We start from the raw sequence: 106,216 nt of genomic DNA, 5'->3' as shown, positions 1-106,216 counted from the left end.
TTGTTGGACTTTACTTAATAATAATGTCATTATATTTGTGTTAATGATAGATATGATAAAAATATAAATAGGCATTAAACGGTATTATGTTTTACTTTAAAATCAAAACGAATTTATTATTCATAAATAAAATCAATAAAGCTTTGATATGGTGGTTTTATTTATTTATTCAACCAGATATTTTATATGTTTTGTAAAATAAATCTAAAATCATCGAAATATGTCCATAATCGCCATGGTACTGTTTGGTGTGTATTCATAATTATGTGTTGTTAATTAAAGAATGCTAGGAATTAGGCATTTTTGACACCAGGTGGAGTCAACACTAAACTAATTGTTTCTACTTATCACCATGTAATGTACATAGTTTAGTCTTTATTATTTTATTCAAGTGGTAATTTTATTTTACATATATTATTTCCAAATTAACATTTACGTAACAAATTCAAGAATAAGAAAACTTGTGTCCCTTGCCATTCTCTATCCCTTATGTTAAACACTTTTTATTCGAAATTTGAATAAAATGGATGATTATTAAAACTTTTTCTAATTTTAACTTCATTTATTCGTCTTTTCATATTCAAAGCCATCTACTTTGGAATATACTTCCATTCGGAATAAGAGTCAGTAAAGCGTTATGTTTAGAATGAAGTAGAATCTACGTAATTTCACTCTATTGGGATTGCATCTCTCTCTATCTCTCTTTATTATATAGCATATGTTTATTCTTAATAAAATAAAAAATTTAAAATTTATCATGTATATATAGTGAATTATGTTAGTGCACCTTTACATAGTTGCTTACTTATTATACCTACAGGGTAGGTTGACTGGTAGGGAATGGTTATAAGATATTAATTCTTCAATTGCATAAGCGCAAAAAGGATTAAGTAAATAACAGATGGAAATTTAAAAAAAAAACTAAAAGGTCCTCGAATGGCGACATGAGCCGGTAGACGCGCCGTGAATAGTCTCCCCCCCACCCCACCCTGTGAAAAGACGACATAATTAAGGTGGCGGGAAGTAGCTGGATGCGAGCAGCGCAAGACTGGGCATTGCAAAGTTTCTTCAGCCACATTCCTTAACGGTAACGTTTCTCGAAGTAATAGTAATATTAACCAGCCAATAGCAACCTACCATGTTTAGGTTCGTCCCTCTCGGAAGACCTTGAGTCGGAATGCCAAGAGTGTTTAACCCATTAACGCCCAAAATGAAACTGCAGTATATTTTTCTATTGTTTTTCTATTTATTAGTCCATAAGGGATAAAATATGACATATAAGAAGATAAAATGAAAAAAATATATTTACATATCAAGTTTTAGGGGTGTACTCAGCCGTGTACAATGGGCGCTTTAGGAGTGAAATTGTTTGAAACAAGGTCGTTCAACACATTGCGTTTTCAAACATATTTCGCAACGCCAGCGAATTCTTTGGTGACAGATAACACATCGCAATGGGTTTTCCATCCGTTCAGGGTTATGACCATTATTGTTCCGACCCCCTAGTGCCGCTGAGGATGACGGACGGCTCATAGTTTCCGTTGGACGTAAATAAGTCCGTGCAATAATTCGTCTGAACTGGTCCATGTAAGTTATCTCTTGTTTAGTTTTACTGAGCAAAACATGTAGTCGCCAAGCATTTGATATCGCCATATCTAACAAATAGGTAAATATAACCCACCAACACTTTTTTTCTTTTATTGAAATCCGATAAAGGCTGATAGACTGATCCATTTGGTCAACTCCACCCATTCCTTTATTATAGTTGACAAACATTTTAGGTATATTTACGTCAACCTTTTGCTTTCTGGTGTTACACCATCGTTTGACTTTGCCCAGAGGCTCTATGTCATCAAAATTAGTTCCCATTGTAACGACATTATTGTCCTTCCAACGTACCATAGTTATCTCATTCTTTGTATCAAAACTATAATCATATTCCGCCCTAGGCTTCTTCTTCATATCATATCGGTAATTTCATAAGTAGAACTATAGGTTGGCTGAGTTTTCCTCCATACAGGTAAATGTACATCACATTTTTTGGCACGTTTTGCAGGAATAGGTCTTAGCGGCTCATCATCACTGTCGCTCAATTCCGAAACATCGTAGTCAGGATGACGCCGACCTACCTCAATAGTCCCTGGAACGTCCATAGGGAATCTTGAAGCCGCCAAATTATCTTCATTACCTTCTTCCTCATCACTCACCACAGCCGGATCTGGTGGCACTAATACCATATCGTACTCTTCATCATTGCTTTCATCAGCCATAATTGATTCCAAGGCTTCCTCCAGTCTCTTATAACTGGTAAATACGTTCCGATTTGCCATTTCAACTTATAAGTAATAGTGTAAACAAAACGAAATTTTAGTACGAATCTGCCCGCTGTACCCGCTTGTGTACAACAAATGAAACAAACCCTACTTTACAAGTTTTGTAATAACCTTTAATTCTTATGTTATTATTACCAACAAAAATAAATAGACTCCATAAAAATAAAAAAAGAAGTTGAAATATTTCACTATTTTTGATAAAAACCAACAAAATAATCTTACCTTGTATGTCGTGTCTGGACTCCGTATTTTATTACAAAATAAGTGACATTTGTTTTCGCGCCACCGCCTATTTTTATTTATTATATGGTAACTAGTGTCAACTAGATTTGTAATTACTAACTACTTTCAACACTTACCACAGATAAAATACATAATTTATCGATTAAGTAGTTGTACCTGTGCAGGTACAGAGGGCGGTAATGGGTTAAACCATTTAAGCCTAGGTCCCTGTCAAGGGCCCTTTTCATAGTTCACTCCATAAAACATCCGCCTAAGCGACCAAAAACTCGACGGCCTCCCAATCCGGTAATACAGTAGAATGTAGCAGCCTGAGACCAGTTTTTCGATAGAATCCTCAACATACGCTACCTATAGAGGGTAACTATAAGCGCTCTGCCCCATCGAACCCGGGCAAAATTTTAAATGCCACTTTGGTTGCAGTGTAGTCCAGTAAAAAAAATATTGTGAGTTAAATTTGAAGATTTAAAAGACACGTATTGAGATATAATAAATGAATGCTGAAAAAGGTTATCGTTATCATGAAGTTCACATTAAAATGCGGTATATGCGGTGAGTTACGCGTTCCGATAGTGTTTGATAATAATTGTTTATCTAGCAACTTCTCTTACATATAAATGTCATTTTTGACAGAAATGCACAAGTAACCTGACATTTATAATTTCAAACTTTTTAAACATTTTTTGTTGATTAAAGTAGTTAAGATTAAATAACGATAATGAAATTTTGTGCAAATATATCATTTATGTTTACTGAAGGTGTGAGTATATTAGAAAGATACTCATTAGCAAAAGAAGCTGGCTTTAAAGCCGTGGAAACAGGTTTTCCCTATGGACACACATTAGAGCAAGTTAAAAAGGCAAAGGAATCTGCAGGAATTGCACAAATATTAATTAACCTAAAAACTGGTAAGTTTAATTGAAAATAGTTGATAATAAATTGAAATGCATAATTTTTCTTAAATAATTTGAGTCTTTCTAATTATTTTCATATAAAATCTTTTTTTTATTAAAACTAGGTTTCCTTTATATTTATACTTTTCAACAAAATGTTACAGGCGACGTAAGCAAGGGCGAGTTAGGTGTGACTGCTGTACCAGGCAAAGAGAATGAATTTAAAGAGAATTTGCAAGTCACTATAGACTATGCAAAAGCTGTTGGCGCAAAGAAAATACATATTATGGCAGGAAAATTAGAAAATGTGTCACCAATAAATTGGGAAACTTACGAGAATAACTTGAAGTATGCAGCCGATGTATTGAAAGATGTAGACCTGTTAGGTGTAATAGAACCAATCAATCAACATTCTGTTCCAAAATATTTTCTCAGTGATTATGGAAAAGGTACATACATTTTTGATATCATATAAACAAAACAAATTAAAAAGTTTATTTTACATCACAATAAAAGTCAACAAATTTAACTATTTATTTAATAATTTTCAGTACCTTATGTGTGGCCCTTCATAGAAAGTAAAATCAAAGCTCCAATTTTAATATAATATTTATTCATAATTTGTACAAACAACTACCAATAATCATGATTCCTATAATTTAAAACAATAAATTACACAGACTTACAATTCAATTAATAGAAACAAATATTTTATATTTCAGCTGTGGAAATATTGAAAAGAATCAACAGTTCACATTTGAAGTTACAATTGGATATATTTCACCTCCAACATATAAGCGGAGACTTGTCTCATAATATCAAGAACCTAATGCCATATGTAGGACATGTTCAGGTAATTAATCTAAACTTTATAATTTTTTATACATGAATACTTTTAAATAATTGAAAACCATTGGTTTTACTGTCCATTATGGCTTTTGCTCTTTTCGTGTTCATTTGGAAGATATTCAAAGTCAATGAGTGTTTTGTTTGTGACATTAAAACCTTTAATTTTGGAAAAGTCTTTTTTATTATCAGGTCAATTTTATTGGTATGCTCTCTACCAAACTGAAACATTGTCTATACAAGTTGCTTATACCAGTTCAATATAACTATGCAATTTACTTAAGTCATCAATTTAAAAAAATATTTTTCAGATTGCTCAAGTGCCAAACCGGAATGAGCCTGACACTCCTGGGGAAATAAACTACAAATACATACTTGAGCATTTAAAATTAAATGGTTACAAAGATTGGATTGGAATATAAACCAGCAGCTGGAAGCAAAGATGGATTAAAATGGATTACAGACTATGGTTATTCATTGTAAACAATATGCCTCACCATTTGGAATATTTCATATGTTTTGCCTATTCGGAATACCTCTGTAGTGCTGCTGTACCCAAAAGTGATTTTTCACACCCGCAAGTGATATTCTTTCTTTGCTATTATAACGTAAAAGCTGTAAACAAAAAAAAAATTATAGAAGACAAATAATTTCGACACTTGAACAAATATAATGCTAACACAGTTTGCAAATCCTGAATCATTAATACATTTATAAAACATTTATTTCAATATGAATTAACATAAAACATGAAGACAACTGTAACTGAAATATCCTTTATTATAAAAAATGTACTTAAGAAGTTATTACAGGAAATGAAATAGGAAGAATTTTTATACCTAGGAATTTTGAGGTAGCATTGTTTTACTTGAAAGTTTCAATTTCTTTTTTTGGAAAAATTGAATTTTATTGTATTGTATGAATATTATAATTAAAATTGAATTGAACACTACATTACAGAAGCCAAATATTATAAAAATAAATGCCAGCATATTTGTGTTAAATCAAGGGTGTAGCAGTACTATCTTCATAAATATCACTGTAAAACAATGACAGTAACAAAACAGTAGTGTACAAACCAACTACACTGACTGTAACTTACGTGCACCATAGTCCAATTGCTGTAGGTATGGGACAATATTTTACATATTCATTCATGTCTAGTTGACAAGTGCTAATGTGGTATCTGGTGTATCATTAGGCTTTTAAAACATTTTAAATGTAAGTAAAATGAGTAGAACACATTTATAGTTACACATGTATTAGTCTTTATTTGTTATACTGGTGCTCTTATTGTAAACCTAGGTATTTATTAGCCTGGAGGTGTCCTATATCCAGCAGTGGACATCCTATGGCAAAAATGATAATGATAATGATGAAATATATTTGCAAAACTATTTTGGAATAATTGAATAGCATATAAAAACTGTGAATAAAAATATGGTTTATTTATTGTATGTAAATTAAATTAAATTTATTAATTCTGGGTTACCTATAAACATTATGAAGTTTATGGCATTTTTTTAATTAGTTTTATAGTTATGAACAAGTAATACAAATGGATATCATTATAACTTGTAATATAACTAGGTAAATAGGATTATGTTTCAGTAATATTAAAACTGTTATTTTTTTATATATAAAGTTCATTTTTAATATTTAATTTATCAACCAGAATGTATAATTATACTTGTGCATAAGTTGGAATGCTTGTATAAAATGGTTATTTGATTACCTTTGAAATTAAATCTTTTGCATCTTCAGGTATATGCGCAGGATAATTTATATCAACAGCAAGAATCCTTGCATAAGTTACATCCTGAACTTCACTTTCAAATGGTGGCTTTCCAACTAAAAACTCATATAGCAGCACACCAATACACCAATGATCCACAGATACATTATATACTTCTCTCCTTATCATCTCTGGAGGAAGATAATCTAGGGTTCCGCACATTGTTTTGCGTCTGAAATAAACAATCTTCTGAGAAAGTATTTTTAAAAATATGTATCGAAAAATTTCGTACAAAACAGTTTTTTAATTTCTAAGTAGAATATACTACTTAACAATGAAGTAGTTTTGTTTTTATAATACTTGTGTTATCATTATGTTGTATATAAAATTCAGACAGACATTAATGTTTTTGAAACACACTTTTAACACATAGTTGCATGTAGTTAGCATGCTAACCTGTATTTTTAAGGCCAAACATTGTTTACCGACCATGATTAAACTCATGATGGGTGTGTTTTTCATCTCTTTTGGCTACCATGCACAATTGTTCATCAGTATAATATATCTGTTCCTCTTACTTATAAGTGCGGACAAATCTACTGTAGTAAAAATATTTAATATTGTTGAGTTATTATATTGATCAAGAAAATTAAAAACAATGACAGAGCATAATGAAGAATCTTTCTATGAATTATACACGGATGCTTTATATGATTGCCCGAGTAATTATTATTCAAATTGTGGTAACTGGGAAAATGATACTGTATCAGAAGAAAGCAACTCTGATATTAGGCAACCAAAATGTCAAAAGAGAAATAATATAGCATCAGATAGTAATGTCGATTTGAAAGAAGAGTGGAAAAAACATGATGTTACATCAAACTTACAGAATTATTTAAGTATTCCTAGTGCAACTATCGAACTTGGTGATGCTCCAATTACCAGTAGGGCTTATTTTTTGATAGTGGTATTTTGATTTAGTTGTTAGGCAGACCGATTTGTACCATTCTCAAATCAAAGAGTTGCACAACAATAGTACACAGCCGGTGACATAAGATAAATTTTTAGTAAAATTACTCATCAACAATGTGTTAAGATCCATCATTGAGATTACTGGGTGTTACCAATTAATTATACTTCTTTAAAAGGTGCACACTTGCCAATAACATTTCCTTGGGTACAGATTTATATGACAAAATATTGGCATGTAGTGTTTTTGACATTATGAGGTAGTGTTTCATAAAAAATTGTTTACTGAAACAATGCACTTACCCTTTCTATTGTTACTGATACAAAATACAATGGACTGAACATAATTGTGCTTAACCTTAAATAGCATTATCCACTCCTAGGAAAAACATTTGAATCTTATGTACCCAAGAGTTTAATTTTTGGCGCCTTAAACAGGTCATCCTTTCTTAAAAACAAAAAATTAATGATGTCTCTCAAATGTCCAATGTACCCAAAGGGTTAACATACTAAAATTGCGTTTATAGATAAGAACATAAAAATGATAATATTATTTTCCAGCACTAAATAATTTCCTATTAAAAATGAAAATGAAACTGTTCCTACTTAATCTGGATAATTTTGAACCTATGCTTTGTAACAGTTTGTACAGTTGAATTCCTTAAAATAGTTCAAAGGTATCATCATGCATGTAATTACCATGAGAACTAGAAATATTTTGGGCAAGACAGGAATCACATATTTCATAAAGATTTAGGCAACAATTTTATGTTATGTCAGTTATGATAATTACCAACATAATCCAGCATATTAGTTAGTTGAAATGGCAATGGGCAGACTACATAGCATGTAGAAGAAATAGCTGCTGGGGGTTTAAGGTTCTGGAGTAGAAACCATGGACCGACAAGCACCACTGTGTACCCACAACCTGGCAAACTCCTTAAGGTTATTAGGTGATGCTGGGCGCAAGCAACTTTATACTTATATATATATATATATATATGTATATATATATATATATATATATATATATATATATATGCATATACAAATACAGTAGATATAGGTTATGTTTGTTTATAGAAAATATTGAGGTATGACACAAATGACTGAACAAAATGTTCTTTAAATAAACTCACCTTTCTGAAGGAGCATGCACCGACCAGCCAAAGTCAGCCAGCTTGAGGTCACCATTAAACGCAACTAAAATGTTTTCAGGTTTTATGTCTCTATGAATTACATGACGTCGGTGACAATACTCAACGGCATCTGCAATCTTAAAATTTATTGAAAAAATTATTATTATTAAATTATTCAAATGATCATCCAAACTTTTATTCACTTCATTTTAAACCAATTTTTTTTTATTTAAAATACAATCTATACTTCTTTTATGTCAATGGTAGCTGTACTAGTATTGTACTGTATTACAGTTGACACATCTTATACTAAATCTTTATGATGTTCATTACTGGAATGATGATGAAATAATTAAGAAGGTAAAATATACATACAGTCAATCTGTTTAAAAGTTGTTATTACAAGGTACCTGGTAAATGTATTTTGCAGCTTTAGCTTCTGGAAAGTGTCCTCCTGGTGCATTTGTTAGGTGCTTATATAGCTCACCTCCAGCAGCAAACTCCACAACAAGGTATATACGCTTCTCATCATAGAACCAGGTCAATAGTCTGAGAATATTTGGGTGTCTGCAAAGATTAAATTTAATTCTCAATGTTTCAGTTTTTGGCATTAAAATGTACATTAATATTCGTCACTTAATTCTTTATCACCTAATCCAGGAAGTCATACATGAGGATTAAATAATGAACTAAAAAGATATTGCGTATTATAACTCATTCACTCAATATTATATGGTCTCATATTGTAGATAATTATTGTAAATAACGAAATGAAAAACTGTCTTAGAAGAATTTATTGTGAAAGTAATGAGTTCCGAAGTTATTCTTTTATTTATATTTAAATTATACTGGAATATAAGATAAACGCTGTCTTTAATAGGGAGTTATTCGCCATATTCACAAAAGGAAAAATTGATAGATTACTTACTTCAAGTGTGATTGAATTTCAATTTCTCTTAAAACTTGGCGCTCACATTTTGAATTCACTATTTGCGACTTGAATAAGGTTTTAATAGCAACTAAATAGCCGGTTTTCTTCTCCCTAGCCACATGAACATGTCCAAATTTTCCTCGTCCTAAACCTGAACCCAATTCAAAATCCCTGGGAGACCATTTGTATCTAAGGAAAGAATAAGTTTTAAATACTTATAACAATCTTTAAAGCGATTAAAATTATATATGTAACTGGACTTTACGGTTTTCCATATGCATCATGATTCTTTATCTTATATCGAAGTTCTGATAGTTCTCTTGTAATATCTGTCTGCATCATTATTATAGTAATTAAGTTGCCTCTAAGTTAACTTATGTCAGTCAATCCAAAGTATAACAATAATGTCACCAATAACACAAAGTTTATTTTCACTAGTGACCGTTACTCAAGTTTATAGAATCGGTTTTCGAATAAGAGCATAGACAATAATTAGTTTTTTTATTGTATTACGTTTGCAGCAAAGTTTTCGGCCACATGATAGGCTATATTTTTTATATTTCATGTGTAATTTACTTTAACTAAAGTTCTATACCATTTCAATAATCAAAAAAATAAGAAAATATTAATAATATAAGAGATCTTTTAAATGTGGAAGAATGTTGCAATAAATAATATTACAAAAGATTTCAAAACTGCTTAAGAATATATTTTATAATAATAATCTTTAATAATTATTGCTAATAATTGGACATATTGTTTTTAAGTTGTATTTATGCTTAACTTATCATATAGCATTTATAATTTTTGTGCTCAACTGGGTCAACTGTTTTATGTAATATTAAATAGCATAAAAATATTAGCTGTCTTACCGTTTATTATTTTTTATGTATGTCTCGTATATTAATATTCACAAATATTTTGTACACTGAGCGGTGCTTAAAAAGTATATTTTTATAAGCACCGTAGAGTAATGATGTTATGCATTTAATAAGATATTCGGTCAATAAAAATATAAGTACAGACTCGATTCTAGTAAATAGTAATAAATAAAGAAAAGATAGAAAGTAAGCAAAGAAAACAGTCGTTTCTTTATTCAAATGTATTGTCTATGTATGAAATGTGGTAAGATGCCAAGATAGAAGACGCTTATTAATTTAATTTAAATTAGAAATATTATAGATTAAAAATAAATCAATAAATAAACAGCAGGAGCCTATTGGTACATCATAGCTTACGTTCTTTAGTTTCCGGTTCTATTCCTGCACACAAAGTATGTAAGAAAACATTAAAAAAAATTGACACCTGGGACGAACTTTTACCAATTTTCTTTGAGAGTCATTTTATATACTTTATATATCAGTAACTTTACTATTTTATATATCAGTAATTACAGTGAGAATAAATATTATGATTATAATCAAAGCTGGACATTAATATATACATATGTAATACACAGAATGTTATTTATTTTTTCGAAAGAGAGGATAAAACTTGAAATAAAAATTAATAAAGTTGATTACTATTAGAATATGTCCAACTAAATAATATTATATCAATGATTCAATCAACAGGAAAATTAAAACTATCAAATGTTCTTCCTAAAACTTAATTTGTAAAATTAAAACGTTAACGCTGATTATTGTCAAGTGTATTAATGCGCAAGATCATACGTTCCATTGTTTTGCGTAAAAATCCTATTCATAATTTCATTTTTGGTTGGCATAAAATCCTCGAGGTACATACAGTTTTTAATTTAAACTACCATATTTTATTAATGGCAATCGTTGTTTTTCTGTTACCATTTAAACACACATTTGACAAGGCTTGTCACGAGACCATGTAAAGTAAAAATTAATACAAACTTCTCGTTTTCTCTTAACGTTAATTAACCGATTTCTTAACAGCAATCAGCATGAGTCTATTCCCCTGAACTCACTTTAGTTCATTACATTATACATTTTTACTAGTTGGTACATTATCAAACAAAAATATACCTCATCATTTTTATTTATATATTTAAAAGCTTTAAACGGGTGAATTAAAAGTTCTTATTTTGTTTATTAAGTTATATTAAACTCTATTCAAAATTTGAAGGTTTTAGAAACTATAAATAACGTAATGCAACAAAATAGTTAGAAAAAGCGTTTCCAAATTTCGGATTGATACATATTAAAAATACATACAAATAATTTATTATTGTACTATACCTACTCCTGCAAACTTTGTGCTGCTGAAAGTTATTGGTTTGTTGCATTGCAATAGCAAAATAAATAAATGTAACGCATTTCAGAGTAAATAATTTATACATGTTGATTTAAAATAATAGGTAAAACTGAAGATTATTTTGACAAATGCGCTAAACATTCATGCCTTTAAATCTTTTACATTTGTCAACAATTTTTCTGTATATAATAAATTTCTAACTATGTACTGACATATCACATCTATGGACTGAAAAGGCTTAAAGACTTGAAATTAGTATGGAATATTTATTTTGCTTAGTAGAAATCAGTTAAGAACAGTTACGTAATTCTACTCAAAGGGCCTGTTGAGGAGGCGTTCGTTTAGTCCGCGAAGAGGGCATGGGACAGATAGTATATATAATGGATTAGAACAAGTGCTTAACATTATAAGTTTATTAACAACGAAACCATTTGACTTCCCTCCTATTAAAGAACAAGAGTTTACTTCACTTGCACTTCATTGAGTTTTGTTTTTTAAATACTATTATTACGTGTTCGTGAAATGCAGGGGCGACAGTCCTTCATCGCACCCTAGCCAATACAAGGGATTGACCCCTATATGCATTTAGATGGAATCTTCGCATGGATATTGCAGATAGCATATTGATAATTAATTAATGTTTTATTTATTAAATTTATAGCCGTTATCTGATCAATAAACAAAATTAGTTGTTGACGAATAACACTTGCATTCATACAATTGTTTATAGTAATACAGAACTATTGTTATTTTATATACTATGTTTATAGATTATAGTTAGTTTTCATTCTGTTAAAACAATATGTCATTGTAATGTTTGTTTTTTTGTTGTGATTGTACTTTACTGTACTTTTTAAACAATAATGGCGTCTTTATTAACATATTTATGAAGTAGTATTTTTACACCGATTAATTTATCTTTATATAGTGGTTATTATGTGTGTAGATGTTCTTATTTTCGTTATTCAAATATATGCAATATAGATGTTTTTCAATTTGCCCTTTTTTGTTGTATTTGTGTGTAATTGTATTAATTGTGAGAACAACGAATGATTCTGTTCTGTGATCATAAGCTTCATCTTCATTCTTAAAAGCATTGTAAACCAAAAGATTATTTAATTTTAAGTTAACTCAAGTGAGCTCATAGCGTGGTTAACCACGACTGTAATGAAACCAGAAGACTGCAACAAATATAGTTGTGTCAGTTAAATAAAGAAGAGTTGTATTTTTCCTTTGAGGAGAATGTTAAATTAATTTTTCATCGTCATGTCAACTGGCAGACGCTCACTGCAAGGCGATGACCGGTCAATCGACAACCCGCGTCCTTGATTATATCATCGGTCTACCTAGAGAGGGGCCTGCCTACACAGCATCTATCAGCTCGTTGTCGTTTTTTGTATAACTGGTAGGTTTTATTTAGTGCTTTAATTAGAAATATTTAAATAATCTTATTGGTTTTATACAATTGGGGGAGCTACGTAAATGAAGAGTTCGAGCGTCGTAACACGAAGTAAGTTTCGGAACATCCCCCTCCGTCGGTGGCGGGAAAACGAGGAAAACTCGCGCAACGGGGTGGCGTTCATTTCGTGTTGGAGCGAGCGGACGTGCGGCGCTCAATCGATACGGCGAATATGTAAATCAAATCGTTTTAACTCATATATCACTACAATATTCCTGCAAATGCCATATAATCTCTATTTAAAGTATAAACAGTGTTATAATTTAATACATCCTATATATTCGTTTATTTTTCGAACGCCGCAATATCATTTGACGGACCGGGTGAGTGTAATACATAATTATTGGCACGTTGTGATGACCTACATACAGCTATGATTCTTGGACGTATTGTTATATATTGTTTGTCTTGATATCTTATGAAACCGACAGCGTAAATTATATCCGTGATTTTATTCGTTATTGAAATTTTTATTAGTATAAATTGAGTACCATAATTTCCTTTTATTTATTAACTTTTTGTTTATATTTATTACGATTGCATTATTAAATAATTTAACTGAACGATGACATTTTTAAGTGAAATATAGTATAAAGGATATTCTTAAAAATGTAGTATTTGAGTACGTACTATAAACATTTAATGATATATCTTTATGTAATTTAAAAAATAGATCAATAGGTATTATTAAATATGAAGTCTTTTAAATCTTCTTGCATCTTAGTCTTTTACAGTATCGTCGTAAGGAACAACGAATTCTATCAAACGCCAAAATAATTAATTTTGAATCGTTGTTTTATTTCTCTTATTTGAATTATTGAAATACCTATACCGGTAATTTAAAAATTTTAAATTAATTTCAATTATTAAATTTATTGATAACGTAGTATATAGTTATAAAATTAATGCGTCGCAGTTTTCGATCACTCTGCCGAATATATTGTTCTTATAGTTAGTCTGGTTATTGTCTCGAAAAAGCCGTTTATTATCCAAATCTTTAATGAATTTATAGCCTTGTTTCGAAATTATCGAACAACAATATTAAGTATTCTAATATTAAATTCAATGTATCAATTTCTTCTCGATTACTCGAATAAATTAAATTTTTTAATGAAAATTTTCGCTTGTGAAATAACACAAGTGTGGTAATTTATATAAACTGTTAAAAGTTAATTAAGTGATAAAATATGAATATATGCGCACTAAACTAAAATGCTACACCTATTTCGTTAACTACATGATATGATTTTATTAATAGCTTTATTATTTTAAAATAACATTTTTATTAGAATAGACTTTATTATGAAACGAAATAAATGAGAAATTTTAGTTCAAAGCCAATGTTCATGTCAAGAGTTTTGTTGAATTAAAATTTTTAGATTTTAATTTGTTCTTTAGGAGAATTCCTGAGTTTAAGAAGGGGTAATATATAAAATTCTCGTGTCACGGTGTTCGAACTTGAACTCCTCTGAAACGGCTTGACTGATTTTTACCAAATTTAATATGCGTATTCAGTAGGTCTGAGAATCGGCTACTATCTATTTTCTATACCCCTAAGTGATAAAGGTTGTTCACACTTAATTTTTTTTTAATGAATTTTTTTGTTTTTATTTATTTATGATACAGCATACAAGAATACATACAACCATAAATTTTCACCCCTCAACGATCAACCCTTATATTTTATTTGTAAATTAAAATATCAATTTTTTTTTGCAAAACAACGTTTGCGGGATCAGCTAGTTGTCTATAAAATTAGAATAAAAAACTATGAGAACATGAGTTCTGTACGTAAAGAAGGGGACGTTTTTTACATTTTCTTACTAATTTGTAAGTTTTTATCACTTACAATATTTTTCTTTGAATACACATAGCGAAAAAAATATTTACTTCTTCGACAATATTTTAGGTTTTTGGAATTTAGTATATTTGGCTTGCTTAGCAATTGATTATTAAAATTACTTCACGAACCTGATCTTGAATTGAAAGTACTATTTCTCTAAGATAAGCGGTTACCTATAACGCCAAAGGGCCTTTTAAATCTTGGAAAGCTGTTTACAGATGTCAACCGTTGGTGACTCAAGTGGTCTGACGCAGAGAAAAGATCTTTTCAAGTGACCATGCATTCATGATTATAATACTGAGACTGTCTTGTAAAGAATTTTTTAAATATTTTCGAACCAAGAAACAATGCTGTTTTACGGTGTAAAAACTGCCCTTTTGTATAATAAATACAGATTGCATATTCTCTACAACTTATTAAACGAGTTATTAAATTAAATAAAAATGGCTAAGAAATTATAGAATAAATATTCTGGCTCAGGAAGTATTTATTCGTCTTACTTTTCAGATCCTTTCAACTACATTCATTGGTTCATAATATTAACCATATAGGATCATTTAAATTTACAACATTTGTATGTCATGAGAAACATATTAGAAGAGCTAAATTTTATAGCAAATAAAATCAGATTGATATCCTCTTTTGTGGGGACACTTTTACAATATTCTTAGTACAATAGTTAGAACAATTCGTTCCGGAGCTTTCGTATTACTTTAAAACAATGTAACATTTTGAAAATTGACCCAAAATTAAATATTTAATTAAATATTATTCGTATAATTTAGTTATTAACATTTAAAAATTAATTAAATATTGAATTTAATGTTAATTGAAATGGTGTTTCGTTATTCAAGGGTAAACAATTTTATAATATATATGCCTTTGAAAACATGAACTTTTTTACGGAATTATACACTTGCGATTCTCTAAACAAAATCACATGGTAGATTATGTATGGATATCGTTGTACAATTAAATTGAACTGTGTAACCGTAACTAAAATACCACTAATTGCTTTCGTATTGACGTTGTTGTAATAAAAACATTGTACGGGTACCTGAAGTACGAAGTACCGCTACCTCTTAGTTGGGTCACTTTCACTGCCCCGCCCTGATCACCTGGCATCGACGTCGACGTGCGTACGAAATTATAGCCATAGTTACTAGCTGATGGCAATTTCTTTTTTATATAAATTATCTGCATTTAATTTTATTACTAAAGCCGGCGGATTTTGACTGATTGTAATTGAATCACGCTTGCGGTGTCGAAGCGGTAGAGGTATGAGTTACGGATTATATTAATTTCCTACAAGATTGGACGTTCAAGATTCTTTTTTTTTTCTAAATAATGCTCCAAAATTCCTAAGATTTGCAGTTTTAATGCCCTTTTAAAGATTCAACTAATTTCGATAAGATTTGAAACGAAATATCCGTTTCTTACAAGAAAAATTTTATGATTATGAGACCTATTTCCCATGACCTTAGAATGTAATATGCGATACCCTCACACACGGCAATAAAAGTAACAGAGGCAAAAGTGTATCCACTTAGTTAAATCGGAATTTTTAGAGACGAGTGAATCGTTAGGATCTTATTGAAGAATATATTACGAAGATTATTTTTTTTAATATTAGGATAATTACACATCTAGTACTTAGTGCCAAGGGGCGTAACAATAATATTTTTTTATTATTAGAGATATCTATGATTTGCTGTCAATTAATCACTATCCTATAATCTCACTATCTTAAAAATAACATAATGATAATAAAGTAAGAAAAAGCGTTTTTAAAATTCGGATACTACGTATTAAAATTAAATATTGTTTATTATCTATCAGCACTGACAAAACTTATTGGCCTGTCACATTTTAATTTAAAAAAATAAACTAACGAGGTAAATGAGCTATACATTCATCCCTTTAAAGCGTTAATACCTATAATCAATCAATCACATTGTATTTACTTGTATTATCTCTTTCACGTTAATATGCCAAAAGACGGTAAACTTTCTAATAAATCTGTAATGATCTTCGGAAAAGAAAGTTATGTTGATGAACTATTAGTTCTGGGAACTAAGGAGCAATACCTCATTACCAGTAATTGGACCTATGCAATCGCTTCATCATTTACATCATTTTACTATTAACCTCATATATCGAATACTCCATTCCATTAATAATAGCTAAAGTAGGTTTCCGTTTCTTTGTCGTTAGGTTCTTATAATGGCGCACGGAAGAAATGTCACTCGATTGTTAATGGTGGTCAATACAACACGAATTGTACAATGCACAAATGCATAATAAATTGTTCCACCGCGTATAAATCATTCGAATAAGCGTTAACCTCATGTATTGTAAAACGTTATGAGTTTTGTAACAGGCGCTAGTCACGCCATTATCTTTAAACTTCTTTGCATGTTTATGAGGTACGTGTCATAGTAAGGGATCAAGCGCTGCTTCCCAGGAGTAGGGAGGCTGCCAACTTGAGTCTCCACCCAGACTAGACAAGCCCAGGGCCCCGGAAAAAAGGAAACAAAAAAAGAGCAATACTTCAACACCAAAAGCAATCAAAACAGAGCAAAACGACGGCAAGAGCTACGGAACGAAAACTGCCCCCCCCCCCCCCAAACATTCGGAGAGATGAAGAAACATTCAAGCGACCCACGGGAACAAGCAGAAATAGTATTAGGAGATATTTAAACTTTATATTACGGATCTCTAATCTGAGCCCTGTGACCGCCGAAGTTCTAACATCCCCACAAGGCTTAAAGTGTCGACAACAAACAGAAATTACAGTGTCATAGTTAAAAGAAAATTTGCTTCTGCACTATGGTCTTACCGTGAATTTTACTTACTACCATAACATCAATAGTATTCACTGTAGAATCTGAAAAAAACTACCACCTCAATTCTTTTGCTTTCCCGGTGATTTTGCCATTATTGCCTAAAACACCAAATAATAGATAACATATAAATTAATTTTAGAAAGCCCAATCACAGGTTAAAACATACTTAAGAGATTATAGTCCGATCGATACCGCTGAACCGGGCGATGGGTAAACGTTTAAGGTCTAAGGGGGGTAGAGCGTTTCCGGTCGGATTGTAATTCAATAATCGACCGACCGGTAGGGTAAACAAAAAGACAAGAAAATGCATCTCTACGTCTTTATCACCAATTAATTGGATAAGCCGTACATTAGCTTATTGGCGAATATAATATCATCCAATGCTTATTGACGATCCTTTCAAGGTCATCTGTCCACTTTGTGGATGGACATCCTACGCTGCGCTTACCGGTCCGTGGTCTACGCTCTAGAACCTTAAGGTCCCAGCGGCCATTTTACAAGCTAAGTGGCTCGCTGCCACTTCGTCCCGTCAATCCTCTAGTCTATATCCGTTACTTTCGTTCGTCTACGGACAGCCTCATTCCCAATTCCATCTCGTAAAATATTCTATAATCCTCTTCGTTTTAAACTAAACACATACAATTGTTTGCACTACATCGCTGAAGTATACATTTCACTAAGATATGTCTTTAGATGAGATTTTTAATTTAGATTATCAGAGAAATCTTAAACTTTTGTATTCTTTTAAAGTTTGAGGATGAATGAATAAGTAGTTTAATTGTTTACCAACTTCTCTGTTTGTCGTTAGTCGTTGCTTAAAAAGATAAGGCGGAGGTCAGTGACACCAATCTTTAGAGTACATTGTCAACTTGAAAAATATTTAAAACTCATCAGTCACAAAATACGCGCGCTCCGCTTCGAACAGACAAATATAAAAATCAACGACGATCTTTTCATTGCAAACAGACTACGACATACAGTTAGAATAAATAGTTGTTTAAATAATATTTTTTTTTTTGAAAAAATAATTTTAGTAAATAAATTCTTTTTACAACTCGCCTATATTGGAGTGTTATGTGATGTGACTGAAATTGTTTTTATTAAAAACACTGTTAAAAAGAAACGTGTCAAGAATTTATTATAACTTTTTTTATTACTAAACAGGTCAAGCACCGTTAATAGAATTCCTTTGCAGATTATTGTGGTTTCTGTAAAACGTTATGGATGCGCTCAGGAATTTTACTATGAATAGTAACAGTTTGAATATAACAATAGACTTTTGTTTTATTTTCAATAAAAAATATTGTTTATTATGACGAGACTGTATGAAATGTATGAAATCATCAAGCATTTATTGAAAACCAATTACTGTTTTTATGAGATAAAATTTCGGTTCTTATTTTAAAATTAAAAAATAATGCAAAAATATTTATAATATAATGAAAGAAATTATTAATTTTAAATATTAAGTGATCGCCGTCTAATCAGTTATTATTTTCTTTTAACATATAAATACTTTTATTGTTAATATTGAAAAATTTGTAATTTTCATTTTGTTACCACAGATATCAAATTTAAGGCAAAGGTTAAAGTCACGTAACAAAAAGTTAATGATAGAGGAAATAATCGAAGAAAAAGGATTGGGAATATAAAAATGAAACCTATATGTTAGTTGAAGTATAGAAATATTATGAATTTATAAAAAAAACTAGATTCAACGTTCCGTCGAATACTACTTAAAAATTAGAGATAATCAGACTAGATGTATCCAGCCCCTTTCGCGTGGCAGAACGGCCTTCAGTGGGTGTAATTTCATAATGTCTTTTTAAGTAATTTTAAACATTTCATTAGAACTACTCCGCAAGTTTTATGGCAATAAGAGCTATAGTATGAAAATACGTATTTTTAATGAACGCTCCTTCAATTCCCTTGCGGGTGGGATTTCGTGAAATTTGTAATTGACCTCTACTCGACAAAAGGAATATTCTTACCAAATTTTAAATTTCTAAGGCTCTAGAGATGTTGTGTTAAGCCCGTTTATTGTTGAAAATTTTAATGTATAGATAGAAGCATTTATATAGTGCAGGAAGAAGCCTGCCAAATTTAATAAACTTTTATCCAAGATATCCAAGTTAAAGGAAATTTAGACTTAAAGTTTGTAATATGAGTAAACATAAACAGAGAAGTTCATAATTTCACTTTCATTTTATTAAATCATCTTTGCACTATTGGCCTCATCAAATTTTTAATTGTTTCTTTTCTCTTTTCAGATAACTTTCGCTAATTCGTTTATTCGTAAAATCGCCTCGTTTCACTATGTGGCGTGAACTGTTTGCAATGTTTTATCTAATGCAAGTGTAATTTTATTCATCCGATGGCACCGTGGGATAGTGATAAAGAAGGGCAGGATGCCAATATGGCGTCTGCCCCACCCGAGTCCTGCATTAGCACCGACCATGGTTGCGTTATGTTCGACTGCTTGGCTCATCTATGGGAGTGGTAAGTAATTTATTCTCTTCATTATCATTAAAGTAGAACATCCAATGATGAACATAGGATTATATTTTTTTATCCCGTGGGGAAAGTGTTATGCCGGACTTATACTGACTACCCTACTAGCCCTAACCCTACGGTCTTCTTCGACGTATTTTGTTTAAGCTACGAGAAAGCATTTGCTGACTACCATAGTTTCAACGGCGGTTGTCCAGTGCCTCAATTCCTTATGTTAGAGTTGCAGTCCCCCACCCGTTACCATAAACGCCCGAGATTTAGCTCACGCGCCACCGCAGGAAAGTGTTAAAAGTGATATTAAAATCTCCGAAAACTTTTTAATTTGCAATAACAAAAGAAAGATAAACGAAAAAACCATGATTAAAATGAAATTGCTTTAGACGGTTTTTCATTATGCTTAAAAGTATGCCTTTGTACTTCGCGACCCAGTTATTACACGACAAAGTAAACTATGAATAGTTCCACATAGCAAATTCTAAAAATTTAATTTCCTTTGTTATTAACTTCTCCATATAGACGTGCAGGCTTTGAAACTTTAAATTTCTTCGTGAGCAGGTGGCAAAAGAAAGTCTTTATTTTTTACAACTTCCATATTTCGAGCGAGTTTCTTTGATTATATTACTTGAACTAATACTCGGCATTGTATGTTACGTGCATTGTGTATGTTGTACATTTTTATATTACGAGCAATATACTAAAAATATCTCGTTATTAATAAAATACGTCGTAAAATTTTTTACACGTTTAATTAAACAACATACAGTATGCTGGAAAATAAAATTTACATATCCACGTTATAGGCAACATTTATGTATACACCTCACTTAGAACATAATTTTTTTCTTTGACAAGTGCTGATGGATATATTCAAGTATCATCATTTCAGCCATAGGAAGTCCACCGCTGAACGTAGGTTTCCCTCAGAGTTTTCCAATAGTACCCGGGCTGCATACAGCAACGCTAGCAAAAGCCTGGATGCATGACCTTAATAAAATCATATCCACATTGTGAGTAATCTACTACGTTGCGTTTGCCAGTTCGTGGTCCCCACTTCAGAAACTTAAGGTTCCCGCGGCCATTTAATCCGCTCGCTATATGGCTAGCCCACTGTCATATCGGCTAAATAATTCGCTGTTCTTCATTTGTCTATGTATATCAACATTCCAATATCTAAACTTTTGGCGTTACAGTAACAATTTTTCGGGATTGAGAGTCATTTAAGATCATTTCAAAATGAAATACTTTCAGGATTCTCACGAACATACATACAAACGAAAAGTATATTTGGCAATGTTATCACTCGAGGCAATTTCTTAGAGACAACCGTAATTGACGTGTACATCAAACAAACATTTATTTAGTTACTTACATATATTTAAATTTATTTATCTGTACTTTTAATAAATATATTATAATATCTTGTCATAAATAAGACCTTTAACAAAATCATCAAATTTAATTTTATAAGTTCGTACTTGTCTGAGAGAGAATTAATAAAACAAAAAATATGTACATATTTTATTCCTAAAATCCACTTATATACACGCTTAATAGTTATAAATATTATTTTAATTATATCCCAATAACTAAATAAGCTCAGTGTTGTATTCTATTACAACGTTATTACTAACTATAGCATAAAGCACCTAACTTGCTCGTTGCATCGCCCGGCGCTTTCGTACCTCTTTGTTAACGGGACATGTTTGTTAGCGCTAGACACAGGAACCGCTTCCGCAAAGCGGGCGGTAAGCCCTTTGTTGTTGAATATGAAATGAGTCGCTAACGAGCTTTAATAAAATCAGACAGTGAGCTAACAGCTCATATACATCCCACTGATCTCCTCAGAACGGGGAGAAGCCATAACTCTTTACACCGCAACGTAAAGGAATGTAATATGCTTATAATTTTTAATTATCTTATAGTATATGTGCTGTTTATATTATTGTATCACCAGTTGTATATATATACATAAACAAAAATTTAAAACTTCGTAAAGGTTCGACGAAATCGGGTTTTTTTTATTTGTTGTTCAAACACAAGGAAATTTCTAATGCGAAAAAAATAAGGAAAAATGCACGAGGCACATAAAGCATCAGTTCTTTTTTTCACCACTATATAGTCATAACATCTATGCAATGTTTAACACCTACGAATCAAACATTTAGCTCTCAAATAATCAAAACCAAAAAGGCAAAACGAAAAAACTCTTGTACTCGTATATACCGCACAGCATTAGAATATAACTATTAGTAAACAATAGGACTATTAAGCGTTAAAGTGCACGAAGTAAATAATTAACCAAATTAATTTAAAACAAAACTATTATTATTATTAGAAAATAAATTTAATAATAATAATCAACTTTTATTAGTCGATTATGATATGTGTTTACTTTTATTTAGGTTTTAGTAAAATATTTTTGTTTAGGATTTAATAGACCAATTACTTTTGGCACTACGAAGTCTATCAGGAAAGCTAGTTGAAAATATTTCTGAATATGAGAAAGGATTTTCCAATTATTGTAAATAATTTTGTTTTTATGAACGACAACAGTCTACTTTTCACAATTGAACGTAGTTTATAGAGAAGCCTGGGAATAATATTCATGACCGGAATGGAATATTAATTATTCTTGAATTGTTAACAACTCCTGAAGCAGATTTTTACTGTTTGCTTTAGCTTTGTACCGTTACATTGTGTTTATTTTAATATTCAACGTACTGTTTGTATTTGTATCAGCTATAAATCAAACAGCAACAGAATTTTTGTATACCTTTTGCGTTTTCGTAAATACACGAGTACACATCTTGTTTTGTGCGGAGCGTACAATGCAAAGTTTTGTCTACATGTTTTTAGTACTAAAACGTACGCAATGTAGACTGTTGAGAAGCTTTCTAATTTAGATAGGGTACTCTGGAAAACCAAGCTTGATGGAAGTCTAGACGTGCTGTTTCAAATTTGCCTTGCGAAAATGAATATTTAGTTTATTTTTATTTAAAAAACTTTTAATTCAAAAGAGTAAACGATTATTAATTATTAGTCACAATACACTGATAAAATAATTCTAAATTTGTATAATCATTAATTTTTGAATAATTTCACTTAACTCTAAATAAAATATATACATAAGTAATATCGATTAAGTTTTCCATAAAGCATTAAAAAGGCCTTTGTAATGTACCAGAAGAGGCATATCTTTTCTTCTATGCCTCTATAACTATGACGGGAAAAGTTGAAGAGCTGATTTTCAGTAAAACTACGGGTAATTTTTAGAACCTTATACACGTTAGTGGAATGAAAATATCAACTCGTCAACCTACAATCATTACAAGTCTACAATACATTATCGTACGTAATTCATTGTAGACTTGTAATAATTATGATTTGACGTGCTGCGAGCTAGGAGTATCCAATGAATCTTGTAAATATCCAGTTAACTCTGTTTCGGGTATCCTGCCTTATTTCACTTCCTGTACAATCCCTGCCACGTATAACCACATATTATACTTTTATTTTATTTATTATATTCTTAAACGTCTTTTTTACTACATATATAGACAATACTTTCGAAAAGTAAGTACTTATAAAAACGACAGACAAGTGTTCTTATTGATCTTTCTGATTGCTACCTCGTTTTTACTTTCATACCACTTTTCCAGTGTACCTTGTAAAGCTGTTGTTAAAATACGTTTTCAATTTTATGGCACATAAATATCTTATACATACGATGGTGTTAACTTTCCTCGGTGGCATGTTTCTTTCACCTGTTGGTCAACTTTCACGTAATAACGTATTGCGCAAACAGCTCTTCTCAGTACTGCAGGGTTATTTCATAATTTTGTGATGAAAGTCTTCATTGATGTTTATTAAAGGCATAAATCGAGTGTTTTTTTACACGGATCCCAGTAAATATTCGTTTATCTTTATTATTTTCTACACAAGATCATTTACAGTGATTACTAATGTCATGAGAAGAATGCCGGAAGTATTTAATGGAATCAGGCGTTACCTTGCGGAAGTCCATACTAAGTAAGAAAAGGACCAAACACAGAGTCTGGCACTAATCGGTGTAACATAACTCCTGAAGATGTCCCGTGGAGGGGTGAAACACGTGTTAAGTGATTTGACGGTGGCAGTTGTGTAATTCGCATTATTTGCCAGTTAGTTGCCACATACGCGTTTATCAGCGGGCCGGCGGGCGGTGCACTTTGTTGCACGACTACTACTGCATGTGCGGAAGTGGCTAAATATTGATCCTTTTCTTACTTAGAATGCCGGAGGAGTTCAATTTGATAGAATCTAAAATCGGATGGAGTTTTCCAATAATGACATCCTTTAACATAAAACAGACGCTTTCTGATTTGAGAGATTCCACAACAGTTTCAGAAGACACAGCACTATTGCCATAGATCTAGAAGGGAGAAAGTTTTTTTTAGACAATGTAAGGTACGTAGGGAACCAGAAATTTTCTGGTAAACGGCATAATGATAAAAATATATGCAACCCAAGGTCTCTAACAATGAAACACCACGCGACTGCCAAGTTACCATAATAACGGATGGAACGATTAATATATCCAGTCTGCTAAGAAATATTGAGGTAACGAAGTCTATGGCTTGAGATTTCGACGGGTTGACAGTTCGACTTAAATTGTCTGACTAGTTCTTGATGCGAGCGAAATTTCAATTTATTTATTCCATCGCTAAAGTTATAACGTTGACACTCTATTGGGTGTACTCTTGCAAATCGTCTACGTATAGGTGACACGAACACTGAAAATTTTGGATAATGAGGTTAACAAAAAATAAAATAGCAACGGAGAAAGTATACCGCCTCGAGGAACACTATCATCGAGTGTGCACTACATTCAGGACAAATCGTTAGTTCGCGCCGATTGTTGTCAACCCCGAAGATAGGAAGTGTACCAATCCAATACTATAGGAGAGATCAAAAGGTGGGAGAAGATAAACAAAAGAACATCAATGATTGATGTCATTGAAAGCATTCGAAAAATCCACTAAAATCAAAACTGTGACACTAAGAAACGCGGAAGCGTTGCTGTACCCAGGACGAAACCCAGACAGCAAAGGACTCAGCAAATAGTTAACGTGAACTAACTTTGTCAGGTGCCCATACATACATGCCTCCAGCACCTTGGGTAGGAAAGGGAAAATAGAAGAATTTTCTGCTAGTAGGACTTTTCTGCAGTTAGCTAAGTTCGTACACTAGTAATATCTATTTCTGGTATCTAGTTGGCACAGCAAAGTTAACGATATTAATGGGATTGATATAAATGCAATAAAAATATGAAAACATGAAGGTGAATTGTAAACTGAACTGTTATTATTTTGATTATAAAATTATAAAGTTTTATCCAGAGTTAAAAGAGTCTATTTTTTCTTTTTTTCTCTAAGGAATCTTTTATTTCTCCTGAGAATACATGTTACAAGGCATTATAGTATTCAAGGTAAAATAGTTTACTTTTACCTTACTTTTATTTTTTCCTGCTAAAACTATTTTAACTTACTTGTTTGGTTTTTATAACGTATTTTTAACATATCTTAGAACGTTATAACTTTATCTTTTCCGGTATTTATCACTCTTTCCTTTCATTAATAAGATAATTAAAAAATAAAAAGTTAGTAGTATTTCCATGATCAAATTTATCATAAAAATGATTTCTCTCCTACATTTCTACTAAAACTAAATTTGGTAAGTTTAACTATCTATATTAGCTCAGCTCACGACGCTAAGCAATTTTACTGAAATAACTAGTGGCTATTCTTGTTTCATAGGCGGCCAACTAGTACATTGTGACAGTTGGAATTACTTCAAAACTCTTTGGAATTTAGGTGACATAGTATAACGCAAATTACATGCCGAAATATATATTTGGTTCGGTGATTTATATCGGGTGTTATACATGCATTACCGAATGCCAGAGTTACACAGTAACTGTTATTTCAATAAAACGTGTATTACCAATATCTATTAAGACTTTTTGCTGCAAGGCTGAAGAAGAAGTGAGGAGATCCAAAGAAGAACAAAGTACAACGACTAGCTCAAAGAATTGCTCATCTGAAGTACCAGAGGGCCGGGCACATCGCCGTTGGAGCACGAAGGTTCTCGAGTGTTGACCACGAAGGTCATGATCGAAGATTGTAAAATTGATCCCAACAAAGGCCTGTTTGGTTTTAAAATGGTACTAACCATATCGGTTGAGGCCAGTATTGGAATATTTACCACAACAAGACTTGCTCGGACGCATAAAGACACATAAGAGTAGCCAAAAATGCCATGTCTCAGCTACACAAAACATGGGTAAACAGAAATATGTTGCTCACTACAAAGTTATATCTTGTGAACCCCTAGATTTTCTCATTTTTTTATTATGTGGTGATAAAGAATACTATAAATAAGACGGCAGATAGAAATCGCATTGATTCTTTTGAGATATGGTGTTGGAGGAGAATGCTGTGCTTTATATGGACGGCGCGAAGAATTATTGCTTCCATATCAAGCAACTTAAAATTACGATAGGCTCTTAATTATTTGCCTCTAATGCGTGCTTTTGGGCACATTGTAAGGAAGATGAGTGATAACTCGATGAAACTGATGGTCACTAGTAAAGTAGATAGTAAAGCATTTGGACGCAGCTATTTAAGATGTTCCGATCACATTCATATCACTCTTGACCTTTTGGCAAAGTATACGACGCCATAGCAGTGGCCAATAGTCGGGATCAATAGCATGACATCATACGGCGGAAGCCGTTATGACATGAGAAACGAGAAGATGATCATGAGATTTGAAAGAGATGTCAGTGTGTAACAACGCTAGGATAGTAACTGGCCAGTAATTGGTTAGTGGGAATGGAACTAGAAAACACAAAGGAAAAATAATAGAAAACATAAAAAAGTTAAACGCCCTTTACATAATTTCGAGGTACTATTAGGACATTTTTGATTTTATTAATGATGCGTGTATTATACACATTATATAATTGCGCCTTAAGCTTCGTGCCTGTAAACAGAAGCACACGGACTGAATGGTAGTCGCCTTCCCTAATTGGATGTCACGTGTGTGTACGTATTATGGACGAACTAAAGATTAGCATTCAATGTCAAGCATTAAACGAATGTCAACAGTTATACACAAATAAATGGCTTTTAGTTTGCTTGTAATAGTCACAATAATTATCATGGACGATGTTGGTAAATTATGAAAAGTAATTTATGAGACGTTCCCGGAAAAATTATTTAGATTTAGAGTTAAAAAGTTTTATTTTCTCTTTTCTTTTTATAAGTTTCGTTTCCTTTTTTATTTTTAATATAATTAATAATTAAGTCATTAATTACGTTGTCCTATTATTGGATTTTTGTCGATATTCTGTAGATGTGAAAGTCACTTGTACTTACATTCCGCTTAATTAAACGTATTTCGCTTACATACGTTATAGTTTCTAATTATTATAAATGATTTTAGGCTAGTGATCGAGCTTATTTATCACCTTCATCATAACGCCCACTTCAAGGTCATAGGCCTCTCCCAACTAGCATTGTTTTGCTTGAATCCAGTGATTTTCACGGCCTTAAATATGTCTTCGGTCCACCTAGTGCGGGGGCCGACCCAGGCTGCATCAACCGGCTAGTGGTCACCACTCAAAAACCGTTCGGCCCCAACAACCATTGGATGTATAAGAGATATACCACTGCCACTTCAGACGAACAAATCTTCGAGCCACGGCGGTGACTTTGGCACTTTGCGGATCTCTCCATTTCTGATTCGATTTAGCAGCGAAGCTCTGAGCATATAATGAATAATTAGTTACAGATAATGAGATCATAAAAATATACCTTTTTTGTTTTAATTGGTTTTACATTTAGGTTATCCATTCTATTAGTTTTTGAGTGTTTTATTGCCTATAAAACATAAGCGTTTGTATTCGGGTACTAAATTTTATAATTTGTTCGAATGTAAAGTGATGAATTACAAATGTGGAATAATTCACTGCGAGCTTGTCTGCTGTTAATATAGTAGTTTGTAATAAACTTTAAGGTTGCTGGAAACTGTCGGCGCAATAGCATCGATCACTTTTACACGTCGGGAGTTATGGGGCCAATGAGAGCGGGTCACGACTGCTAACATTACGCATACGTTGTCTAGATGGCGTTATCTATTATGACTTTTACTTTAATTTTTATTAATATAAAACAGACTTTCTCATAAATAGATCGTCTGTCGTTATCAATATTTGCTATAAATCAAAAGAAAACTACGAAAATTTAAACAACAAGTGAAAGACATTTGATCATTTTCTTCATCTTTTTATTCAAAGGACGTCCACTGATGAACCTTTGATAGCTTTTTTATAAAGATTTTCAATAGTTTTGGTTGGAAGAGGCATCCAACATTTTCTAACGACCTCGATAAGGAGAGCCTTTTGGTTCCTGGCCTCGAATACTTAAATTCAAGGCCCCAGCGGCTATCAGTTCTGCGTGCTATGTGGTATTTCTATTTCAACATGCTAATACGCCTTTATGGTTCATAATCGCGAAAACTTTCAGATACGAATGCTAAACACGTTTCAAGTGACAGTCCAATCCGAGGTGCATTCGGAAAATCTGTTTGTATGTTCAATCTCCGCATGCAGTGTTCGCAGAAACACCTTAGGGCTTGGCGTTAGTAGTTAATTAGGAGACCCTAGTTGTAGTAATGGCCTAGCCTAAACCAAGACCCTAGATAGACCTTTTGCAATGTAAGTAAATAGGTTGAACACCTTTAGCGATCTTGTTAGTAAATCGAACACCGTTAATCTGGAACCCTTCCATGCTCTGATCCATTAGCTCTCAAAGTGACTCCAAGGAGTTCACGTGAGACTCGACAGGGCTATGCTTTTACTTAACATATGTGGGTTCCCAATTCGTTAGCCAAGTTTCACAAAATTTTGCCTCCCTCCGATAGTGAAGAACTAAAATGTTGGCTTGATTTTAGTTTTTAATGTAGGCAGATAATATTTTAAGAACCTTAGCGACTGCAACTTACATGTTCTATAGTCAGTGCCGAGACTTGCAACAAAATTGTCGAGTTTTGAGAAAATGTTTATGCAAATGTAGTAATGTAATGCAGGGGATCCACCTGAATATTGTTATACAAGCTAAAAATTGAAAGTGACCTATGAAAAAATCGTTGGTATAAATTCATATCAATATCGGAGAGATCTAGTCTAGACAATCCTCCTTTTCCACATTCTCTGTGACAATGCTATCGGAATATTTAAGATACTGCAAAGGATCTATATAAAAATTTGAATGTAATGTTAAGGCGAAATATATCCGGAACGTATTCTCGGCATTCAAAAATCGTTTATTTATCATATCAATTACCACTGTGTGCTATCTGTCTCTCACTATGGGTTTCATTGGCAATTTAACAGTCGCTTAACGAGTCCCACAGCTGGAAAGTCTCAACGGAAAATCTCGAGCGATTTTCCTACGAAATAGAATGAGACGATCGGTAAACGAATGAAGGTAACATAGCCAAAGAAAGATGGCCTTATGATTTCTGGAGTCGTATTCACGAACGCCCAACGCAGGCCGTTTTCGACTGGCCTTTTTGTGAAAATATGGGTAAGGCCTAAATTTAGAAGTGTTCGTTTTGTGCCTGAAATAAATAAACTAAGGATGTCAGGACAAATTTATTTTGTAGCATTTCTAGTCAAATACATTCTGATTGAAATTGGACACTTTTGTTGTTGATTTCGTCGTAGCGTCAATGCGTAGGAAGTCAAACACGCTATTGAACGTATCGTGGAAAGCTATCAACTTTATATTTGGACTACATTAGTTAGAATAAATAAATGACCTTCAGGGAAATCAATTTATCGGGCGCGGCAATAACTATAATGCACATTCTCGCGTAAGCGGCGGTGAATGTTAAATATATAGTACATATAATGACTTCATAACCGATTTGTCAAGCGGTCAGAATGACTTAACATTTAAGTGATTCAAAATCTTTACTTGCAGATTGTAAGTGCATATTTTATTTGCCAACCCTGACGATTTTCTAAATCATATTCGGCCGATGAACAGTTCAGTGGACAATTTATTATATTAACAGCCGTCTGCCCCCGCCTCTGCGTTCAGCGAGGGTGATCCGTATCCTACCCGTTGCGTAGTCCTCGCTGACATCCCGTTGCACATTTTCACTCACTACTCACTTCGTCAACTGGTATACGATCGAGCCAGTAAATTTTGTAAAGTTCAGCTTCGCGAACTCAATTCTGATGAAGCTACAAATATCATTGCAAGTGTCATTCTATATCCGTAATACCACAACTACATCATTATGACCAATACATAATGTGCTGAAAGCGATATATTAAGATGGCGGAGGCTTAGAGTACGCCGGCTGGTCTACTGCGTAGCACTAAAGCCTACCATAACTAAATCGCTTTTTTTAAGGCTTGTTTAAAAATATTACATAAGTACTGTACTAAAAGGTATCTACTATCTGTTTTATAGTATTTTCATGGTGGGCTAAAAAATATTTTATGAAAGAATCGACGCTCGATGCGAAAATTTCCTTTGTAAAGTTTTAAAAACAGTGATGTCGTCGCGAATAGTTTGTATTTAAATGAAGTGCGACTCGAAACGACGTTTTCTATTCATCTTTTAATGATTCCACTCGGTTTCAAAGGTGAGTCATTCTCACGTTTCAAATGTCGTTTTTTTTTTATTTTACGGAAGTGTTTTCAATGCATTTTTGGTTGGTCTGACTCATTAGTCCATTAACGCCTTCAACTCGAATGCAACTCGACATTACCAAGATAATTAAAGAAAACTAAAGTATTTCTAAACTTTTTTTTGTTAATATATAACTTTACAAGTTACCTACATGGTTTTGGAAGTTTATTTATTTCAAATAAGCAAGACAACAACAATACATAATATATAAAGTTTATTAGTTTCATTTAAACAACAGCAACAACAAAGTACAAAATTAAATATATTTGCCTATTGTAACTCTGGCCACATTTATTATATCTTATATGCAAAAGTTAATGGCTGAATATAAAACACAATATTGAACAGCTCTATAAATGATAATAAAACAAGATACGAACAATCTATTGTATATTAAATTAATAATAGTAAAGATTGTATACAGTGACCTTATATGAAATAAGAAAAGTAATGTAAGTTATTTACGAAAAGTCTGAGCATTTTATACCAAAAAGCGCTTACAGAATTTCAAAAAATGTCTAACTGGGATTTTTCGGCATTATATTGATTAAATTATGTTTGTCAGAATATGTTTGGCACGAAAAATTTCTATGCTATTAAAAGAGCCATAAAAGGTACAAGTAATGGTTCAGGAATAAAAACAAACAGTATTGAAAACAAAACACTCAGGTAAATGAACACAAATCAAACGCCATATTGGTTATGAGTAACGCGCGATATATTTGTTTCGATGACGAATTCCATCTCACGTCTCAACCTACTAAAGCTGTCGGATGCACCAGTGAAACGACAGCTATTCGTGCCGTGTAGGGTCATTACTATTCGTCGTAAAAAGAGGCCACTCGACGCATCGATTTCCACTGTCTTTAAAAATTCAAGACACGTAGAACATCTGGCTAAAATGGACGTGTCTCTAATAATCCACTATACGTCCCTATAGGCCTCTGGGTCATGTTTTTTTTTACAAATTTTTTGACTTGCATCTTTATTATGAATATAGATTACGATGACCATCTGCTTTAATTAATTTATCCGTAAGCTTATAACAACTTGACTATAAAAGACTTTTACAGATCGCAACCTTATTTTATTATTGCCTGGTAAGTGAAGCCAACTATCACGGGGCCTGATTTAGTTACCTTTTTTATTTCGTAGTGAAGACGTTAATTTGGTACTGGAATATAATTTATATAGTGACTTTTTACATTTAGGCAAATATTAAACATTAAAATATTTTAATTTTAATACTAAAATATAACACGGTTTGTTTTTTTCTAATGTTACTGATATTTAAAGTATTTTACTGCACTCATTGTCATTGGTATAATTGACGTATTGGAAATCTGTATGTCGAAGCTATTCCGATATACCTCGAAAAATAAATACGTATATTTCAAAATCAATGACCGTTTTGAATGGCTTTGGATAGATCTTATGAAAACTTGTAATATATATATATATATATATATATATATATATATATATATATATATATATATATATATATATATATATATATATATGAAAGATTTCCACATATGTGCAATCGTCACGATATCTCTAGAAACGTTACTTTCGCTGATAACGGATTTTATAAATTTCCACCTGCAAGGTGGTTGAGGGAGTGTTTATAAAAAAATTAAGCGTTTAAACCATAGCTCACCCATCTAAAACACGTCAAAATATTTTAAGCATGTTTAAATTTACCAAGAATGTACTTTATGAAATTACACCTATAAAAGGTAGTGCTGGTAACACGAAGCGGCTTGAAGCAGCTAGTATATTATAAATTATTAATATGCATGTCATGAAGATTACTAGAACGCAGCCATAACAAATATTTTATGACGCGTGAACATTAAAATTGGTATATTGTCATCTTTCTTAATGTGATTATTTTACTGTTAAGTAATAATATCAAAAGTGTCATTAAAAATAATACAATAATATTTAAATCTTCTGTTACGTTTAATGTTAATTTAAAGAACAATGAAAGTTTTGAACTCTTGGTAGTATCAACGATACTCATTCAGTAATAAAGAAGTTTCCATTACCATTATGTATAATAATAATATTTATACTTTTTCATAATAATCTCTTATATTTTAATATTCTTAAATAAAAATTTAAGGACACCTTCCTGGAATGAGTTATAAAAGAACACATTTCACGTGACGTAAGTTATCATGGCAACCACATATCCTCTACGCATTATAATTTATTTGAAGAAAGAAAATTATTGTAAGTAAATGCATTTCTTGCTTTTCTTAAGATTAAAATAAAACTAGCGCGAAATACTAAAATTCTGATTATATTTATTTTAAGTTACACCACTTACGCTTACGTTATATTAACTTCAAAATATAATGAAACATTACTATTTTATTTTAAAGATTTTAAGCTACCGTTGCCATTTTTTTGAGTTATTGCAAAATTTATTGAAATTTTATGAAATATTATTATGATAAATTTGTACAATATTTCCAAGTCAATAAAAAGACATAGAATCATAATAATTATCTATTTACACACAATTTAAACTTTAAAAGTTTATTACTACTACTATTTTAAGCAGTACATAAATTACAATCAACAAACATTAATCATATTAACATTCCGTTATTAGAAGAATATTATTAATGAATACCAACCTTAAAATAAACCTTAAAATAGTAGTAGTAGTAGTAGTAGTACATCTTAAATTTATTACAAGATATTTAAAATATTTATATCTCTAAAATAACGCTATAAAAATATGATGCAATAAAAATTAAGATACTTAGTTATATTTAATATTAATAATAACTGGTTAAAAAGAATCGCCATTATATTTTATCTTGAAGTGTACAATATAACGAATAAAAATATTTAATACATGAACTATTTAAACAATGGAAACTCGCAACAGGTGCCACGGAAGTGTTTCGATATCTAGTAGATTTTCACTTGTTTTAGGAAACAATGCATAGCCTGTCTACAGTCGGGCGAGCGCTAACAAACTAATTGGTAAAAGTGAAGCTTTTCTTTGTCCAGAGTCAATAAGAAAGGCAAATAAACGTACAACTGTATTGTATGCGTACTGAATCATTTTTGCGCTGAGCGATAGTATTATTCAATGAATTAATGGAACCAGTAGAAAATAATAACATGAATTACATTTAAAGCTTACTTCGTCTTTAGGCGAAATAGCAAATTTTATTTTAGCTCGAAAAAACTTGCCGGTGTGTAAACCTAAGGTGGAGTTTATAGACGCGATTCGTTTAAAACCGTTAAAGAATCCAGTATTCAAATTATAATATATACGTTTGCATTTCGTACTATGTGCCTATCAATGTCGTATGTGTGTGGTGAATAGCCCGCCGAAACCTCCGTCTTTTTCTCTCTGTAGGAATTCAAATTACCTTATCGGTATGCAACTGAACACAGGTAAAACCAGTATTACTTTGTAAAAATGTAGATGCATTGGTTTGCGAATGAATTTATTACGGTTCATGACAATTTTCATTAGCAGGTTTATACTGGTAAGTCTTAAACCATGTTGACGTTTCGGTTATCTCCTTTACGCGTAAGTGCTTGCAGTATTTCTGTCACTTTCTCTCCTCCCACTCGGCAAATGCGCTCGGCGCTAGTTTAGTGTAGGTACTAAGCTACTTACCAGTCGCCGTCGAACTGTCGGTTGAGTTCTTTCAGTAGAAGTTGTGTCAAATTTGTTGATCAGTTACGGCAAATAACAAAAGAAAACATGATTTTTAATTTTTGAATTATATCACGAATAACAAATCGTCTAATTTAATACATACGCAGCAAAGTGTAATTCAGTTAAATGAGAATTTAGTTATATTTATTTTAAAATATTTTATAATTTAGTTTTGTGTTGTGTATAGTGTATTGTGACTCCATGAAGTACGTTGGGTGCTAGTAATGGAAGTTTAAATGAATCCTCACATATTCATTACAGAAGTGGATTTGATGCGACGAGTGAATAAGGTACGAGAAACCGGATATTGTACTAGACAGTTGTTTGACTAGTTCAGACGCTAATGATTATTGTGGTCATTGCGTAAATAGAAGCCTTTTGTCAACTATTTCATTCTTACTCTGAATAAACATTTGGACCTTTAAACGCGTTTATTTCTCAATGGGTCTTGGTTTGATCACGCAAGCCGTAAATATTTGTGCTCGTGAAGCAAACAAGGGTAGCACGGACGCGTACGTTAGTACCTGGCCCAGGTGGGACGTCAACAGGTGGAAATTATTTAAGCCAAAGTTCTATTCATAAATTTTGTTTCTTCTATGTGATAGATATTTCTATAACAACCACTTAATAAATCATGTGTATGTAATTTTAGTTAAGTAGAAATACCTGATGACTATACATGCTTGTTGCAAAATCGCATTCTGAACATAATTTGGTTTCTGACTCATCGCTAAGTGTTAGAAATGGTAATAATAAAGTGTTATAATATATATTTCCCCATTTTTCTATCTGATTTTTTAAAAAAATGTTAGTCATATTAGCGATAACCTAAAAGAACTCTGAATTTTTCACTCAAAATATTATGTATAATAATATCTGCGTAAAGATTTATCATTTAAATTTTAAAATTAAACACCGATTGTGTTATGTCTTGCCATATAGTCATTGGCAGGTAGTCGAGCCTTTCAAGGAAATTTTTTGTCTTTATGGATGTTAAGTCGATTTCGAATTAGTATTATTTTGCTGAGTAAGCGCATTTGTGAAATATGCTAAATTATTATTGTATTTATGAAACTAGTACTTTTATGAAAATAAAGATCTGATTATTTTCTGGCTTAAAGGTTCTGTTACCTATTTATGTATTATCAAATAAAATAACTAATATTGCTAATAGTTCCTAAGTGTGTACAAGGTTCCTTTCGAATTTTTACTGATTAATTTTAAAGAATATTTATAATGCCCACGACATGTTATGGAAATTACAGATACATAACTAGCAATATTTTTCCTTAAATTTAAAGTGTGCTAAATAACTACTATTAATGTTTGTAAAGTTTAATAAAATATTAAAAGCTTTGTATATAGAGGTTATGTATACGGACATTTTCCTTCGCATTATGCCCCGGAGAGTAGGGTGAGTGTCCGGTGCCTCGGTCATCCAAGTACGATCAACGTTACAAAAAACAAGGAAGATATTTTTTTAAAACAATCTTGTGCGGCTGCATTCTTCTGGTCATTATGAGCGCTTCATAATGATATCAGTATCAGATGCCTTTTTTAAAATGTAATTACGTAACACATTTTTTAAATAATATTTTCATTTTTAACTTCATTGCGGAAATTTCTTATGAAAAATCGCTTTATTTATATTCGTTCTACTCCCTAAATTTTTAGGAACTATCCTTGTATATCTCTATTTTCTTTTTTTAAATAAAATTTTGCTATAAACTATAACCATGACCTACAAAACTACTTACGCAGTTTGTGGGAACATACACGATATATACGCATCTAGCTTACTATAACATTATCGTGTTTAAGAGTCAAAAAATACACAGGTACCTAATAAATATTATGTTAGTTCTTGTACATATTACGTATTATTTTATAAATCTGACAAATTTGTACAAACTGGCTACTGCGGTCAATAATACCTTTTATTGTTGATATATTATTGCTCGTTCGAATTCTATTTCGAATACCGATTTGAATTCGGACATTGATAGCCAGATAGTCGCTGCCATTGTTTGGGTCAATCATGATTATAAATAATGTGAAATATACAAACCATAGATCCATATATGTATTTTTACTGTTGTCACCCACAAAATGCGTGTAGTCTTATTGCAAGTGGTTCCGTAGGTACAAATGTTCATGTTTGTGAGACTAACATAACAGACAATATAACCACAGTTTTTGAAATTATTGGTCTCATAAAGGTACCTACCACCTTTTAAAACCCGATAAGGCTTTTTGGTATATGTAGTGATAAATAGAGGTACATATTTAAACTATAGGTAGCACCCTACTAAAAACTATAGGTAGAACAATAATAGCTCCTGTAATTTTATTTCAACGTATTAAACAAAAAATCGCAAAAGGACATCCCTACTATTTAAAATTGAACCAATAGTTAGTCATTTTTGTTGTATTCAAACTATATCCTTTAGATAATAGCTCAAATAAGAAAAACACCTGAATTATTATGCTAAACAGTTCAGACGTTTTTTTTTAATATTCTCGGCAATGTTACTATATTTCAAAAAATATTATTTGTGTTGTATGTCAATGTAAATATCATATAACAGATCACTTTTACTGTCACAATGTAAACAAAAGTTGTATATCAATATCCAATCTAAATATTGAGATTATATTTCACAAGAACGAGGACATACGAGCATACGGTTATTGGAAAACTTGTAGTTGTTCTAGCTTTCGAATCCTAAGTAAAGTTTAATAAGTTAAATTAAAATTTAACGTAACAAAATATGACAAAGAATAGGTAGAACTTAAATAAGGATCTGTTTTCGAAGCAAAAAGTGAGCTTGTTAACCAGTTAGCAAACTAAAAGCTTGTTTGAAAAGAAAGGTACTTTTTGCAGTTAGCGGAAAGCTAGTCAGAAAATTTTTAATTGCGTCTCTTAGAGCGTAAATCTCTAAATTAGCATTATATATATTTGTTTCAATATTTCATTAATATTTACTTTTCACTTATTAATTTTCCGTATAATTATCATCACGTCGGCTGGCAGACGCCCATGGCAATCCAACTTCTTCCCGTGGCCATGTTGTCGGACCACCTAGTGGTGGGCCTGACCATGCCGTGTCTACCGACTCGTATTTGCCACTCGAAAATCTTTTGATCCTAACGTTTGGTTTCCCCCTAAGTGGACTGACGGTAAAGATAAGGATGCAGGAAGTCGCTGGATGCGGGCAGCGTAAGACCTAGCGTAATGCGATGATAATGATAATTATTTAACCAAGTTGTAAGTTTTAGGAAAATAATAAATAAATTTATAAGATTAACTATAATCTTACAAAGCATTAAAATTACAGTTCAGTAATATTTATATTTTGTTATAATTATTTATTGAATCGGAATGGACATTATAGATAAAATAATACTGAAATTTGGTTTATAAAAAATAATACTGGATTGAATCCAGTGTCTCTGCTGGGACATAAATTAGCTTGACGATAAACCGCTATATAAAACAGATTATCGAGCGTGAAAGGAGCTTTGGAATGCAGCGGATGTCCCTGTACCTGAGGCACCGCGCCTTTGAAAAACACAACTTAACATAATGCATAGTCGAAAAAAAAATGCCTTTGTAATAACTATAAAAACAGAGACGGCAGGAATGTAACAATATCATATTGCTAAACACCCGATAGTTTTATGTTTACGTTTGGTTACAAAAGAATTTTATTGTTATCGGTACAATTTTCAAATAGTATTCGTAAATAATAACAGTGCATGACATTGTAATAGATTTAACTTTTTATCAGTGTCAATTATATAAATATGCGATTTTGAGTAAATTTTTAATTATTTAATTTTGCCGTGTGCTACATATATCTTTAGATATTTCCAAAATATATTTCAAGGCTTATTTTAAACGATTCTAAGGATACCAAATATTTTATGCTGTTGAACGTTGTGAGCTATGAGACCAATAGGTAAAGTATAGAGTATCCGGCGATAAATATTGCACATCGACCTTTGGAACGAGACAATCGGCTAATTTCGGTTTTCTAGAGTCTGTTCCGCACTACCTATGTGACGTTTTGTCAGTCGTTATAGTTTAACAGTTTGAAGTATAAAATAGATTAGTTATCAATTGAGTGTAAGGGCGAAATATAAATAATAGGCAATATTATTAATTCTTTAAACGATGTCATATTAATTAATTTATAGCCTAACATACCTACTAACCATGTAGTAGCGTAGGAGGTATAGGAATCCAGTAGCGTATGTTCCCTCCTGAATATATTGTATCTACATAACATTGATTAGACTAGCATTTAAGAAAAAAAAGTCTTGTTTTGCCGTATTCTATAGGGTCAACCATGTCTATTTTTATTATAAAACTTATTTATCAATTTTGGTGTAAAACAAATTTATTGATTTAAATAACTGTGACTGTACAGAATGACTGGCTATAGGTGTAAAAGGTTTAAAGGGGTGAATGTATAGCTTATTTGTTTTAACTAATGTATGATATTCCGTTTCAGAAATAATAAATAACCTAATGATAAAATAATAAAATATTGCCTTTTCAAAAACATTTAATTATTGTTTATAATATGTTCCTGCAGACTTTGAGTCGGCGGAGGTTACTGATTTGTCGCATTCCGATAAAAATGATGAAATAATGTAGCATAATTCAGAATGATCACTTTCTATATGGTGATTAAAAATAGAAATATAAAATGAGATGTAAAATATAAGCATTTAGTTTAAAGCTTTATGCCTATGAACTATCATTTATACTTTTACACCTATAACTATTATCATTCATCCTGTATGTACACATATGCTTAGTATGGATATTGTATAAAAATATGTCTGTAGTTGATATAAAACATTGCGTTAACGTGTAACGATTACAAGTGTCGAGTGCAGCGGTTTATGCAGTTAGGTGACCGGTCGATAGTTGCCTCGGGCGATGTTGGTTGTGTAACACCTGCATCTACGAATGCTTTTGAAGCTAATCTAAGGTCGCCATGCGTCTTATTAATTATTGGATAGTCCGGGAATTATTTACATACGTACATAGTGGATAAAATATGTTTTTAGTTACTTTCAACCTAGTATATATTCATTATTTGTGGTATTTTTGACATGTCTGTTACTCGAGAGGCATTCCACGCAGATTCCACGTGTGTGAGGGAGGAGGGAGCCGAGCGCGCTTAGTCTAAAGCCTCTTTGGGCCCATCCTAGGGTTCACTTGTCGATAATACCAGTGCAGCATTATGAGTGTGTACATTGGGTAAAGCTTTACGGTAACGTCTGTACAAATAAACGAAATGACGCAGCAAGAAATGTACTTCAAACTGTGTTCGATAAACAATTGTAGTTTTGCGCCATTCTATATATTTAGAGAAAGTAAGAATCTAATGCACGAAAGATAAACATTTTATTTTATCTCATAGTTATTACCAGATATCGGATATTTCAATGCATATTTGGTCAAACTTAATTTTTGATTGAGAAACTCAATAGGAGCCTCAAAGTTTCAATGAGTTGTATAAATAAATTTAGGCTCAAGCAAGTATATTTCGTCCACTTACTAGCACAAAGTATATCCGTGTTACTTTAAAATTATTTTCATAAGTGTTTTTCGTATTAAACCAGCTTTAACTTTAGCTAAAGAAGTATCAGATAAGTTAGGAATATGAACAATTAAGGTGAATAAGTACTATGTCTTATTAACGTTATTACTAGGATTACTTTCATAGAATTTGCATTCGGTAAAGCAGCGGTAGCCCAGTGGTAAAGGCATATGATCGTATCGGTTCGATCCCAGGTACACTATCTTATATAATTCACACTTTGTGTATTAGTTATATAGGATTGCCACTGCTGAAAAAACAAGGCTTCTACGTACCATAATATCACACAGTTATCGACAACCCCCCTGTCAAGCATGGCGATTATGGTATATGGGGAATGTACCGTAAGCGCCACCATAGATATCTTTGGGGGAGGTCTATACCTTGCAGTGGGCGCTTATGGGCTGTAACGATGGCGACGGGGAAGGAAGGAGAGAGGTTTAACAATATGTAACCCGCTGAAAGGTTTAGATCTCTCAAAAATCAATCCATTTGTAAAACAGGATTCCAAAGCAGCATAAGTAGGATCATTCCAACTCTAGTTAGGTTTAGAGAGAGCGCTTTATTCGGTGACGGTGAACGTCGACGCATTGCAAGAGAGCCTCTCTGAACCTGCTACGCGGGTCGTCACCCCGTAGCCCATATCTCACCGTGCAACGCAATGGACTCGGTAACCTCACGGTAAACTAATAGAATACTAACGTCTCTTAATTTGAATTAAGAATGCAAGGAATTTGCCTTTTGTTTTAACATCCTTAAATATAATCTAATTTGATAATATTATATCAATTAATGTCTATATCCAGTTAAGGTATTTCTTGTAAAGATTAAAAGGAACAGATTTTTATTTAATATTACTATAATATACTCCTAAACTGATCATTTATATTGTATGCATATACATCTATAAAAGGAAAAATTACTTTAAATCAAATAAATTTTGTAGTTGTATACTTGAAGCTACCTATAACCAACATATTATTAAATAATATTCAATAAATACTAAGTGTTCGTTTTTCTTCATCATCATCACTTTAGCCGATAGTCGCTCATTGCAAGGCCTAGGTCTTCCCCAGTGATCGCAACATTAACTGGTCTCAGGCTGCCAATATCCAACTTTCTGCCACCTTGACTATGTCGTTGTAAGCTTATACATATATTATTTACTTTTTTAGGTTTTTACACCTGTTGCGAAACGAAATTGACAACTTTACCATAAATATTAAAAATACATACAATATTGTCTCCTGTTTGCTTAAAATGCTTGGTCACCCTTGTTATCTATGTACTACAGTTACTTTGTTTACCTTCGCACCCATAGAGAGACAAGGCTGTTTACGGACAAATATCTGAGGTGGGTTCCGCAGCCTCATTACACGAACCTCGTAGTGTAGTTACACATAAGGAATTTTAGAACAATTCACAACTATGTGCTAATTACTAAGAACTTGGTAAAATGTACTTTGTGGGTAATCAAATTATGCCTTCAAACAAGCTGACAACTCTATTTTTTGATGAAGACGTTCAAGAAGTTATAATATTATTTTTAAGTTAAACGATTCTAGATTTGGTTTGTAAACTAATTAATATATAAAATCCTAACTTATCTATTCTTTCAAACATCATTGTACCCAAGCAGCGAACAGACTGAAGTAGGTTTTTATAGATGAAGTTATTATAGTGCTACCGAAACCGCTGTACCGCGCCTTAGGTATGGACGCGTTGAGACAGAGGATCTATCGGTACAGCGTTTTCGGTAGCACATAGGGATAATATTTCTACCGTTAAGCTTATTAGCTCTAGAGAGGCTTTGAGGAAAACTTTTTTGAAAGACGCTTTTAAACTTAAAAAAATATATAGTCGTTTACATGATATTGATATATATATATATATATATATATATCAAAATCATTACAGATGTTGTGTACTATTGGTACTTAATTATTTCAAAGCTACATTTACGTCAAAAAATATTCGAGCTATAAGCATCATCATCATTATAGCCATAAGGCGTCCATCGTTGGACATAGGCGGTCTCCTATAGATTTACAATATAGCTGATAGGAATTGGCTTGCATTTAGTGTCTTCAGATTTAGTTCGACTGTTCCTTGTTCGACCTTGTGTGTGGAGGCCCTACGCTGGGCTTGTTAATCGATGGCCCCTACCTTAAAACCTTAAGGTACCAGCGGCAATGTGTTCTGCGCATGCTGTATTTCCATTGCTACTCCAGCTTGCCAATTCGCTGGGACGCCGTTTAGAAACGAATCGTCTCTAGATCTAATTCCTGATTTGATGAGATACCATGGCTCTTTGAGCGACCGTGAGCTTCTAAATGAAGCAAAGGGTGAAACTACGTTCAATTGCCGTAAGTCATCACCGGTGAAGATTAAAACGAATTACATCAATTCCATATTGCCCGTCTATTGGGCAAGCGAAGGATATGTCGGTCAAATGCTCTATTTGACCGCAATTAAGTCGTTTACGGCATTAACAGAAATTCATTCGCGGTAATTCGATTTATCTATCGATAGCCTCAAAAAGGAATGATTAGAAGTGATCGCCATGTTTGAATGTAGGTCAGCTAGCGATATCATTTACCGAGTTTGGATTTATGCGTATATGTATTGTAAATGTTTTTACACTTAATGGATATTTTATTTAATTAAATATTTACTTACCTATAATATTACGGTGTTGGAAGAGCCTTTGAGACGTAAAACCGTGTCTATAACCGCAATGAGCGTTGCTTTTTGACTCAAGATACCTGGTTACCTCAGCCAAGTCATTTTAATAAACAATATTTCGCAGAGAGATTATACTAAATTTTTGGCTTATCACATTGGTAAGTGTACCCGAAACTGCTGTACCGTGCCTTAGGTATATGCGCGGTGAGACAAGGGACAGTATCGGTCGCACCGTCTACTGTCAAAGCTCGCAGCGGCGGTTGTCACCCTTTTTTTGACCCTCGCCACGTTTCTAAGGCGCGGTACATTTACACGGTTTCACTAGCACAACCCATGAGATAAGTCGAACATTCGTCAAGTTTGCCTGATAGTTATTAAAAGAAAATTCTACGTTTACTATTTGTCGTTTCCAAGTTCCACACATGATCTCTGCCACTTTTTTTAATGCCGATTGTTCCTGTTTCTCTTATAGCTGAATAAAAATGAAATGAAAATATTTTATTAACTAATCGTAAATAAATGTATATATCTTGAAAAGAATGCTGGAAGAGCCTAATATAGAACCAAGCCCAAGCTTCTCTATAATAGCATCCTTAAAATACGTTGATACTGGGTTTCCAAACGTGCCTCTAAGAAGAGCACAGTACAACCCTAAGACGTTTTTGTTGTGATCACTTTTACAAATCAAAGCAATAGTTAGTGTTATTCATTTCCAAGCTCTATTATAACAGATTTTTGTTTAAGCTATAACTAACGATGTCTAGTATATATGCAAATCGTGTATTCGAACGTTTAGAATAGCTTCTTTCGCCCAACGAAAAGCAAGTTAAAAAAAAATGTGTACATAAACACATTATTGTCATTTTGCTATTTTAGATTCCGTATGTTTGAGCAAAATAGCGCAGAAGGCGTTTTAACTGCATTTTTGGCAGTACCCTCATCGACAGTCATTTGTAGTTTATTTGCTTAAAATATTTTAATTGAAAAAGCCACATGCACGGTGATTGATTATAGGTGGTAAAGCTTTAAAGGGATATATAGCTCATTTGCTTTAGATTAATATATGGTATATTCGGAAATATTAAATAACATGGTGATATTACAGTAAGAAAAAGCGATATATTAATATGTAATAATCTTTACTATATTTAGCTGAAGACTTGTACTACCCGAATTTATTGGATCATGGCATTTCAACAGATAAAAGTAATTAATGTAAAATATTTCAGAGTGATTTTATGATGATTGGAAATATGTGTAAAAACTTTGCTGACAAATGAGATGTACATTTACCCCTTTAAAACGATTACACATATAACTAGTATGTAACTGTATCTAATAAAGACATTGCTATTAAAATAAGTGTTCTTTTGAAAAAATTATCATGTTGATGTTGGAAGGAAAATATTAATTTGTAATTCTTTAGTAAAAACCGGCGGCGACGGGTCACGCATGGAACTTATTACCAAAGAAACAATAGCGTTAAGCAACAAAGCAAAAGCGTTGAACGCAGGCGGTAGTCGTGAGACAAGAAAGCAGTAGAGACAGTTGTGAATGCCAGATGTGTTGCCTCGTGATGCCGATTGGAGTGATAAAAGAATGTAACTAGCTCACATTTGAGAAAGCTTACACGATTGTTTATCTGGTGTTATGGTAAAGAACTCCTGTTGCGTTTAACTACCGCTTAGTGTGCGCGTTTATATATGTTTTTTATTAAATTTATTCTTAGACAAATAGATATTAGTCCTGGAATGTAAACCACGAACCCACCAGGTGATCAGACGCAGCTGTTTAATCCCATAAATTGGTTTCATTTCAAAATGTTAGAAAGGTTTTAATTTTTAAAGAATCTTGTGATGTTCTAAAAGGTCAAAGTAATAGATTCGAGAAATTATGTGGGTTACATTTTACTTTTTTATGTGACACAATTCTTTTGATGCCAAACCTGTCAGAACTAATGAAAAATCTGTGCCATGTAGTTCTTGCAGTCCACTTTCATGTTAAAAGACCGAAGCAGGAGAAAATCGGCAGGTGCACGGTCAAGGCTATATGATGGATGTAGTCACAGTTGCAAACCAAGTTCTTAATATTTATCATAATGAAAAACTACATACTTTCTTATTTAACAATTATTACCAATTTTGGCCCATTTTCCTGTATACCTTTCATAAATCACATTAGCTGTCAGAAGTGGAGATTTAGAACAATGGTTTTATTTGGCGGGAAAAACTTGCGATTTACGTTGCATTTTTAATTTAAATATACGCAAAGTATAAGTTTATTTTTCGTTAATTTATTTGCATTGGTAGGCTAGTGGTAGATGGCTGAGATTGCGATCGTAGGTTATATGCGGGATTCGATTCCTGGGATACAACTTTATATAATTAATCTACATTTTGTTATACAGGTATTGCCACTGTTTATAAACAAGTTTCAAAACTATGGGCAGTAGCGTTCTCTGCGTATTATAATACCACACTGCAACCGCCAACCCGCCTGCTAAGCGTAGTGATTATGTTATGTTCCCTCATATATATGTTTGAGAGACGCCTATGAGTCGAATCGATGACGACGAAATAATAATTTTTGCTACATTATCAAAATTGTTTTTCTTCATTATTTTAAAACAATGCTTATTTTATTTTAATGTTAATACGTTGCGTAATTCTAGTTTCAATATTACCACAACCTAGATCACGTATACATATCATTATTCCTTTTTACAATAAAAGAAGTTAATACTATCTCGATATCATAATTATCAATTACTACAAAGGTTGAAATACTAACTCTACGTGCAGCAACACTTTACAAATTTGATATTGAAACTTCTTACGCTTTATAAATCTATTGCAACATGATAGACAGGTAATTATTTCAAGGTTCAATATTACAATTATTTTCAATACATTTTAATTACCATTTTTTTATTTTATATTATGTACTATACATATAACAAAATTTAACAAATGTCAAAAATTCTACTAAACCACAGAAATAATTAATTTAAATTGAAATTAAATTAAAAAAACACGAAGAAAGGATTTTATAGCAATTTTGAATTGTCTATTATTTGAACATGATAAGTAGTAAGCTATCACCGGCTCGTAATGCCGATCTGCTGAGATAAGTCGGCCAGAAACTTAACAATTGCACGTTTTAAATGAAATTTAACAATGTTTGATGTGTACAGTATAACAAGGTCATACATTTCGACTAAATAAAAACTCTTGAATTATATAATATGATTTATTTAATAACTAGCTGACTCAAACTTTTTTCCTCCTAACAATCAATGAATTAGTAGATTTATTAACACGAAATTATTAATTGTAATTTATTGGGACAGTAAGATCATTTATAATGATACTCGTAGAATCTCGTAACAATCGCGCAAAAAACACATTAAACCATGACATTACGTGAGCTGTCAGTTACGTTCTGCTGTACTGTTTAAAAAAAATTAACGAATAGACTGATGTCACCACCGGTGTTTTTATTTTGTTATTATTATATTTAAATAGTTATTGTCCTATTCTGGATGAAGACAAACTCAAACACACGATAATCATAAAAATTCATTCAGCCGTTCTTCGGATATACTTTTAATTTTAGATTTAATAATTGGATTCCTACATCATTTTGAAATTATAAAGTGTAACTAAATATTTAATTTTAAAAATTTAAACTTAAAATTATATATAGACAATTGGTATTTAATATAAATAATTTTTAGGGGCCCTTATTTCCCCGTTACTTGACCAGAGACGTCATAGAGAGGGGCCTGTTATGAGTCACCGTTGAGAAACGTTTTAAAAAAGATTTGGTAATAGTAAAATCGATTCTAGGAAAGGGCTTTGAATAAATAAAACAATAGAAAGACACCCGTTTGGTGCACTCGTCGGCGTGGCGTCGTTGGGACGCTATGAAACGCAGAATACGCCGGAGTGGGAATATTTAGGTATAGGATTCAGGCGGGATGTAATATAAAACGGTTTATATAATAAATAAATAAACCTTAAACCAAGTAATAATATGAGGAATTGGTGTAGGGAATAATATACCTCAAAAATTATAACAAGTATCTTATATAACGTTTCCTGGGCAAAAATAAGCTGGCTAAGAAAATGATTCTAATATCGCTACACGGATTTTTTTCCAATTATTTTAAAACACTCGTTTTTATTATTATAATGTAATCATTACAAAAACAGTTTTTCTATAATGCCAATATTGATTAATTTTCTTTAAAAAAAAAAAACTAGCTGGCAATAATTTGCATACGTGACTTCATTCTCAATGAATAGTAACATAAGGCGACCCACCATCTGTACCCACGCATTGTAATATTTTTTTTATTATTATATGTACATTATGTTGTAATTTTAAATATATTTCTCCGTCATGAAAACAACTCCAAAGGTTTAATTAGTTTTTTTGTTAAAGACACCCGCCTATAAACTACCATTGAGCTGGTGCTGAAAGTTATGGCACTTGATTTCATGTTGGTTGACTAAACTCTAAGAATGGTAATAATGTTTTTTGAAAATTACACATTGGGTACTATTTTATTTATTTATCTATTATATAATGATGTATCAATCCTTGTCCCTTTAGCATATGTTAAACATCTCTTGGTAAAACCTCATTCGTCATAAATAGTCTACAGGTATCAAATATTGGACTTTTTTAAGTTGTAAGAATGTATGCCTTGCGTGGTATCCAATTTATCCAGTTCTTGTTGAAGGACCTCTGTGCACTTCTCGCAAAACTAGTTGTATTCGATCTAGATCGTTCCTTTGATTGACATTTGGGCGAGCTTGGACCTGCCAAGCATTTCGAAAACGTAAAAAGACAAGGTAATATACGTGTATACGTACGACTTATACGTGTATACGTGACCTAGATATAAAAAAAAATATTCCATGTCAGCAAATTAAAACACATCTTGAATAATCTTATACTTGGTTATATCAGTCGATAGACGCCTACTGCAAGGTATAGGCCACAATTAAAAATATAAGACATATACATTACATAGTCTTGCGCTGCCTCTACTGGCCACGCTGCGTCTACTGGCTCATGGTCATTACTAAAGAACCTTTTGGCTCCAACGGTCGTCGATTTAAGATACTTACGACGTTTCAAAATCAGGCAATCGTTTTGATACGTAAGCTCACTATGGTGTCCGCCCTGACCACCGTGACGGTATGCTACGCTCCACTAACCATCGCAGCACATCGGAAAGTGGGGCATTTAAAGCCTTATTATCAATTTGATAGTCTCAATAGAACTATTGTTAGCAGTGATCAATAACGGTGTTATAACATTATCTATAAACTGTACCTAAATTGTAATTTAATCTACTAACTACCCTTTTTACCGTTTTTAATTACATTGTACCAGCTGTTATTGGCCTGTAGCATTCCGTACGTTTGTGATCTTTTTCACAAACCTCTAAAACAGAGAGCAAGAGTTTTATTATTATGTTTTATTATCAATTACAGAAACTTAGACACGGTAATATAATCCGCTCTGTTTTACCTTGTTAACCACAACTCCCTGTGTCGTGTCACTTACCACTAAGGATCGTGATATTCCTATTAAACTTTGTGGCGCACATGTCGCGCCATCTGTGCTGGTCTTCCGCGCCATGCATTGCTTCAGCCACCGGGGCTTTGAGCTTGATTTGGACTTGATTGGACTAGATCATCGGTGTATGGTCTTGTGACTACAATCAAGATCCATCTGGGATGCTAATGATCAAGTCTTTCCAGGATTTCACCGCTTTTTCTGGATATGTGAGCTTAAAAACTTAAGAATCCGCCTTGTATATGGGAGAGGTCTTTTTAACAAAGTCTAATAATATCCTGTGTTTATATACAATACTCAGTAAATAAATACATATGATGAAACTCCTTAAAATATTGTACAAGAATTGTGAGGTATATTAAGCATGGTAAACTATACTTAATTATAAAAATAAAATAATACCGAAGAAGTAGAAGTAGTTTTCATTGAAAGAAGCTACGAGACGAGATACGAACCTGGCATCTATTTTTGGAAGTGTACTGCAGTGTGCAAACTGCTACAGTCCAGTTGTGTAGGGTGTTATAGTAAGATTACTGCTACTAAAGTGGTGTTACTACCTTATTGTTTAGTTTAACGATCTTAAACATAGTACGACACATTCTGCTCAAATACAATGTCTTGTGTAGGTTTACATTGTCATAGAACGTGTTATTTCATTTAAACGTCCACTTTGATACATTACTTTGTTATAAAACCATTCATTTTCTTCACGAGAGTTGAGATATAATTTTCAGTGTCGCCATCGCGGGTAACTGTTCGCTATACTGTAATATCTCGGCAACTCTCCTCTTATTAAGACAGACAAGAAATCACGTCATAAATCAATTTAATTTTACTTATAACCATGTTTTTGTTATAATTGCGTAGGAATTCTTAGATGTAATTATAATCTATAGTAGCGGTTGTCTAGAATTTAAAAATTGTGAGGTACCATTGCTACCAGCTGTGGGTTCGACTCCTCGCAGAATTTGGAGTACATTATATTACACCTTCCCTACTCGCATACGATGTAGTAAAACATGTCCCGATAACAAAAATCTTTAACATATATCATATTGCACTAGGTTGCGCGTATTCAACTCTGAACCGAGTGGTAACGGATTGTACTAACTACTATAATAATAATCATGTATAGTATAGAAGCTCATTGCAAGGCATAGGCACTCAAAGATTGCCACAAACGATCTAGCGCCAGTCGCATCTAGCGCAATCTTGACTAAGTCGTTAGTCGAATACACATTCCGATGTAACCATATAAAAATGTAATAATAATGTAATACTTATTGCATAAATGTAAAAAAATATGGTGATGGTTCTATTTATTCTCTTCTTATATCTAGCCGTAAATTAATGATTTACCATTGAATAATTTAACGGTGACGAAACACCCAATTAAGTCTATTCAGTATTTAGTAAAGACTTGGAGAAAGTGAATATTACGTGCTTTATTATTGTCACTTGAAAAAAAGTTGATTAAATTTTGCTTTGTTTTTATTGTATCGTTTCACACCATTGTACGACTCGGAAAGTTAAATTCTTTAAAAAAATGTGTTCCTCAGTCAGCTGGAACGTTTTTATTACAGATATTTTCCTCGATCCAAGTAAAAAGTACCGTTGGTTGTTACGTTCTTTTGCTTTAGTATTGTGAACTATGGAAAAGCTCGCTATATTAAACTTCCGACCCGTGACGCTGAAACTTTATACCGACGAGTTGCCTTTGAGCGTTGCTTTGTAAATGTTTTGCGGCACGAGAAGTTTTACGTGGTGTTATATTACTTCTCGTGTTAGAACTTTGTTGCGCACAGTTTTTTTGAAACTATGTACGATCATAGCGGAATTAAAGTTGGTACATAAATTTGTAGTAAGTTATTTATTAAACTTTTAAAAGAAAAATAGCCTTTACAAATAAAATCACACGTGGAAAAAATAGAACTGACCAAGATCGGTCGTTAGGAGCAGTAAATTGCTACAATATAAGAATAGATTTTGTACGTGCTATTCTCGGGCCTTATTAGCAAGTTCACAGTCGCTTAACGAGCCATGAAGATGCGCTCGAAATTTAAAAGAGACCGAATCAGGATTGAAGAAGTTCGTAGACAAATGTAGGTAATCGATGTTGACCAGTAGATTTGTTAGTATAATAAGTTGGAATTGGTAGTAGGCAGGCCACATAGAGCGCGGAACAGGTCGCCCGCTGGGGTCTCTAAGGTCTAGAACGGAGACCTCAAACAGACAAAACAAAACATGTCGCCTATTAAAATAAAACGACGATGGAAAATGGCGTCTAAGAAGTATTTTTATTTTAAAACTATAAATATTATTTGGCAATGTGACAGTTGCTTCAATCGCATTTATGGGTCTGGGTTATTTTTGGCGAAAATGCCGTCATTCGCTACAGATTTTCAGTATGCCTCCGTCTAACCAAAATACTGATATTATTAGATAAAATAAAAATGTATTTAATGTTTAAATTCGTCTACATGCAACAAAATAAATTAGCTATACAGGATGATTGATCACGTAATACACGATTTCAAATATAATAATAAGGTAATTATGATATGGTAAGAAAAACCATGTTCAAATTTCGTATTTCTACATACATATTAAAATTAATTATTGTTCACTACATGTCCCTGCAGAATTTGTAATGCTAGAAGTTATTGGTTTACTAGCTAGAAGTTATTATAGTTACATATTTCAGAGTGATCACTTTATACGGGATGATTGATATTAGGTATAAAAGCTTTAAATGTATAGCTTAATTGTAAGTTAAGAAACTTTTACAACATTTCATTTAAATTGAATTATTTTAACTTAAACATGAGACATTAGATATTAAATTGTTAATTTTAGTAACGTAACAGTAGTGATGGGAAAATTACCACAGAGTAGTGAGTGACCACATTACGACAGGTTCATCAGAGGAACTGGTAATTGATACGATTATACCTCGTTTTTTTATAACGCAGCCACATGGACTACCGGTTAGCTTAATGTGAATGGGAATGAAGAGGCGTCGTTCAGAGATACCTCGTACTGATGGCGACGATTCGCGTTAACTTAACTGTTATTTAGTACATATATAGTAAAAGAGGAGAAAAGTATTCGACTAATTGTTCACAAAAAGTTTGTTGTTGTACGTGAATAGTTTGTTGAATAAAGAATAAAAAACGTTGGAAACGCACATCACATACCTCTGCTAATTAGCTAATTAATAGCAGCTGTTTATTATTGGCATTTGATATTCTTTGTAATAAAATTTTAATAAATCTTGACTCATTTAAAAGCATTTAAGAGTTAAGTTCTTTGTGCATTGGTGTCAAAGGTTTTGTTTATCATTAAATGCAAGAGATAAACTAAACTAATCCATTTATAATATTTGAATATACTATGTGCTTTTATACATAGTGCTACAGCAGCCAAACGTTGCACTGCGCCTCAGGTAAAAGACATGGGGGGGGGGTACCACCTACTTGCGTTTAAGGCGCGGTATAGCGGTTTCGGTAGCAGTATAATAAATAATATAAGGACAGGCTCTAGTGTTCAGTCACTCCATAGAGAGTTCGACAATACAACCTAAATTATAACTAACTTCTCAATTCGCTGAAAGAAAGAATGTTGTCAGAACATATCTTTCCGAGGAACCCTTTGAGTTTAGTTGCTGTAATAAGTTTTAGAAGACGTATAGGAAAACAGTATTTTTAAATAACAAAAATTGTTACAATGTTCACTATATGATTGTTGTTGACCCCTGTCAAAATAATGCTATTCATATTTGAAATACAAAATTAAAATTATATCACTAGCCTTTCCACTATTTCTTCGATACACTTGTACAATATTGTACTTGCCTGTTGTGTATTGTTTGGCGGTAGGAATTGACTCCGTGAAGTACATGTAGTTTTTAGCGGCCTCTTGTATATAACTACTAACACAACTATATTTCATTTCTACTTAGATAAAATCGTGATGTAGTTAAGACTTATTGATTAATAAAACGTTATGCAGTTAAAAATAATATCAGGAATTTAACATTAATGTGTATATGTGTTATAAATTACTTCTCTTACACGTTTAATTGTGGCTAATGTTTTCATTTACTCATATAATTATCTACATTATATTATTACAGTCATATGATCATACGGTCACCTCAGAGCATATGCGTAGATTTTGAATTTATCTTGAGAGCCTAATTTGAAATAAATTACAATCAATGTGAGCTTCTTTTAGGTGTCATCCTTCAACTTCCAAACGCGTTATAAGAAGAACCTACAATAAAGTCAGACTGGTTTCTTTTGTGTTTACTATTACAATATTCTTAATACAGCAGTTGTCATTGTTTCAGCCCTTAGAAACCTAATAAGGCATAGGGCCTCCCCCAAAGATGTCTATGCAAGGTTATACAATAATCACGGCGCTTGGTAGGGAGTTGACGAAAGCAGTCTTGTATTATAGTACGCAGAGGATGCTGCTGTCTGTCCTATGGAAACTTGTGAGCATAGGCATTTCTATATAATTTGTGCACAAAGTTTAAATTATAAGATTGTGTCTCGAATCGAACCCGCGTCGACGATCGCAAGTCTCAGTCTTCTTCCGCTTGGTTACCACTGCACACGACATATATACGATAAAACAATTGTGGAGCAATTCATTCCCGACTTTTATTAATACCTAAAAATCTTTGTAACTAAAAGGTTATTCAACATGTTATTGTATAATGAACATCTCAAATTTAGTACTTGATAATTCAGAGACATTAAACGGGAGTTGTAATACCGTACACAATTGACTGTAAAAGTGTTATTAGTTTAATGAAACCTAGTAAAAAATATAACAAGTTTTCAAATTGATAAGTTGACTACGTATTTGAAACTAACCTACAGTTGTGTAGAAAGTTTATTATGTAAGTATTTATACTTGAATTGTATTGTTAGATTAAATTTTGTAGTTAAAAGTTACCAGGATTAAGAGATGACATGGAATTAAAGAAGAGCACACGTTCCTCGGCATATTAACCTGCAAGTTGCGACCAAGGAGGTTGTGTAGAAAGGAGCACGCGGCTCCAAGGACGACCGCGTTTATGTCGGTTGTTCACCTCGCTCGCAAGAATGCGCGGAGACACGGGACCCGGTCTTGCGGTCTCGGGACAACTACTATCGGCATCCGATCGTTAACCAGTGAATCATAATATAGCTAACGAAAATTGGACTTTACGAAACTATCCCGCGATCTTTGCTGGAACGTTCGGAAACCCGTTTGCGCATTTTAAAATATTAACCGGTTCTTAATGGTTTTATACAGTTATACAGATGTAAGCAAGCCTCGTAACGTAGTGTCAATTAGATTATAAATAAAACCGCTTATTTAAAATTTTAACGATTCGTCTGTTTGTGTTTTGTAATCGATATCTCGTAGAGTGCTCCGTCGAGAGTATCGCATTTCTTTGTCAGTGATGCAAAGATTTCGTTTATACTTTATACATTGGCTGACTGTTTAAGTTGACCTATTTCGTATTTAATGTTTGATAGATGTTTGTATAAATTACTATTGTTATGTATAACTGTTACAATTTGGACCTTGGTCTTTATATAATGTAGATAATAATTAAAAGATACAAATAACTTAGACATTAAGCGTGTATAAAAGTGATTTTTGAATCGCATTTTTCGCTGACATCCAGATACGAGTTTCCTACGATCGAAAACTGTTAAAAATTATCACAATTAAATCATGATTTTGAATTTGATAATTCCAGAGACGTATGTTTACACATTTTATAATAAATATTACAAACAAAAATAATCTTTTATGGAATTGAAATTAAAACCACTAATAAAATAAAGTTATTATGGCCACTTTATTTGCGTTTTGAAACTATGAATACATCTTAATTATGTTTTCTGATAATGCGGACTAAAGAAAGAGCATAAAATCAATAAGCGTAAGCGTTAGTTTAAGATGTGTCGGATGTACATATTTTATGTAGTCATCATGCGTGGACAAGTATTTAACATTTATTTTTTATAAACAGCTAAAATGTTATTACTGGAATTAATCTATATATTTGTCATTTATGCTATTTATATATGTATTAAATAACAAAAAGTTTATAGTCCAACGAAAATCTGTATTTATTTACTTTGAGAAGAGCTATTATTACGTGTTAGGAAATATACATTAAGATAATTGGTGTGTTCATTATAAATTTATCTAGAATACTGATGAATAATGAATAGTAAAAAACGGTGATCCTCTAGGGTATTTCAAATAAGTTATAATAAATAAAAGAAAAAAAAGGGCTGTTCGCAGCCAATGGGTGTCTATAAAGGCGACGTTAGACGTTTCCAGAATCTGTATGGATCAACCAGTAAAGTATGTGCTATGACTTCATACTATTAAGTTTATGTCAGCTTTGTTTGAAAACTGAAGGATTTTCTATCCGTGCTCGAAAGCAAACGGAATAAACAAGGTAATTTTCAAACAAAATTCCTAACTAAAAATAACATATTAAATTCAGTTTCTCTTGACTCTGTCAAAGGTTTTCTCACTTTGTAAAGCATAATTTACTGATACGGATCATGTTAGCATTTAACAATGGCATCGGCGTGCTTTTGTTGAGAACGAATTATAAGATTTGCTTAATAATCGAACCGTTGCAATAGTTACTAATGCCAATACGGGATGATGATATCAAAATATCAAGGCTGTAATGCGATTCAATCTACCAAGGTACTCGCATTCTATGTCCGCGGAAATATTCATAGAATGCATTGCGGAGTTTTGTAACGTCCATTGCGTAAGTTTTGTGGTGGCTTTTAATTTATCAATAAATAATTGAAACGTTATTAACCCACCGCAAAACTAAACATAGGTGATGTAAATATGTAACATAAGTTCGAACTCACTTGAGGTTTCTATATGACATCAAAACAGGAATAAGGAGATTCGTAAACGAACTAAAGTAATCGACATAGCTCAGCGGATTTCAAAGCTGGTAGGTGGCGAAATGTACGTTCAGGCCTTATGGTTCTAGAATGAGGACCGCGGGCCGGCAAACGAAGTGGAGGATGTTCATCAACAAGGCAGCCAAACGAGCTTGTAAACGAGGTAAGAGGAAGACGCTGAACGTAGACCGTTTCTAACCTGTCCTATTGGAATCTATACCCAGCATCTAGACAGCGGACGACCTGTAGCTAAAATGATAATTTTGTACCAAAATAACCATACGATGTATTTTAAATTAACGATATAAATATATCATAGACAGTTTTACATATAAATGATAACGAGTACTTTATGTACTCAGGTTAAAAAGTATAAAATTAATAGCTCTTAAAAATTCGAAGTCGTATAATTGTACTTTGCCATTAAGATTTTTCAATTTAATTTGACTTCAAAATCCTTTGAGCCATATGTTCTCTAATTTTAGTATTTTATGAATGCATACTTTTATGAAAATGTAGTAGTTAGTTTTAATTATAAATATGTACATGAATTATTTCATAATTAGTGGCAGAATCAGAAGTCCATCTCCATCTAATCGTAAATATCTGAAACATATAATATATTATATATACTATCTATCTAACGAGCAAGATTCAATTCTGTATTTAAAATATATTTACGATTAAATTAAATAAATCGTGTGTATCAAGATAAGTAACATTTTCTGTTTTAAATACGAGAACATTCGATTTGGTAATCTGTCCGTAACGGCTCATTGCAAACGAATGGAAACCACGTAAAAGTCTACGACGCAATCACGTATAAAAAAAAAAAATATATATATATATATATATATAAATATTATAAAACTTCTTGGCACGCTCGTGTTCTGCAGTGCTGTAATCTGTGACGTGTAACAATGCAGAATGCGGTTCTTAAACCTGTAAATTAGGTCAGTAAGTATTGATAATGGTGTAAAAGCCATCATGTCTTTCTACGAAATTTTCACATTTAAATTTTATATGATCGTAATGAGCTTTTTTTCAATTGAGATGATCTTGTTAGTGCCTGTTTAAAGCTTTAAGCCTTTTATTTATAACCTCTGTTCAGTAAATCAGCATAATATAAAGTAAACACCAGATATTATGTTATATATTAAAAGAAAAAAAATGTATTAAATTTTTATAAAAATAGTGACATAGGTCATTGTTTTAGCGTTTACAGTAAGCTTTGTAATGCTTTTCACACTGCAGTGTTTTTAAATAAATATTTCGTTACAAAACAAGTCATACATATAAGACAAAAGAACAATTTATTTTTGTTTGTTTTAAATAAAGGACGCATCAAAAAAGCAAAAAAATATGTTTATCTAAAGATCGTTTAGAAATATATATTCAGGGAATGCGTTTATACTGTAAAACTTTTAACTAAACACAAACACGTGATTAGTTATAAATGTATAAGTATTAAAGAGAGTGTATAGCGTATTATCTGCAAAAACTTGAAAACTTTTAAATTTATTTTTCAATTATATTAATTATTTTCCGGTTACATTAATTGATTTTTCTTTTGGAATGCGACAGGCCAATTAACTTCTGGCAGTACAAAATCCCCAGGGAAAAATAATAAACAATAATTGCTTTATATATGTAGTATATATATAAAATATAAAAAACAGTGACCATATATATATATATACTTTTATTAATTTTATTAAATTTTTATATACTTTTTTTAATCTTTCTGAAACCATTGGAAAGGGTGTACCATAATTCTCGCGAAATGAGGTATATATTCCTTTAAAGCTTCTTTTACACCTATAACCAATCAACCTGTTCATAATTCATATTCTGTTTTGAAGAAAAAGCGCAGTTATCAAGTATCTCTATCAATAATGTCTACAGAAATATAGTTATCGCACGGAAGTAAAACTGCAATTACTGTTTGCTTGTTAATTCTATTTTTAGCGACATTCTTAAGTTTTAGGGCCTCCTTTGCGCATCCTTGACGAAGTGTGAAACTGTAGAGGATTTTGGAGAGTCTCTTTAAGATGCGAGGTGAAAAGCTAAAGTGTACACGTGTTTTACATGTAATTGAAGCGAATTTCACTGGAATTTAATTATTTCGTTATCTGTGGATGTAAGGTTATTATTACTTTTAATGTTTTACTATGTAACAACGCTGATGTAAAAATGGAGTTGAATGTACGAGGATATCGGTAATCCTGTGCAGTTATAAATCAAAGTATAGTCTAGCTGGATTTCACATCGTACTTGATTGCAGATACCAATTATATTTTCTACTGAAATATCAGTAATTTTAACTCTAGAAAATCTCTAGATATTTTGATAGTAATCGACCAGATCATGATCTGGCATTCCGTGGTATTCGCAAGACTGAATGCTTGTTTGGCATCCAGCCTGATGGAATATTTAATATAAAGGTACCGAGCAATGAATTCCGCGAGAGTCCCCGGGCGTCTTCCTTGTAAAGAAGTATACCGGTGCGTGCAGCTGTGAATGTCAATAGGGATACGTCATATAGTCACGGAAAAGAATATCGAGCTTCTACCATGGAAACAGCTGACAGAAGATACAAAAATAAGATTGCTCCGGCTTTCACACGAGTATGTGGGTCATTACAAGATTGACATTGAACGGCGTATCAATCGGGCGTAATCTAAATGTGCGAACGGAGCCGCACCTCGTGGTCTGGCACGTCGCCAAATGGAGCAGCCCGCCTCGCCACTGCATTATATATTTTTAACGACCCAGACTAAACAGCGTATGCGGCGTTAATTGCCGAGATTTCCCGCGTTCAACGTGAGAAAAAGCCTTCTTAATGGTTTTAGAGACTCAAAGCGGACATTACGTTTTGGTTAACCAACTATCTACATCATTTTAGAAGTACGACGTACACTGCTAAACACTCTGTACCACTATAGATTTCCTTTAGGTCCGGTTGGAAAATGCCTGCAACAGTCTTCCGACGACCATAACGAGGTCACCTGTCTGGCTTGTCGTTCCACGGTCTTTATTTTAGAACTGCGAGGCCCAGGGCGCCGTCTATTCTGCGCTCTATGCAGCCCGCTGCAATCCGCTGGTAAAGGCTTTATGTCTACGGATCTGATTATTCCTGATTCGGTCCCGTTGAGTTTATTGTTTAAAATTAATATTTATATCATTTACAACCATTCGACATTGGGTTACGATATAATTATTTAGTTCTAATAAGATTTGTTTTCGTGTAAATTTAATATACGATAATAGATTTTATTACTGTCATTACGCCTTCTGTCTGATAGAATCCGCAAGTAGCTAACCCCAGAAGTATAGACATTATCTACGCAACTAAGTTTGTATATTAAAATATTTTAAATCAATTTTACGTAAATTATAAAAACGGAAATCTGATTTTAGAAATTATAGCAGGTTCATTGTCGAACCAATACGACGAAGAAAATTATGGCAGGGGGTAATGTGAACACTGTAAAGTAGTCCTTATGAGAGTGCAGTGTTCCTGAATGCACTTACGAGGCACCTGTTGCTTCGCTCCGTGAGTGCTTTGGAAAGTATTTAAAGGTGTTGCAAGTGATGAGAATTCACCGCGTTAAGGTTTTATGCAAACATCTATTTCTTGATAGTGGTTGTTGTAAAAACTTTTATTTTCGTAGTTTATGAACTGTGTAAATCGAATTAAAAAAATGGTACAAACTATTTAAATATTACTTTTTTCTAGTTGATCAGATAGAATTAGTACTGTCAAAAGATATTGGCCTGCCGTAGTCTAATAGAAAAATTAAACTTTTTATCACAATGATATTTTTATTTCTTGATTAATTGTCTTAATAATAGACATGTTGTTTATACAAATAATTTTTAATTTCTTACATTGCAAGACTTAGTTCTTAACTGCCGTTTTGGTTTCGTTTCACATCTGAACTAAGGACAAATTTTAAATGTGATATTTTTACCATACTTTTCGATTTTACAATTTTTGCCTGCCTAAACGAAAATATTAAAAAAAATATGTGTTTGATAGAACAGATTTGGAGTTTTGCGCTTATCAAGCACATTAATTTTTAGTAATATAGATTATATCACGGCATGATTAGTGTAAATAGTTGCTGAAAACCATTAATAAGTACGTAATTGTAGGTTTTGAGATGCTTTATAAAGTTCGTTGCTACTGTGTTTCCGGAACCGGAAGGTTCGTAAGTTAGCGAAAGGGAGATTAAACAGACAAGGGGTGCGTCACCCTCTTTAATCAATAACCGTATTCTTCGATTGCCAAGACGTCTGGCGACGACGCAAGAAGTATTTCTTCGAAAATACTTTCACATCTGCCAACTTATGGATTTGTAAAACAGAATGACATTATTTTGCAATAATTTTAATAGATTAAACATCTTACCGTCATTATCACGGATCCTTGATAGAAAATTGTCGATACCCTGCTATGTGCAACTACCACATGGACCCCACGGAACAGCAAATTTCATCATTTCTAATCTTGTTCTAACTAATTCATTTATAAATCTGGTCTTTGCATGAATGTAAAGATTTTTTTATACAATTAGATAATTATTTCTCTCGATTTCTCTTTAAGAAGATACTAAGGTCAATATCGGAAAATTCATTTTCCACAGCGGTGAATATAATCAGGTCGTTGAAAATTATATTTGTGTTGCGTTTTCCTAAAAAATATTACTATTGTTAAATATTCAAAATTAGTGATGTACCACAAACTGAAAATTTTGTCTGTTGGTTAATAATAATTAAAACATGTTTTATTTGCGTATTAATATTACGCATTGAAATACTACAAACATTATCATTATTTTAGCTATTTGTTGCTGGTATGTCCAGCTAGAAATAGCATTAACAAATCCACAATATATTTCCAATAGGAATGGTTGGAAACGGCCAACATCCAGCATCTTTCGACGACTTTAACAAGGTCGTCTGTTTATCTTGTGGGCGTACATTAATCATCCTAGTGGTCATCTGTTCATCTGTCACTGTCATCTGGACGCTATGTGACGTGCTCACTGATAGTATACTTAGCCATCTGCTGGGCTATGGCAGTTAATTAGGTTCGTCTATGTATCTGCTCATTACTGTTTCGGTCTCGTAAAAAAATCCCGGGTATAATCCTGTCCATGGCTCATTGAGTAAGCTCCTGAGCGGAAAGTTTTCTAAAAAAGTCCGATAGTCATAGACATATTTGTTATAGACCTCAGTCTTTAGGCACTGAAAGATATTGAACGAGGAGTTAATCTATTATCTTATATATTTATTAATTCTTTGATTAATACCTTATTTTTAATCTAAGGTGTATTCATGTCAACACCATTGTGACTATACTAAATTATCAACTTTTAAATAATTGATCAGTCACTGCGGAGACGAGAGACCAAACTGAAAAATAATATATTTTTTTTGCATTGTTACAAATTAAGATTCTTTTTTTCGTTACTGAGAGACAAAGTAAATAATATTCAGTCTTATTTGACTATTCTATTAACCACTACGTTGAAGCAACAATCATTGTATTTTATACATGTGTTACTTTGACCTTTCGTATTCAAGTTGCGTAGTTTCGAAGATTTATTCGAGTAAAAGTTTCAATGGCTGTGTGGGGCTTGTTCTTATCACTTTCGCTTTGCATATCGGCTGTCAGATCAAGACGCACGCGTACTATTTGTGTCGTCGCCACAATGGACGTTATCTAGTTTGATCACATACGCCTAAAGAGCTTACGTTGCTGCTTTTTATTCTTTAGAACGTAAAGTTGTACAATTTAAATTTCCGATTTTGAAACTCATTTCAATGGGATTTTAAAACGATATATGAGTTACTTTATTTCCTGTACGTAATTATATGTTTATAATTAAGGCAAATTAAACTGCTAAGGATACTAGACTCAGGCACTCAAAGACATCATCATTACCTTCGTGTCAGCAGGTAGATTCCCACTGTAATGTATAGGCACCAAAGATCGTATAATGACTTGTCTGCACTGCCCGAATCCTACGACTTCCGGCAATCTTAAATATATCGTCGGTCCTCCCTCCTAGTATGGCATGTGCAGGCAGCTCCTGCCAACCCATGCAACATCTGCCAGCACCTGATCGCCACTTGAAAACCTTTAAGTCCCAACAGTTGTCGTTTGTACGAGCGATGTGCCCCGCCCACTGCCACTTGAGACAAGCAATTCTTAGAGTAACGTCTTTGATTTTGGTTTTTCGGCGAATCTTCTAATTTCTGAATCGATCTCGCAGCTTCGAGCTCAGCCTTCTCTTATGCTCTCAAAATATTGTATCAGCTCAGAGTATCTGGCTTCTTGGTTATTGAAAGAAGTAGTGTTTGGCTTTAAAATTGCACCGAATACCAAACATTGCCAAGTAAAGCTTAAGAGTAGAAGTAAGAAATTATGCTGTTTATGAACGACTGTAGCAAAATATAAAACGTGTTTAAGTTTTACTTTAACAAAATACAGTTTAAGATTAACAAAATACAGCGAATACTAGAAGAAAACAAGCCTCATGAATTTTGTGGACGTATTTATAAAAATAAGGATAACTATTCGTATTGAGCTACATTTTTTCTTCGTTTTATTTTGTTCAGATATTATGGTAAAACTTAAATGTCACATTTTGCGCTGCAAGGAACTGTTCAAAGAATCGGTGACGCGTACACCGCACTAATACCGGGCTTCAATTAATTAATGCTTCATTCAGAATTTGAATAACTTATTATAAGTAAAAAAAAAATTCAATACAGATGAAACAATCTACATTTAAACAATTAACTTAATCTCGCTCACAGGAAATTTTTAAGAAAGTAATGAATTAACTTCTCATGACAGAAGTGCATTGTTAACAATCGCGAATATTTAAACGATTTAAATAGTTTTTTTTAAAGTAATTCTTCGGTATTTTAAAAGCACGGAATGGATTCAATTTTAGAAATTTTTATTTTAGAACTACGTGTTGCTGGTATAAAAATATTAAATGTGAAATTAATTTTCCTATGTTAATAAAACAAATCAATAAAATATATGAAACAATTATTTCGTATACATAAAATAAAATAATATTATTTTTACATTAATGTCAGTGTAATAATAGACTTCTGATATAGATTCGCATGTATGGCTTCTCATCGACCTAGTTCAGGAAGCAGTAGTATTGCAACGATCGGAGCATTATTCTATAATAGTACGCGTGACTTAACCTACTTTTATTAAGTTTAAGTTTCTGTTAAATAATTAAATTGTTTTCGATTCAACATTTCTGAAATGCATAACTCCGGTTTATACTATACGCATACTCGGGTATGAAACGATTTTGGCTTCTTATGAACACGGGAATATTACTCAGGTTTCTTTGTCAAACGTGGACAAGTGAGTGTTAAATTAAAATCACCTTTATACATGTCTTCTTTCATTTTCTGTCACAAGCTAAAGTTTAATTAAATTAATGAGACCTAAAAACGAAAAGCGGTTTTTTTTTAAACGCTATCACACAAAGCGTGTACGTGGTTCATCTCACCCTTACGAAAAGCTATCATTACTAAGATGTTAGTTTATTTTATTAAAAATGAAAATGTAATACCAAGTGTGCAATTTGTATATATACATACACAGGAATTCTGAGGTTTGCGCAGAAGTGAATAATATGAAATAATTAAAAAAATGTGAGAAATGTGAACACCACACCTTTCTTGTCCATATAAACCACAGAGTATAATTAAACAGGTCGAACTAGCTGTCATATTTTTGATTGACAGGGAAAAAAAGGCGGGCTGGAATTATTTTTTGGTTATGGTTTAAGGTTATGGCAATAACTTTTGACACAATATTAAGTGTGTGCGAATAGTTAATCATTTTCGAGTTTAATATTTGATTTATTTTATTTTGATTATCAATGTAGTGTAAAAATCAATTTTTTTAGTACGTAATTTGTTTTATTTAACTTTACTTTGTAAATTCATTCTAAAATGTAAAACATTGACGGTAGTCGAAGGAAATCAAGATCGTTAGAATGCATCCGGGGTTTCTCGCCGAGTCATCGAATCGTTGATTGATGCTTCTCATTACTGCGTTCCCGGTAGGAAGCAGAGTACGTTAACACAGGACTGTTTACTGATATATATCTACACGTATACGACTACTATCGATTAGTAACAGCGCCACTTGGTCCAAAAATAACTAATATTTTTGTAAAAGCTGTTTGTTATTTGCCATTTTGTCATCTGATCAAATTGGGTTTTAGTTAGCTGAGCGCAGAAATAACTAACTCGCTAATTCTCGCTTTCTTTACGGTAATTAAACATGTGTGTTCACTAAAAAACCGAGTCTCGGCAGCGGCCAACTCTGATATCTATTCAAAGAGCTTCGTGCTCAAAGACTTCCGAGACATCCGAGACATCCGAGTAGATACCTATTTGTCTATACAATACGGACGAAGCTGTAAAAGCCAGATAAACTAACAGCGCCCAACACCAATCGAATGTTTTATATTCACTAATAGTTTCAAAAAACATATATACGTCTTTACATTCTACCGATTTTTGTTAGTGTGAACTGAATTTACTCCACATAAGTGGTTCACGTGAAATTTTTACTTATAATTTTATGGGTTGGTGTCATTTAGTTTAAGAACATAGCCCTTTGTGAAGTGGTCGTATGATTCTCACGGGTTCCTAGCATTTGATATGCGTGAGAATACGCACACCACAGGTCCTTTTTTGTGATTTGTCGATAGTTTGTTTAGATAGGCGCGTAGCGTGACCCGTATCATTGTTTTGTTTTGATATATTCAATATGTTCATAAATGAAATAAAGCTTTATTATTTGATAAACTTTAAAAAAATCATAACTTTTGCAACCTGTATACTACTTATCATACACACCCTACTTTTGAGTGTTTATTTTTAACAAAGAAAATTTTTCGGATGAAATATTTTTTAAGTATTGTACGTTATGTTACAGAGAGATATACTTTAATGAGTAATGGTTCACTACGTTGTACTGAAATCTAATTTTGAATGATCGTTTTTAGTCGTGGTAACTTCGGGAATTAGTTTTTCTAAGATATTAAATAAGTGTTAACACTACTATATTACACTACTATTAATATTATTGTTAATATCAGCCAGAGATCCATTGAAGATCAAATGTAAAACGTTACGCGTTGGTTTGTAATATAAGTGCGTTAAAGTTTTCTGATCACGCACCTTATCACGAGAGTGGCGATAACGCTTCTTCGATGAAGCAATTCAAATTGAAATGTTTCGGTTTGCGTGCCGCGGAACACGCGATACTTGTATAAATTATGTCACAACCAATGGGTGAATAGCCTACGATAATGTTGATGTTTGATTTCGTAATTTTTATTTTTTCAGGCTTGACCCGCCGATTACGCAATCGCAATTTCCAATGGAGAACAAGAAGACAGTACCGGCCACGCAACAGCCGCTTACACAACAGCATCTGATGGCGCATCATGTTCACCCAGACCAAATTTATCAACCGCAGCACACACAAATGCCTGCTCACATTGCGACGCAAACAAGCCAAATCCAACCAAACGGCGTAATGCATCAACTACTACAAAGTCAATATCACTCAAACATGAATGCGCGATCTCCACTCTTAGAGAATAGGCACGAGTTATACGGCACTGGACATAACCGTGATTATGCGAAACATTACGGAGCTAATGATAATTATAACTACCCTCAGTCTCCACCGGGACAAGAAAGGACTGATGTACATACCGACCAAAACGTTAATCATGATTTGCTTCACAACATCCCTAAGGGATACAACGCAGAAGTATACCAAGATTACTTAAAACGTAACCCACCGAAAGAAACCAATCAAATATACCAAAATCATCAACCGACGTACAGGGTCAACGCGAATCAATATGGTTCAAAACCGTATCTACCTTATTCTAATAGAATTGGACCACAAAGCAACACAGAATTATTAAGAAGACAGTACAATGAAATCCAACAAATGAAAATGCAACAGCAGTTACATTATCAGAATCAAGCTCAGATGCATCAACAGCAAAAATTTGCTGAACGTCAACTGCTTCTTCAACAGATCCACGGAATTCAACCGCCTCCTAATTTACAAAATAGCATTTACTCGGATGGATCTTATAGAGACATAGACCGATACAGCAGTAAAAATGACTTTAAAGATTATGAAAAAGATATTGACAATTACGGTAAAACCAATGATGTCCGGGAATCAGAAATGCAGATTAGACAATATAACGATGCGCAGTGGCAGTCGAATCAGCACACTGACTTTAGAGATAACGAACGGTACCGAAAACAAGAAGATGACATAACGTCACTTCAGTCACCCCTTTCAGACTTTAATAATCAAATTCAAAAGAGTAATGTCGGTATAATTTCGCCAATGAAATCAAGTGAGTCCAGCACTCCTAGTGTTAAGTCTCCATCGTCGGAGAGTCGAAGAAGTAGCAGCGGCAATCAGGCACTACGATCTCCAATCGCACAAAGAATACCTTCCGCTCCGGTGGCTATGTCTGGAATTTTATATAAACAAGGTTCAGATGGTCTTAAAGTTTGGAGAAAAAGATGGTTCGTCTTGTCAGAGTATTGTCTATTTTATTATAAAAGTAAGTAAAACTATTAAAATAACGCTTATTGAGAGTTAGTACTATGAAACACGTTATTCAAATAATGTTTTATTGTTTAGGTCAAGATGAAGAAAAGCTTTTGGGATCGGTCTTGCTCCCATCATATAAAGTATCAGCCTGTACAGCTGAAGATAAAGTAATGAGAAAATATGCATTTAAATTGGAGCACGCTAATATGCGAACTTATATTTTAGCAGCTTTAGACCAAGAAGCTATGACAAAATGGGTAAAAGCCTTAACAATGGCTGCGCTCATGCAAAACTTTAAGTAAGAATATTGTATTTTCAGATACTAAACTATTTATAATTACCGATTCTTCCATGTAATTAAATGCTATTTATGTCTATTTACAGCGACCAGCCACAAAAGCAAAATGATCGAATGAACGCTAAAAACGAGGTGGGTATTATCGAGCGCACGATGCGAATTAACGTTACGGTGTTTACGGTACGGGTGATAGACTATTAGTTCATCAGAGCGTAGCCAAGGACAATGATTACGCTGTTATTGTAACTGGACGTAATGATGGCCATAGTGAATACATGTGACCGTTAAAGGATTATACGGACCGAACTTGATTTGTTATATTTAATTTGTGTAGTGACATTTAGGCGTGAAAATACTAACGTTTTTATAACTTATGCAGGATGGTGAAGACGCAGGACCAACGTATGCAAATGCTCCACCTAAACCTAGAAGATCTAACGATGGGTATAATTCACCGAGTCCAGATATGTAAGATCATTTGAAATATGCGTTTAAATTTATTTTATAAAATCTCCCAAAAATAATGTATTGAGTAAAATAACTTCTTCAAACATTACAGGTATGATCCGAACTATGATTTACTCAAAAAACCAGCATCACACTACAGTCAAGGCACTAATAATACTCGTTATCAAGATTACCAAATTAATTCAAATCAAGAGGCAACATACACACGTTCTCCACAATCACCTCCAGCTCAAAAACAGTCTCAGCAGTATCAGATGAAGAGATCATTTGATACTCATAACCTTTCTTTGCCATTGACAAACACTATAACGGAAAGACTCGAGAACAACCAATACAATTCATCATCTATCTATAGATCTAATCCCCAATCTCCTTATTTTGATAATAGGAAAAGAAATCAGCCACTTCCACACCAACAAAATCAAGATGTTAAGACTAATAAAGATCAAATTTACGAACAGCAAGTGCAACGGAATCCTTTCTTACAAGATATTCAACAATCAGAAACTGCAGCTGTAAATATGGAGCCGGAGTTCAAACATAATTTATCAGAACAAAGTCGTCAAGGCTCAGGATATAACGAAAGCTATCCAGAATTACAGACAGAATCTACATCGAATGCAGCAAATGTTTATAATAAAGATGTATACGGGGAATTAAACAGGCCTAGTAGGTCTGGGAGTACAGTGAATGAACGCCTAATAGAAAGGCGAACTCCAGACGCTTATGGACGTGCAGCGTCACTGTCAGCATACAATAAAGACAAAGTAGAGGATTATGAAGACATCTACGCAAATGAAAACCAATACGGAAAAGCTTACGCTAAGTCACCAAAGCAACATCAGCGAGATAACGTAAGCATGTCCAGTCAGAAACATCCACAAGACCAAGTTTCCAGTTATGTAAGTATGTTGGTTACCGTGTGTTAAGCAATTATATTTCTGATTTTCTTATTACGTAAAAATATTTTAGCCCCAAGAAAAAACCTTTAGTGGTCCAGCAGTCTTACGAAGAAAAAAGATGCAGGCGAGCGGCATCCAACCTCCTATGCCACGACCACATAGTGCAGATTTTCTAGAATATGAATCTAAAAATGAAGAGCTAAATAGAACAGCTTCATCGCGGAGCACTTGTGATCCGTCTCGCCAACCTCAGCGTCCTAAATCTAGTCTTGATATTAATTCTTATTACGACCCCAGCTCGGACAGGTACTATTCAGAGGAAAGCTATGCAGAAAAAATGCGACAGTCTGCTCAATATTTGCAACAACAAGCCGCAGGACCACGAAATATTCAAGTTCCTTTAGCCAAATATGCTAGTGGTTTAGCCGAGAAACAGCTAAATTCAGCATATTCACAGATTTCTAATAATAACTATGAGAGCGGATTAGGAATGAATAGAGCGAGTCGTGACAATGTAAGTTATAATTCAAAATACAGTGACATCGAAGGATTAAATTCTAATTGGACATTGAAAGAAAAAGAAACTCAAAAAGATTATTTGAACAGAAGTGGTAGTGTAATGAGTGATAGCTCTAATGTGAGCGGTTTTGTCAAAGAAGGTCATAGGTTCGATCATAATGTAGACGGGTTTATGAGATCGGCCAGTGCACGTTTACCATCTGCTACAGAAAAAGAGGGCGAAAAGAAAATTCAGCAGGTGACTTATGTCGCTAATTATACTTTTTATCTAAATTATTAACAGCAAAGATTTTATGTTGAAAGTCCTTATACGTATGTTTCATAACGCCTGTAACTGGTAAAATTATAACACGAAATTTTACCAGTTACATACGCTTAAACCAGTCTTGATAAAATTTATAACACAAAGAACATTGAGTTCGAGAATAATTTTCCGTGTAATAAACAAAATATCATGTTTTCACAACTTTTATAATATTTTTCAGCGAGAGGAATCTATGAAGCGACTGCTTGAATGGAAGCAAAGGATGCTTCAAAGTCCTCTGACGAGGAAAAGTACTCCGGCTACAATATCTCTTGCCCGATCCCTTAATCACAGTCGACAATCTTTGCGATCTGACCAATACAAGTCAAAAATATATACAAATGCGTCTTACAATAGTTATTCTTCCGACGATGAAGGTATGAACAAATTTAGACATATATAGATATGTTTTCTAGCATGAATTATAAAATTTCTTAAATGTGATAGAAGAGAATTTATTTTAAAGTTAAAAATAATGCTATGAAAGCATGGTGTGTACTTCCGTCAATTTTAATTTATGCATGAATGACTATAAGATAGGAGTTGTCTTTGATTTTATTTATTTAAAAATTAGATACAAGTACATATATTTTATGAATATTTTATTTTATGGGTATAGTAACTACCAAGATTTCAATGGTTTATATGTGTAAAATTTTCCAAATCTTGAAAACTATTGTTGTTTAATATAAAAATGCCATAACACCAATTTATATTTATATAATACTTAGAATGTAGTTTATAATGACTTTGCTTTGCGGAAAGGTACCTTCCTGCCTGCTGGGACTAACAAGATATAATTCTGGTATCGGTGGTGGGTTAGAAATATTATGTTAGTGGTGGTTTATGTAAATAGTAGTTTATACTTTCTAACATCAATTGTATAAGGTCATATTCTACTAACATTAAAAATTGAATGAAAGAATATAAAAAAACATCAAACGATTAAGTAAAATTAAAAATTTTGTATCTCAGAGGAATCAACGGGAACTGATCTGCAAATACCGAGTGATACACAGGCAGGAAGGTCCCAAAAAGTAACAACCCTGAATGTAACAGGCCCTAATATTATGCGACCAAACACGTATGCGCCCTTCAACGCTCAACCACATGAAAAAGTCCTTATAGAAGTTAATACAGACAAGACTGACGAATCCACTTATGAAAACGTTATTCAGCGAATTCCTACACCAGATTGCGAAAGAGATACTGTTGAGAATGAAAGTATCATGGAAATCTGTGAAAATACTTCTATAAACAACTTAAATGACGTTAATAACAGTGGTTATGAAACCAATGACAGTGAAGCAGAATCCGAAACTTTTATAGAATATACAGACAATGACTTGGACGAAGTTCTGTTAGCATCCGATACAGATAATCAAAATCCTGAAAACTTCTTGTTGGAAAAAAATGAAGGTGACAAAAATTATATAGGCGAACAAGTAAATGAAAAATCTAATACACCTCCAGCAGGACCTTCAGGAGAAGAACATTATCTGCCTATGAGCCCCCGTAAAACTTCTACGTTAGAACCTCCTCATAAAACAATACTTCAAAATTTAAGCGTATTTGATAACACAAAGCCACAAACTTATGAAGACAATCCTTATGTTGAAATGAGTTTAGGAAATGATGATGAAGACATGCAAACATATGAAATAGTTTGTGTCAATAATGGTAAAGTGGAACCAGTATACATGGAAGTTAAAAATGGATCTGTCGAGGAAAACGATTTAGAAGGTGTCGTGCTCAGAGATAAATCAGTAATAGATACAGCATCTAATTTTGCTGATACTAATCAACAAACTTTAAGAAGAATATCAAAGGGTGATAAATCTAAAGAAAAATCTGATTGTTCAGATGCTGATGATGAAGCATCAAGGGACATATCACTCGATACTCCTTTTAATAGGCTAAGTATATCCGATACGTTTCGACCAGCCTCTTACTATCTCAATGAAAGTAGAAGTATATTGCAAAGACAAAACAGCTCTGACAGCGAAGTAAATCTTCCACCTCCTGTACCCAGTTCATCACCACCTCATGAAGAGCTCTCCGATGAAGCTTTATCTAAATATATTTTAGATAAATTAGACAAATCGGATATACCACAAGACAGTTCAATTTTAAAGATGTTGACTAGTGAAAATCAAAAGAAGATTAATGCTAAAAGAAAAACAACCTCATTAATGATTTACGGCAGTCGTACATCCATACACGATACTCTCACCAGAGGCGAAAAAATTCGAAATAGTAGAGCCACTTTAGCTAATGAAAAACAAAACGTAAGCGAACAACGACTTAGTTCGCAGAGTAATTTGATACTAGAAGAAAATAATTTTGGACGCATGGACACAGATTCATTGCATAGCTATAACGCTGATAGAGGATCTTCTAGATTATCATTGGCTTCTGACGTAAGCAGCAAATTTGATGTAACACCTTCGAATATTTCCTCAGATGTGAATAGTCTTAGAAGTAATTCACCGATTGAGTTACTAAACGCAAGTGGATTAAGAGATATGGAAAATATGATTAAAAGACGGCCTTTGTCTGATGACTCTTTATTTGAGTTGACCTCGTCACATATGCCCCAACATAACGACAGTATTACACACGTAGATCTTGATAGATATTTACAAAACTTACAACCCTTTCGTAATACCAATGTTTGTGAAAATAGTTATGAAAATACATTCATCGGTGAACCAGTACTTACTAAAAATATAACTCAGGAAAATAATGCAAGTGAAACGCAGATTGATAGTATACCACATTGTTCTCACAAACGTTGTTCAAGCACTCCTATAAGTAACCGTAATGGGAATACTTCGGAAGATAAAATTAATATTGGAGTTCAATACAGGAACTTTGAAGAACATGTTGCGGGTTATACGGGGTCACAAAGTTCTTGCAGTTCAGTAGGTGTAACTAAGTCTCCGTTGGCTTTTTATTGTAAAAACAATGATAAAGGGACACTTATACGTAAAAACTTAAATAAAGATTGCGGTGCAAATAAAATAAAAGAATTTCAAAACGAAAAACTAGCCCCTAAAAGCGGAAATGAGAGTAATACGCCATCAGTGGCCACGGGTCTTCATAGTAGAGAAAGTTCAACAGAACACAGTGCACCTTATTATTATTCCGATCTTTCGTCTCAAGAGCATATAAATGTATTGCACAATTCTCATTTTTTGAAAAACACTAACCTTCATCGCAAACTTAATAATCAAAGACGCAGAGGTCCCTTACATAAGAAAAATGAAATATCACATATTCATAATCCAATTCGTAATAATCATGTCCTCACGTCTGATCGTTCATTTGAATTAGCTTCAACCGCGAGAAGCGTGTCAGTTGAATTTTTGAGCGCAGCTGATAAAGATTCGGAAATTGACATAAAAAATATATATGAATCTAGTGGAAAGAGAAGTTCCAAAATACCCGAATCCATGAATTTAATTTCAGGCCTCGGGTGTAAAAGAAGTCCGAACCAGAATAGCAACGATGAAAACCATTTAGACTCGTGTTATTATAATTACGTTTCTTTGAATACAAGCTCAGTACAGTTGTCCTCTGCAAGTATGTCATCGCACTGCAGTGGTAATTCTTCAAATACAGTTTATTACGACGCTGAAGCTGAAGCAAGTGCATACGAAAACATTTTATGCCAAGGAGAAAAGCACTGGGACGAAGATTCTTTGTGGAGGGACAACTTAAGACGGGTATCACATCGACATGCCCGGTCTATGGATGACTTGGATTCAGTTCAAGTGGAGTCAGTACCTAACCGCTCTGGAGTAGATGCATGTGGAATGCATAGTATAAAACGGTTAAAGAAAAGCGCTACTGATAAAATAAATCGGAATGTCACGTATGTCAATTGCGAAATTCAACGACTAAGTGACCATTTTTCTGGCATGCGGTGTACATATTCGGAAGAGGATGAAAAGATTGATGATAATGACGTTTACGTTAGTTTAGCAAAAGAATCCGACCAATGTAACCCTCAAGCTGATGAAGGAGTTTATGAACAGTTAGCTATTGGAACAGCTGAGAACTCCAAACTATTGAAGGAAGATATAGAACAAAAAAGTATTATTCCATGTAGTAGTCGAAAACAATTTGATATTGATAGGGAAACATTAAGACAATGGGACTTGATGTCTAGTGGTTTAATGAAAGGTAGGGCGGGAGGGGCGCAAAGTGCTAGTGCTGGAATGGTTGTGGGCGAAGTTTTGACGGACACCGGGACAAACAATGCAAGTAATGGAAGTATCCTATAGCGTTCTCAGGTCCCGTAATGTATTCTATGTAAGTTACATTCCTCTTACAATTATTAGCAAAGCAAGTCATTTAAACGAATTGTAAATAATTTGGCATTTTTATGTGACTTAAAATAATTTACATTTGTAAATTTTTGGTCTTATAAGAAGATGGGTTTAAACAAGATAAGGTGTATAGCAAAGGCAAAAAGCATGCACAAATAACATTGATTTTTATGTATATATTGATAGAATGGACTATTCTAAATTAAGTTTGGAATTAAAATTTGCGTGAATATATGTTGATAGATGATTATGTATATATTGTGAGAATATCGATAAATATATAACCACTAATATACACTTTTTTGCACACTTTATCATGTTTGTACCATCGTCAAATTTTAAATTTCACTAGAACTCGCTTTTGGGCATTTTACTTTAAATGGTACATTCATTTTTATTACAGCTTCCACGACGATGACTGGCACGAATTTGGAATCAGCTACTAATAATAACTCAGTTCAAACCTTGTCAAAGAAAGCTTTCCTCGGAAGCAATACTTCGATTGGTAGAAGCAATAGAGACGCAAGTATACCAGTCCGCGCGGTTAGCCCCAGAGTAAGATGGGTGGAAGAAAAGCAACCAAACGATCATTATAGTTCGCAACAGATGTCTACTTCACAGCAAAATGTAGGTTTGGTTTCCCAAAAATAAAAAAACGTTATTCATTTTCCAGTTTTTTAATTCTATTCATTATGGATTGCCAATGAAATATTACACTATTACTTTAAAATATTACACGCGAATAGAAAGCAATTATTACAAGACAAATTGCAATTTCAAATACAGAGAATTTTTTTTAAAAAAAAACCAGTTCAACTATTCTTTTCATTCCTTAATCTAATTTTAAAAGTTAGGAAGTTATTATTACTTATAATTAACTATTTATTTAAGGGTTATATGATATCATTTACATATCATGTACTAAAATATTTTATTTTTGTTGTACGTTTTTAATTTAATTTAATGTAAATTTAATTATTTTTTTAATTCATGTAACAATACTTAATTTAATTTTAGTTGCATGCCTTAAATACGGGACAAGACACGTGGGCAACTGCAAAGTCGCCAACCAGGACGCTACAACAGCCTATCAGTGCAGTTAGTCCGCGTGTGCGAAGGAACATTGAAAATGACGATTTGGTTTGTACAAAATATCTTCATTGTTTTTTTTTTGTGTTTGTAGTTTGTTTTTGTTTTGTTCCAATTTTATGTTTACATACACTCGGTTGCAAATTTTTGTTTTCATTATGCTTTATGTATTCATATCATCAGCAAAGGGAGACGCAGACAGGACAAGGGGAGCAATTGGGTGAAAACCTAACGGCTGGAGAACTGCTGGGTAGAACTCATGAAGAACTGGTCTTGCTTTTGATACAATTGAGAAGACGCCATGCAGCAACTCATCGTTCGATAGAACAATGCTGTGCGCAAATTAGTAGCATAGAGGTGCCTTTACACTTTATTTATTTATGTACATTAGTGTTCATATTTTATTATGATTTTTTTTATTTTGTTTTGTCATATTAATACTTTTGTTATGCACATGTTCCGTGAAGTGTTATTGTTTAGTTTATTAAACTAATCAGATAATTATTTTTGTATCGTTCAATTTTGTTAAAATGATGTTCAACAGGATTGCCTAAGTTCTCTTAAAGCAATGGAACGTGAAGAAAGTTTGCAACGTTTAGAACAACTAAAAAAGCAATTGATGGATTTGGAACATCAGTACGAAAAGAGTAAGCCTCTAGTACAGTTGGTCGACAACATGGTGAAACTCGGCTCGTTGTATAATAGACCAGGATCCACAATAGAACGCCTGGAGAGAAATCAGAGACTACGACAGAAAGTTCTGGCGGAGCACGCTTTAGAACAACAAAGGTAATAATTACTCATCACTTTGGTCTTAGATTTTAATATTTATATAAATAAGTATTATTGATACGATTAGACTTACGGCACTGAAACGTGGTCTTACCCTGTGGGTCTCATTAGCAATGTCAAATTCGCTTAATGAGCCATGGAGAGTGCTCTATTCGGGATTTCATTGAATCAGAAATCAAGAGATTTGAAGACGAAAGAAAATATATGGGAAAGAGTATAATATAAATATTGTTAACTAACTTATTAAGTGTAGAATGAACTATGGAATAATGAATTTATATATAGAAGGTAATAATTATTCCATGACGAAATGATTGCAGTATCGATTAGTAGCTCCATCTATTGCTGTGATCCAAAGTAACAGCGTTCTATCCTGTTAGAAATTACTTTGTTTTGAATTCTAATTCATTAGTTGAATGTTCTAATATTTTAACTTTTTGTTATATATCCCCAGAAGTATTTCATTGTTTAATAGATTAAAATTAAAAGAAATATCTGGTCTAGATGGTTAGAGAGTGCGGCCGCTGGGAAAGCATTGGAAACTGAAGCTGCCCGGGCCAGAGTTGCGGAATTGTGGGCCTTGGAACAGGAGCTGGCAGACGAAGCGGCCATATTGCAAGGACTGAAAACAGATAAAGACACTATTGATACATTACTAACTGGTAAAATAAATATTACATTATTTTATTGTTTACAATATTAAGAATAAATAACGTTGCACAGTTTCGATTTATTGTAGGTAAAGGTCGTGAATAATACAAAATGTAAAAGAAATTATTTTAGTATTTAAAAAAAATGTATGTTATGTGTACATGTACTTAATGTGTAGTAATTAACAAAATTCAGTCAAGGTTCTCGTGTGAAGATCACGCACTAGTAAGCGCAGCAGAGGTCGTCAAACCAAAAGATTAACAGACCATCTTGGTTAAGATCATCGTAAGAAGCCTGATTGATGCAGGTCACTTCCTTCTGCTTCTATTGGAAATATTAGGGGGAGGGTTCCTATGGCTGCAATGATGGTGATGTAGCTTTACAACTAAAATAGGAATAGTTGTGATGGAAGAGACAGGTTAGAAGACATTTTATAATTGAAATCATGATGATGACATCAGCAGGCTGCAGTAAAATGACTTTTTGTTACTTCTGGATTTGTTGAATTATATTCAATTAATAATTTTTTTTTGGATAATTTTAACATTATCTTTTGCATAGTTCTTGATAAATGGCATGAAGTTAAGATAAAGGAGGTTAGACACAATTGAAAAAATAATTAAATGCTTACCTCTCATTATTAAGCGTAGTATTGTAGTAGGTTCACGTCTACCAAGGTATATATGATGTGTTCGCAACACACCACCTGGTTGTTTTATGTTTTGCCATAAGGTGATACACGTTCAATAAATTTACTGTTTATTCCGAATCATCCCGTATTTGCCGCCAAAGCCTTGCTAAGGATGAAGAAGAGCATGTTATTGTAAAATTCTCCCGCCTTAAATATATAAAATACACAGTAACAAAAAGTAAATGAACATTGTTTAATTATGTCTTTATAGGTATTGAAAGCCCAAACAACTGAGTACATAACTTGAGTGTTTTAAAAAATAACATAATGCAATATTCACAGGAGTGCGTAGTAAATTGGACACTGTACCACGAGGAGATATGCGACTTCAAGGAAATAGCGGTGGCCTGGAGGCAGAGTTAACCCGAGTGCACGCCATGCTGGCGCACAATTCTAAGGTTTATAAGGTTTTCATCTATACCATGCACTTATATTTTCATTTTTGGATTTTTTTAAAAAAAAATATAAAAGGCTTACTCATATTGTTTTGTTTGCACTGCATGAGTTACTATTCTATTTACATAAATACTTGCAATTTACTTATTTCACGTAACTTTAATCGGCGTGGTAGTCCTTCTAATAGGTGGACCGATGACATAACCAAGGTCATCGTGACGATCTTTGGGGGAGGCTTTTTGCCTTGTAATGGACGTCTATCGGTTGATATGATGATGATATAGTGTGCCAGCTATATTTCACGCAGACCTAAAGGTGCATTTTTGGCATCATTATTGTGATATGGCCATACTATGAAGTCACCACAAAGTACCTGTAGAGCAAAGTCGACGAACAATGGGTATTATCAGTACCACTTACGGCAACGAAACGTGCTCTCTCATTTCAGACCATGTTGATAAGCTTTTACCTCCCAAAGAGCAGTATACCGACTAATGAAAATTGCCAAGGCAAGTGATAGTGGACAGGCCACGTAGCTGGGGCCTTAAGATTCTGAAGTGGAGACACGGACTAGTAAGCGCTGACGAAGACGTCCGGTCAAATTGATGAGAAACGCTCTTATTATGGTGAACAATAGACGCTGGTTGCAAGCGACTGGAATTACAAGCGACATTGGAATCTGTAGGGGATGTCAGTCCAGGGGAGGATATTCTACATTTCAAATGATTTGATGATGGTGTTGCCGATGTATTGAAGTTATGAAATTAATTTTGTAATGTTATTGTGTGACCTTTGATTATTTTAATTATGAGTTTATAATATAATTATTTTTGAAGGTCAATATTGAACAATTAATTATAATTTGAAAAACAGAAACTGGAGCAAACGGTAGCAGACAACGCTCGCCTGGAACGTGAATTGCAACAACTGCGTCGTGCTCTTCAAGCTCGTCGTGCAAACGCACCCACCCACACCACACATGCGCATGCGCCGCATACAGCGCACCCCACCGCTTTGCTGGAAGACGGTACCGACAACTACCTTTAACCCATCATACTACATTCCGCACATTACTTAAGATTATTACAAAACGATAATAGTACTATACGCGGTCTTATCATCCCTTACCTGCATGGCCTAATAAAGTGTCGTGAAGTGTAGTTCGATCTTCAACTATAGGCAAGCCATAAAGCTAACGGTAGAAAATAATTGGAATCAATTCTATCAATAGTCACATCATGTTTTCATGACTATTGTAGCCAGCCCGTCGGATAGAATTCTTGATTTGCAGTTCATGTTCATGAATTTTACACTCATCATCATTATTTCAGCTGTGGACAACCTATGGGCAAATAATGATGATGAGTGAAATAATGATGATAAGTGAAATAATGATGATGAGTGAAGGCCTATGGGCCTCACCCATAGATTTCCAATAATAGTTTGAAAGAGTATGGTTGACGGACCACCATAGGAATGCCAGGGGTACTTACTCCAGAATCTCAAGGCCCTTACGGCAATTTGCTCTGCGCGCTATGTGGCTTGCCCACTGCCACTTCAACTTGCCAATCCACTGGGCTTTACTTTCGTACACCTACGAACGTTTACATTCCTGAGATTTTCGTTCATTCGTTCTTATAGAGAAGTTCTGAGTGTAACTCATTTCATGGTTCGTTGAGCGAATGTAAGCTAACTTTGACACATTGGTTAAGGATAAATAATATTAATGGAAATTAGAAAGCCAGTAAATGCCTTAAATGACAACCAAAGGTCGAATCACACAAAAGCTTTTATCTTTATGCAACTACATCTCGATTGATTTTATATTTTTAAGTTGTAGTTTATTTCATATGTTATTTAATATTTCAGAGGTTACTCGCGTCCAGCAATTGGTTTCGGCCTTGCAGCGCCAGAGACAGGAGTTATCTCGTGCCGTCCGCCATCTTACTCAACAGTCGCGCGCATTACAGACAACACACGACTCTATAATGCCAGGTAATATTTTAAAGGGAACAATAGCCAATTAAAATTATAAGTCAAATAATTGATAATTACTTATTTTTTCGGAGATCGGATTTATGGACACTTACAGTATTTGCTGCAGAGAAAGTAATGTCGGTACACTACTAATTTTTTTTTAATATTTTTATAGCATGCACAATTAATATCAAAAACAAGATAATCAACTTGATCGCATACTTAACTAAGATTATCTCAACATATCTTTTAATTGTTTTTCTAAGTCGAAATATTTGACGGCTAAAGACATTGATTTAATTTCCTCTCTAGTTTGAATGGGAAAATAAAACAATTGTTTATATTATTTAACTTTCGTCGTTGGTTAATAAAAATATAAAAAATATGCCGATTAATTAATTGACTTAAATGGAATTTAATATTATTTCAGTCATCAAATTATACTTACACATCTATGTACATTATTATAATTTATTTAATTAGATTTGTAAGTCTTTTTTGAAACACGTAATTTACATTGTTTATGTGTATGATTACTTCCTATGCACCAGGTTTCAGGCTTTTATCGCAGAGCCCGTATTATAGGCCTACTTTGCGTTTAGAAGCATATTAGGCTTTTTATTTTTCGATTGAACCGAAATAAGAATGAGGTGATGGTGATCCGTAAACGAACGAAAGTAACTGTCTTAGCCCAGCAGTTTGACCAGTTGAAATGGCAATGGTCAGGCCACATAGCGCGTAGAATAGATGGACTCTGCAGCTTTAAGCTTCTGGAGTGGCTATCACAGACCGGCTAGCGTAAAACGTACACTCACAAGGTAGACAGTCGACCTGGTGAAGGTCGTCTGAAGGCACGAGATGTAAGCCTTCCAACTAGTCCTATTGAAAAAATATAGGGGTGGCCTTTGTCTAGCAGTGGATCTAATCCAGAGATCTAGCACAGTTGAAATGATGATGATACACTTTATTAAAATATGATGTTTCAGGTAAAAGGCGGTCAACATCCTCGTGGCAGGAAACTAACCTGGACACGGGGCACACGGTGGAACATGGACAATCGGACTACGAATACGAAATGAGCGGTCCGCGTGACCCCGGGCCGAGGAGTCACGTCAACGTGCCTCTCTACGTGGACACAAGAGGAACGAACGCCGATGTTACTTCGCCTCTCACTAGCGAGGACATGCAATATACTGCTTTTAGTAAGTCACTTTTATAAAGAAAATTCATGTCCTTTTGATTATTTTCGAAATAAATTCAAATTAATAAATAAATTAAATACTCCGCTGGCTACAGTCAACGGCCGCTATTAAACGCGCACAGTTAAGCATCGACTTTAGTTTACACTCACAAACTCATACCCTATCTCTGCAATAGCAATATGAACCTAATATGCATTACTTCATATTACTGTATATCAGGATTTTGTGGGAATTTTTATTTGGCAGTAGCGTCATTCATTGCGACAATGGCAATCTATTTATCTGCAGTTTGTAGACAAGGTTTTATATATTTACATTTATTTTAAATTAGATACATTTATAATTTCTGTAAAAAACTCTTTTTTTCATATGTTCATTGAAATCATCAAATGCTTATTTTCATATATTCATGATTAGATTGACCCGAGTTTAAAATGTTAGTTAAAATATAAAACAATAAAACATAAACAAAAATGTTTTCAAAAGAGATTTCAACAGTTTTCATAATATGAAGTCTAAGTCGTGGGTTGTTCTCAAATCAAAATCAGAGCGCGTGTGGTAAGCCTTGTACCTTTAAATTGAAGTATGCTTTTATTGAAGAGAGAGAGAGAGAGAGAGGGAGAGAGAGAGAGAGAGATCTTCTGATTCTGAGATTCCTTTTTATTCTCATATTCTTCTAATGATACGAGTGGTCACTGTAAATGATTTTGTGTAGATAATAATATAAATAAATAAATTAATAATGCATGAATAAAGATTTAATCTTAAGTAAATATCATTTAATGGTTACCCAAATAGAATTTACACACTAAATACACAAGTATTTTTTTTTAATTTTCAGGCAATTTATCCAATGTTGAAAAGCAAGAAATAAAAACTGTCCGTATTGTTAAACGAGAGAGTGAGAGGCGACAGAGAGACAGAGAGCGTTCTCTGCAGCCCGTGTCCGATTGGCCGAGCACCAACATAACAGCTAACCTCGATCAGTTTCTAGAAGAGGAATTAGTTCAACCTATTAACTATCGTGCTTCTTCGTTGCCGCGAAATGATTACAGCAAATATGATGAATACTATAATAAACAACAACACGTTGACCCACCAAGCTACCTCCGAATGACCGATAAAAATATGGAGCTGAGTCCGAAATTCCCTTCCAGTCCTTCTCTTTCAAACTACGATTACTCCCGTGATATCTCCTCTATGAGCAGCAGCTACCACAAAAGCTACGACCGCTCTGGCTATGACCGCACTATGTCACTCTCATCTCAGTACTTGAATAGCCCAACTGAAAGCTCCCGGACTTTGACCAATGACCCTCTATCAAAAACTAGCAGCGTCGCGAGCCTGACAAGATCGAATATAGAACTCTCGCCTATATTCAAGAGTGAGGCTGCTAAGCAAATTATAACGGAGGTATCCGATGGGCATAAAAATGGCTCGCTACATAGAAGACAAGTGCCGAAAGAAAAAAGACGCCACTACACCGCCCCCCACCATTTGAGTGCGAAGACTTTAAATGAAATGCCGAAAGACGCCTTTAACCAAGACGTGAGTATTGAATTATCATCTATTAAAGGCTGTTACTAATTTCTTTTCTTTTCAGCTGATAAACGTCCACTGCAAGGTATAGGCTCCTCAAAGATTGCCACGATGACCAGACTTCCTGCGATCTTAACTATATCATCAGCCTACTCAGTAGAAACGTACCATGAATGCTTATCTGCTGTGAAGAGCTGGCCAGTAATTCAATACTTACACATTTTAACCAAAATTTAACAATGTTTGATGTGTACATTTTATTATAATATCAAGTTTAATTGTTAATTAAACCTAATGATTGTTAGCGATTCTTATAGTGTTGTTGAATATCTGAGAGCAGGGAAGTCGGTCGTTGGACGACGCGGATATGGAACGAGCGCTCCGAGGCGCCGCCCCTGACGTCGTGAGGTCCGCCCTGCCGGCACGTCGCGGTCCAGACTCCATTGACCAGCTACTCGCAGCTCCTCAGAAGATACTCATCCCTGAGCGATACATTCCCGAGAAGGTATTGGTTCATACATTTTTTTGCATTTTTAAGATGTTCAATTCACAATTTCACCGCGACTAAAATGGCCGACCGTTTAAAGCACTGGCCTAAATTTTTTGTAGAGCCCTATCGAAACATTTCTTATGAAAGCTTCCATTACTAGATTTAAATTATCAAAGAATGTTTGTTTGGGTTTCTATACTGTAAATAACTTCATAGAAGCAGCACACCTTGAAAATATATTGGTCTCCAGGCCATTTCATTGTTTATTAGATGTGTAATTTTACACTATTAAAAATAATCATAGTTCGGCTGAATCTCTCGCCTGTTATTCTTCGTCCAACAAGAGATGTAATTCCTCATATATTGTAAAAAGATTTTTATAATTTGAATTTGATCGCTGTTCCGCGCCTTAACTTGCCGTGAGGTGGGGACCGAGAAAAAGAGAGCACAAACCTCGTTGCGAGCTTTGACACGGACCGACGAAACTGAGCGGCCGATATTTCCCCCGTCTCGCCGCGCGCATGTCTAAGGCATGGTACAGCGGTTTTGGTAGCTTTCGCTCAAGCAATCTATAAATTCGGCGACCTCTTTAAAATATAAAACAGCTAATGTATATGCGAGGCATCGATCTACCTAAAAAGATATCGAGCTTTGAACCTGTATGTGTGAATTATCAACATAGGCTTACTCCATAGATTGCCCCAGGGCTGTTTCTAACGATCGCGGTTGAAAGACGCCTGCATCCGGTGTTAACGCCAACAAAAAATTATCATCATTAAAACAGCATACCATACCATACAGCATAAAAAATACATTACTATTATATTATTAATTCGGCGATATATAAGCAATTGTCGAACTTTATCTGACATAAACTGTACAAATAATTTAATGTAACTATTTAAAGTGTTAGTGCCATCTTGTCATCTTGATATATTTACAAACTGCCCCCCGGTCGCTTCGCAAATTTTATGAACGCCCCTTCAACTTCTTGAGGGTAAAATTTTATAACATCAGTTTACAACTCATCTCTACTCAGAGAAAGGAATATTGATACAAAAGTTTAAGCCTTTGAGCCATATGGTTTTAGAGAAATCGTGACGGGTTAGTACGAAGGTTGAAATCTCTTATGTATATTGTTGACATTTCCTTTTTACAGCCCCCGGAACTTTCCCCTGAAGAACAACAAAAGCGACAAGAAAAAGTCGAGTCAATCAAAAAGATGCTTACTGATTCTTCCGCAGATGCTGCCAAGGTTAGTATTGTATACACGTCCTCAATTCTCTAAAAATCATTTATATTATATAATGGATGCAATTATTGTACCTGTTCAATTGGATCTTTTAATAAAATTTGACATTCGATAACAAATACATTCTTTTATTCTATTTATTTAATTCATTTAAATGAAAAGTTTTAAGTAAAGAAACCTTTAACGTTTCCCGACTACGTCATCACCATTTTTAAGTCGTGAAAAGTTCCATATCATTACAAAAATTAAACAAATTCTACTACATTATTAAGATACATATCATTTAACACTTTTTAAACTACATTCATGTAAACTTTATTCTTGTAGTTTCATATACATTGCATCTTGTATTAGTTAGAACGCTTTTACTGTTTTTCTACCATTGCATGTTCACTACTTCAAAAATTCATTGTTTTAGAATAAGAATTATGAATATATTTATAGTTAAATAGTGTTTGTAGATCAATTTAATAGTCATGAGAAATTATAACGTTATTAATTCCTTAAGCTCTGTAATGTTTATCTGATAAATCGGTTTTTTCTATAATAATTGAAAGTGAAAGGGACAAGATGAGAGTGTCAATAATTGTAAAGAAATTTTTATGGATGCATTCCAGTGGCTATTTAAAAAAACTGTCAGGTACAATTTACGCATTAACTATGAAGCTTTGGAAAAATAATGTTATTTATTTTACCTGAATGAATTTTATTGAATTTCAGGTAATTTATTAAAGATAAATAAATAATTCTACGCTATCACTTTTTTCGAAAATTTCCATGTCATGGCATTAATTTTTAGTTCGATGACATCCACAGCAATTATAATTATATTAAATTTTTTTAAATATCTATTGCAAATAAGTACAATCAACATAAGAGCAAGAGAATACATCCGGATAGTGATGTTAACCTAAATCACGAATACTTACATTTTGTCCTGTGTAAAGGCATCTTTAGTCATTGCTACCCAATGTAATAAATTACATATTTTCTGGTATTTACGTTCAGCATATATAATAAAAAAATACATATTAAAGTGTACTATTTTTTAAATTAATTATATGACTATTGCATTTTATCTACAAACACTTGAAGCTTTAAAATAGCTGCTTCGAATGTGGGCTGTAAATACGTTACGTGCACAGTCATACATGTTTGTGCTTTATTATGACGACCGTTAGAGTCCGGACGGGGAAGAGAAGAGGCAACGCGAACATTTGCTCCAGATGAACCAGATTCTTGCCAAGCAGGTCACCGAGATGAGCAAAATTATTGCCGGTGAGATCACCTACATATTAGTTTGCTTGTGTTTATTGTTTGAATTACCTTAGACTATGCCTGATGTTTCCAATTATACATTTATATTATATTTTTTATATCGAACATAATGTAAGTAATAACCAACGGTTAATTTTTTTAAAATAATTTTTTTATTAATTATTCGCAAAATTTTTGTTTAAAGTTAATAAAATGCACTAGTAACTACACCGGAGATCAGATAATTGGATGAATATTTAGCGAAAGTTATTTTTATATAATGAAAGCGGATCTTATTAGCAACGAACAGAAAATTTAACTATTTGAACGTTTTTTTTTTGCTTCATGTGGAAATCCTTCATGGGATATCCTTCATAAGAAAATTTACGGGTTATCCTGGACTTTTACCTACTAAAACTAAAACCCTCACGGCCTTTGACGCCTTTTGTTCAAATTACAAGAACACCTTCGTTTGCTTCCGTAGTTTCAATAGCAATATTCTAGTGTCTTAATCACTTGACGTAAATTTTCATTACAGTCGTTATCATTAATACTTGGGCAACTTAGAACGCACATAAATGCGCCATTGGGAGGTCAAGGCATACGTGCGTCAGATCACATGAAATCTGTGCCCAAAGCTTTTTTATGGGGGGTTGAAGAAGGGAGTTCTTGGTCGACTTATTCTAATAATTAGTTATTTGTTATGCTTACTTATTACAAATTAACCTTTATTATCTCGGTGTAAAAATATTGATTCTTAATTCGTTTAATATTCTTTTTACTATTTGCATACTTTAACTTACACCTAAACGCAAATATACATTCTATTGTATAAAACGAAAATATTCCAATTAGGAGATTTAACGATTCAAGAGTTAAATATCTCTTTACTAGATTACTATAAATTCGATCTCGAGGCGGTACAAAAATTGACACAATACAAAAATGCAATTTTAATGTTCCATTTTTGATTAAGACAAAATTATAATAAGCATGTTCCAGTCAAGATTAAGTTAACGTTTTTATGGCATGTATAAATATATAAATTATTAATATAATGAAAAGAAATATTTCGGCATGTTATAGGTTTTGACTTCATTTAAATTGAATATAATTGTGTGTGGTTTTTTGTTCCTAATTTAAGACCATATTTTGTTATAAGTAACGCCACTGCATTTTTAATCTTAATTTTTAAACGTTTTAAGTGTTATGTTTTTATTTTTTTTCCATTGTCAATACTTGTTGTTGGATAATTAACTATTATCGTATTTCTTAAATATGATGTTACGCAATCAAATTTAAATTAAATTTAAAATCAAGTTTTAATATTTATATGAACATAGTTAATTGTTAATCTACCAACAACAAGAGCATGTGACTAACAATCACGTGTGTCCACGCATGTAACAATAATTCGCTTTATGTCGTTTGTCCCGTTCTCTGCAGGAACCAACACTGAACAAGGACCGTCCAACGCCCACAACTGATTGGCCCATTCACTCAACCTACAGCTTCATTAATTACATAAGAAAAAGCTAATTTGCTCAACACCTCATTCCTTTTTTAAATAGTATATGCTAGATTTATATATTTATAAGCAAATTGGTCAACCTGGGCGGTCCTTTGAAGATGGCGTCGTGTTGCAGCATGGTTACTTTTTATGCATTTTGTTGTGAGTAGTTTGATTTTTTTCTTTAGTTTTTTTTATACTTTTGATACATAATTCGTGAAATAATGGATTTATTTCGTTATTAGTGAGGGCTCTGGAAGAACTGCCACTACGAGATAACACGGAGGACTTGGACGATCATTCGCCGGATGTTGAATTGCCAATTTATCAACAGCGGGACAATTTCTTCACATGATTTCGACCAGACCTTTTTGTGACTAATAAATGTAATTCTTAACATCGAAAGTATGTATCCAAAATTGTTACTGTTCCACTATAAACAATCGTATATGAAAAGGAGAATACTATATTCGCCGGACACGGTTGTAGAACCCTATTTCACATCTGTAAGTAAGTAAGAGAAGGACAGATAGACTTAGTGGGTAACATCTAAAAAGAAATGTATAGATGTGTCTTATGCCCCCTTTTTGAAAGGGGTTCAATTAACAATTAAAATAATATATTTATGAGGAGGCGACGATCTGTACAAAAGACATCGTCGCCTTCTCAGTTGACACAAAATTCCATCCTTTTCGTAAATATTTCGTACCATAAATTAAACAGAATTCAATGAAAAATACATAAAATCATATGGTAAATACTGCAAACAAAAACAAACAGATGTGACTGACAATTTGCTTTCATGTAAACGCATCCTTACCTCACTAATATTATTTTTTTGAAATAAGTTGTCCTTTTACCGGTGTGTCAACTTTTTCCGGCGAATATATTATAGTAAATACAATTAAATATTACGATAGAATTTGAATCAAGTTGTGTATAAGATGTTAACATCGAAATTTGCATATCTAATGTTTAGTAGTAATGCGTGTTCTTTGCAATGAATTTTTAAAGTGTTTAAAGTATTGACGATTCGCTATAACTTATCGAAGTATTTGTCATCTCTATTATTGGTAGTTGAAATTTAAAATGTTTGGTGTTACTCACTTTTAGATGACTAAAGTTTTTAACCAATTAACTGCAGTAGTTTTGACGATAATTGTACGCATGATTGAAATGAATGTATACATTAAGATTCTATATAACATTAAATATGTCTCATTCAAACTTTCTCTCGTGGAGATTAACGCAAGATACTATATCTGAATAAAGTCTACGAGGTAGTACATTTTTACAATTATTCATATTTATGAACAATTTTTGATATAATGTCAACAATTACTTCAATTATTGGAAAATCGGGTCAATTTAATATGAATAAAAGGTTGTTTTGAATATTTAATATCTATGACTATTATATAAATAAACAAACCTCTGACTGACTCATCACGATTTCTCTAATACCATGAAGTTAAGAGACTTGAAATTTGGTAGAAATATTCTTTTTGCCTAGGAGATGTTAGCTAAGATTTTATATATTCTAACCGCAAGGGGAGTTGAAGGAGTGTTTATTTGATTCAGATGATGGACAGGTAGTAATAATGCAAAGTTAATAATAGAATGTTCTTTCGTAGATTTGCTTATTTGTAACAAATTATCACATGACGTTACCTTCTAGGTGTTTATGTAGTTTTGGCTACAGTTTGGTCCGACTTAATTGGAATTGAAACCTTATTTCACCACGTTTGCTCAATAAACAAACATTCCTGTATCAGTCAGTAAACAAAGAATGTATTGCTTTATGCCCAGGTCTTTATTTATTATTTTAGATTGAATTCTTAGGCCAGTTTGTACTAATATTTACGATAAAGTATTGTATGCGTGGCCTTCAATTATTATTAGTAAGTAATTTTAGATTGTAGATTGAGTTTTTGACGATGCCATGTTAATTATAGTTATTAAGCATTTTTATTTAATGTTATTATTAATTAATAATGCGTTTTAGCGTTTCGTTAACGGTTTATGATTTAATTGTAAATTACGTTTTGTATAACTTTGTATATCACATTAGGTATTTTTTATTTTGTATAAAGTGAAGTGAAATGTGCACATAGATCGTCAATTGTAGGAATCTTACAGAATTTCTTATGAACGTAACAATGTAAAAATATATAAATATAGTAATGTTTTTACGTATTACTTGACGTATTCGACTTGTATACTTATTTCACGAACTTGTTAGTCACGTTAATGGTAGTTATTTAAAATATAATGCCTATAAAAGCTTTAATATATCCCGTATTATATAACTATGAATACCAGTAAAATATTATTGAATTCTTATAGTAAATGTCACGCTTTTTATTAGATTCAATATTAATCAATCAGCTATGCATCGACACATTGAAAACTTGAAACATAATATATATTATTTTAACCAAAATTTTTTTCCAGTATTGCGCATGACAGCCATATCGTCTTACGTTTCACCGTTAGCCAATACGAATTTTTCTTCAGGCATATTTATTAGTATTTTTTGTGTGGACTTTATAGACCGGCAAATGTAGTGGCGTAGAAGGTCATCTGTCTTCCCACGAGGTGGGCAGACGGCTTTGTTACGGTCGTCAATAGATGCTGGATGTAGGGGTCTTCAACTGGTTTCTTTGGAAAAGTGTGGGCCAGTCCTATACCCAACAGTGGACGTTCTGCGGGCTGAAATGATAATGACGATTTCTTTTTAATTTTTTAAAGTTACTAAATTCAAGTCTTCCTTGTAATAGCATTACAGTGACATTTCAAACAAAATGATTAAAGTTAAAAATAATCAGTTGATTTTAATGTTCGATGATTAACTAAATTATATATGAAGCTACCACACTGATTCCAATGTATTATTGTAATGTATTCTGAATAATTTTTCAGAAAAATCTTATTGTATTAGATTGTATAGACTGAATTGTTTTTGCCTTATAATCCTTGAACAGTTTCCTGAATTTGAATATATCACTATTTGTAGGTAGTTAGTCAATTATATATGTGTCCTATCCTATTATAACTATTCTATATATAGATATTTCTCTTAAATATATATTCATATTCCTTAACAACTATTTAGTATTGTTTGAAACTTTGATATTTTATTTTTAAAATATAATAAGAAATCATATATTGAAATGCATTTTTACCTCGAGTAGCCAAGAAACTATCAAGGCGGCTTCAATGAGTTACTGAAGTGCTACCGAAACCTCTGCACCGCGTCTTAGAAAAACGCCTCGAGGTGGTGGAGGCTGTTGCGTTGACGGCATTCGATACTCCCTTCAGTCTCTGTTAGCGCATATCACCGGAGCGGTGAAGCCTTTTCGGTAACACTGCAGTAGATAAATTAAGGGAAGAGAGTAATTTCAGAGACTACCTACGTTTAAACAAGTGTAGATATATCGTCTCACTCGCACATGTATAGTTATCTCATGATATACCCGTCTCATGTACCATCTGCGTTCCAGGATTTTTTCGATACAAAAGTTATTTCCATAATAGGCCAACACTTCAACTATAAGTTAATACGCCTCAGAGTTTTCGAGATTTTTGAGTATAATCATTGAAATATATGAAAATTATGGCATTCGAACTGAAAATTAAACATATTAATTTTCGTATCTGTATAATTAATATTTTTTGTAACAGTTTACAATTTATTGAAATTGATTACTGGTTATAAAAATTTGAATTACAACGATGATTAATATGCATTTACAGGATTGATTTTATATGTATATAATTACTCCTATTAACAATGAATGTATTAATAAATATTACCTCTTCGTTATAAATATAAAATTATTGATTTCAAATGTCAAAGATTTACCATTATTCTTTATATTTACACTTAAATACCATCTATGATAGATCGAATTTAGTTATATGAGCTCTTATCTTGTATCTTAATTTGTACGTTTATATACTAATCACATGCAGCAGTGTCTCAAAGATTAGGCCATACAGACACTGTCAATGTACCGTATTATCTTACGCCTTAATTCAGTTGTTTCATAATTACGTACAGGGAATTGTGTATATTATTTAACCACTAATACAATTCTTTATATACAAAACTCTTATATTCTATGGCGTGTATGTTAATCACAGCTGATTAAATAGACATGCTGAACATTGTGTTTTATTTAGTGTTTTCCCGCCTTTTTCGTAGCAAATATGTTTATATTATCGACGGATTATGTGGCATATGCCTTGCAGTGAGTGTTTATGGGCTGACATGAATGAATGAATGAACGAATATGGCATTTACAGTTTGTGTGAGTTTAAAGATGGCAGAACTCTGAAGACCCTCAGCCTAAAAACTTATTTAGTAACCGAGTTCTAGTTTTCTTAGGGAACTTAGGCATGTGCCGTTATGTAGATATTTCACTATTAATAAAAACAAGGAACAAATTTTTTTTTGCCCCGGACTTTCAATGATGGCTCAATCTGCAAATGTCCGAGTGACATTTGTAGATTCAGCGGATTCGAGGCGGTAGGTCGCAAAAGGTGCCTAGCCTAAGACCACTTTTAAGTTAGCGGAGCTCGAAGGCTCCCGGGGCAGCCTCGGTTCGGGTTGCTTAGTACTACTATTTCACCGATAGGAAAACAAAATAACTTGGTTTATACAGTATGCAACATTACCGATGTTAGGAACTAGGCGTCTAAGGTAAATACCAGACTTAGTTTAGAAGCCTGTTAACTTTGAATGTAAATCTATTTGTTGTATATTCGTTTTTATAGTTGTTAATAGAAATATGTGGCAGTATATTTTATACGACAGATGAAACTTCACTTTATAAACCCTTTATCTTCTAGTTATCAAACTACGTAAATTTTATATTATTTAATAATAACGAAATTCAATAAAACTAAATATCTAAATTGAAAAAAAAAAAATAAATTTGTTCTTACTGCGATGTTCATGTTTTTTTGAAATGCTTTAAAGTAATTGGGATGCAAAGGTCGAAACTTGATTCGATCATTTGCTATTATCGGATTTAATTTAAAATATACTTTACACGCACAACCATAGAGACCCTGTGCGATTTGCCATATAATCCGTATTCGAAATATGTTTTAAATCGAGAGAAGACTTTGCCGTGACTTTAAAAAATGCTATTAAATATGATAATTTAATTTTATCTGACGCAATGCCAAAAAAACAGGAGAAGGGCTGTCAACGAAAACATTTGTGTCTTACCCGCATTAAAAACCCTTATTATTGGATTCCACTGTCACATTCCCGAGCGATTTCTGTCTTACGTGACATGGAATTTACTATGCGGGTCGTTAACATGCTATATGATATATATTTAGCGCTAAATATTTCTGTGTAAGCAAAATGCTTTGATAATAGAAGAATATCTAGGACCATGTTCATGATTAAAATTAGAGATTGAATCAGGAAAGAGAAGATACGTAGAGGGACGATAGTAAACATCATGGCCTAGGGGTTTGGCAATTTGAAGAAGCAAAACAGGCCGCGGTAACATAGCATGCAGAACAGATGACTTCTGGGGCTTTAACCACGGTCTAGCAAAGGCAGCGTAGCGCTTGCAGCTACCAGGCCGACAGACGACCTTGTTAAGGCAAGGAAGACTTTGAATGCAAGTTGCTTTTATCCGGTTCTTTTGGAAATCTAATGCACGAGGTCTATTTCCAAAAGTGGATGTCCTACCGCCATAATGGTGGTGATGATGAAAAAAGTAAAACCATATTGTATTGGTTTATTTAATAAATCTGGCACCACGGATCGCAGCCAAATAATAATAACGAACGTATTTCATTATTGCTATTTGTTGTGTGGTAAACGAACCAAATACATTCATCTGGACTAATATGCTGGTACTGTTATGATTGTGTTGATGTATTTTCATTATAAGCGACAAATCCTATCTATTTAAAATAAATGACAGTGTCAGTTCTATGATGCTGTTGGTTGCTTGACTATATAATACTAATCTATTTTGTTTTTGGTAGATGTACATCAGAGTAATTAACCTATATTGTGTATTTCTAAAAATACCTCGATGACGGTATCCGCGACAGATTTGGAGTGATCCGTGGCACGTATAACCTGATTCATCTTTGTGGTAAAGAAAGAGGAACTGCAGCTCTACCTTAACATTATTAGATGCACTAGGCTCTTTTCTTGACCTCTAAGCTGTTGAAACTACGGTAGAATCCTAAGGCGTTGTTTCCCAAAAGCCTCTAAGACCGTGGGATTTTAGCCAGCAAGAGTCCGGCATAATTCTTTCTTTAGTCCAGCGACGATAAAATTAAAAGGGCCGCCCAAACTGCAGTTTCTAACAATTTCCGTGATGACTCTGGAAAGCGTTAATATTATGAACATAGTAAATCTTTTAACCTATACCTAACACTTGAAGTAATCGACAAAGATGCCTGCCCATGTGACGGATTTACATTACAGACTTTTTAACACTTACTCTGGCATTGTTCCCGATTCGAATCCAAAAGACGTAACCACTTGACCCTTTGCGAACTCCTTGTTATACCAATGTTTACCTTCGGATCTGCTGAAGAAAGAATCTATTACAGAATCTATCGAGATTTCAATTTTTTATTATATTATCAATTTATATTTTTATTATTATTTCAAAATAATAAACTAAGAAAACTATTTTAAGCCTTAAGGTATCTATCGGCATATTGTGGTTGGGCAGCGACTTCAAATAAAATATAAAAAATGTAATGTAGAAGAGAAAGACAGAATTTATAATTTAGTAACTCATAAATTATATAATTTTTATATACATAAATTTTTACTGCATTTATATGTAAGAAAAATTATATATAATAAAATGCTGCCATGACTTGCAGCTGGTATAAGAAACATTATGTAAAATTTACTAATAGCCATGTATTAGATTTTTATATATATATAAATTATAGCAGTACTTACTGTTACCCAAGAGAAAAATTGAATGCAATAAAGGACTGTCGCGTGGCTCGCAGCTAAGAAAAAATAGTGGCAATCCTTCTCCCAACTGGCTGGGCCCAGTAAACGCGAGAAAAAAACAATGTATCGTAAGCAGCACACCATAGTGACAAAAATTAGAAATAATGACAAAAAAAACCTAACACTAGTCCTGTCACTTCATGTTAAATATACATTTAATTAATAGCTTATTAATTATTTTTCCCTATTCTTTTATTAAATTTCACTGCAAAAATTGGCGATGTCAATATTTTTACAGAAATTATTGCTGTGCTATAAAACAAAAAGGATACTTTAATACAAATCAAGCGTAGAGTAAAAAATTAATAAATATTATTGCTTAAAGACACGTTATAATATATTTACATTATTATGATATTTATATTGCGTTTATGGTCCTTATGTTTTTAACTTACTTCTGTTTATTAATGTTTGTCATTTAGTGTGTAACGCACATTGGTCTCTTTTAAGGTTAGAATATTTTTTGGAAACGTAGTCAAGTGCGTGGCTTGGTCCCAGAAGGGCGCGATATTTAATTGTATCCATAGAGAATGTTTTGTAGGTTTATAATTAACTAAATTAAATAAAAAGTTTAATTAGCTGGGCTATGGTAGGTAGTTCCAGGTCCACATGATAGATTTATCTTCAATACACTAATACCACGGGAGTACTGTGGTACATTTGTTATAAAGTTAGTACGTATGGATCGTTTCAGTACGACCTAGAGTCTATGAACTATTCGGGAGTAGCACCACCTTCTTCGAAATTGTAGTTTGATCCACTTATATATGTTGTTTGTCATTGGTTTCACAATAATGTGGCACAATCAATCCATGATAGTTAACACTCCACTACTATTATTGAAGTCAGATAACGTCCACGTTGAACTCTGCTGACTAATTGGGTAGCTTCTATAGAATATAAACTCGGTCAGCTTGCTTATTAAAACATTGTTCAGTAGTAAAATTTTCTCGTCACTAAATAAAATTTTTCAACGACTTCCCTTCGCATATACTTGTTTTGTTTTTCTCCCGCGTACATTTTAAAATTAAAATTTAATTATGACCAGTGCGTCTCCAACATTTTGCAGGTTCTAAGCCTTCTTTTAAAATTAGCGACATCGTTGAAAGTGCTATATTTATCTAAATAAATTAAATATTTGTCTTTCGGAGAGAACACTTCGAATTTGATTTATTCATGCTTTGATTAACTTTTTCGTTCGAATATTACGTGGGTGGAACTTTTTCTATTATAAACAGAGGAGGTTCTATTGTACCTTTTAATAGCCCGTAACATTTTTGACTACCGTGGTCCAAAGAGGCAACTACTTATTTTTTGTTACAACACCGAGTGGGTGGAGTATTTCAAAAATTGCATTTGGCACTATACCTATATTGTGTAATGAACCAAATTACTATAATAGATAACAATTCGGTTCTCTTTATTAACATACTCTATTTAAAAATTCTAAAAATATTTAACAACGATTGGCGCAAAAATGAGAAAACGAAATAATTATATATGTAATATAAATAAATATAAATATATATGAAAATAAGAAATTCCAAATAGAAATGTTTTTTTTTTAAAAGTGTAATAGTATATATGGGGTGACAAATATATGTATCAATATGCAATATAGATAATACGAGTCACCTTCCAGAAGGATTTAACTGATTTTTATGAATGAAATTTTTATATTCTAAATAATATTACAAGTCTTCGTATTGGCTAGTCCTCACAGTTGAAGATTAAAGCTCCTAATGGCTGATGTCTGCATTTTTCTTTAATAATAATCGCAGAGTTCCGTTCTTCTGGTGGCATTGCGAAAAAAATGTCTGGAGCAAGAAGAACTTCTTTTCTTTTCTTTCTACCGATTGAGCCTGCGACTTTGTTGATTTTATCTATTTCTTTCTACAAATGCTTTTTTTTTGTTTTTTGTTTTTAATTACTGGAGGGTATTCGGTTCGTGTCCAAAGTTACAAATAAAGTAAACATAGGTATCGTATTATTGTTAGTTCCGTCGTATATTTAACAATACATGTCAATCCAGTCTGACTTCTCGCCTTGATCGGTATGACGTTCCTACCCAACGAGTACTGCTAAATCCTTAATGTAATTCAGTCTATGTTTAATGTGAGTGGATGCCGATGGGTATCGATCGAACGTAGAAGGTCAGGTTGTTGGCGCAAATAGACTGAGTTCTTTTTATTCTAAAGGTTACCCGTTCGTACAGAGTTACGTATGACTGTACTGTTGTATTTATATAGACTGTCTTATATAACTTTCTGTTTTATTGGAGTCGGATAGATTAAGCAATTTTGTTCATTTTTATATGTTTTTTAATGGACGCGGAAAAGAATAAAGATTGGAATTCTCGGGAGTGAATAAATATATGTGATACGATATTTAAAAGAAACAAAGAATTATCCTCGGATTAACTTTGAGACTTTAAGTCTTGTTTAGTTAATAGACTTAAAAATAGAACAGCTGGTAGACTAGGCGTGGGTAGTTGCCCACTACGTGGACCAACGACATAGTAAACGTCGGGTGCAGTCGCTTAATGCGGGCGGCGCAACACCGGCCTTCGTGGCGATCTTTGAGGGAGGCTTATTCTTTGAAATAGAAGTCTATTGACTGAAAAGAAGAATTTAATTTAAAAAATGTAGTACTGAAGTTGTCTGTTACATGATACTAGTTTGAATGGAGGCAACATTAGTTTCGAGGTATTTTTGAGTAGTTGCTACATTTATTTAAGGCTCTGGTGCGGTGACCATGGACCAGCAAGACCCTAAACATTCACCCGCAAGGTGGACAGACATTCTGGTTGTCGGAGTATATTGGTGGCATGCCGCTTCCAGACGATGATATTAGAAATCTATATGGTATGCCTATGCTGAGCTGTGGGCTTTCTACACCTGAAATGATGATGATAATGATGAAGTGTCATTTTTTCACAATTTCAGTAAGAAAAGGACGAGTCCCTAATACGTGTGTTTTTTTGTGTTCTTGGCAAATAAAACTCCTATCCACTCAGTAAGCCTTGGTGGCAGAATACATAAATAATTTACACATGATCATATTTCATTTAATTATAAAAGCTTTTCGAAATCCAAACTGCTAAACCAGTTGTAGTCTAGTCCTCAACAACAAAGCTACTTGTGATTTGTTCGCTAAGGAATTTCCTTAAAAAATATGTCGCGACAACAAAACGTTTTTTGTCGAGGTTTATGTAAAATACGAGAAAAGGCTTAATAATTGTTGATTACTGCACACATTCTTCATATGAAATACATTTAAAATAACAAAACAATAATGCTAACCCTTATTGGGAAGAACATGCGGGTTGTTTTCTCCAATGGACGCATCAACGTAACCAATTTTTAACTACGTTTTAAATTGGATTACATTTATTATCATTCCAAATTTTCACATTTCTCTTTACTGCTAATGGTTTATTTTATTTTTTGTCTACATGTCCGATACTTAAATCGTTATTATTAGTCAATGTAACCATTTCCGATTAATCCGATCAGCTTAATTTAACTTATATAATCTAAATTAGATCGGTGGTAACAATATATAACATATATGTTGATAAACACTAATTACGACCATATATATAATATGTAAAGAAAAAGTCAATAAAGTATGTAATCTTTTTAGCTGAACTTTAGTTACGAGACTATACAAAAGATGGCGTTGTTCGTTAATGTTTCCACTCATAATGTATAAAACCAGGGGTTATTAATTAGCGTCTAATATTGGCCAGTTTATGAGACTTCGAAAGATTAAATTATTAATTTAGATCAGCAGGGTGTGTATCAATTTATTTAAACAATTTTAGTGGTTGAAATGACATTGCTGTTAATTGAAATAAAATAAATGTTTTTTTTTTTTAATTGACAATCAAATTTAACTTAGAATATTTTTTGGAAGCGTACGGCGTATTTGAGCGCTCTGATTGATGGGTGATTGTATCTATGGTGATTGTAGAGAAATTAATGTCACGGAAGTGATATCTGACACAAAAAAGTTACCCTATTTACAGACCCTTAACCTCGTTTTTTGTAACAAAGCTCTGTTAGAAGTCTTCAATCGGACCGCCGCATTTTAGCCTTTAAAAATAAAAACATAGCGGCTACCACTACACTACTGTTTCAATATATATAGGCTAGTTAGTTAGTAGAGTCTCTAGGGCTTCTAGAAAAAGACGTCATAACCTTAGCGGTCGTATAAAAGTTTAAAGTTGATGGATCCAGTTCGTCATTATCATAAATCATGTAAAGTATTTTATAGGTAATTGTCGATATCTGCATTTGAGATCTCATCTTGGTTTTGAAAAGCGGCAGTCCCAAAATGCTCCTATTTATTGTAAACATTACTAGCAGCAAGAATTAAAAGTCTTTAACTTGTTTATGATTAGAATTTACTACGTGTGGTGGCAACTGGAGCATCTGTTGTGGTGAACAATAACCTGCAAGCGCATTGTAAGAGGTCCATAAGCAACCATAGCAACCATAAGGTAGACAGACGAACTTGTTAAAGTAGTCGGAGATTCTAGACGCAGATAGCTTTTAAAAGTTCCTTTCTATGGGTAGGCTCATGTACAGCAGGGGTCGTCCTGAGGCTAAAATTATCATAATGATGATGTGTGATTATCATAATGTGGTGGTTGTAATAAATGTTACTGTTATATATTATTATAAAAATTCCTTACTTTTTACTATAGTCAGGAGAATGGTTTGATTTAAGATATGTTCCTTCACAGTAATACTGTTATACTTTTTTATTTCGAAGTGTGTATACAAACCAACTATTTTTTACTTTTATTATTAGACTTTGTGTGGTGAGGCATAAGGGATAAGCCGAATACAGTAGATATTTACGACGGCTTCCTTGTCGTTTTTTCCTGACAATAAAAACCCTTTGGAATACTATTAAGTGACAAACATTCGCACATATATTTTCTTCTCACTGGCAGGTACATATGCGTCGAATAGATGTTTTCTATTGAAAATCTGCTGTAAAATGGAAGGTCTTGAATAGGTAGTATTTTTTGTCACATATAAATCTGGTATTTCGAATATTTTTAGTCTCTTTAACGAAAGTAATGGCCATAATCCGGGGATAGGCACGTAGAAGGTTCTGAAGTGGACACCACGGATTGGTGAACCCAGCGTAGGACATCTCTCATAAGGCGGATAGACGATCTTGTTAAGGTTTTCGCAAGACGCTGGATACAGGTAATTTCAAACAGGTCCTACCGGAAATTTAAGGGTAATTTCTTCATATATACAGATGTTTTGGCTAAAATAATGACAATGACGAAGGTGTCTCTATGATTTAACATTTAATTATTAAATTTCTCTGTAATATTTAATATGTTTTAAAATTTAAATAAAATCTATGGATTTTCATTTTATTTTGGGATTTTATTTTAACTGTTATGTAATTATAATTGAATTTATAAATTCTCTTATAAACACCTTATAATCCTTTAGGAAAATATTATATTCTTTCAAATGGTGTCTCGTTAGTTAGAAATTAGTATCTCGCATTACATTGTAACGAATTGTTGCGCTGTTGGTTGTGTATATAATATAAATTAAAACTTTGAAACGTTTGTAACATTAACGTATTCATAACTCGTTTTATTGCGGAAAAGTTGTAGTTTATTTCATTTGAGATGATGCGGTTAATTAATTTAAAACATTCAACGCGAATATTCGGTGCAGTCTGCATCCAGGTAGAAGTTCTTTTGTTCACGGCAGGCGAAGCGGCCGAGCTCTCTTTAAATCTGCAATAATACAACAACAACGACAAAGCTAATATTTGCTAACACAGTACGTAATTACAAAAGGGAACGTTCAAGTTCGGAAGGAATATAGTAAGACATTAGTATAAGTGCAGAACTACGTACATAGGTTTTTAAATAATGTTAAATAGTCTTTTGCTCTATGTTTACACATAGGTAATACGACTGTTCCATTTTCACTGAAATTATTGTTTCTTCTTTGTTGAAATTATTGTTAATTAATTAATTAATTATTGTGTTACGGGTGATGACATTATTGCTAAACCGAAATCGCTATATGACGTGTTGTGTAGTTAGTTGTACCTATTAGGCGGTACAGCGGTTCTTAGAGGACGATAACTATAAAATCAAAGAGTGTGAAAATATATCTTAAACCACTTTGGTTACTTTCCAGATCGTGTTCCGCTTTTTTATAAAAAACTAAGTTTATTTATTTTGAATAACTAACCTAGCGGCTATTTGTACCAGATCTCATCTAAAATCGAAAAATCAACACACTTCTCTCGTTTGTATATCCATTAAATGAGAAAGCTTCCGTAGGCAAAACCATTAGCCTAATTCCAACGAATATAAAATAATAATTCTTCGAAGTTTTCAGGCCATGCGACAATCTTGTTTTTGCTATGGTAATGTTCGACCATTAATGTCTAACCACGATTGATTGTAACGATGTATCTTATTTTAGTTAACACTAGCTTTTGTCTAGGATTATTTATATTATTTACAGTTTTTCTTCGAAAATTGATGTGTTATTTGCATACACGAAGTACGCCCGGGAAAGAGTCACAGAGAAAAATATTCGCACACGTTTTCATCACAAGCAAAGATAGATATTGCATCTTCCACGGCCACAGTCCCAAAAGAATAGCAAGTTAATATTTAAATTTTGTCTTGTAACTTTTTTCCAAACGAAAATTAACAAACATAAGTAAGATAAATAATATATACAGGATGATGGTTGCAGGTGTAAAAGATTTAGAGCAGTGAATGTTCATTTGTTATCTAAAAGCTTTTACAATTATTTCCGATCGCCTTGAGTAAAGTAAGGAGTAAAAAATATGTTACATTACGTTGAAATCATTGAATTTTGGATAGGGTGTACCATATATTACGTACATATATTTAAAGTTTTTACACCTATAACCAATCGTGTACTATACAGGCATAGTACAATATTAATATAATATATTGTAATATAGACATATAGATAGCAGTATTCTTATAGACTCTTTTAATTAGGACAAGAGAAAGTTATAATTTAGAATTTGTGATAAAATGTGATAACATGTATTAAATAAATATAAGAAATAGGAATACAAAATAGTATAGCGTAAGATTTATATGAAAGTGTGATAATTGAATATCTTGAAATGTTTGAGGAACGAGGTGAAGGAAGAGAGGCGCTGCATGAAAGGAAATTAATATGTAGAGGAATGCCAGAGAATTATAGAATAAAGAAGAGGAAAGTTAGATCATATGACAAATAAAAGAAGAGTTACGAAAGAAAAAAGTACGCGAAAAGTATTATTAAAACAAAATAAAATGGAAATGCCCAGTCTCAAAATTAGATACGTTAGGTCTACAATAACGGTGGTCATAATAAGAAAAAAAAGGAGAAAGTTAAATATAGTATTAAAAAGAAAACAGCATAGCATATTGTTAGAATAAGTTTGTCACCTATCTTAGAGTTAACTTTGTTATTAAATAAACTTTTATAAACAATTTTGCGTAAACTGAAAAAGTTTACGTTTTTCTGGACACATGCGGTTTTGATTAAGCGCTGAATTGATATTAGTTTATAAGAACTAATGAATTGGGAGACGTAAATATCTTTCGGCTAGACAGACTCGAACCAAGTCTGCGATGATTAAAAATTAAATATTATATGGAAATATAAATGTGAATTAAATTGAATTTAAAAATTTTATTTACAAATTAAATCCAATCTATTAGACGAGCATTCAAGTACTAACAGTGGAAACTATGTAGCTATGTTTTCATTACCGTCAAAGTAATATCAACCAACATACACCCACAGCAAGGTTCCAAAGATTTTCACAGTGATAGGCCTGGCGCTGTCTTTGTCCAGCGAATTCCCGCGACGTGTATATATCATTCCATATAGTGAGGGCTCTACTCACGCAGCTGTTTACGTTACCTATTTATTCGAATTAAAATTGGGAAATATATCGTGGTTGGTTAAAGGTGGATATTTTAAATGTATAGGTTCTTAATAATTATACGATACATCGTATCCAAAAATCACCAATTACAGAAATCACAGATAAAGCAAATATAGTAAAAGAAAACGTTTCCGAAACTAAGATTATTACATATTTAAATATAATTACTGTTCACTACCTGTGCTTGCAGACTTTATAATGCCAGAAGTTACTAGCCTGTAGTATTCCAATAGAAAAATTAAATTAAAATATTTTATGTAACATATTTCAGTGTGCTAACTTTAAAGCTTTTTGCTGTCAAATGAACTACACATATTGAATTCTAAAACCAATTACTCTGTATCAAACATTTAATTTCAATTTAATACTTCAGTATTACAATAGAGTAAAATAAATTAATGTAAAAGCTTTAAATATTTTTGGTGTCAAATAAGCTATACCTTTTTGAAATATTCTTACACGCTAGAATACATTTAAATAGTTCCATAATAATAAACATAAAAGTACAATGGGCGGTCTTATCACACGAGACAATTTCTTACAGACAACCATGCCAACATGATACCAAGACGACCATGCCAAGATGACAACCAGTGTGGAAAAAGTAGAAGCATAAATAATGGGTAGTTAATGTGTACGAAACGTACATATAAACATACTTACATATGTATATAGCATAAATACTTATACTAAATACAGTTTAATACTATAAATATACAATAATAAGGTTTAACAATTTTGAGCTCTTAAACCTATAACCAAAGAACCTGAATAAATATGGCCATTTCCACGAATGATAAAATATTAGTAATGCGGAATTGCAGTGAAGTTTAGCGTTTTGTTCAGATGTGTCTCATAAAATTAAATTATACAATATTTTCCTCAAACAAACAATGTCTCGTATAAATCCTTCCTCGCGTACCAAGTACCACAACCTCGTATGCACATTGAATTTATTACATTGTTGATGAGTCGTTTTAGATTTTTATTAATTGCGTTAGATTACTTCGTTATTTTTCTTACATGTCTTCAAGAAACGTAGTTATATTCCAACTTCACTAGTGAAATTTCAACCATTCTATATATTAAATAATCGTTAAATATCTTTGTATTAGCCGCGTAGATATATATGTTGAATACTCGATCTCGAAGTAATATGGGTATGTAACTTCGCAGTGCTTTTGGCCATTTGTGGATGAAGTGTTTGGATTTGAGAGATGTTTGTAATAATAAAAATTGGCCAATCTCTTGAGTAACAAATAAGACCAGAAGTTTTGGGGTTTATTATAGTCTTACGTGTCATCTTATTGCTAACTGATTTAGAAGATTATTAGATCGGTCTAAATTTATTTTAACAAGAAAAATTACTTCTTACATTTTTTTTCATAAATGTATAAATAACCGAAAACAGCTTGATAATGATGCCGATTAGCTTTACTATCACCATAATAGCACAGTAATTAACACAAATGAATAATATAAATTTTTAATGTTAGATTCTGTTATATTTATACTTTGGGGTATTAAATATCCGACGATTTAGGTAAAGTTACCGCAAAATTGACGCCGTGTATTGAATGGGTACACTTGATTGATCGCGCATCCTCGTTTAAACAGAAAATGTCAGTAAATTTTGGCAAATTTAGGTTTAAAAGGTCTTAGAGTTATAAATATTTACGCCAACAATATTTAGATGTATGTTTACAATGGTTTTATTATTATTATTATTTATGCAGGTCTTTTGTCCATTGAATTTAATCACTTTTCAGAAGAACATTCTAGTAGAGTTTAATTGTCTTCTTGATCATTTATCTTCATTGCTAAACGTCGTGCTCCTCATAAAAAGCTTCGGTCGAGGATTCGAGGAGTTACCTTCACAGTTATACATGTCTTGATTTTCTGAGTGCTTCCATTATTAAGAGGCTTATCATCAACCGTAAAGAGTTAGCCCATCGAGTAGGTGATCGCCCTCTTGGTCTCTTTCTCACTTCTCATCGCAATATTTCGTGAACCAAATGGCTTACAGACTTAAAATATTATATGTATAATTTCGGAGAGATCAGTTAAGAATGGATTTTATGAAATTATGGTCGCGAGAGGGGTTAAAAATTTGTTTTTAGAAGCTATAGCTGTTATAGGTAATTTATTTGTGAAGTTAATAATTAGCAAGAATTGATTTTATATATAGGTGAGTTTGTAGCTTACAAAAAGTAGTGCAGCGGCTTTAAAAATGAAAAAGGAAATTCAAATGCTAAGTGAAACTAGCAGGGGACAGATGGTAAGTTTATATAATGTTTTTGGAGTGATACAACAAGAATGAATGAATCAGAAAAAAAATTATAATAGTTGTTCGGGCACAAGAACCATAAAATATGAATAATGTATAAATGTATAATGTGTAAAATTATTACAACGATACGTATTCACATCGTTTGCCTTCATTTGAGTAAATTAAAACAAGTAGATGCTTATGTGGCTTCGATATCTTTAATAACAGGTTTAATCGGAATTTCAGAAGGTGCTTTAAACAAATATTATAACAAATACGGTATTGATTAAAGCTCATTTTAAACCATACCGAGATTGAAAAAAATACTTCGTTTGAAAGATAAAATAAGTAAAAAATAGTATGATAATTTTGATAATAATTTGCATACATTTCAAAAAGTCTACCTTTTTCTCTTACAAAGTAGTGGACAAACCCGGGTAAAAAATTCTAAAATGTGAGATATACGTGGAAATAACAAATGCTTTGTTCGCTACAGTCCATTGTAATGAGATGATAATTGCAATTCAGGGCGCGAGCTTCGCGCAACGTATGTATGCAGATTAGCTCCGATCGTTCTTCCTTCCGTTAGTTTGTGACAACCCGAGATACGCCCTCGGACCCAAATGTCGTTCGAACGTGATTCATTACGACGCGATTAAACGATAAATTGTTATCCAAAACTGGATCAACTTGCCTAAAACGTTTGTGACTTTCGACTATTATAATATGAAATTATTCAAGGTACAAAATCGTTCTTTTACTGCAAAGTATATATAAACGTTTTGAATGGCTGAAAAGTTATAAAGTGGCGAACATATTCCGACCATGAGTAGATGGACTCACAACATAGTTAAGATCGCTGGAAGTCATCGTGGAAATCTTTGAGGCTTATGTTTCGCAATAGGCATTTATCGGCTGAAAATAAAAAGAAGAAGTAGATATATAACCCGGGTAAAGACATGTTTTGACAACTATAAAAGACAACAACTTCAAGTTTTCAAGTAAATTTTCTAGTTTGAAGAACTGCTTACATTACAAACTTGTGCGTTATTGTCCGGTGCTAGAAATACAACCTACTGTAGTTTTATTTTATGTCTAGACCTCTCCTAACAATTAGGAGTAACTAAAAGTTGAGATCGTCTAATCTTTTTATTAAATCTCTTGCGGTCTACTATATTTCTGTTCGTTATGAGACACAGATAGTAGTCAAGGAATAGTATTGAGGTTGTAATCTTCTTTGTTATTTAAAAGATTACTTTCTTTTTTAACATTCGATCTTTCATCAAAGTCATAACAAAATTTAATAAAATAGATATATCTATTTTTGAATTCTTGTTAATCTCTACCGCGAATGCACAGGATGTTAACCTGAGATCAAAATTGGAATGAGGAGATCTGCACACGGAAGGAGGTAACCGACAAAGTCCAGTGAATTGGCAAGTTCAAATAGCAATGCGCAGATCACATAATACGCAGAACTGGTCCTTTGGGTCTCAAGGAGTTAGATTGAAGATCATGGAACGGCAAGAGTAGTCCATAACGTCCATCGACAAGGTATTTAAAAACAGTCTGAAAGTCTGGAGATCTACATAGAATGCCCATGTCTACGTGTGACCTAAGACTATTTACTTAAAAAATCTTAAGATACAATCTTTCATCAAAATTATATTAAATATCAATAAAATCGTTGTGCTTATTTTTGCTTTCTTTTCAATTCCCTACAGCGACGCACAAGTCGTTAACCTTATGTTATATGACACACCTTAATATTTATTAACTAATCAAAATTCTTAAATTAAAAAAGCACAAAAGTTCTTGAGAAAGAGTAAAAATAAGCTTTAAAGTCTTGGATTGATAAAGGAGCACATTAAAAATATATCAAGAAGTTTAGTGTCCTCTTTTAATTATCTATATCACGATCCACGAAGCCCTTTGTCGCAAGTTTTTAAATTAACATTTTGCTCCTTTGATTTTTATTTGCGCAAAAATTTATAATCAATAACCCTTGATGTTTTTTTGATAAAATCAAACATGCATTAATACATTGACTTCAGACTATATTGAGGTAACCAAATTTCGGATAATTTTATGCATAAGTGTGTGATGGTTTTTTGAATTTTCCTTTGTAGACTTTGGCTTTAGTATATCGGAAGACGTTGGACAAAAGCCGCTTCACGCCGTTCCTGTTAGAAAGCTTTAGAAGAAGGCTATGTCCGTAGAATTAATTGTCAATATGGGTGGTACAACCGTGCTTATACTGCTGCTAAAAAGCGTATCTTTAATGATGTTCCAAACCAGAGACTAAGTAAACTCAACTAGATATAGTTACTCGTCTCGAGTGATCTGCTGACTTGGAACAACATGCTGCTCTTCGAGTGAAGGTTACTACCGGACAAAAGGCAGGAATAATCTATTCAGAATACTTTATTTACCTGTGGTTTACCTTGACTGTTGGGTTGACTGTACGTTGTTCATGACTTTGGCTTAGTACTAATTGGTTACAATTATTAACACACAGAGTTTAAATTTAAAGCTTTTATTATAATACGGCCTACACGGATAATTAAAAAAAAATTTGAAATACTAAAATTACAGGTGACTTTTAAGTTTATTAAAATAGGCGGATGACTAGGAAATAAACAAAACAAAATCACAAGATCATTGTACGGAATCTAGTTTGTTTTAATTTATTCGTTAGATACGATTAGGAGTAAAGTCAGAATGATTGGTGACAACTGCATTTGCCGCTGTCAAGGATAAAGGTAAAGAAAGAGAAAGAAAAGCGAAGGAAATGTATTATACTTCTCCTTTTTTTTCTTTTTTACCTTATATGTTGTTGCACGGAATTTTAATGATATTAATGTAATGAACGTGATAATTATTTAAGTTTTTGATTTAACTAACACATTTTATTTACTACAATAACTGTTTCAACAAATTGATTACAATTAATGCCTCATAAAAAAATCTTGAAATATTAATACAGTAATTTTTGTGTAAAGTCTGTCTCAAAAACCGATTCCCCACAAGATATGTAAATTAACAGGTCAAGCTTATTATATAGCACACGCATATGATAGGCCGAGATTATACATCAGTTGTGAAGGCAACGGGACTTTTGGTCCATTGGTATAAATGTAATGAAAAGTAATGATAAGACAGTGGCGCTAAGGAGTTTTAAAGAGGACCTTTCCCCGCATACTGGTTTCCGGACCGTTGTTTGACCCAGGTGTACTGCTCTCTTTGCTACACAATGCGCTTTTGGGGATTGTCAATGCTCATTATAATTGATCAATAACACTACAGGATGTTTAAGTTATTTACATACATTTATTCATATAGAATTATGAGTAAGCTTCT

At 33.0% G+C, this 106,216-nt stretch overlaps 3 protein-coding genes across 7 annotated transcripts; 2 read left to right on the top strand and 1 right to left on the bottom strand.

Annotated features, from left to right (window-relative positions):
• The first annotated feature begins 3,183 nt into the window (after positions 1–3,183).
• Positions 3,184–6,476, top strand: Gip (hydroxypyruvate isomerase-like protein Gip). Its single transcript, XM_068763726.1, is given in 5 exon segments — positions 3,184–3,481; positions 3,631–3,915; positions 4,189–4,319; positions 4,624–4,727; positions 4,729–6,476. Coding segments are annotated over 5 exon segments (777 nt in total). The 5' UTR covers positions 3,184–3,291; the 3' UTR covers positions 4,796–6,476.
• LOC137920395 (aurora kinase B-like) lies at positions 4,102–9,533 on the bottom strand. The gene is made up of 6 exons (XM_068763725.1): positions 9,352–9,533; positions 9,084–9,275; positions 8,566–8,722; positions 8,156–8,292; positions 6,048–6,279; positions 4,102–4,927 (listed from the first exon to the last, which is right to left on the bottom strand). The coding sequence occupies exons 1-6, from the start codon at positions 9,426–9,428 to the stop codon at positions 4,823–4,825; spliced, it is 900 nt and encodes a 299-aa protein (XP_068619826.1). The 5' UTR covers positions 9,429–9,533; the 3' UTR covers positions 4,102–4,822.
• A 24,866-nt stretch (positions 9,534–34,399) lies between these two features.
• Positions 34,400–89,715, top strand: kmr (kramer). Of its 5 annotated transcripts, XR_011106763.1 has the most exons (23): positions 34,400–34,706; positions 64,673–65,928; positions 66,009–66,216; positions 66,303–66,348; positions 66,596–66,684; positions 66,776–67,586; positions 67,657–68,343; positions 68,591–68,786; positions 73,147–73,370; positions 73,761–73,883; positions 74,016–74,189; positions 74,377–74,621; positions 75,129–75,286; positions 76,249–76,373; positions 77,236–77,389; positions 78,232–78,357; positions 79,326–79,541; positions 80,383–81,089; positions 81,421–81,585; positions 82,730–82,825; positions 84,004–84,100; positions 85,526–85,751; positions 85,835–85,913. XR_011106763.1 is itself a non-coding variant. In XM_068763752.1 (22 exons), the coding sequence occupies exons 2-22, from the start codon at positions 64,707–64,709 to the stop codon at positions 85,942–85,944; spliced, it is 5,970 nt and encodes a 1,989-aa protein (XP_068619853.1). In that variant the 5' UTR covers positions 34,400–34,706; positions 64,673–64,706; the 3' UTR covers positions 85,945–89,715. The 5 variants fall into 5 exon arrangements, 4 of the variants coding, with proteins under 4 accessions (XP_068619853.1, XP_068619852.1, XP_068619851.1 ...); XM_068763752.1 differs by lacking the exon at positions 85,526–85,751 and having other exon boundaries at positions 76,249–76,364; positions 85,835–89,715; XM_068763751.1 differs by lacking the exons at positions 73,761–73,883; positions 74,016–74,189; positions 74,377–74,621; ... (9 more) ...; positions 85,526–85,751; positions 85,835–85,913 and adding an exon at positions 69,385–72,726 and having other exon boundaries at positions 67,657–68,100; positions 73,147–73,219.
• Positions 89,716–106,216: the final 16,501 nt, after the last annotated feature.

Source organism: Battus philenor, unplaced genomic scaffold, assembly GCF_028537555.1.
Source record: "Battus philenor isolate CCGP_79_NKW_IND1 unplaced genomic scaffold, ilBatPhil1.0.hap1 SCAF_18, whole genome shotgun sequence".
NCBI lineage: Eukaryota > Metazoa > Arthropoda > Insecta > Lepidoptera > Papilionidae > Battus > Battus philenor.
The sequence above is the reverse complement of the archived record's forward strand: the minus strand, read 5'-3'. Positions and strand labels throughout refer to the sequence as shown.

Excerpts from the sequence above, each read along its gene's own strand:
- LOC137920395 (XM_068763725.1), bottom strand. The coding sequence starts at position 9,428 with ATGATGCAGACAGATATTACAAGAGAACTATCAGAACTTCGATATAAG. Across the intron at positions 9,276-9,351 it reads CATGATGCATATGGAAAACC|ATACAAATGGTCTCCCAGGG; the intron begins GTAAAGTCCAGT and ends TTCTTTCCTTAG. Across the intron at positions 8,723-9,083 it reads GAAATTCAATCACACTTGAA|ACACCCAAATATTCTCAGAC; the intron begins GTAAGTAATCTA and ends TAATCTTTGCAG.
- kmr (XM_068763750.1), top strand. The coding sequence starts at position 64,707 with ATGGAGAACAAGAAGACAGTACCGGCCACGCAACAGCCGCTTACACAA. Across the intron at positions 66,217-66,302 it reads GCGCTCATGCAAAACTTTAA|CGACCAGCCACAAAAGCAAA; the intron begins GTAAGAATATTG and ends GTCTATTTACAG. Across the intron at positions 67,587-67,656 it reads AAGACCAAGTTTCCAGTTAT|CCCCAAGAAAAAACCTTTAG; the intron begins GTAAGTATGTTG and ends AAAATATTTTAG.